This window comes from Bos taurus, chromosome 20 (assembly GCF_002263795.3).
Source record: "Bos taurus isolate L1 Dominette 01449 registration number 42190680 breed Hereford chromosome 20, ARS-UCD2.0, whole genome shotgun sequence".
Classification (NCBI taxonomy): Eukaryota; Metazoa; Chordata; class Mammalia; order Artiodactyla; family Bovidae; genus Bos; species Bos taurus.
In genome coordinates, this window is record NC_037347.1 from 11,374,738 (window position 1) to 11,496,281 (window position 121,544).

The window sequence follows — 121,544 nt, forward strand, 5'->3', positions numbered from 1 at the left end:
AAAGACAGTTTTCCATATAGTGATTTTAATCTTGATTTTCCTTTCATTTGGCTAAAGGATTTTTTTTTTTTTTTTACAGAAAAGGTAAATAGTGGGCACTCTTGGGCATTGTCTTAAATTTCTCTTGCCTTTAAACATGATCAGTCATTTGATGGTCATATAGTTGTTATGTCACAATCCTTTTCCCTCAAACACTGTGGATATTCTTCCACTGTTCTCTGTCATTAAGTGGCTTGAAGAAAAGCCATCACCAACATAAGTGAAGAGGAACTAAAAAGCCTCTTGATGAAAGTGAAAGTGGAGAGTGAAAAAGTTGGCTTGAAGCTCAACATTCAGAAAATGAAGATCATGGCATCCGGTCCCACCACTTCATGGGAAATAGATGGGGAAACAGTGGAAACAGTGGCAGACTTTATTTTTCTGGGCTCCAAAATCACTACAGATGGTGACTGCAACCATGAAATTAAAAGACGCTTACTCCTTGGAAGGAAAGTTATGACCAACCTAGATAGCATATTCAAAAGCAGAGACATTACTTTGCCAACAAAGGTCTGTCTAGTCAAGGCTATGGTTTTCCCTGTGGTCATGTATGGATGTGAGAGTTGGACTGTGAAGAAGGCTGAGTGCCGAAGAATTGATGCTTTTGAACTGTGGTGTTGGAGAAGACTCTTGAGAGTCCCTTGGACTGCAAGGAGATCCAACCAGTCCATTCTAAAGGAGATCAGCCCTGGGATTTCTTTGGAAGGAATGATGCTAAAGCTGAAACTCCAGTACTACTTTGGCCACCTCATGCGAAGGATTGACTCATTGGAAAAAACTCTGATGCTGGGAGGGATTGGGGACAGGAGGAGAAGGGGACGACAGAGGATGAGATGGCTGGATGGCATCACTGACTCGATGGACATGAGTCTGAGTGAACTCCGGGAGTTGGTGATGGACAGGGAGGCCTGGCGTGCTGCGATTCATGGGGTCGCCAAGAGTCGGACATGACTGAGCAACTGATCTGATCTGATCTGATGTTTTTGTTTGGCTACTTATAATTTTTTTTTCTCTTGAGTCTTGAAAAGAATTACCAGCAATTTGAGGGTCTTAATTATTTTCTGTGACTCAGTGGGTTCTTTATGTGGGCTCAATCCTTATTCAACCCTAGGAAGTTTTTTTCCAGCAGTTCTTTCATAAGTACTCCTCTGCCTGCCCTGCTCTCCTGAAACTCCGAGTACTGTTGACCCTTGAACAAGATGTGGATTAGAGGTGCCGACCCTTCATGCAGTGGGAAAAACCTCGCATCACTTATAGTCAACCCTCTGTATAGGTGATTTTTCTAGTATCCATGATTCCACATCCTTGAATTCAACCAACTGTGGTGTGTGTAGTATTTACTGTTGGAAGAAAACCCACTTATAAGTGAACCCACGCAGTTCAAACCCATGTTGTTCATTCACTAGGTCTTCTCTCTTTCCACTTAGCATGTTCATTTCTTCTTTCTCTGTGTACTGAGAAATACCTTGAAGTATTACTCTAATTCGTTAGTATAAGTTTCTGTAGGATCTGATGTGTTTTTTTACTGACAACTTTCCATTTTACACTTTACTAATAGTGTTTTTCATGTGATAGCAGCTAGTGTGTGGACATGCATGCATGCTAAGTTGCTTCAATTGTGTCTGACTCTTTGCAACCCTGTGGACTATATTCCACCAGGCTCCCCTGTACATGGGATTCTCCAGGCAAGAATAATGGAGTGGGTTGCCATGCCCTCCTCCAGGGGATCTCCCCTACCCAAAGATCAAACCCGTGTCTCTTACATCTCCTGCATTGGCAGGTGGATTCTTTACCACCACTAGTACCACCTGGGAAGCTTGATAGCTGCTAGACCTGATCTCAAATTACCTTCTTTTCTCATAATACAAGGTTTTATCAACTTTAACTGAGAAAATATTTTTTTTTCCTATAGTCAATTTGTTTTATATGGAAGATGTTTGCTCTAACCCTCCAGAAACGTCCCCTTTGTTTTAATTACTAAAACTTTTCAAGGGCCCAGAGATTGGCTGTAAAATTTCTGCAGCAGGGCAGTTTATCACTGAGAACACACATGAATTCTGCCTGAGATTGTGGGGGGTGGAGAAAGTTACATAAATGTCTTTTAATACTTTAAAGTTTTTAATTAAAAAGCATTATAAAACTTTAAATCATCTAAGAATTTCTAAACATTTTTCTAGACAACTACTACTGCTAAGTCGCTTCAGTCGTGTCCAACTCTGTGTGACCCCACAGACAGCAGCCCACCAAGCTCCCCCGTCCCTGGGATTCTCCAGGCAAGAACACTGGAGTGGGTTGCCATTTCCTTCTCCAACGCATGAAAGTGAAAAGTGAAAGTGAAGTCGCTCAGTCGTGTCCGACTCTATCGACCCCATGGACTGCAGCCTACCAGGCTCCTCCATCCATGGGATTTGCCAGGCAAGAGTACTGGAGTGGGGTGCCATTGCCTTCTCCGTTTCTAGACTAGAGGACCACTGTTTTGTGATGAAACAAGGGAGAACTCCTAAATAAAACCAGTCACTGCTCCTATTTGTTTTCCATGTTATTGTAATAGTACTGAATTAGCCAGGACACCGTTTGATCCTCCCCCTAACTGATATTGCTAGGAATCTGGTATGGGGATCCTTCTGCTTTTCTTAGCAACCGTCCTTCTAAGCAGAAGCAGAATGTGAGGTCCACTAGCCATTGGTGTATGTAGATAACCCAGCGCACCATCCGAAGTGCCCTTAAATTTAAGATTAGTCCTTTCCTACAGCTATAGGGGTGTGCTGGAGCTGACACAAAACTCAGCTGGCTATGTTTTCCAGTATTTTGCAATTTGGTTGTTATATACAGCTCTTATTTAAAAGTATGTGATACAAACTGAAAAATAAATTATAAGTATCATTAAAATTAAATCATGTAAACTTACAATCAAATGTACACTCAAAACTCATCATTTCCTAGTTGCTTTACAACATTTTATTATCTGTGCTCTTAAGGATACTTTTTATCTCTTGTATCCATATGGTGGCAATACTAAGTCATATCGGTGTGCTCCTGTGTATCACTTCCCAATTCCCGTTCAGTGATGTGAAGGAGAGCTGATGGTTGATTATTTTCTACCCTACCTCTGTTGATCCACCATCACCTCTAGCATCAATTTTCTCTGAAATCAGGGGAGAGAGAGATGTGCTGTGGGGTTCTGCTGAAGATTTATAGCTATTTACTTCCCAGAGATGCCTATCTTTCTAAAGCCTTTGATCATAGACTGATGAGAACTTCCTTTGATCCTAGCCTGTGCTCACAAGTTTTTGTAGAAATTTATCAAAAGTTAAGTTCTTCCTATTGATTGTAAGTCCTTCCCTAAGGAAAAGGCCAAAAAACTTGGAGTCCCAGAGATTCATGGGTGTTATTGTAGCTGATACATATCATTGAAATTGATCTGTGAGAGATGAAGTTAAAAAGAAAATGAACAGTAAAAATGAACTGAATTAGGAAGTCCTGTGGGAGAACGATGAATAGGATGTAGTGTCACGTGAAGTTGGGCTCTAGACCAGATCAAGCTGATGTGCAGATAGGTAAGAGACAGTAGCATCTGGTTCCCCACACCCTTGCCATCTGGCACTGCCAAAGATGTCATATGGACTTCTTGAAAAGGTGCATTAGCTTTTATTTTGCACTAACTTTTAGTATCCACGTGCCAAAATGTACATTAAGTGTCAAGAGAGATTTACCACTGAGCTTTCAGCCTGGAACAGTCTAGCATATAAGTTGTGGTCTGTGATTTTGTTGCCTTTCCTCTGAAGAACTTGCAGATCTACTTTTATCAGGTATGTTAAAGCAAATGCAGCTAGGAAATGAACACATTGCAATATGATTACAGAGCCAAGCCGTAGAACCTTTCTAGAACAATACCTAGCTTCCGCCACAGGGCACATAAGAAAGTCCTATACAGGGAATATCTATGAAACAATTTTTTAACTTCAAGAACATTGTGTAAGAGGCACTAATCATTTACAAAGTCCACTCTGACAGATTCCTCCCAAGAATCAGGGCAAGGGAAATGTTTATCTCACAGTGAGCTAGCAAGTTCCTTCTATTGGAGTGTTAGGACTATGAAACCATTGTGTGGCCTTTTATTTTTGCCTGACTAATAGGAAGCTCCATTTCCCTTCAATTATTGAAAATTTCCATGGGTATAATTTTATTTTCAATAACTTCTCTCTTCCCCTCTTCCTTCACTACCTGTTTTGTATCTATTTTACACTGCTCCTTTTTTTTCTTCACTCATCATAGTTGTAATTAATAAAATGCTATACTATATTTTTATCAGAATAAATACCTAAATAGAACAGCCAACCATGTATGGATCAGTGACTTTAGTTTGTTGAATTATGAGTAGTCCAATGCTGTGTACCAACAATCCAGTAAAAGTAAAGCAATGAAATATTTTCTGGAAGTTAGTAAAATTATAAATAAATATTTTAGAAGTTAAGTAAATACATTTGGAATGGCCTAGCAAATGTTCGGTCCTATGCTTAGAACTCAGCAAATCCAGTTATGGTTTCTTGAGAACCTAATCTTATTGGCTAGGGAAGTCTTTCCAATGACCATAATTCCTGGCTTCTAGTTATTAGGTGCAGCCATGTTCCAGGAGCATTCTTTATATTATCTTATGTAGTCCTCACCCCTAAGACATCAACTCATTGGGTCAGGTTTTTATTAAATTGCTATCCAGGTGATTCTAATGTGCAGCCTGTGCTGAGAATTTCTAATCCAGAGTAAAAGAAATAGGTGTGACTGCAGAGCATGCACGGAGAAGGCAATGGCACCCCACTCCAGTACTCTTGCCTGGAAAATCCCATGGGTGGAGGAGCCTGGTAGGCTGCAGTCCATGGGGTCGCACAGAGTTGGACACGACTGAAGCGACAGCAGCAGCAGAGCATGCAAAGCAGAGCCAAATGACGCCATAGCATTTGTCCATGCATAGGGAGGACAGCAGCCTGCCTGGAGCCGAGGGTGTGATGTCAGTTGTTGGAACCACCTGCAGAATAGGAACCACAGATGCAGACGTTCAATTCTGGAGAACTTGCAATGGAAGTAATGCCTATGACAGTACTTTTACAAAGAAAAGGAAAAATAAACTATGTTTGAAAAGTGATTATATTAAAGAGGTGCAATGGCTTAGCCTTGACAATACTAGCTCTCATAAAGGCTGGGGAGGAGAGATATCAGCTAAGTGTTGTTCCTTTTCCTCCAAATTCATATTCTGAGGTTTGCCACCAGTTGTTATGGTATTTGGAGATGAGGCCTCTGGGAAGTAATTAAGGTTGAAAGTGAAAGTGTTAGTCACTCAGTCTGTCTGACTCTTTGCAACCCCATGGACTGTAGCCCACCAGGTTCCTCTGTCCATGGGATTCTCAAGGGAAGAATACTGGAGTGCGTTGCCATTTTCTTCTCCAGGGGATCTTCCAGAACCAGGGATTGAACCCAGGTCTCCTGCATTGCTGGCAGATTCTTTACTGTCTGAGCCATCAGAGAAACCCCAATTAAGGTTAGATGAAATAAAGGAGGGTGGGGCCCTCACGACAGGATTAATGCCAGTTCTTATAGACACCTAAGTGCCTTCCCCTGCCCCCATGCACACATGTGCTAGCACGCACACGTGAGGGCACGTGAGCAGAGAACTGCAGACCATAGGCCAAAAGAGGAAGACTTAGAGTAAGGCCCGCCTCCCCAGCTCCTCCCTCTTCAATTTCCCAGCCTCCAGAATGGTGAGAAATGGATTTCTCTTCTTTCTTGTTTATAAGCTATGGGTATTTTTGTGATGGTAGTCCAAGCTAAGACAAGGAGCAGCCTGGACGAGAGGTGATTTTTCTAAACGAGGTATCATGTTAAGGTGTCTTCTCTCTGAGGCTTTGCTTAACTGCTCCCCGTGGCCTCTTCAGGCTTATTGTTCATTCCTCTCTACTGTGTCTCTTATCGTGATAGACAATGGTTGTTTAAGAGTATGTCTTCCCCAGCAGACCCAGGTCTTTGAAGGCAGCTGCCTGCCTTCTTTATTGTTGGACTGCCAGTGCGTGCGTGCTAAGTCACTTCAGTCATGTCTGACCCTGTGCAACCCTGTGAACTGTAGCCCATCAGGCTCCTCTGTCCATGGGATTCTCCAGGCAAGAATACTGGAGTGGGTTGTCATACCCTCCTCCAGGGGAATCTTCCTGACCCAGGGATCGAACCCGTGTCTCTTCCATCTCTTGCACTGGCAGGCGGGTTCTTTACCACTTGCGCCCCCTGGGAAGCCAGAGGGACGGGTAATATGGTGTACCTGCTGCTGCTAAGTCACTTCAGTCGTGTCCGACTCTGTGCGACCCCATAGACGGCAGCCCACCAGGCTCCCCCGTCCCTGGGATTCTCCAGGCAAGAACGATGGATTGGGTTGCCATTTCCTTCTCCAATGCATGAAAGTGAAAAGTGAAAGTGAAGTCAGTCAGTCCTGTCCGATTCTTAGCGACCCCATGGACTGTGGCCCACCAGGGTCCTCCGTCCATGGGACTTTCTGGGCAAGAGTACTGGAGTGGGGTGCCATTGCCTTCTCCGGACTTGTTGAATGAATCAATAGGCCGTTATCAGACTTCTCAAACTCATTAGTCTCTGTGAAAAAGATCATTACCTCTGTCAACAAAAACTGCTTAAAATACCAAACCATGAGTCACAGGGCCTCTCAAGACAAGTAAATATGAAATAAAGTGACCAGCACATTTTCTCCACTGTGGTAAAGTTATCCATATTTTTTGGTTTGGGAGAGTTTGGACTATAAATCATTGAGCTCCGAAATGAGACCTCTGTAAATAAATTGGTTCCAGCAGGTTAGTCATAGAAGGTATGGTATATTTCCCACTCAACACCATAATTCTCATGCACAGTCTTGGTGATGCATGGAGCTATCCTGTAACTTTACTCTTAACGTGATGAGTGGTGGCAGTTGGAGGTTGACTGTCCTAGTCTTGTCTTACAGAGCAAACCTTTACACATATCAAACCAGGTACAGCTTTAGAAATTTTTATTTAAGAGAAAGTTAAACCTGAGGTCATGCTTCAGACAGCTGTGATTGAGTGCTGCACAGAGCAGGGAATTTCTGAGTTTCCTTCTGGAAAGTAAATGCAGATATGCATGTTGATGGTTACTTGTTTATCCTCCCGCTCTTCTTTTTTTGCTGCTGAAAGTATTTCAGCAGTTTTCTGCTGAGCTGATTTATGACGTCAGTACCAAGCTGGAGGTAAAACAAACAAACAAAACAAAAAAAGCTGCTATCTTTTGAGAAGATTATCTGAAGTTTGAGTGGTTAATAATCAATTATATATCTGTGTATACTTGAGATGTCACAACAGGATTCTGTTATTTCTTATAGTTTTATTGAGATATAATTGACATAGAGCAGTGTATTTAATGTATACAGCATAATAATTTGACATATATATTAAGTTAACATCTGTCATCTCATATAAGTACAAAAAGAAAAAATCGTTTTTGTAATGATATCTCTTAGGATTTGCTGTGTTAACAGCATTTAGATACACCACACAGTGTTAGCTACATCATTTTGCACACTACACTCTTAATCTTTTTTTATCTTACAACTAGAAGCTTGTACCTTTTGATCTCCTTCATCTAATTCCCACCCCTCTTTCTTGTAACCACAAATATGACCTCTTTTTCTTTGAGCTTTGCTTCTTGTTCTGTTTTTTGTTTAGTTAGATTCCAGATATACATAAGATCATACAGCGTTTGTCTCTGACTTATTTCACTTAGCATCATGCCCTCAAGGTCATCCATGTTATGACAAATGGCAGGATTTTCTTCTTTTTCCGGCTGAGTAATATTCTAGTGTGTATGCGTGTGTGTGTGTGTGTGTGTGTGTGTACTATAAAGGTTAAGGGGCAGGTATCTCTTTGACATAGTGTTTTTGTTTCCTTTGGATGTATTCCTAGAGGCAAGATTGCTGGACCACATGGTACTCCTATTTTTAGTTTTTTGAGGAACTTCCATACTGCTTTCTATAGTGGCTACACCAGTTTACATTCCCACTAACAATGTACCCTTTTCTCCACATCCTCCTCAGCTTTTGTTATTTCTTATCTTTTTGATAGTGGCCGTTCACAAAGAGTCAGACACAACTGAGCAACTGAACTGATAATGGCCTGACTTACATATAATGGGAAATGATTACTATAATAAATGTAGTTAGTATTCATCATCACATATAGATAAAATAAAAAGAAAATGCAAAACAAAGATTATTTTCCTTATAATGAGAACTCTTAGAATTTACCCTCTCAACCTCTTTCATACATAACATATAGCAATGTTAACAATAATTATCATGTACATTAATTGTCTTATTCATCTTATAACTGGAAGTTTGTACCTTTTGACCACCTTCCTCCAATTCTGCCTCCCCCTACCCTTCACTTCTGGTTGCCACATATCTGATCTTCTTCTGTGAGTTTTTTAATTTTTATTATTAGAGTCCACAAATAAGTGAAGTCATACAGGATTTGTCTCTCTCAGTCTGACTTACTTCACTTAGCCTAATGCCCTCGAGGCCCACCTATGTTATCACAAATGCCAGGATTTCTTTGTAATTTTTAAAATGCTTAAATAATACTCCATTATATATATGTTTTGAACTGTGGTGTTGGAGAAGACTCTTGAGAGTCCCTTGGACTGCAAGGAGATCCAACCAGTCCATTCTAAAGGAGATAAGCCCTGGGATTTCTTTGGAAGGAATGATGCTAAAGCTGAAACTCCAGTACTTTGGCCACCTCATGCGAAGAGGTGACTCATTGGAAAAGACTCTGATGCTGGGAGGGATTGGGGGCAGGAGGAAAAGGGGACGACAGAGGATGAGATGGCTGGATGGCATCACTGACTCGATGGTCATGAGTCTCAGTGAACTCCGGGAGTTGGTGATGGACAGGGAGGCCTGGCATGCTTCGATTCATGGGGTCGCAAAGAGTCGGACACCACTGACCGACTGAACTGAACTGATATATATGTATATATGTGTGTATCACAACTTCTTTATCCATTCATCTATCAGTGAACACTTAAGTGGTTTCTATGTCTTGGTTATTGTAAGTAACTGCTATGACATGGGAGTGAAGATACCTTTTCAAGTTCGTGTTGTTGTTTAGTTTGGATATATTCCCAGAAGTGGAATTCCTGGATCATATGGTAATTTTGTCTTAATTTTTTGAGGAGACTGCATCCTCACTAGTAATGCAGTAGTATATAATCTCACCAACAGTGCACATCCTTGCCAGCATTTATTCTCAGTTTTCTATTTGAGGATGGCTGTACTAAGTATGAAGTGATATTTCAATGTATTTTTTAATTAGTTTCTTTTTTATGGAAGTGTAGTTGATTTACAGTGTTGTAAGGTTAGATGTTACTTAGTAAGCCCTAATGTCTGAGCCACCAGGGAAGCCCTATTTTATATATAGTAGTGTGTATATATAGTAGTGTGTATATTGGAGAAGGCACTGGCACCCGACTCCAGTACTCTTGCCTGGAAAATCCCGTGGACGGAGGAGTCTAGTAGGCTGCAGTCCATGGGGTCACTAAGAGTCGTGTCACTTTCCCTTTTCCCTTTCATGCATTGGAGAAGGAAATGGCAACCCACTCCAGTGTTCTTGCCTGGAGAATCCCAGGGACGGAGGAGCCTGGTGGGCTGCCGTCTGTGGGGTCGAACAGAGTCAGACACGACTGAAGCAACTTAGCAGTAGCAGTGTGTATATGTTAATCCCACACTTGTAATTTATCCCTCAGCCCTTTCCCTTTTGGTGACCATAAGTTAGTTTTCTATGTCTGTGAGTCTGTGTCTGTTTTGTATATAAGTTCATTTGTATCTCTTTTTTAGATTCCACATGTAAGAGATGTCATATATTTGTCTGATTTACTTCATTTAGTATGATAATCTCTAGGTTCATTCATGTTATAAATAGCATCATTTCATTATTTTTATGGTTGAGTAATATTCCATTGTATATATGTACCACCTCTTCATTATCCGTTCGTTTATCAATGGACATTTAGGTTGCTTCTGTCTTGGCTATTGTAAACAATACTGCGGTGAACATTGCATGCATGTGTCTTTCATTATGTTTTTCTCCAGATACAGGCCCAGGGGTGGATTACTAGATCATATGGTAGCTCTATTTTTAGTTGTTTAAGGCAGCTGTGTACTGTTCTTTGTAGTGGGTATTACCAACTTACATTCCCACCAACAGTGTAGGAGGGTTTCATTTTCTTCACATCCTTTCCAGAATTTATTGTTTGTAGCCTTTTTGATGATGGCCATTCTGATTGGTGTGAGGTTGTATCCCCTCATTTTGACTTGCTTTTCTCTAGTAATTAGCGATGTTGGATATCTTTTCCTGTTCTTCTTGGCCATCAGTATGTCCTCCTTGGAGAAATGTCTATTTAGGTCTGCCCATTTTTGAATGGGTTATTTGTCTTTTTCATCTTGAGCTGCTTATGAATTTGGAGATTAATCCCTTGTCTGTCACATTGTTTGCAAATATTTTCTCCCATTCTGTGGGTTATCTTTTCATTTTGTTTATGGTATCCTTTGCTGTGCCAAAGATTTTAAGTTTAATTAGGACCCATTTGTTTATTTTTGTTTTTATTTCCATTATTCTAGAGAGTGGATCCAAAAAAATATTGCTGCGATTTATGTCAGTGTTCTGCCTACATTTAGGTCTTTGATCTATTTTGAGCTTATTTTTATGTATGGTGTTAGAGAATGTTCTAGTTTCATTTACATGTAGCCGCCAGTTTTCACAGCACCACTTATTGAACGGACTCTCTTTTCTCCACTGTATATTGTTGCCTCCTACATTTTAGATTAATTTGACCATAGATACATGGGTTTATTTCTGGGCTTTCTATTCTGTTCCATTGATCTATATTTCTGGGGTTTTTTTTTGTATGTGCCAGTACCATAATGATTCGATGATTGTGGCTTTGTATTGTAGTCTGAAGTCAGGGAATCTGATTCCTCCAGCTCTATTTTTCATTCTCAGGATTGCTTTGGCTATTTCAAATCTCTTGTGTCTCCATACAAAAACAATTTTTTTGTTGTTGTTGTTCTAAGTAAGTGTTAGTTGCTCAGTAACGTCTGACTGACTCTTTGCAGTCCTATAGACAGCAGCCTGACAGGCTCCTCTGTCCATGAAATTCTCCGGGCAAGAATACTGGAGTGTTGCCATTTCCTTCTCTTTTGTTATAGTTCTGTGAAAAATGCCATTGGCAATATGATAAGGATTGTATTGAATCCATACTGTTGGATTTTGTTTGCTAGTATTTTGTTGAGGATATTTATATGTTCATCAGACACATTGGCCTGTAATTTTCTTTTTTTGTAATATCTTTGTCTGGTTTAGGTATCAGGTTGATGGTGGCCTCATAGAATGAGCTTATGAGTGTTCCTTCCTCTGCAGGTTTTCTGCAGTTGTTCAGAAGGATAGATGTTAACTCTTCTCTAAATATTTGGTGAAACTCACCCATGAAATGGTCTGGTTCTGGGATTTTGTTAGAAGCTTTTAAACCACAGTTTCAATTTCAGTACTTGTGATAGGTCTGTTAGTATTTTTTATTTCTTCTTGGGAGATTGTACTCATCTAAAAATGTGTCCATTTCTCCCAGGTTGTCCATTGGATTGTCATAGAGTTACTACTTTGTTTTTTTGCAGAGTCAGTAGTATCTCTTCCTTTTTCATTTCTAATTTTATTGATCTCAGCCTTCTATTTCTTTTTTTTTTCTTGATGAGTCTGGCTGAAAGTTTATCCATTTTATTTTTTCAAAGAACTAACTTTTAGCTTCATTGACCTTTCCTATTATTTTCTTCATCTCTATTTCTTTTCTAATCTTTATGGTTTATTGCCTTCTACTAACCTTGGTTTTTGCTTGTTCTTTCTTTTGTTGCTTTAGGAGTAAGTTTAGGTTGTTTGAGACTTTTCCTGTTTCCTGAGGTAAGCTTGTACTGCTATAAACTTCCTTCTTAGAGAACGGCTCTTGCTGCAACCCTGTAGGGTTTTGGATCATTGTGCCTTAATTTTCATTTATCTCTAGTTAGTTCTTGATTTTTGTCTTTGATTTCCTCAGTGATTCATTGGTTGTTTAGTAGCATATTTTTTAGCCTCCCTATGTTTGTGGGTTTTTTTTTTTTTTTTACAATTTTTTCTTGTTGTTGATTTCTAGTCTCATAGCATTGTAGTCAGAAAACATGCTTGATATGATTTCAATTTTCTTAAATTTACCAAGGCTCACTTTGTGGCCCAGCATGTAATCAAGCCTGGAGAATATTCCATGTACATTTGAGAAGAAGGTGTATTCTGCAGCTTTTGGATGGAATGCTCTATAAATATCAATTAAGCCTATCTGGTGTAATCTATAATTTAAGGCCTCTGTTTCCTTATTGATTTTCTCTTTGGATTATTTGTGCATTGATTAAAGTGGAGTGTTAAAGTTCCCCCACTATTACTGTGTAACTGTTGATTAATCCTTTTACGGCTGTTAGTATTTGCTTATATATTGAGGTGCTCCTATATTGGGTGCATATATATATATATATATATATATACACTTTTAATATCTTCTTTTTAGATTGATCCCTTGATCATAATGTAGTGTTCTTTGTCTCTTGTAACAGCCTATTTTGTCTGATATGAATATTACTATTAGACCTTGCTTTTGACTTCCATTTGCGTGGAATACCTTTTTGTGTCCCCTTATTTTTAGTCTGTATGTGTCCCTAGATCTGAAGTGGGTCTCTGGTAGAAAGCATGTACATGGGTCTTGTTTTTGCGTGCATTCAGCCTGTCTGTATCTTTCTGTTAAGAGTATTTATGTTTACAATAATTATCAATACATGTGTTCTTATTGCCATTTTGTTGATTGTTTGGGGTTTGTTTTTGTAGATCTTTTTCTTCCCTTTCTCTTTTCTTCTTTTCTCTTGTGATTTGATGACTGTATTGTTGTGTTTGAATTTCTTTTGTGTGTGTCTGTGTTTGTACCATAGATTTTTGGTTTGTGGTTACCATGAGGTTTTGATATAGGAGTCAAATAGATATAGATATACAAGGTTATTTTAAGTTGCTGGTCTTTTAATTTCAAATGCATTTCCAATATCCTGAATTGGTTACTTTCCTCTTTTCACAATTTTTGTTTTTTTAAGACTTTTATTTATTTTAAATTATGTTTTATCTATTTTATATTTATTTTTAAATTTATTTTTATGTATTTATGTATTGGCCATATAAGATCTTAGTCCCCAACTTGGGGTTGAACCTGTGCCCCATGCATTGGGAGCATTAAGTCTTAACCACTGGACTGCCAAGGAAATCCCACAATTGCTGGTTTTGATGTCATATTTTTGTGTGGATGATTTCCTACCTTCATTGTATGTTTGCCTTTCCAGGTGAGCTTTTCTATTCATGATTTTCTTGTTTCTAGTTGTGGCTCTTTCTTCTCCTAGAGAAGATCTGTAACATTTGTTGCAAAGCTCTTCTGGTAGTGCTGACTTTGCTTAGCTTTTGCTTATCTGTAAGGCTTTTGATTTCTCCATTGAATCTGAATGAGAGCCTTGCTGGGTAGCATGTTTTTGGTTGTAGATTCTTCCCTTTCATCACTTCAAATATATTGTGTCACTACCTTCTGGCCTGCAGAATTTCTGCTGAAAAATTAGCTAATAACCTTATGGAAATTCCCATGTTTGTTATTTTTCCCTTGTTGCTTTTAATGTTTTCTCTTTAATTTTTATTTTTTTAAATTTTTTAAAAATTTTTAAAATTTTTAATTTTCCCTTGTTGCTTTTAATGTTTTCTCTTTAATTTTTATCAGTTTGATTACTATGTGTCTAGGCATGTTCCTCCTCAGGTTTATCCTGCCTGGGACCTGTGCTTCCTGGAGTTGGGTGACTGTTTCCTTTACCATGTTAGGGATGTTTTCACTTCAAATATTTTCTCTGGTCCTTTCTCTTTGCCTTTTCCTTGTGGGGATCCCTATAATGCACATGTTGGTGCATTTTATATTGTCCCAGAAGTCTCTTATACTGTCCTCACTTCTTTTCATTCTTTTTCCTTTATCCTGTTCCAAAGCAGTGATTTCCACCATTCTGTCTTCCAGCTCACTTCTCTGTTCTTCTTCCTCACTTACTCTGCTATTGATTCCTTCTAGTGTTATTTTTCATTTCAATTATTGTATTGTTATCTCTGTTTGTTCTTTAGATTTTTTCTTTGTCAAACATTTCTTATATATTCTTGGTCTCTTTTTTCCCTGAGATCTTGGATTATCTTTACTATCGTTATTCTGAATTCTTTTTTGGGTAGATTGCCTATCTCCATTTCACTTAATTGTTCTTCTAGGGTTATATCTTGTTCCTTTGTCTGGAACATAATCCTTTGCCATCTCATTTTGTCTAACTTTCTATGATTGTGGTTTTCATTCTGCAAGCTGCAGTGTAGTAATTCTTCTTTCCTCTGTTCTCTGCCCCCTGATGGATCAGGCTGGTCTAAGAGGTTTGTGCAGCCTTCTTGGTGGGTGGGGCTTGTTCCTGCCCACTCGTGTATGGAGCTGGGTGTTGTTTCCTTGGTGGGTAAGGCTCTGTCAAGGTGTGTGTTTAGCAGACAGCTGTGGATTCATGGAGAATTTAGCCAGCCTGTCTACTGGTGTGTGGTGCTATATTTCTGCCCTGTCAGCCTGAGGCATCCCAGCACTGGAGCCTGCAGGCTTTTGGGTGGGGCAATGTCTTGGTGAGAAAATGGTGGCCTTGAGAGGGCTCATGCCAATGAGTACTCCCCAAAACTAGAGCCACTGATGTCTTTGTTCCCATAGTGAGCCACAGATGCCACCAGCCTCCACAGAAGACCATCCAATACCAACAGGCAGGTATGACCCAGACTCCTATGAGGTCACTGCTTTTTCCCCTAGTCTTGGTGTGCATGAGATCTTGTGTGTGCCCTCCAAGAGTAGAGTTTCTGTTTCCCCCAGTCTGGTGGAATTCTTATGATCAAACCCTGCTAACCTTCAAGGCCACATGCTCTGAGGGCTTCTCTCACTGCCAGACTCCCAGGCTGGGGAGCCTGATGTGGGGCTCAGAATTTTGACTCCTGTCAGAGAGCCTCTGTGATACAACTATTTCCCAGTTTGAGGGTGCCCACTTAGTGAGTATGGGATTTGGTTTTATCACTGACTGTGCCTCTTGTACCATCTCATTGTAGTTGCCTTTGTCTTTGGATGTAGGATATCTCTTTTGATAGGTTCCAGTGTTTTTTTAATCAATGATCGTTCAACAGTTATTTGTGATTTTGGTGTTTATGTGAGAGCAGGTGAGCTCATGTCCTTCTACTTGGCCATTTTCTCTCCCAATCTTGTTTTTATGATTATAATTAGCATTTTTTTAACCCACTCAAAGAGTTCCCTTTAGCATATCTTAGAAGGCAGTTCTGGTGGTAATGAATTCCCTCAGCTTTTGTTTCTTTGGGAGTCTGTATTACTCCTTTTTTCTAAAGGATGGCTTCACCAGGTGTAGAATTCTTGGTCAAATGTTTTTATCTTTCAATATGTAGACTATTGAAAGATAGTCTACATATTGGGCTTCTCTGGTGGCTCAGCTGGTAAAGAATCTGCCTGCAATGTGGGAGACCTGGGTTGGAAAGATCCCCTGGAGAAAGGAACGGCTACCCACTCCAGTGTTCTGGCCTGGAGAATTCCATGGATTGCATAGTCCATGGGATTGCAAAGAGTTGGACATGACTGAGCAACTTTCACTTTCATTCTCACACAGACTGCTGCTGCTACTGCTGCTGCTAAGTTGCTTCAGTTGTGTCCGACTCTATGCGACCCCATAGATGGCAGCCCACCAGGCTCCCCTGTCCCTAGGATTCTCCAGACAAGAACACTGGAGTGGGTTGCCATTTCCTTCTCCAATGCGTGAAAGTGAAGTCATTCAGTCATGTCCAACTCGTAGCGACCCCATGAACTGCAGCCTACCAGGCTCCTCCGTCCATGGGATTTTCTAGGCCAAGAGTACTGGAGTGGCTTGCTATTGCCTTCTCCATGTAGACTATGTCATCCCATTTTCTCCCGGCCTGAAAAGTTTCTGTTGAGAACATGGCTGATTGTCTGATAGGGATTCCCTTATATGTAATTCCTTTCTTTTCTCTTGCTGCTCTTTGTCTTTTGATAATTTAATTATATTGTGTCTCTGTGCAGCCCTGTGCTGGTTCAACCTACTTGAGGTCTTCTGGGCCTTTTGGATCTGAACATCTATTTCTGTTTTGGAACTTTTCAGTCGTTATTGCTTTAGTTAGACTTTGTCCCTTTCTCTTTCTCTTCTTCTTCTCTTCTGGAATTCCCATAATATGAATATTTTTACTTTTTATTGTGTCCCATAAGTCATGTAGGCATTTTTCACTCTTTCTTTTCTTTTCTTTTGTCTTGTTGCTCTGCTGACTAGTTAATTTCAAATATATTGTCTTCCAAGTCACTGATTCTTCTATGGGATTGAGTCATTTTTGAAGCTCTCTATTAAATCCTCAGCTTTTTCAGCTCTAGGATGTCGTTTTTACTGGTTTGTTTCTTTGTTGAAGGTCATGTTTTGGTCATGTGGTTTTCCTAATTGCATTTAGTTTGTGTTCTTATAGTTCACTAAACTTCTTTAGGAGAATTATTCTGAAAATTTTGACTATTCAGAGTTCCATTTCTTTAGGGCTAGCTATTAGGGTTTTCTTAGTTTCCTTTGGTGGTATGATATTTACCTCATTTTTTGTGAACCTTGATTTCTTACATTGATATCTGTGCATTTGAGTATGTAGCCTCCTCTTCCAGATATTGCATGTACATTTCGGTAGAGATAATTCTTCACCAGTTAGTTCAGATTGGGTTTCTGGACAGGTATCCTGGTAATGACCTTGGGCAGGCTGAGCCTGCTATTAGGGTCTATTACGGGGTGAGGCAGCAGTTTGAGCTTTGAGGTCAGGAGTGGGGTCATGTGCCACTGGCTGAGAACAGCTGGATAAGACTGCCAGCTTGGTTACTTGGCCACATGATGCTTTAGGATGGGCTCCACAGTTGCATGGATTATCTGGTCATGTTTACTAGATGGCAGGGACTGAGTAATGTACTCAGGAGTAAGTGGGCCTATGAATTAGCTTCCCTTCCCTGGCAGGACAGCAGGATAGGATAGGGTAGGATAGCCTACACAACTGATTGTATGGGGACCTGAATCAGGCAACACTGTGCACTGAATATTTTGGTCACCAGTTTTGCTCTGGAGACAGAGAAAGCATGGGGGTATGCTCTCTGTTGAAGTTCCCATGTAAGCAGGATTACTGGATGGGCTATACAGCTTCCTGTGTGCTCTGGTTAGATTCCCTGGTCAGATAGGCTGAAGGCTGTCTTCAGCAGTGAGCAGGGCTATAAATTTGTTTCCCTGACTGAGCACATTGAGAAAAGTAGCTCCAAAGCCACAAAAGCGTTTTGTTTGTGGTCTTGACTCACAGAGACGTGGGCCCCAAGTTTCTTGGCTGAACAGGTCCACTAGCTTCACTCTAAAGGTGATCAGCTCTGTCCACCTGCCTCTCAGCTTGAGTGTTGCTGGGTTTCACAGCTTCCAGATGTTCTCACCAGCCCTTCCTGTCATATGAGGATGGGAGCCATGTTCTGCAGCTGGTAGGCCTGTGACTCAGCTTTTCTGCCTGGGTGTGAGCAGACCAGGCTCCAGGGCTGGCAAAACTCTTCCACTAGGAACTTGAATCAGATAGACCAGTATCCTTAGCCAGACTGGGCCACTGACTTGGTTCTGCAGGTGAGCAAAGCTGCTGATCGGGACAACTGCTGAAGCAGGGGCATGCTTCCCTCACTCCCTTGTTCTACGATTCTCAGTTGTAGCTTGTCCATGAATAGTTGAGTTGTGAATTGTTCCTTGTGTGAGGGGAAGTCAAATCAGGAGTCACTTATGTCACCATTTGGGTGACATCACTTATCAATAATAGCCATTCTGGGGACAACTTGTGGTTTTCTTTTGCATTTCCCAATGACTAGTGATTTGAACTTTTTTTCCATGTGCTTTTTGGCCTTTTGAATGCCTTAAAAATGTCTACTCAAGTCTCTTGCTCATTTGGATTATTTGTGGGGCTTTCTGCTATTGAGTTGTATGAATTTTTTATATATTTTGGATATTTACCTCACAAAACGTGCGGTTTGCAAATATTTTTCCCGTTCTGTTCATTGTATTTTCATTTTGTAGATTATTTCTTTTGCTGTGCAAAAGCTGTTTAGTTTGATGCAGTCTGTCTTGTTTATTTTTGATGCTGTCGTTTGTGCTGTGTCCCATCCAAAATCATAGCCAAGACCCACACCAAGGAGCTTTTCCCCTGTTTTCTTCTAGGAGTTTCATGGTTTCAGGTCTTGTACATTTAAGTCTTTACAGGATTCTTATTTTTAGACAAATACTGTTTCGTTTTTAAGGGGCAAGTCCAGGGAGGAAATATTTTTTTGAGTTGACACAGTATCAAGTCTTACTATACTTACCTAACTCCAACCATGTCCCAGAAGATTTGGCAGGCCAAGTTCTCTGACTCAGGGTCTTGTGGTTTAGATAGATGGACAAAGTGCCATCTTCAACTGTATTCTTCATCATATTATCAAGAACTTGGCTTCCCATTTTGACTCATCTGAAGTGTAGCTTTAAGACATGAACAAGATAAGAGGATTCTAATTTTGCTAATGCTTCTTGGCCATTGCTACAGATAAAGGGCCATACTACAGTCTTAGTGGTCTATAACCACAGTCATGTTGTGGGTTATAACTTTGGCCAAATTGTAAGTGGAAAACTGGGCAACTGAGTTGTTTCACTCAATACACAACATGTGCTCTAGGAGTCCTGAAGACTTTCTGGACTTTGTCATAACCTTACTTCACAGGTGTAGAATTGGAGGTCTACAGGTATGTGGAGTTGATAAATTCCCACAGCTGGGTTAAAGAAAGAGCTGACCTAGCTAAGACGTCCTAAGCTGTAAATGGATCTTAGTCTCTTCCCTATATAGAGTCTATGCTATGAATACAAATGATAAAGTAAAACTACATATCACTCATTAATGGTAGTGACTTTTAATTAAAATATAAGAAGCACTATTTCAACTATCTGGTGATCTTAAGTAGTGATTCTCAAATTTTAGTATTAACATTAAAATCACCCAGAGAACTTCCTGAGGCAGATTTCTGGGTCTCACTCTGAGTTGGTCAGGGGTGGGGCTTGAAGAGGCACTTCTAACAGGTTTCCAAGCAGTCCTGATGCTAATGCTGTTGGTCTGGGGACCACACTGCAGGAACCACTGGTCTAAAGCAACCCATGCCATTTCCTGCCACTCATTGTGTGCCACGTGTACCCTCTCCACCACTTGAGAGCTATATGGTTAGATCCCCCAGCAGGAAGACCAACCAGTGGACTTTTCTCTGAACTTCCTAGTGCCTTTTCCAGCACTTAGTAGTGAAGAGCTGTAGCTTGAGTCAGACCGCCTGGGTACTCTGTGGTCATAGGGCTGCATGACATTGGATAAGTCACCTAGATTTGATACTTGTTTCCCCACCTGAGATACTGTCTTCTAACTCATAATTGTGAAAGAATTGTTAAATCAGATAACACATACATAGTTTACATGGATAATATTCACTTGGTCTATCAATCAAAGAGCAGTGAGGAGAAAAGAAATGAATCTAGTCTTAAAGAAAGGCCTGAATAAAGACGGTTGGCTACTTAGGTGACAGAAACCAGACTAGGTTTGGCTCAGAAACCAAACTGGGAGTTCTGAGAGAAACCACAAGTTTAGCAAAAACATAAAGCTGCAACTACACCTTGTGTTAGAGTAAAAATGGGAAGACACAGTTGCCAGAGGAAGAGAGAGGGAGAGAGGAGCATAGTAAGGCTGCTCAGATCCCCAAGTCTTTCTGGCGGGAGCTGGGAGATTCACCACCTAGATGCACTACCGAGGTAGTGAAACAAGGGAGAGTCGCTCCCTAGAAGCTAGAGGTCAGGAGATTCTGAGTATAGAGTTCTCTCTAATACAGAACAGAGCAGGGAAAGAGCAGGAAATGAATCCGAGCGGTACTGCCATACTTGGTGTATTAGTCATTGTTGCCATGACTGTAATTACTGTGTGCCCATCTCATCACCAGACCATGCCTTCATGTCTGGGACCCTCACTGTGCTTAGGTGTTGAGTGCCAGGTGCATGCAAAGTGACCTCATTATAAATTCAGTCAGCAATCAAAACAAGTGGGAAAGTCATTTTAGATTAAGAATGGTTTACATATATTGACTAGATGCTATAATGTGAAAGCAGAATCTAGAGTGAATCTTCGTTTCCTGTCTGGAGGTCCATGTCACCTTTGCATGCCGCACAGTGCCTCTCAGGACCCCTGTGCTGTGGCTGGCCCATATATGCAGCCCAGAGAACAGAGGGACAAAGGTTACTTTCACCGACCAGTTTTTAGAGAACGATTCTGCAGCTTTGGAGATGGACAGTGAATGGGAGGGACTGACAGTGATTACGTTTTCTTACACATGATATTACCTAGAGCTATTTCTTTCCACCATTAAGCATATAGTGAAATGATGTAAATGACACTGCCCCATCATTCACGTGACCACTCCTGTTTTTCTCACTGGACAAAAACGAGATAATGACAGTGATGGGGTGGGTGGGGGACTACAGAAGGAGATGCAACATTAACATAAAGAGGAAGAGTGTTTAAAAATTTCTTTGGTGATTGCTGAAATTTCAAACCATGACTTCAGTTTCAAAACAACCTTTATTCTGTTTGAAGACCTAATACAATGCATTAAAGCAACTTAAAACAACAAGACATAGCTCCATTGAACCTATAGCTTGAACAAATGTCAAGGAGGCACAGTCCCCCCGCCCCCCGCCCCAGGTGCCTTGTAAAGGCAAAATTACAGCTGACCATGACAACCTCCCTCTCGTCAAAAGACCAACTTTATTTTAACAATATCATAGAAACAGATTTGTAAAAACATCGAACAGATCGTAGCTTTAAAAAATACACACATATAAATGAGCTATTTTTGTTTTGCCTTTTTTTTTTTTTTAATAGCAGCATCCTGGGCAGCTAATGCTCTCTCATGGTGACAAGCTCAATGTTAAGTTGGTTAGTGTTTCCAATGAACCCAATTCTGTTCATACTAGTCATTTATACTGGTAATTTAACTAGATTTCTAAAAAATAAGAATTTGGCATTTCAGAACTTTGTCTCATGTGAGGCATTGTGCTATAAACTGCCCCTTTCTTAAATGACCCTAAACTCAAATTTCAGGGTCTGCTTTCCAACTGACTTGGATACCATGCATAGCAGAAGCACAGTTGTTAGAACCAGCAGAATTTTTCTCCCAAAAAGGAACATCAGTAGGACTTCCCAAACACGTTACTAGTTCATAACCAGCTATATGACAAAGCAGTTGGTTCCGCAGTGACAGCTCACATCAACACATTTGACTGAACACACCGAAAACGTGGGTTTCCAAGTTCAGTGAGCCACGGAGACCAGCTACCCCAAAGGAGTAACTTTTAAACAACAGAAAAAAGCCAAAGAATTATGAACTTCTCACTCCACTTGCAAACAATTTTCACCTTTGTTAAGACAAAACAAAACAACTTCAAAGAAAAAAACCCCATACACATATACAAGAATTGTACTAGACATTGTCTCGTTATGTACTTGAACTCAACGACTGTGGATCTGTTTTGGCTGAAAGGTGTACTGGAAACAGTCCATGCACATATACATATATACATATATCAAGGGCCGTGAAGTTGTCAGAAGTTGCAAAAACAAGCTTTCTGCCTTTTCCTCATGGTTGTGGTTTTTTTCTCGTGGGTGATTTCAGATCGCAGCGCTCCCACTTCTACAGCCCCATCATAGCCTCTCTGCAGCTTAGCTTCTGGCTTTTACCTTCAGGATGCTATACCGGGTGGGGAAAATCCACACATGGATGTAAGCATGTATCAGGAATGCCTCTGCTGTCTCCATTTATACTCACAAGCCACTCAGTGCTGTAAGATGAATGGTTGGACTCCAAGAACCCTGCTGGTCAAACATCTACAAAGACAGATGTGATGGGATGCTATACACTATCAATAAGGCGTCGGGCAGAGGCATAGCATCCTACGTAAGGTGTGACTCACTGTGATAGGAAATCATGAATTCTGCCTTTGCTGTTCAAAGAAAAATCTACTGCATTTATGCTCATGAGATGTAGAAATGAGGCAAGTGCCTAATACCATGCCATCTTGCAAAGTGTTGAAGCAAAAAAGGTGAACAGAACTGTAGCTTTTCCACGAAATACTCCATCTCAGATAGTTTAGAAATTAAATGAAAGTTAATAATACACATGGATGTGCTATCAAAAAAGCAATAAACCTAGCTGATAAAACTACTGTTTACTAATGGTTGGGCTTCTGTATGACATGGAGGGATAGTTGTAAAGCAGACACTCCTCGACTAAAACTAGGGGAATCATCAATTGTCTGGAGATGAAAGGGAGATGGTCAGGTCAGTACAGTCAAGTTTGAGGACTGACAGTCTGTCTGGCTGTAAGACTGACTATTGCTCTTGATATGAGTAGCTTCATGTAAAAAGGAAAAAAAAAATACATTCTAGTTAAGTCAGCTGCGGGATTGATCCTTTCAAAGGAACAACATTAAAAACAAAACAAAACCCCTTACCCCAGTAGTTGGAAAGAAAGAAAAACAAACCTGTGGAGAATCTAATATTGAGCAAGAAGAACTGAAGTTGTAAGATTCCATTTTAATCTCCCCTTTATTCCTTCCAGTGTAGGTACAGTTCCCAGTAAACTGAAAGGCTTTTACATACAAGTTGGGGATAGACACCTCTTGCTCTTGCTAAGGTAAGTTGGAAAGAATACTCTAACAATTCCTCCCTCTTCCCCACAATGAAGTAATAACACATACAATTATTTGGGTGAATGAGGACTGTTACTATGATTCCTACAACGGCCATGACTTCAACAAGCTCCCCCACAATCGGGGCAGGAACGATGATGACCATGTGAGGCTCTCTGATCTAAGTTGAATGGAAAGCTAGGAAAATAGCAGATACCTGGATAAAAATATCTTTTTCAGGTCATGCTTTTTCTTAAAATGGATGTTGGCTGGTTGGTAATGGGTCATCTAATGTTAAAGAGAGACAGGTTTTCTAAATGCAGCAATGATATTTTGAAATCAGTGTTTCCAACAAGGATGAACACTGCTCGAAGACCCTGCCTGCCTTCCTAAGAACTAGCGTTCCAGGAGGTTTGTAATTGTCATGAGGGCATAGTAAGTAGCAGATCAAAGTGGGAAGAGACTCCACTTTGCAGTGATCCACTTCTCCGTAATAACAAGAAAGAGAAAGTGCATGCCATCTCGCCAACCCTCCCCCACCCCACTTGTACAACCCTTTGCTACATCCCCGTCCCTAGATTCAAGAAGTTCACAATTCTTTAGGAAACAAACATTGCCAGGTACCGTATCTTAAGTCTTGAAACAACATTGTTGAACTCAGCGATACTTTGTCATATTCATATATCTTTTTTTTTTTTTAATTGAATAAAGCAGCTTTGAAGCTTATCAGGCACTGCCCAACAAAACATTTAGTCCAAAAAAAAAAATCTGTTATGAACTTTTTAACCTTGGGCTAACAGCCAAGTACTCTGTACAAGAAAGACTGTAAAATATTTCATAGTTTTAATTCTGAAGCCATTTTTTTTTAAACTGGCATCCTGTACATTTCTTAAAAAAAAAAAGGAAATGAGTAACAAAATGAATATTAACAAAAAAAAATCAGGGACAGTATTTTCAAGCAACAAAAACTGGGGCAGGGGAAGCTTATTCTGAAGGTACATTTAAAACAGATAACAACAGTGAAAATTAAGAATTGCATAGCACTGTGAATTTAGCCTTCAGCACAACAAAACAGAAGCTATTTGGTATTGATACAAATCCATCTATTTGATAGTTAGTCATCCAATGGTATGTACATATTTTATATACTAAATGTCATTTTGAAGTCCCGTTTTCAAAGCTCCATTTTTCTGTTGGTGGGTCTTCTTGGTTTAAGAATTTCAACAAAACACTTTCTGGCACTCTGCTACAACAGAACTTCCTCTGAACACACGGAGCAGATGTTCCCTCAAGTGTTCCCTGCGAGCGGAAGTGCCTTTCTGCTACATATCGGTTCATTTTGTTAGAAAATGAAATAATCCACAGTGCAGTGCGTCTGGGGGCCACCGTGCACGGCAACACCCAGGCTGGACCGAGCGACCCCAGGCTAGGGCTCGTCAGCCCGTCCCCGCTCCGGTCTCCAAGGTCCCAACTCTTGAGCTGGTAAAGCTTCTGAAAGCACGAACAAGCACCATGGTTAAAGGCCTCTTTGTCCCTGCACGCAGAGATTTTTGCATTTCTTTTTCTCTTTGTGTGTGGTTGTGGCTTTAAATTAAACCAAAAAAAAACCGAAACAGAAAGAGGGAAGAGAGAAAGGCTGACAAAGCACTCGAGACGAGGAACGGCGGCTGTCCGGTGCGTGGCCCTGCGATGCGTCTTCCCTTCCTGCCGTGGGGTCGAAGGCTCGAGTCCCATCTGAAGACAGGCGGCTGGGTGTCCGCAGCTCAGTTCCCAGGTCAGGCTGCAGGGGAGCCCTGTGCTTGCCAGAGGCCTTGGGGAGTCAAAGGTAAGGAGCAGGCTGGAGGGCGGCCCTTCATCGCCTCTGCTGCGCGTACACTGGGTAGGCTAGTGTGACGTTGAGGGAGTCGTTGTGCTGCACGAGAGAGGTGTGCTGGTAGTGGAGCACCAGCTCCTTGAGGGAGCTGTACAGGTTGTAGGGCTCGGCGAAGCCGTAGCCCGTGGCCGTCTTGTTGATGACGCAGTGCTTGACCTCGCCGTCCACCCTGCGCGGGGGAGAGAGCACACGGGCCTGCGTGAGCTAAAGAAGAGCGTCATGCCAAGGTACCCCCGATGCTGCCTGAGCTCGGGACTGGTGGCGCTGTCCCCGTGCTCCTTAGCGGCTGAGTGATTTGTGGGGGTAACCAGCTTCCCTGAGCCGCTGGATGATCATTTCGAGACAGCTTTGGAATTGTCCACATACCTCTCCATCTACTCTAAACTCTCCTATTGCCTTGTCCTCTATTCAAGGTCTTTCCCCTTCCTTCCTGTGGCAGTGGGCCTCTGCTTACACGGAGGGAGATGACAGGCTAGAAAATACCCGAGAGCCTTTTCCTTCAGCAGGCCACTCGCTTCTCTGAAATAATGTTAGTGATCCAACCTCTCCCCCTTCATGGTACTCCCCAGACTCTGACAATAAACAAAGGAAAACCAGCCCTAGGAGGGAAATGTCTTCTCCTGGCAGGGACAGTGAGCAGAGCCCTTTCTCTTACTGTTTTAACTGGCCCCTGATGGGGACTTGACCTGTTGGTGGTGCTTCCACGAGAATCTCCTCAGATTTTTAACTATATGGAAGCCCCCAAACAGCAACTATGGCTGTTTCCATTTTAAAGATGAAAAGCAAAAGACTTCTCTTGATGAGACAGCTGCTGACCTGCCGCCCAGAGCCCCAGTTCTCCACCTGAATAGCAGCTTGCTTTCTACTAGCCCTCTGAACAGATAGATACTCCTGCTTAGATGTTCAAATATTAGGTTTTATTTCCTCTTCTACACTATCGTAATGCTTGACAATTAGAACTTTTTCAAATCCTTGCCCCCAAGGTTGGCTGGCTGGAATACCTCCTCGACGTGTTTCACAAGACAGATAATTGGCTGGAGATACATACACCACAGAGCAGGCGTAGCAGCCCTGTTTACTGCTTTCCCGGACAAGAAAAGTGCCGTCTCGCTTCCCTCGCAACAGGTTTTCAGCTTTGTTTCGGTTGCTGCTTCCAACATTCCAAGTCTTCTCATCGTGGTGGGGCAAATCCTCATCATCTTCTACCAGCGAATATTGGCTGAAAAGGTGGAAGAGGAGGTTTCTGAGTGAAGTACAAGTGGCGGCCACTCGCTGCCCCTCTGAGGAAAAGCCCGCCTGTCGCCTCGACCTAGTTCCTGCCTCTGCTCTGAGCGACTCAGGCTGGCAGTCACGGGGCTGACTCAACCAGCTCCTCGGGCCTGAGCTTCCTCATAGAGTTTAGCCTTCAACCCCCTGAACAAAGCTAGCAGCACTAAGTGAGACTCTTCCTGTTTTCAAGTCGGCAACTATGCTCAGCTACCTGGGCAGAGAGGACGGTATTAAACAATCCTGTTTGTCCAGTTTAGATCAGGAAATTGACTGACTAGGAGGAACGCCAGTTTTTAAATAATTAATTGAAACAAAAGGTAGACATAAGCTTTAAAAATATACTAAACAGCAGTTGTCTCCCTCCCAACTCCCCTCTGACTGTTCCCAAAATATGTTGGGATTTTCCAGATGGTTCTGGGGCTTCATTATGGACACAGGGTCACTCTTTCCCCAGCCTGTGGTGGGGGTGGGGAGGTGGTGCGGATAAATCTACGTTCTCCTTTGCTAAACTTTCCTTTTTGAAAATTCTCGGTAATGAGGCAGATGTATTTTCTCCTACAAGACAGTCCATTCCTCACTTGCTCTGCAGACAAAGCAAGTCGTGCATTTTCCTCAAAAGAAAAAAAAAAATCACCCCTGCCCCCTCCCATCTGTACTAACTACTTACTCTTCAGTGTTTTCATTGCCCAGCCACTCGTTCAATTTCTTCTGCCGAACACCTTTCTGAGTCAACCACCTGGAAAAGAGTTTTAAAAAGAAAATGCATTAAGAACCCATCCTTTATTTTCGCAATTACCTATCATGCACGGGCAGGATTCCACTTCCAGTACGTACATCAAGTATTGGTCTCTCGTCTTTCTTAGCTGAATGAGGTCTGGTTTAATGCTGTTCATGCGTTTGTCAATCTCACGATACTCAGCCGCCTGCTTCTTCAAGTCCTCTTCCAATCTCCTTCTGCTGTCGACAATTTCACTGATTCGAGACTTTAACTTTTCATAATTATGCATAATCCTGCAGGCAAGAGAGATGCATCTGTAATTACCTGGAGAATCATGAAAGTTCCCCCAAGGTTTCAGTATTGATTCTCAGCAGTTCGCCTCAGGTAAAGAATGCTTTCTCTCCCTGTCATTTCATAGAAACAGAGGTCACCTTTAGACAGTATAAGAGAAGTGTGGTGAGCTCAAGCACAAGGACAGTGAAACCCGCCCAGGCCACCAACCTTTGGATTTCCGTCTCGTTGCCTTCACGTTTGAACTTTTCTATGTATTCTTTGCTGTACCGCTCCTGGGTTTGGCACTGTTCTTCAAATATTTTTATGGTTTCATTAAATGCTTCAATAGCGGTTCTTTTCATTTGGATTTCCTGCAACACAAATTTTAATAAGACAGGGTCATTCCTTTCACAAAACAGACAATTTCTTACAGCAAGACACTGCTAGAGACAATTGATTGGCACTACTATCTGACATGTAAGTCCCAATGTTAGCAAGGTAGGACTCTAATTCATAAAACTCCTTAAAATAGTATCAGAGAAGCACACATTTCCTTTGGAGAATTTTCCCAGTCTATGGAAGATGACTGCTTGACACTTTGCTACAGTTTTCATCTTTTTTTAAAAACCATTCCACTTTTATCAGCAGTTTATGGCATCCTTCTGCTCCCTCTGGCGGTCCCAGATATGTGATGGCCTAGAGGAGATTAAGCCTCTAGGAAAACAAGGCAGTAAATGTAGCCTCAACCTTTCACTGCAACAGGACCTACCTATCATGGTTAAATCCCCATTTCAGAGATTAGACAAGTCTGTAGAACTTCCAGTTAGTATTAGCTTTTACTCTAAAGAGAATTCTGCAGTCAGCAATTATGTCAAATCAACTTAATTTATTATTCTGATACTTACAGGCTTCATTTAAAAGGTTTAGAGATATAGTAAGTAAGTACTAGAATAATCAACAATGATTCACAAATAAATGATCTCTCTCATCACTCTATTGCCAGAAAAAAACATTTTACAGTCTTTTTTGGAAGCTGACTATAACATGCACTTGATTCTAATAATTAAGAACTCTACAGTTTTAACGTGATTTTCACAGAAAACTCACCTGGGAAGTTCGGGTATAGTCTTCATATAATCTATCATATTCCCGACTTTTTTCTTGAAATTGAGTGTTATATTCATGTAATTTTTTCCCTACAGCTTCAATATTATCTTCTTTGACAACTTGATCCTGGAAGGATTATAGAGATTGGAAGAAAAAGGGAAAAATAAATTCAGTTGATAAGGTACTTTTAAATGACCACTGTTGGGAGGATTTTTCCACATCAGATATTTTGTTACAGTATTTTATTGTTAAAGTATTTTATACATTTGTGATCACAAAATTACAGTTTGAAAGTTTTTTGAGTTTAATGACATGGAATTCATCTGCCTCAAAATATTTTCTACGCAATAAAAGAATCTTTTACAAATATTATAATAACATGGGTATGTGATTACCTGTTGGTATTTGGATACTGGATAAAGTAATTTCACATCCAGTTTGGGATTATACTGAGCTAGAGATTCATTCCGGTAGTGGTTTATTAGTTCAACCACAGAGTTGAAGGTTAATGGGTCAGAGAAGCCATATTTCCCATCTCGGTGAAATATTTTGATTAATTTGTTATTTCCTCCTTTCCTGCAAATGCAATATAAAAATAATGGCATTAGAATTCTCTTAAAAAAACAAACAAACGCCAGTATGTTCTACCATCACCCTGAACATGCCATTCCAGCCACGTGCCCTAACTCACCTTAGTGTAAGCGTGTAATCCCCATGCATTTTAGTAGATGCGTCTCGTACCAAAAAGGTCCCGTCAGCTGTGTCTCGAAGTTTTTCATTCACTTCTTCCCTGAAGTGAAAAGAACAGGAGACAATGCTCACCTCGAAGATTTGATGGTTCTCGAGTTATGTTTTTTAAAGGCATTTTCAGAATTAACACCCAGTCACTCTGGACAAATCAGCACAGAAAATCATGATCCCCAAAAGGTTGCCTCTTTAACTCCCCTCAAAAAAAAAAAAAAAAAAACTTAGACTAAGAATGCCACTTCGTTAAGTTTAACGTTAATTCTGAGAGTTCCTGTCTAATAGAGAGTGACTTTACACTCTGCCTCGAGGCAGTGCCACTTCACCCTACTGCCTCCCTGACATCTCTGGCAATAATGAAACTTCTCGGGTATTTAATTTCCTGCGGCATCCAGCACCCACAGCTCCCCGGAGCTCAGTGACTTCTATGGTCGTCTCTGGAAGGGAACCAACTATGCTTCATGCTTATGTTGGATGATATCCTAAAAATGGAATTTAGCAAGCTGGTGCTTTTGCTTTGCTTTCTCTTCCTCTAAACTCCCCAGCTCTGCTGAAAAACTCGGAGTCTCTATAGCCTTACCTCGAGATATCTCCCCAGTACCATTCAGCATCTTGTAAAGACATATTGTTATTCATACCGTTGTTGGCTACAGTAGTGGGTTTTGGTGGTTTGGGAGGCAGTGCTGTAGATGGAGGAGAAAGAAAAAGTTTTTGCAATCCCAACTGCAAATAAACATTTAAAATTCTACCCAAGTTCCCTTAGATAAACAACATTTTCATGTAGAAAAGATTAGCTATGAAACACAGCAGTAATGTACAAGTCCATGAAACTTTCTTTTTTTTTTAAATCAGAAATTTTTGACTACCGATTAAAATTTTTAAAAAGAGCTTAGAGACTAGCAAATAAAATGGGCTGGCCATGTAAATGAATTTCAAAGTAAATCCAGGGTCACAGCATCTTCTACTTTTAGGTTTGAGTTGTATTAAAGTTTCATATCTGGTCAAATCTAGCTCAAGTAAGAAACCACGAACAGAGTAGCAGGAGGAATCACATGGCTTGGTTTTAATTTCCTCCTCTTATTTAATTATAAAAGACAAATTTCCTTTCTGTCCTCCACAAATGCCGTTGCGGTAATAAAAAAGCTCATCTACACAGCAATATGTTTTAAGAGGAGGAATTGGGTTTCTCTAATCTTAGTATTTCAGGCACTGTTCTGCCAAATGCCACTTGAAGAGACTCCTCTGTGACCTCAATCTCTTTAGTATTCATGTTAATATTCTATTGGATAACTATGCTCTACATTATGCCAAGACTAATTAAAAACCATATCCCCTCTTCCTCAATGTCAAATCAGTATTCATATACCAACTGGTGACAAATAAAGACTGCAGTATTTCTGAATTTCTTAATTGGGAGGAAGGCTGAAATAATTGAGAAAGTAAAATAAGTCTAGGATATCTTGCTAAATTCTAAGTCATAAGTTTTAAAGCACCACTATTACATTTTAAGCAAAAATTATTTCAGGAGTCTAACAGGTATATCTTATAATGCCTGAGACTCAATAATGGAAAGCCAACTTCTCTCACTGCAGTATCTTAAAAGAAGAGAGAGCAGACAAAGTCTCAACATTTGATTCAGAATAGTTTCAGGGCACCAAGAACTGAGTTGCAATCACTGCTACATTTGACATGCTTTCTAAAGTACCGAGTGTTATCACTGCAAAGTACCACACTGTTCTCAACCACTGTCAGAAAAGAAGCACCAAGGATGCAGCCTTTTAATTAAAGGAACAATATACAACAATATAACCCAAATAGCAAACGAGCTCGAGTCACAAAAGACACAGGTGAAAAACTGGAATCCAATTTATATCCATTCAACTAAGAATAAGCATTTACCAAACACAGCCTGACCTGCTTGCTGCCACAGGCAGTCAAACCATTTGTTTCATTTTCACACTGTGAGCAAACTCATTAAATTAGAACAAATTAATAAAAACAGACATCCAAAGAGGAGCTGTTAATAGCAGTTGTCAAAAAAATTAAATGCCACAACATTAACCAGTTCTCTAAAGAATACTGCAGTATTACCTGGTGGATCCATTTCTATATAAAACATCAAGTCTGTGCCACAATTTATATCTGTCTTAGCATATTCTAAATCCAGGTCTTCCATATTCCAAACAGTGTTGTACATTTGTGCGAGAGTTTCCTTGGCTGAGCTCAGTTATAAGAAAAGAGTCCGGCTTTCTTTGTAATGGTGTCTTGGAATTCATTTTAAAACCTATAAGGGGCTGCACTGTAACCTATGACATCACACACCCCAGCCAATCAAGTCACAAAAATGTCACCAGACCACTCCTGCTTCATCATTTCTCTTCCCTACCAGCCTTAACACAGCCCCAACCTCACGAAGATCCTACATTTGACAGAGCTGCAATGTGTAAACGCTCTTCGTTTCAAAAAGGTGTTTAATCTGACTGTTCTTCTTGAGCCGTGAGTTGTCTAATTCCTTTTTATTGCTCCTTGCAGCATGGTATGCTCCACTGTTGGCAGGCTGACAAAGCTGATATGCAGCAGCACATAGCTTCCCCCCACCACCCCGTCCCCGCCTCCCCCTAGTGCATCTGGGTTTATAGATAGCCTGATCATTTCTTGGTTTAAAAATCTTACAAAGGCATCCAAATGGTATACTTAAGATATGTTTTACAGTCCTAAAATGCCTCCGATATATATTAAGAGCAAGAAGGATCAAGAACTCTCTGGATATTTCATGCACTCAGAACTTATACAGTGTCACAAATGTACTACATTAGAAAGCACAATTAAAAGAAAATGTAGAGGCAAAAATCTCTATTAAACACTGCAGTTGAAACTAGACTTTATAGAATATGGAATGCAACCCCCACCCCCTCAAAAAAAGACAGGCCATAATATCAGAATGCAGAGTACAGGCAGAGTTATCTTTGCAAAGTATTTCTCACTGATGAGCCCATCTTCAGATTTACTGTGCTAAATACTGCTTGAGGGGGTGGGTGATGTAATCACTTGGGGGGGGGTACTTTTTTCCCCCCTTCCATCTCAAATGCCTCACTTTGGGAAGAAATATTATTCCTTCTTAGCAGTATTTAATGTAAAGAAATCAACTCCCCTATAAATCTAAATGCTAGTTCTTCTATAATGAGCAGGGAGGAAGGAAGAAAAGGTTCCCCTCACCCATGGTAAATGTAGCTAATTTAAAAAACTACAGTGGGCTGTGTGATCTGCGTACGTGTGCCTGTCACATATTTCTGTGACAATTTAAAGAACACAGAAGCCCTTGAAATTTATTCTTAGAAGTTGTCAAATTTGGAATCATAAAATATATAGAAATAGCGAAGGCAAGGCAGTCTCTGAGCACTGCTCACGTGTCCCTCTTCCAGCTTATTTCATTTTCCCACTAAGGAGGAAGGCAGATGCATCCTACACCCTCCCACCCTCTCTCCTCACATGCTCTCTTTGCTTAAAGCTTAAGTAACCCGAAATGCAAAGACAAATGGTAAAAATGGTAAAAGTGATGGTGGGGGGATAAGCCCTCAGAAAAGAAGGAGAAAAAAAATTTTTTTTGAGTTTAATAAAAATGTTGACCCAAGTCCTCCCAGCAGCTTCGGACAGCACACAGCCCCAAGGGCTCCCCCACCCCATGCCTCTGGGCGCACTTGGTGCAAACCGGTCCTGCTGCTGGAGCCCATGTGGCAAACAGACCCGGGAGGAGGGCAGGGAGACAGGTGACTTTTCACGTCTCTCCCAGGCCTGGCCAGACCCCAACTTCCAGACCAGCACTTGGTAATTACCTTCCCTCCCCATTTCCAACGGGAGCCCATCTTTCCCTTACACTGCCCAAGGAAATGGGGGAGTGGTTCCACTAATCTCTCATCTGCCCTCCTCATGCAGTGCTTACTATCTCTCCCTCTCTCCCTGGGACACACACACACACACACACACACACACACACAGTAGAAATGAACCTTCCAAAAGAGTCCCCCCAAAACAGTGCAAAAGCCAAGCGCCAGAACAGTGCGTAAATGAAAGGCAACTTACTTTGCAGGTTATGCATTTCAACGGTTTCCCTTGGAAATGCTTGTATCCGACAATGGAAAAAAAAAAAAAAATCCCCAAACCGATTCCTCCAGCCAGGCGGCGCAGGACCCCGGGACTCTGCCGCTCAGCGCCCGCAGCCCGTGCAGAAGCCGGCCGCCCGGAGCCCGGGCTGCGCCGGCGAGAGAAGGAGCCGGGGCGCTCGCACGTCCCTCTCAGATAAAGATCGCGGCTTCATGATTAACTTGGGCAGGTTCAAATATTTGCTGAGCTAGGGATTTCGGGTGGGGGAGGGGAGCCCAAGTCCAAGTTGTCATCATCGGCTAACAAGTGGCCACTGCCAGCCCGGGTCCTCCTCCTCCTCCTCCTCCTCCTCGCCGAGGAAGTGAGAAGGCCATTGTCAGGGGGCCTAAAATAGGTTCTCCACAGGCTGCGGCGGCAGCGCGGCTCGCAGGCTTGTGGTGCTCAAGTGGCCACAGTGCAGCGAGGCACTTGGCGCTGCCAAACACAGGAAGTGGCTGAGCTAGTTCAGCAAAAAATAGAATCAAAGCCTCGCTTGTAAAGGCCTGAACCTCTCTCAGAAGGGCCCAGAACACCGTGCCTCGCTCGCGTCCACCTCCTCCCACGCACCAGCACAGACAGCCCTGCAGGTGTCACGGGAGAGCCCCCGGGGGAGCCACCCTGCAGGGAACAGGGTTACAAACTGGTCCACAGGAGGAGGCTCCTAGGGAAGAGTGACTGTATGGCTCCAGTAAGTGCCGTAGTATTAAAAATACACTCAGATAAAAACTGTACTCTGCAGCTATTTGTATGGAGTCAATTTCAACTCCAGTTGAAATGGCCATAAAAATGCATTAGGTTCATGCATACGCTACAGGAAGCAAAGAGTAGGAGGGCAAGGAGATGGCACCCCATGCTAGAGGAGTCTTTTCTCTTTACTTGATAAAAGTTGCAAGGAACCAAACTTAGGACCCTTGGCTTCTATTTAAAACAAACAAACAAACAAACAAAAAAACCCTAAAATTTGGCCAAAGAAAATTTTCACTCACATCAGCACAGATGGCTTCACTGTTATCTCAAGAACCTTAACCCAATGTAAAATCACAGAATCACTAGCTTGAAAACCAGAGCAAAATTCAGAGATCACTTAAAGGAATTCCCTCCTACTATAACACAACACACGTTTCAAAACCAGAACACTTGCTAGAAGACAAAAACAAAATTTAGAGATCACTTCAAGCAATTCCCTCCTACTACACACACACATGCCTGAAAACCAGAACACTCGCTTGAAAACCAGAACAAAATTTAGAGATCACTCCAAGCAATTCCCCCGTACAACACACACAAACTGTTCTGACCCAGAGTGAAGTGGTTTGCATAAGATTATACCACTAGTCCTAAACTCCTTTTTGGTCCTAAACTCCTTTTTCTCCACCCACTGGCCCTGCTCTTTACTTCCCTCTGCCAGAGAAAGTAAAAATTAACAAGTGAAACTGAAGTTAATTTCTTTTAAGCCACATGCAAAAAACTTCACACCTAGAACAAAACTGACTTTTTTTTTTGTTTCCTATTTTTAATTTTTTTGAAAAGCTGCCTTCTAATTATCTTCGAAGAAACATGCATTCTGTGATACCCTTAGACTCTATACGAGAAGGTGACATGCAATGTCAAAGGTCATATGCAATGATAAAGGAAGATCTAAGTGCTGACCCAGAGTCCAAAAGGGAGGAACCAGTTTCAGAATTATTGCAATATCTGGGAAATGCTGCCAAACTCACAACGAGAGTGATTTTACAAGCTCTGCTTTGGTGCAATTGATAGACTATGAAGCACCTACTTTTCCTATGGGGGAAAAATTAGTCTATAGGTGAATTTCCTAGCTCCTGCCAGCTGATTACAGACATAGGGTTAGTTCAGAGAATACTCCTGCATCGTGAGTTGCATAATCTTGCCCTACCTAAAAAAAAAAAAGTCTTTCTAAAGCTTGGGGATCTTGGAAACATCAGTCACTCACGCATACCTGTCTGGATTCACAGAATGTGTCACGTCAAAACCTTTTAAGATTAAAATGTTCTCTAGTCCAACGGTCTGTTTCCTGTGTCAGAAGAAAATTATCCATGGGGAAACAGCACACTACTTATAGAAAATCTTAAAAAAGATTTGAAAACTTTGCTTCAAATTTCTCACAGTATGTACAATCATCTACCACAGAGGTTCTATTAATTACTCAAAGTATGAGAAGAGTCTCTTCCCATTCAATTTTAGTCAATTTAGTAATCTGCAAAACACATGCTATTTATTAGTTTAAAAAGGGAGCCCTCTGCTGGTAGAACAGAATCAGTAACTTTGGCTCCAGAGAAAACTTGCTGTGTATTTATTTAACTCATCTCCCAGTGTTCAAAAGTTCACACAAAAAAACACAACTGCCCAACTGTCATTTAATCTATATGATTCACTAAGAAAAAAAAATAAATGCACAGATGTCATAACAACCTTGGAAATATTTTACACATGCCTGCTAAACTCTTGTAAGAAAACTTTTAATTTCTGAAACCCAGAGATTTCAGAAATCTGGGTTTCCACAATAGAAAACTTACTCAATTGAAAACTAACTTTACCTTCTAGATTCTTCAAAACTCTAAGTCTTACGACTTTCCTCTTCCTCAAAGTTTTGTAAAATTCATTTCAGAGGCAAAATAGGCCATGTAGCAGTTCTCAGCAGGTGTGAGCTAGTCAGGAAAAGGTTTCTTAATTGTTAATATAGTGCGAAAGTTCCAGACTGAATGCTGAATCTCATACGTGCCAATCACCATTGAGTGGCCAATGCCCCACAGGCAGCTTTCAACCTGCACAGCTTCTTAAATGGTTTTGTGGGCCACAATTTATGAACAAAAGCCCATTGGAAAAAAAAAAAAAAGGCAGTGAGAAAAAAAATAAATGAACCCAAATCTTCTTTTAAGGGTTCAACTAATGCCTCTTTACTTAATTTTAACTTAAGACAATTTAGAGTAGAAGGGCCTTTCAGGGTGATGCCAGATCTGCAGTCCACATCCAGGGCTCGTCATGACCCTACACTAAGGAAAATGTCCATTAGAGTTTATACATAAACTCAGGTTTACAGATGCACCAAAGTTATACGTTCTATAGACTATCGGAAAAGGTGTGCCCATTGCTTAGCAGAAAAAAGAAAAAAGAGCCCCTCCACAATTTCCGTCTCAGCTGTCCCTTGAGACAAAGGAGGCTGCACTGTGAAAACATAAAGTAAAAGTGAACCGTAGCCTCCACGACGTGCTCCTGCTGTTCAGAGCACAAATACACTTCCTATTTTTTGTCAAAACCTAGCACGCCTGGCCTGTTTACTCCTACCCATCTATTAAACACACACAGTTTTTTCAAGGTTTCATTTCTCACCTTCGAAACAAGCCTCTAATGTCAGACCGCATTTTAAACCCAATAAAAAATAAATCAGAGAAAAGTAAAACTCTTTGAAAGTCATTTCCCTCTGGCTTAGTGCTTGCTTTAGTCCTGGTTGCAAACCAAGCCCGGAGCATTTAAAACAAGATTTATGAATCAGGCTCTTCAGGATAAATGTTTTGCAATGCACCAGTGGTTAAAAATTAACTCTGACAGGTGTAGAAGGGCAAGGGGGAGAAAGAAAGGCATTTATTTTCCCTCTGGGTTTGAGGGTGCAATATTAGACTTCAATTTTCTGAATATATCCATGAAATCTGAAATATGTCAATACACTTATAATGGGTTTCATTCAAAGGCACCCTGTGTTAAATAGCCCCTGTTTTACCTTAGTTGCTCTATAGAAATCTGCTTTAGCAACCTAAGGATCAAGTAGGGTAAACATAACACAAAGTGATTCAAGAAAACCTGCTGCTCCACTTTAACCATTTTTGACTTTCAGTAACAAAGAGAACAGCAAACTGTCAACCAAGTTCTAAGAACATACCGGGTGCATACTCTTTGAAACCTTAGTTTCTCTCCCTATAGGAGAGAAGTTACTTCACAGGTGTGCTGGTTGCATTAAATGGGTTGGTGACAGTAGGGAACTTTATCAAAGAATTTTTAAAAATTTTATTTGGAGGATTATTATGCTATGCCCAGTTCTACGCTAGGAAGAGCCGAAAAGAAGGCTTTGTCCTTGAGCAATGTAGCCGAGCAGATGAAACGAACAGAACACTACTGAACAGCTAAATATAAGAGGACGAGGGACTTCAGGACATAAATGTACTGAATGGGTCAAAACCCTGCACATCCAGCAGGGGAGAGGCTCCCTGGGTGCCAAAGAAGAGGATGGCACTGTCAGCAGCTGCTGGGCACTGATACATCGTGTGCACTGGGTTAAGGGCACCAGGGCAAGGTGGCGGAGGAGGGCTGGTCCTGAGATGCAGGCGCCTCCACTCACCCGGCTGCACACAGGGCCGAGGCCATCAGACCTCCAAGCAGTGCGCCCACGGGGCAGCAACTGCCCGGAGAGTGTCCTTTCAGATGCCCTCCAGCTTTTCAGTGGGGAGCACTGCCTGCTGGGATTTGGACAGCACTAACCAGGAAGGCGGCTTGAGGAGACGGAGCTGAGAACGAGGCCAGCTCCGGTAGGGTCTCAAACACTAGAGCTGAGAGGAGGACACGAAAGGCATGCTATATTGTCACGCGCTTCAGTCCTCCTCACCTCCTTCAATTCTCATAACCATCCCAGGAGAGAGGCATTATTCCCATTTCACAGACTGGAAAACAGTTTGGAAAGGCTGAATGAAGGTCTTGGCAATGAAGCCAGCAAGGAAGCAGCAAGAATTGGAATTCAAACACCTGGATCTATCTGACTCATCCTGTTCTCTCCATTGCATGATGTATGAAGCACGACAGAGCAACTTGGAGCCTGATCTCAAAAGCTGTAATAGTTGCATTGGGGCTGTTCCCTGTATGTGATCCCTGAGCGCAAACGTCACCTATTTTTAATGTATTACTTGCTGGAAACTTCAGAGAACTTTTTGACTGGACACTAACAGCAGCCCTGTTGCCAGTGAAGATTCCCAAAGTCCAGGCGGCAGACAGAGCCGCAGGCTGGTGTCCTGAGCCAGGCCCCCCGCCGCAGACCCACCCCTGGCTCACACTGGTTGGGGTGGCCCCAGGTGAAACCATCAAGCTCTATGGCCTTCAGGTGCAAGTGAAGAGCTGGACAATACTTTCAACTCTAAAGTGACGCTTTGGATGATACTGTCACTTAAAGTATTTACTGCTTTTTCAAACCTGGTAAAAATATCGAGCCGTTATTTTTATCCTTTATTTTGAATAAATCTTTGAAACTCTTTCAATGAAATGCTATTTCTTCTTCCCCCTTTCAAGTTGTACCTATTCTTCAAAGCCCGTTTCAAGTTCTGTGTTTTTCCCTATAAGTTTTTTTTCTGTCTATTCAATTACCTAAAAAGTCACCAATCACATCTCTCAAATTCTTTTTATACTTCCAGTACACGCCCTCCCACCTAGAATTTAATGAGATGCTATGTGCTGATGGGTCTTATTTGAATTGACACAGTGCCTCACACATCATTAGTTCTGCCTTTCATTTCCAGTTCTAACTGGCAACAACTAGAAAAGGTATCTGTTTGCCCCATAATAGTCTTGCTTGTCCTCCACCCCCCAAATATCATTCAGGCATTCATTTCTATTCACGATAATGAAGTTACTGCAAATGAATGATTTATGACTGTTCCCTGGAGGTGCGCCAGTACTGTTCTTCCCAGCCCCATGGGACGAGCACGTGTCAGGGTAATGATGAGACTCCAGGAAAATATCACGTTCCTACCAGGCCAAGGAAGTCAGTTCTCTAACCTGGGGTGTCCCGCCAATCATCTACACTGGAGCCATTCCTGAATACAAAGGTGTGGGTGAGGAGATACTGTCCTGGGGTGGGTGGGCTATTTTCACCAGTGAGAGGCACTGAAGCAACAAGTTAATTCCAAAGGTTCCATATGATTTCCAGAATCACGTGAGAGATATCACACAAATGGGGACATGCCTCCAACTCGGGTTTAAAAATTAACTGGATGCAATTTGAGGGGGAGAGGCTGCTTGAGTTCTGGGATAGTCATCTTCAACAGAGCTGATAGAACAAATCCACCCTTGAAATTGGCACACTAAATTCTTAGCAGAAAGATGTAGGTAGGGTCCATGACATAGCAAGCAGTCTTGAGCGTGCGTGATGAAAAACAGTTGCAGAGCAAGCTTTTCTTGGGTGGAATTAGGCTGAAACTGAGAAAGACATTTAGCCACTTTACATCAGAAGCAGAAGCATCAAACTCCACCACCGATTCTAGTATACTCTGTGCAGTACCAACGCTTGAAAACTCTCGTGGAATGAAATCGTTTGTGCGTCTCTGTCAAGCTTGGTCTGGCTTTTCACTTCCATGTTTCCCCCTCTTTTCTGGAGCAGGGTGGGGCGCTGAGAGGACTAGGAACCCCCCCTTTCCTTGCAAGCTGGGCGCAGCTCTCCCTGTCTCTGAGATGGACCTCCACAAGAATCAGGAGGAAGTGAAAGATGGAAGCTCGATGCTTTGACCCAGGGTCCTGTCCTGTTCTTGCTGGTCCTCTTCCTCTCCACCCTTGTGATCAGTCTAGAGGGGGTGGTCTATAAGCAGCTCTAGTGCCCTGGGCACGCTGGCCCATCCCCGTCCCACAGAGTACTTCTAACCTGTCACTGCGTCATTTCCTACTGAGCCCAAAGGCAGCTTCTGAACACCAACACAGAGCTCCCTAACCATTATCAAGTGATCTGAGCAGTCACACAGATGAAACTTTGTGGCCAACACCCAGGACTACATACCTGGGCCATACCTGTTAACATTCTCCGATGCAGTGGACCTACAATCCAGGATATCCCTGTTTTATACCCTCCTTGCTGGGATCTGGAACACTGGAATGGACCAGAGTTGCCTTATGGACTGTTTCTGCTACAGCCTTCACCTGTGGATCCCATATTTTGGGTCTGTCCATAGAAGCCCTGCCCGATACCTGCGTCATGAATGCCCATCCCATCCTTTAGGTGGGTTTTAAGTTGAGGCCTTCCCCTCTCTGTCCACCCAGTTCAGATACAACTAAGCCTGGCTATGTAACACCCTTAAAAAAATCCATGTGCACACGCGCACACGCGCACACACACAAGCACAACATAATGTACCAACGTATGACTGATAACTGGGTTCCCATTGCTTGCTCATACAGAGATGAGTTTGGTAATTTGCATGAGTTACTTGTAATAAGCAATACATTCATGATGTTTTAATTAAATTCAAGACATAAACTCACACTACAAGCGATATTACTGGTCCTGAAACCTCGCACTTCACTTCTAGGGGGCTCATCACCATTTCTAAATGACCAGTTCACTTTTAACCAAGGTGGTTTAGACTTTCCACAGTAGAAGAAAAATACATCAGTTTAGATAAAATCCACTGCTAGTTCCATCTGCATTTCCCACTTTGTTAAAAGGCTAACTGAATGCCAAGCTGCTTTCACGGAAGTGTATGGCTTGCTCTAACTTGTTGCAGTCGACCCCTATTCTCCTACTGCTTGCATTACTAAAAATGTTTATTTTGACAAGACATTTCTTAGCCTACGTATTTCCAAAAAACACATTCCAAAATACTTTAAATTACATAGTAATTATAAACTCCCTACCTTATAAGTATTAGAAAGAAAAACAGAAATGTCAACAAGTAAAATGAACGCCATAATTTATGCAGCAACCAGAAGCATTGAGTTGAAGGGGTCAGGGGAGCACTCCCAACAACCCTCACGTAAAACCAAGATCATGTAAAATCCACAAATTTTAAAAGCCAGATAATGCTGATTATATATGCAGCACCCAGATATTTTTTCTTTAAATCATAAAGGAACATGTTATTATGGATCTCAATTTCATGAGAAACTTATGCTACTTCAAAGGAGGTTGAAAGCTACCATTTTTCAGGCTCTAAAAAATGAACAGCGAGGACATTTTAAAAGTTGAGAAGGCATTACCTGGTGCAGGCTGGCGTTCATTCCATTCGGTGGAGATTAAGATTTCTATAATTTTTATGAGGTGTTCAGTATTCTCAGAACTACAAAAAAAAAAAAGAGAGAGAGAGAGGTCTGTTAGAAACCTTGTTCCCTAAACAACAAACTCATTTTCATTTCTGCACATTTGGGTGACTCTGTCTGATGGAAGTATGCAAATGCATTTGTGAACTAGTATCTTTAGAAGCCTAATGACCCATCACCTTAGGACTACCCTCGTGATCCCCAAATCCAGGTTTCTCTTCTATCACTTACCTTGCTGCTGGGAATCTGAAAAGCAGAGGGCTGAAGAGTTCAGAAAGTACTCTTGCATTCAGAAGATTTTTGCTGGACGTTTGAGAGAGCTTGAAGAAATGTTTTAGCAAATACTGCAGTGTGAGCCAGTACTGATGAGGTATGCTGGGCGACCTAATGAGTTTCTTCAACAGCTGGATGTATTCTTCAGAACTCTGCACTTCTGTGAGTGAAAACAAAAAAAAGTAAGGAAAAGACTAAGAGACTGTTGGTAGCTATCAGTGACTAAACACCTAGATTTCCGTTCTAGCTACAGAGGAGTCGTTTAGAACGAAGGCACGAGAATCAGCAGAGAATTATGTTTGCTCTTCTCATTAGAAAAGGCATTATGAGAAAGTCGAAATCTCACGTCAAATGGAAACGCAAGAAACTCTTGGTGTGCAGAACCCAGGAGGTACTGGGTGTGCTGCCTTCTGTGGGCCAGCTTCGAGTGTGATTGGCTAACTCGGGGGAGCAGCAGATAAGTATCGCAGGTTTTAACTTTGAAGGTTACGAACCACAATTTCCTGTCCCCGGAGCACTTTAACTGAGCATTAGCTCCTGAAGCGGAGAGTCTTCTTCCCTGAACTCATGTTCTACTGGAGGAAGGTGATGAGAACATCCCCAGTCCCTCAGTCCTAGTCCAGTTCCCTGAGTCCAGTGATGATGCTTGGCACTCTGAGCCATTCTCTGATGTAGTGAGTCTTAAAATACCGACCAAGGGTTCACAGTTAGCCAAATTCAGCATGGGGATGCAAAGGAGAACATGGGTCTTCTACTGGATACCCTGGAAGGGAGGGACTCTGTGCTGATGGGACGGGGTGGGGGTGGGGGGGGGACAGAGTCCTACTAACATTTTCTAAGCAATCTCTCTTTATATGCAGCACTTGAGTCTACAAGTCCATCCACATCTCAACACAAGTTCAAGGAGGCTCTCAGAAGAGACAACATACCTGGGGCTAAAGAAATCAGTTCACTGGAAACGGCTACCGGAATGACAGGATTCGGTAAGTCCAGGAGATAGCGTTTGAAGGCGTCAGCTAAAACGTGCACATCGAACATCTCCAAGTCCAAGGAGGCGGTATCTATTAATAGAAATGTGCCACAACAACAACAACAAAAAATCAGACCTGTTATGCACTGTTTGGGGTGATTTTCTGAATATGCAACTTACATGTGACACGTGAAAGGAAGCAGGATGAGGACAAATAGAAGATGCCTGAGCATTTATTAGCAGTGTTCTCTCAGGGGCTGCTCGTGGCATTTCGAATAGAGCATTTCTCCTCATGCAGATCTGTCGCCCACACTGCAAGCATTTAGCATGAAGGCCCCTGCCCCTGCCCCTGCCCCTGCCCCTGCCCATGGTGCCAGAACACATTCCCAGACTTTGCAGCAACAGAAAACAGTGCCTCTGCTGTGGCTGAATTGTGTCCCCCACAACTCCTATCTTGAAGCCCCAACTCCCAGCACCTCCACATACCAATGTATTTGGAGACAGGGCCTTTGAAGAGGTGTTTAAAATAAAAGGGGCCATAAGAGTGAGCCCTAGTCAACTGGACTGGTATTATAAAAGGAGAGAATTTAGACAGAGACACAGCAAAGGTGCACGCACAGAGGACACAGCAAGGAAGCGGCCACCTGGAAGCCAAGAAGCAGCCAAACCTGCTGAGCTGGGACTTCGAGCCTCCATAACGGTGAGAAAGCAGACTTCTGTTTTTTAAACCACCCAGTCTACGGAATTTTGTTACGGCAGCCATGGCAAACTGCTGCAGCCCACACAGCATTTGCACATACATTCTGGAGACGGGGGTTCTGCCCTGGTGGAGAAGGGTTCTGTCTAAGGGTGCTGAATCACATGGTAAAACCTTCCTGAAATCCCAATGAGGAAACATGAAACGCAATCCTGTCCCCAGATTTCCTAAAATCTGAGTTGTTCAATATCAGTATCAATTTAACCCAAGAGAGTAGAGACTGATTGATTTAACAGCAAGCGATTAGAGAATTTTACTAATCTCAAGAATAGCCATAAAAATAATGTAAACATCCTTAGAATATTTCTCCCTAGTACTGACAGAGTATTCTGATTAAGGTATTACTAATTAAACCTGTGGGCACCGAACTATCTCGAAAGAAATATAACATGTGCAATCTGTCCAGTAAATCCTTCATCTGGAAAAGAGGTCAGGCAATTCAACCCTGGGCTGATGTGAATCACAGCTGCTCTGTGAGTACCTGGGGTATAATGAGGCATACGGCCCAGTGGGAAGAAGTGCTGCTGGGGGCTGGAAGGACCACAGTCACTGCTGAAGGATGCACACTAGTGATGGGAAAGACGACTCAAGAGCAATTATCTGGGGACTTGTGTACTCAGTGGAGAACAGGGAAGCGGAGGAGCAAAATGCTACATCTTTAAACAGCTTTTTTTTTTTTCTCATTAAAAAAATTTTTTTTAGAGGGTAACTGCTTTACAATGTTGTTAGTTTCTGCTTACAGCAACGTGAATCAGCTATTATGTATACATGATGGTAGCTCAGTTGGTGAAGAATCCGCGGGAGACCCTGGTTTGATTCCTGGGTTGGGAAGATCCACTGGAGAAGGGATAGGCTACCCACTCCCAGTATTCTGGCCTGGAGAATTCCATGGACTGTATAGTCCATGGGGGTGCAAAGAGTCGGACACGACTGAGCGACTTTCACTTTCATACATTTGTCGCCTCCCTCCCACCCCCATCCTACCCTTCTGGGTCATCACAGAGCACCGAGCTGAGCTCCCGTGCCATACGGCAGCTCCCCGCTCGCTGCCTGACACATGGCAGTGTAGCACGTCAGCCCTACTCTCTGTCCCACCTGCTCCTTCCCCGCTGCCCCGTGTCCACAAGTCAGTTCTCTCCGTCTGCGTCTCTATTCCTGCCCTGCAAGCAGGTTCATCAGTACCATTTTTCTAGATTCCGTATATTTTCCTTAATACACGATATTTGCTAAACAGCTTTATTAACTGGGCTTTCAAATAAGTCTGAAAGGCGCACTGCTGCAAGTGCTGATACCACGTTTGGTAATCTGGATTCCAAGGCAGTTAGAAACTAACTAGGAGGAGTAACCTAACCAGGAGACGGACGGGACTGGGTGGTGGCCCAGGAGAGGATGAGAGAGAAGCAAAGTTCACGGGGAGATGTTCAGCTTGAGAAGGAGCGGCAGCATCCTGGACGCTCATGAACCAGGTGTGACACTGTATGAAGCACTCAAGTGGAGCTGGAAGCTCCCAGAGTTCTTTGAGCACATCGTCATCATAAGCCAAACCTGTCTCACCAGCTAGGTAGATCTTATGAAAGATAATCATGTAATATCATAAAGCTCAGAGATATCCATCTGGTAGCAAATATAGACAGGGAAAGAACGAAAAGGTGGAGAAGCAAGGGGTTAAATCACTTAAATGTCCCACAAAGAACAAACCAGGTACATATCACATCCTTAGTTAAGTGTGGGGAAGGGCAAGACTAGGTCTCTGCATAAAAGATCCATGTGGAAAGTAATATAACTAGTGTGATTGTCAAAACTGTGTGTGCATTCCTGCTGGAGCATTCCATAGCTGCTGGCCAGCTCCCCCCACCCCCCCAACCTGCCACCAAATCACCTGTATATTCCATTTAATGTCACTTTGCCCAGAAAATTTGTATTTCTTAATTTGCTCATCCTAAAAAGAGTAATAAACCATTTTTGCAATGAGGTATAAACTTTAAGATGCTAAATATTCCCCATGTCCTTCCCTCAGGCAGGCTATCTGCTGCCTTTTCTCTGTGCAGGAGCAGTGCTGATAAGCCATCCCTCTACTGGGACACTTCCCACTACGGTAATTACGAGTCTCTCTCGGAGACCGATGGGCACTCCTAGGCTGACGTCCCTTGAGGGCACAGACTGTGGCTCTCACCTGCTTTTCTCACATCCCTCAGGGCTCAGCACAGAATGTGCTTGTTAAATGTTTGTGGGCTGAGCTACTTTGTGGGCTCAGGACTTTCCTGAGAGTGATGTTAACTCACTGAAGCCCTTCTCCAACACATGAGGTATTATTCCAAAGAGACTTTATAGCTTTTGAATGAAATAACCTTACTTCGAGTCTTCAGGTAACCTCACCTTATGTCAAATTCCACCAGAGCTGATGTAGTACGTTCTATTTATTTACAGATAACTTCTAAAGCTCCTTGGACTTTCTGACTTCTGTTCTAGAAGTCTCCTTTTCCGTATTAAAGCTATCCTAACATGCTTTTCCAAGAGCTGGAAACAGCTGTCATGTGAGGACTATGGAAGTTGGCTGAGTCTTCAGGTCTGGGTTGGGGGCATTTACAGTCTCTTCCACCCTGCTTTTCACTGAGTCTGCGCCTGACAGGTAACCAGTAACCTTTGCCACATTTCAGCCCTTCTCCCACTGGAAAGGAGTCCCCTCCCTGACTGATCTCTAGCTGAGTCAAGGGGTTGTCGACTGGGGTCCTCAATTTTGCTGCCCTACTCCTGACTTCAGGAGACACCAGTACCTGCAGACAGTTCTGATTGTCACAAGCTGGGTACAATCTCAGTGGCATCTAGTGGGCAGAGGCCAGGAGTGCTGCTGAAATCCTACAATGCTAAGAACAGCTTCCTTGACAACAAAGAATTATCCATCCTAAAATGTCCACGCACTGAGGCTGAAAAAGTTTGAATTTTAAAATTGAGGCATCTTGACACATGATTACCACATAATGATTTCTTATTTGTATATACCATTGTTAAAGCATCACCACAGTAAGTCTGGTTGATATCCACAGAGTCACACATAGAAATTTTTTCTTATGATGAGAACTTTTAAAGAAAAAAATCTGAATCAGGTTAAGAGAAACCAAAAAGGTGGGGAGAGGGAGAATAATTCACACTATTAAAATTTTAAAAAAGACAATGTATTTTAGGGCAATACAGTGGGAGGGTAAAAAGAGTAAGGACTTCTAGGGCCAGAACAATCTGCATGCAAGTCATGGCTTTATAAGCAGCATAACTTTTATACACAAGACTGATGTGTGGATGAAATAAAGTAACTTAGTGGGTGCTACTAAAAATGGGCTGTGGTCCTCCACGCACATCCACCCTTTTCTGACATTGGTAATTCATGGGGTTAGTTAAAAGCCATGCTTTTTGTTTTTGAGTTTAAGTGACTTATCTCTGAGCTTCCTCCAGAGATAAGTTTTTAATCTCTGGAAATTACGGTTTTTTTAAATAGACAAATCCTCAAGCTGGAAATAGTCCTGGAGGATCCTCACTCCTAAACTGAGATAATGTTTTTTACTCTTTTTGTTTTGCCACAAAATTTACTTTTATGGCACAGAATCCAAGGAAAACCAGTTTTCTCTGTGTGTGTTGATCTCAAATGGGGAAGAAAGCTGTCTATCAAAATATCTTGTTGACTTGAACTTGGGTTATTTATTCCCTCTTACAGGTGGTATGAAGATTTTTTTTTAAAAGCTCAACTGGATCATTTTGGTTTTGGTTACATTTGAAAACGTAACTACTCTTTTTCAAATAACTCCCATTTCATCAGTCTCTGAAGTCTAAACATTTCCTGTGACTTTTAACATGCTCAACTTGACCAATTTTCTGACCAAAACATGTATCTCTAGTTCAATTGGCTAGGACAAAATTCAGTGTTTCCTTAACACCCTGGTAAAGCTGTTAGAAAAAAAAAAAAAAAGCCAAAAAACCACGGCTTTTCACCTTGCTTTTTCTGCCAGTCAACTTCTAATGACCTACTCTGGGTGTGTAGGAGGATGGACCCTGTGTTGTGTGTAAGACTGATTTCCATGTACAAAGGAAAAATGAAAGTTAAAAAAAAATTTTTTTTCAAGCTTCAAACATTTGGGTGGTGTGTTTCAAGTTAAACTATCGACTGATGAAGATCTAATCTCCTTTCTTTCCCAGAAACATCTTTTCTAGAAATTTTCATAAGCTGCCTCGTTTTGAAGCTGCCTTACACTTCAGATTTTTTCATTTATTAAATATCACGTGGGTATTCTTTGCATAACTGTACATCTGAAAATGCTTCTTCTAAAACTAGATTTTACTTTTGGTTCAAGCACCCAAATCCAGTTAAAACAGTGCAAGGCAAAAAAAATTATCAGTAAAAAGAAAAGAATTGGGAGGGAATAAAGGGTCTAAAAGATTCCAGAAGCTGATGTAGACGATGACTTGCTGGAATGATGGCAAGTAAATTTGTATTTTTATAGTTGTATTCTGTATGGCAACGAGAGAAGGAACTAATAGTTAAGGTACCATTTGGTTAAATTAATGGATGCCATTTATGGTGTGCTAAGAGTTGACTTGAATTGGCTCACAATTCTTCCCAAGTGGTAACACACTGGTAACATGAAACTAATCACGTAGGAATATTTACACTACACTACAAACCAGGGCTTCCTCCCCTTCTCCAAGAATTGGTTTACCAGCACACTACTAAATATAACAATATCATGATGTTGCAAGTGTTACTCACTCAGTTGTGTCTGACTCTTTGCAACCGCATGGACTATACTGTCCATGGAATTCTCCAGTTAAGAATACTGGAGTGGGTTGCCATTTCCTTCTCCAGGGGATCTTCCCAACCCAGGGATCAAACCCGGCAGATTCTTTACAGTGTGGTTATATGGCTCAGCTGGTAAAGAATCCACCTGCAATGCGGGAGACCAGGTTCAATCCCTGGATTGGGAAGATCCCCTGGGGAAGGGAAAGGCTACCCACTCCAGTATTCTGGCCTGGAGAATTCGACGGACAGTACAGTCCATAGGGTCACAAAGAGTCGGACATGACTGAGCGACTTTCACTTTACTTGACAAAAATATGGCATGAAAAGGCAAGCAAGCAAGAAAGGAATGAAGACAGAAAAGAAGGGAAAAGGTCAGAAGAGACCTTTGTTAAATGACAGGTTCATAAGTACTTTTTCATCTAGTCCAGATGAATTAGATGTAGCCAATGGCAAGGGTGGAGAAAGATGACAGATGAGCAGAATCAGAGAAATCCCAAGATGTTTCTCTTCTGTGCAGTTTCTGCAGGTCCAAGAGGCTCATGGCTGTGATGCCAGCCAACGTACCTGCAGGCAGACGGGCACAGACACCTCTGCTCAGGAGACAAACATCAAAGGCCTGCCCACTTACAGAAAGAACACAGAGGGAAGTGTGCATGATTTCTGAGCTCCCTCCAAACCGAGAACGTTGCACGCTTAAGCTCAAGTGTTTTGTGCTTTACCTAAAACGCAAAGGTAAGAACCGTCTTTCCCTCTGTGTATTTCCAGCTCTCTGACACTCACCACAATCAAGAAGCTGTCGTAACTCGGCTGGGTTGCTGGAGCTCTGTGTTCTGTATAGAGTTGAACATTCCAGACCTAGGACACAAAACAGACTGAGTATGCAAAACACAGCTCTCTGGGGAACCTGCAAGCCTGCAGCCAGATAGACATTCCAGTTTTCATCCAGTGTCTATTCGAGATGTGTACGGAGCATTCTTGGAAGTCAGCTCCCACTATTCATCTTATCTGGCATATCAATAATTTTGGCCAAATCATCTGGCCACTGAGGAACAAGTTAATTCTATTTATTAAGATAGGGAGAATTTAAAAGTTTCCATATAGTAACTACACATTAGTATGGAGTGAGAAGTCAGAGCAAGACTATCTCCCCAGGTCACGGCCACAAACAACTTATGTATCCAGCACAGGTGGCAGGAAGTGGATTCAATGAACATCCACGCAACAGATACAAATGATGACACCCACGAGATCAGGCCATAACCTGTGAGCTGATTTCCCTGACCCGTTGGATTACCTTTCTTTTCAATGGCTTCCACGAGCTTGATAAGAAGCGGTGGAGCAACGTCAGGGGGTGCGAACTGCTCTGCAAGGTCTGGGAGAGTGGAAGCTGCAAACAAAAACAATCCTGCGGTTATGTTTGATCGAGGGTAATCCAATGCAGTCAACAGCAGTGAAAACGATCCCAACACGAGGTCATGGACTGCAATCAGGACAGCAGCAAACTCAGGCCAGGAAGAAAGAGAGCGCCTGAGCGGGGCCCTGTGTTTAGAAGGCTCCTCTCAGGCCACCACCCTCCAGCACTGCCTCTTCCCACGGGGTGAGCTGCCTGGGGCACACACCTGCTGCTCCTCTCCTAGGACACGATCAGAGGGCTCCCCAGAAGCCCAGATCCCCTGCCTCAGTGGCTTCTTGGGTCTCTGCCTCAGGCCCATCCTTCTGAGCGCAGACCTAGCTCCGGCATGCCCCACTGGCCCAAGGCATGGGCTGTGGTGGAGGGGAGTGGGCTCAGGATGGAATGGAGTCTGGCCGTACAAGGTTCCGGCGGCGTGGGGCCAAGCCAGGCGCGGACCAGCTCTCCACATGTCACCACGCTCTCAGGCAGAACTCGGAACCCAAGAAATCAAAATTCAGGTCCAGCTTCCTGGTCATTGTGAAGATATAACTGTCAACGTAATAGGATGGAACCGCTTTTATCAAACTGTCTGTCGATGTGATTTTAACTTTCAAATATTCAGATGCAAGTTGGGGCTCCTTTGTGTTTTGTCCCAGGCCCCACAAATGCCATGGTGGGTGTACTATCAAATACAAAAGAGGTCCAAGTCCCCATGGACCTGCTGCTGAAATGCCTTTATTGGCTTACACATGCTTTGGTCAGTTAATATCTTAACACATGTGATACTGTCACAAACTGTTCTTTCCATGCTTTTATTTACATGTTTTACCAAATGATAACAAAAGAAAAAAATCTAATTGGGTGACACACATAATGTCCTTCAACATTTGATAACTGCATTTTTCACTCCAAAAAAATATAAATACCTTTCTTATAAGACACCAGAAGAGGGAGCTAAATATACACACCTCAAATTTCTCAAAATGCAAAATATAGGTAAATGACAGTCTTTATGAAAATACCTAGCTGTGAAGTCTATTTATCAGCCACCCATAAATCACTTTTAGACACTTAAGGTTCATGGCTGTGTGTGTACTCTCACATAGTTTATATAATCTAAGACTAAATATTGAAAACTTCATTTCAATGAGATTTCAGTGGTGTGACTTTTTAAGCCATATATCATGTTAAGCAAATTTCTAATGCAGCCCATCTTTCTAATAGTGAGATAGCACTATTAGAATATCTCACTAATAGTGAGATAGAAAAACAACAGACTCACAAGACAACCACAGTCAAGCAATATTATGTTAAACTTTGACCTCAGAAAATTATTGTTTATGTGATTTTGGAAACCCAGACCCTGTAGTATAAGACCCTTCTATTCCCTGAGACAGTAACGTGATCTTGCCACCTAACTCTGTTAGCCATACCAACTACTGAGGATAAAAGGAGAAGAGCTATATTATGGAAGAAAATCCTATAGGAGCACTCTCCAGAAGAACTTGCTGTGATAGTGGAAATGCTCTATTAGCTGTGCTACCCAGCAAGTGCTCCGAGCACTTGGAATATAACTCCCGCAACAGAGGAAGAGAATTTTTAATGTCTATTGACTTAAAATGAAACAGCTATAAATGACTACTGACCACAGTCCTGAAGAGCACAGTCCCACAGCCTGAACAAGGGCAAGTTTCGTCAAAAGCACATGAAAGATTCCTGAGTTGACTTCGTACTACAAAGACCTCACTGTAAAGCCAGCCCTGAGCACCCAGCATCGGTACATGGGACTCAAGAGTGTGTGAACACAGGGCACGCAAGGTCTATCCCTGAGTCTCCTGGGCCATTTTGTCCTGCTGCAACAGCACTTGAACATACTTGGCACCTCATAAAAACAGGGCAGGCACACTGCTGACTCGCCAGACAGTCACGATGCAGAAAGCGGAGTGGCGACTTCATCTCACCTGTGTTTCCGCCACCAACCTGAGCCTACGGATCACCTGGAGAACTTGTTATGCAGACAGACTGCTGGTAAAACTACAAATCCCCAGAATCAGAATATCCAAGAATGAAGCTAGTTATCTGTTTTAGGTTAGTAATAAGTTTTAGGACAAGACGCTTACTCCTTGAAAGGAAAGTTATGACCAACCTAGACAGCATATTCAAAAGCAGAGACATTACTTTGCCAACAAAGGTCCATCTAGTCAAGGCTATGGTTTTTCCTGTGGTCATGTATGGATGTGAGAGTTGGACTGTGAAGAAGGCTGAGTGCCGAAGAATTGATGCTTTTGAACTGTGGTGTTGGAGAAGACTCTTGAGAGTCCCTTGGACCGCAAGGAGATCCAACCAGTCCATTCTGAAGGAGATCAGCCCTGGGATTTCTTTGGAAGGAATGATGCTAAAGCTGAAACTCCAGTACTTTGGCCACCTCATGCGAAGAGGTGACTCATTGGAAAAGACTCTGATGCTGGGAGGGATTGGGGGCAGGAGGAGAAGGGGACGACAGAGGATGAGATGGCTGGATGGCATCACTGACTCGATGGACGTGAGTCTGAGTGAACTCCGGGAGTTGGTGATGGACAGGGAGGCCTGGCGTGCTGCGATTCATGGGGTCGCAAAGAGTCGGACACGACTGAGCAACTGATCCAATCCCATCTGAATATGAGAAGCAAATCCATGCAAGTGACCCCCAGCCACTGCCTGAAAAAAGGTCCAGCAATGACACTGCCCACATCTGTTAAAATATGAGTACACCTGAAAAGTCCTTAAAATAGAAGTATCTTGGGGTGGGGCGAGGGATACATGAGGAGATTGGGATTAACATATACACACTACTATATATAAAATAATCAAGGACCTACTGTATAGCACAGGGAACTCTACTCAGTATTTGCAGTAACCTATACAGAAGAAAATCTGAAGAAGACTATATATATGTATATATGAAACTGAATTGCTGGCTATGCTGTACACCTGAAATTAACATGATACTGTAAATCAACTATTCTTTAGTAAAAAATGCAAATATCTTGAAAGTTTCTTTTTAACTAGTCTTTTTAATTAAAAGCACTGTAAAAAAAAAAAAACAAAAAACTATAAAAGAGCACAGCATCTCATTTCCTCTGGTAAACTATAAACTACTTCCTTTTGCCTTAGATTGTCAGCTCACAAAAAATATCCTCCCCTACAGATGTCTTCTACACTGAGCAAAATGAAATTTCCTATCAGCACATGTAACAGGAGAAAAACACAAAGGTAGAGATCAGAGGTACAGAAATATTATTAATTAGGACTCACTGTAGCATCTCTGGAGAAGGCAATGGCAACCCACTCCAGTACTCTTGCCTGGCAAATCCTATGGACAGAGGAGCCTGGAAGGCTGCAGTCCATGGGGTCGCTAGGAGTCAGACACGACTGAGCGACTTCACTTTCACTTTTCACTTTCATGCATTGGAGAAGGCAATGGCAACCCACTCCAGTGTTGTTGCCTGGAGAATCCCAGGGACGGGGGAACCTGGTGAGCTGCTGTCTATGGGGTCGCACAGAGTCGGACACAACTGAAGCGACTTAGCAGCAGCAGCAGTAGCATCTCTTAACCTTCTCAAACTTACAGATCTCAGCATACACCGAAGTGCAAAAAGCTAAAGATTAAATAGTAAATACATGAACCCACATATCCGCACAACATTCATCCAACTAACATGTCTAGCTCCTCTTTCTCTTCCCTCATAAATTACACAGGCTTTTTTTTTTTTAATTAAAAAAAAAAAAAAAAGTTAAAGTTGGCAACCAAAGATGGAATTGCTTAATAAACGTTTATCTTCTCCCAGAATCTTATCAACACGATCATTTCTGCAAGCAAATATGAAAGTTAAATTAAGTGATAATTAAAGATTTCACCTAACTGTGATTGAAATGTGTACCCAACAGTTGTTATATTACTGGGCTGCAAATACTACATATAAAATTGTTTCTTCACTTCAGTTTGAAGGAGGGGAAAAAAAATCTTTCCTAAGTCCTTTCAATGTTTCTTTGGCAAAACATGGTAGTTTGCTTTCCATATCCTGAGATGCAAAGTATCATCTGTTTCACTCATACAAGTGCAACGTGAAGTTTCTAAAAAGCACTGTGATGGCTATCAGGTATCTATAACAACACCTTTCTCAAAGTACACCCCAGAATATTTTAAAAAGAAAAATACTAGACGTATGCAGTAGGAAGTACAGGTACTCCTTTGTAACACATCGAATGAATTTATCACTGCATCTTTTTTTTAATATTGAAAAAAGCTTATTACTCAAATGTATAAATCATTACAACTGATTAAAGTTTTGCAATGGGGGTTTTAAAAAGTAAATTTTACAAAGACACAAGGTTTTTAAAAATAACAATGCAAGGATTTCCTATTCTGTAGTACAATATCTATGATTCAGTCCATTTCCCTTTAAAATATTTAAACACAGGGGATGTGAAAGCTTTACCCAAGAAACTTATGAAGTTCACGTTTTCTACTTTGAGTATTAGGATCAATTAACAGTGAAAGTCTAAAAAGCATTTTAAAACAAAGTATTATTTCCACAATCCTAAAATCAACTATTCCTTTAGTTTTATTAAATACTCAAGGTCAATATTTACACTTCTGTTAGATCCCATTTTAAAGAATTTCAGCAGGAAATGACAACTGCTAAGAAGTACCAAATTTGGCAAGTTGTTCTTTGAAAAGTCCTTGATGAAGTACATCATGCAGGTCAATAAACTAAAACATAATGGAACTCATATATACACACACAATATAGAGGTCATATATGGTGACCATTAAACAAAACACAAATTAGCAGAGCGTAATCCTCATACATATGAATTCTCATTTGATTTCACCTTGCAGACAGATTTGTATACCTGAATGAGGAATGTTTTTTTTGTTTTTGACTCCTGCTGTAATCAGTGTAAACGTGTGGAGAGCCAAGTCTACTCTTAAAGCTGGGTGAATTTTAGATTCCTCCACTATAAGCAACACCAGTTTTTCACTTAGCTGAATCACTTTTCATCAAAAGAAATAGGTATTAAAGAGAAAGAAGACAAGAAAGAACAGCAGGAGGCTCTAAAAGTGATGGTGAAGCCAAGATGCATCTTGTTTAAAAAAAAAAAAAAAAGAGGAATCAGCCTTTTACAGGAACACCAATGAACTAGTCATACTGTTTAAGAGCCCACTCATTGGAAAAGACCCTGATGCTGGGGAAGATTGAGGGCAGGAAAAGGGGGCGACCAAAGGATGAGATGGTTGGATGGCGTCACCGACTCAATGGACGTGAGTCTGAGCAAACTCCAGGAGACAGTGAAGGACAGGGAAGCCTGGCATGCTGCAGTTCCACGGGATCACGGTCAGATGCCACTGAGCGACTGAACAACAAACTAATGAACCTGTCCCAGGTTGTAGAAAAGAATTCTTGAGGACATGTCAGTCAGTCAGTTCAGTCACTCAGTCATGTCCGACTCTTTGCAACCCCATGGACTTCAGCACACCAGGCTTCCCTGTCCATCACCAACTCCCAGTGCTTGCTCAAACTCATCAGATGCTGCCTTTCCCACTAGTTCTATTTCCCCCCCTTTGCCCTGGCGACAACCAATCGCATGCACAGGAGAGAGCCTTCCCTCCCGAAGCAGGCCCTTCCCAAATCACTAACATGGACAGGCCTGAACAGTCCTTGGGCGCCAGTGGTGTGTGGGAGACAGTGGCATTCCTCACGATCAGTGGTGCCAACGCCGCTACAAAGTGCAAGATGAAACCAGCACACAGCTGCACCTTTTGGAGGCCTTCTCCATAAAAAAAGATATTTTAGAATTAGGGCCTGGCAGGGACGAATGGAAAATTTAGGCTGAAATTCTGGGACTCCAGAAACGGCCCAAGCCAAGTATTTCATTACTGATGGAAGCAGCTTGGAAGTACATAAAAAGCTGCCACTTACCTTTTAAAATGTAGTACAAATAAACAGAAAAGAAAGTATATGCAAACTGTGGATCAATATTAAATCAAGATGCTTGCCTATTAACTGTTGCTCAATCAAAACTTTTTTCCACCTGGAACAATCTCTCTCAGTCTTTCAAATGAAAAATGGACATTCTGGTAGGCTAAAATCTAACAAATCCCAATAATACTTTTCTTAAATAAACCTTATAAGCACATTCATACTTTATGCTTATAATGGTTAGTACTCTGAACGTTTAAACTTCTCAAGTTCCACGGGCAAAGCCATAACAAATGCTGGCTAAGGCAATGCAGAAAAAAGCTAAACAAAACAAACAAACCCCACAAAAATAAAATAATCATGAGTTCCTTAACTCTGTAACTGTTTAATCAGCAGTATAGAGAAATTACTAAAAGCACAACTTTAAAGCCAAAGAGACCTGGGTTTTAATCTTGGTTTTGCCACTTACTGAGTATAATCTTGGGTATGTTAATTAACTTGAACCCCAGTTTCTTCACCTGTAAAATGGGAATAATTTTAAGTGTAGCAAGGATTAAATGAATAATACATAAACAAACACGGGTAAGCACAGTGCCTAGAATGTAGCAAGCACAAGCTAATGGGTAGCTATTATTAATTTTGAATTATCCATTTAATCTTTTTTATTATTATTCATAGTTTTTTAAAATACCTAAAAGCAATGGTAAGTTTTAACACCAGAAATTATTAATTAAGACAGAATTCTCAACAGTTTTTTTTTTTAACATGGCAAACAGGAAATATTTAATTAGAGTAGATATCTGCATTTTGCCTTTCCATATATAACACTCAGTATCTTTTCAGAAATCATATCTAAATTATCACATGATTTTCACTACAGCGCACTTTTTCCCTGTTAGGACTATCTATTTGAGCTACTATGTTTCAGTTTTCTGAATGTAAAGGAAAGATGTGGTTGGAATGATACTGAACTTGGTGTAAACTAGGATTTTTCTTTTGGAGTAGGAGGAAGAAAAAAAATACAAGCAACTGAAAATGGGAGTAGAAAGTAAATGTCAAAGGAAATCTTCAGCCATAACTACACTATTTTTAGGCATAACTAGTTGGGGGGAATTAAAGAGTTGTCAATAGATTTAAATAAGAAGTTTGCAAATCTTTTCAGATCCCGTAATTAGTCTTTAATACCTTTAAGTTTTATCTTCTCCCATTTATCTCTTCTGCTCCACAGCTGAAAAAAGGGATCTGAGATCCTCTGCCCATCAATTTATTTCTAGACAAGAGACTAGTCCAGGAAACAAACAGCAGGCAAAGACTTTATTAAACATAAGCAGACATTACAGTTTCGCTTCTGATGGCCTTGGCTGAAGTCTCAGCATTGAGATAATTGAAATGCAAGATTACACTTAATCTTTGACAGGCTAGCCTAATTAATTGTGATTCTTATCACCTAAATTGGAGTCTGATTTAAAGATTACCATTTATAGCATATAGCAAATTAAGATGCTGGGCAAGAGATAAATGGGGAAGAGAAAAAGACTTCTCCCTCTCCCCACACGGAAAATAATTTGTAGTTGAGTCCCTAGGATCTGGGAGCCTAATGGTTTATAAGAAAAGTTGGGATCCTTTGGTTGGTTGGCTTAGAAAGATTTCATACAAAGTGTGCTGAGAGGCCCCAAAAGGGAAGGAAAGAGAAGAACCGTGTGACTCAAACCCAACGGACGCTTGACCATTTATTGAGTGAATGACTATTACTGAACATCAGTCAGGAATCACACTGCCACACTAAGTATTTTACAGACAGGCTTTCACTTATTTTTTATAGCAGTTCCTTATCACCCTCAATTTAAAGGCGAGGAGACGGAGAGAAATGAAGTCATTTAATCACAAACCTCCTGAATAGTGTCCCTGAGTCCAGCTTGGGCCTGTTTCTCTTCACCAGAATCTTATTTTTTCTTTTCAAAGACAGAAACCTGTGATAAGTTTCTCCGAATCTCCCACCAAGGCTCCCTAGTTTAAGGGTAACTGCAGCAAGGGAGTCACGTGACACACAGTGGCTGCTCCCCAAGTGGGCAGCTGTAGTATTGATACTCTCTGGTGTCTTCAAGTAAAATGACTCTAATAACACCAGTTTTTGCACTCCCCACCAAATAAACAAAGGATGTTCAAGCTACCACGCGACTGCACTCATCTCACACTCTAGCAGAGTAATGCTCAAAATTCTCCAAGCCAGGCTTCAACAGTATGTGAACCCTGAACTTCCAGATGTTCAAATTGGATTTAGAAAAGGCAGAAGAACCAGAGATCAAATTGCCAACATCCATTGGATCATCAAAAAAGCAAGAGAGTTCCAGGAAAACATCTGCTTCTGATTTTTTGACTACACCAAAGCCTTTGACTGTGTGGATCACAATAAACTGTGGAAAATTCTGAAAGAGATGGGAATACCAGACCACCTTACCTGCCTTCTGAGAAATCTGTATGCAGGTCAACAAGCAACAGTTAAAACTGGATATGGAACAACAGACTGGTTCCAAATTGGGAAACAAGTATGTAAAGGCTGTATATTGTTACCCTGTTTATGTAACTTATATGCAGAGTACATCATGCGAAATGGCGGGCTGGATGAAGCACAAGCTGGAATCATGATTGCCGGGAGAAATATCAATAACCTCAGATATGCAGATGACACCACCCTTATGGCAGAAAGCGAACTAAAGAGCCTCTTGATAAAAGTGAAAGAGGAGGGCAAAAAACTTGGCTTAAAACTCAACATTCAGAAAACTAAGATCATGGCATCCGGTCCCATCACTTCATGGCAAATAGATGGGGAAACAGTGGAAATGGTGACAGACGTTTTTTGGGCTCCAAAATCACTGCAGATGGTGACTGCAGCCATGAAATTAAAAGACTCTTGCTCCTTGGAAGACAAGCTATGACCAACCTAGACAGCAGCTTAAAAAGCAGAGACATTACCAGTACACAACAAAGGTCTGTGTAGTCAAAGCTATGGTTTTTCCCGTTGTCACATATGGATGTGCTGCTGCTGCTGCTAAGTCACTTCAGTCGTGTCCGACTCTGTTCGACCCCATAGTCGGCAGCCCACCAGGCTCCCCCGTCCCTGGGATTCTCCAGGCAAGAACATTGGAGTGGGTTGCCATTTCCTTCTCCAATGCATTAAAGTGAAAAGTGAAAGTGAAAGACGCTCAGTCATATCCGACTTTTAGCGACTCCATGGACTGCAGCCTAACAGGCTCCTCCATCCATGAGATTTTCCAGGCAAAAGTACTGGAGTGGGATGCCACTGCCTTCTCCAGTATGTATGTGAGAGTTGGACTATAAAGAAAGCTGAGCACCAAAGAATTGATGCTTTTGAACCGTGGTGTTGGAGAAGACTCTTGAGAATCCCTTGGACTGCAAGGAGATTGAACCAATCAACCAGTTAATCAATCCATAAAGGAAATCAGTCCCAAATGTTCACTAGAAGGACTGATGCCGAAGTTCCAATACTTTGGCCACCTGACGCAAAGAACTGACTCACTGGACAAGACCCTGATGCTGGGAAAGACTGAAGGCAGAAGGAGAAGGGGACCACAGAGGATGAGATGGTTGGATGGCATCACTGACTCAAAGGACATGAGTTTGAGCAAGCTCCGGGAGTTGGTGATGGACAGGGAGGCCTGGAGTGCTGCAGTCCATGGGGTAGCAAAGAGTTGAACATGACTGAGCGACTGAACTGAAATGACCAAATAAAGAAGCCAGTAGTACATTGCCCCTCACTAGAAAATACCCTGAACTTCAGATCCTGACTGTCCTAAAAAAATAATGGGAGCCCCGTTAATAACATGAGGGAGGTGGGGGCTCCAGGTGAGTCATGCTCTCTCTCTCAGGGGCAGGGTGGACCATAGAGGCACACCCTTCTCTCCCACTTTCATCTGATAATAGATTTCACAGTCAAGTGCAGAAAAAGTAAGAAATGCTTTATGTAGGCTCTTTCAACGAAACTTGAGAGGCACCAACCTCATAAGAATCAAAGGATCCTCTCATCAGGAGAGGGCTAAGGTAAACGAGAAACCGAACAGAAAGATACTACTGGGGAAACCGGAGGCCAGAATGAAGCATCTCAGTGGAGGCTGGAACCTTATAACTAACAGTGTAGAAGCAGGACATTACCCGACCAAGGAGGGAGTGCAGAGGGGGCTCCTGCCAAAGAGGCAAAGCTGTCCAGCGAAGCCGTTTTAAGAAAGCCTGGATGGAAATCAGAGAAAAGAACCACTAGATTCACTCCAGTAACTAAAGAGAGCAGGGCTTTTTCTCTGACAATTTTGAATATGCCAGAAAGAACTGTACAGTGAATATGAACATCCTAGATTTTATTATTAACATTTTACTGTATTTAATTACATATCTTTCCGTCTGCCTATTTTACTTTTTTGGATGAATCTCAAAATAAGTTGCAGAAATCAGTTGCCATGGACTGAACCACATCCCTCCAAATTAATATGTTGAAGCCTTACTTCCAACGTGATATTTGGAGATGGAACCTTTGGGAGGTAATTAAACTGAGATAAAATTATAAGGGTGGGGGCCATCACGATGGGATTAGTGCCCTTGTAAGAAGAGATACCAGAGAGCCCCAATATGTGCTGAAGTCACTCCAGTCATGTCCAGCTCTTTGCAACCCCATGGACTGCAGCCCTCCAGGCTCCTTTGTCTATGGGATTCTCCAGGCAAGAATACTGGAGTGGGTGGCTATTTCCTTCTCCAGGGGATCTTTCTGACCCAGGGATCAAACTCACGTCTCTCATGTCTCCTGTGTTGGCAGCTGGGTTCTTTTTACCACTAGTGCCCCCCCTAATATGTGAGAACACAAAACAAGCTACTGTACACAGTCCAGGAAAGGGCCCCCGCCAGAACTCAACCACACTGGCACCTGGATCTCAGACTTTCAGCCACATGACCTGAACTGAGAAACTACTTTTTTTTGTTGCTATTTAAGCCACTTTGATATGGTATTTTGTCATGACAAACTGAGCCACCTAACACATCAACACACTATACCCAAAGAGAGGAAAGAAGCTATAAATCTAGGCGGGGGGGGGAGGGTGGTGGAAATCAATGCTAAATACCAATTCTATAGTTATTTAGTAAACGTCCTCTGTGTCAGATAGAATATTCCCCATGGCAGCCATTTGGGGCAGTGCTTCCTGAACTTTAATGTGTATTAATAACCTGATTCAGTAGATCAGGGTGAGGTTCGGGATTCTGCATTTCCAGCAAGCTCCCAACTGATGCCCAGCTGCTGGTCCTCAGACCACTCTGAATAGCAAGGATTGGGCCCACCAATTGGAGAGAGAAAATCCAGATCACTGTGGGAGACAAACTCTCAACAATTAACCTTCACACACTGATAACTTGTTGCTTAAATTGCTCTGGGCTTCACAGGCTGATCTTATACCAGATCCCACAGCACAATATCCAAATATGTGTCAGGCAGGTGATGGGTCTGGCTCTCAATTCTAATTAGATCTGCTATCATACCCAATTAAGTATCAGAAGAGAGAGATGAGCATTTTTCTTCTCTTCCAAGGTGAAGGATCACCAGCAGAATGGAGACCAAGGTGTGATTTTATGACTGTTGCTCTGTGCCTCTGTGTACCATTGTGTGGGAAGAGATCACTAAGTCTCAACGTGTCCAAGGTCCCACAGAAGTTCAGGCCAAGGGCTAGAACCCAGTCCTGAGGCCCACACAAGAGCTTTTCCTACCTTGCCACATTCAGAGGACTCAGCTTGTTAAACTGCAGGGTGGGTGGGAGGGAGGAAGGTAAGGAAACATTAGAAAAGCTGACCTGACAAGTTACTCCTACTACAAACAGTGGTTTCTATGTACTGAACAATTAGTGTTGGAAACTGCTCAGCACTTGATGTGCTTCACCTCATTTAGTGTGCAGAACTCTGTGTGGAATTATGATTGTCCCCATTTTACAGAGGAGGAAACCGAGGCCAAGTTCAGCACGTTGGCCATAAAACCACTCCATGAACCTCATTTCCTCCTTACGCAGACATGCTGCATATGCCTTTCTGGAGGTTACGAGCCACGAGAAGCAGGGGGAATATCCTTGCAGGAAGCCAGTGGTAAAGCACTTGGCAACAGGAGACACCCACAGCTACACCCCTTACTGACAACAGGTGCGACTGTTCAACCTGAGCTTGGACTAGAGGGCCAGCTTCTCACCATCACCTCAGCTTTATCAGGACTGAACCCTCGCCAGTCTACTCAGCCAGGCTAAATATTCTCAGGACAGCATTTATTAAATGTTTTCTCATAAGGCTAAACTAAGCACATTCTTCCCCAAGGATGTAATGGGTTTTATTTTGCTAAATATAGCTGACTAACTTATCACTTTCTGCAAGATACAAATGGACTTATTTTGGTTAATCATCAGACGGGGAGAGGGCCCCGCGAATAATTTACCAAAAAAAAAAAAAAATTAAAGATTTACATAGTAACTTATATTTCAGAGAGTCCAAGATGAAATATTAATGTCATATGCCTGCTTAATAAGGATAAGGGAGTTAAAATGCTCATGATCAAAGAGGCAGAGAAAAGGAAAAAGATGATGTGTCCACAGGATTACAAAGAAAAAGGTGAGAAAGACAAGGGACCTGAAAATAACTGAATAGATATACCCTGTCAGCTAACAGAGAAAATTAAGCAAGCAAGAGGTAACTTAATCATGCTTTTTGATTAAATGTGTTTTTTTTTAAATCACGGAAAACTAAGCAATTCATATATACAATAAAGGATAGCAACTGTGAGATAAAAGCAAACACAACCATTAACAATTGTGCGAGGAATCAAGAGTTTTTAAAAAATAAGAGTCATACTTTTACAACCTCAGACAAATGTAAGTAATTCTGGTGGGTTAATAAATTCTCCGTTTTCACAATGTACAACAATCATTTGTGAAATGAACACAAGGCTATTCACCCCTCAGCTAAAGAAGTCCATGGGCTTGCTCTGGATGTAAATTTCTTTTTAAGGATAACAATTTTAGATGGGTCAGTATTGGCAGCAGTTGGATCCTATCATTAAATTCTCAAAAAAGCACAGGGTATAATAAATAGTACTATGCTACAGAGACTTAATTGTGCCAGACCAATCTACCATCTTCTTTCCCCCTAAACTGTGACCAAAAAAAAAAAAAAAAAAAACCCAGAAAAACGAGAAACAAAAAAACCAACTGTGATATACAGGAGGTCCTACAGATAGAACAGAAGCAAAATATAAAATGAATTAATTACAGAAAGAAATCTGACTACGTTTCCCAAAAGACCAGAAGTGAGCTAAAAAATACAGATTTTTTAGGTATATTTTTAGTAATTGCTTAAAAGTCAGCAAGGACAACGTGGTTTTGTCAAATATTATAATACAATACGTGGTCAAAGAAAAGGAGTGAATAAGCTTAACCCAGATACAGAAGTATTCAATCAGTCATAGTCATCAACATCTTAGATTAACAGAAAATACACTGTTAACAATTTGCAGATATCACCGTGTTTAAGCGTCCCAGTGAAAAGTGAGATTGGTCAGAAAAACCCTGGTTTCCTACAGTTGAAAGACCTGTGACGTTGTCATGAAAAAGGACTCAGCCGCCTCTCTTAACCACCAGAACCATCTGCACTCCGCTCGGTTACACCACTCTGTCTTCAGCTGAAAGGGGAGCGACAGGGCCTGAACCACAGGAGCCGGTTGTGTACATTTTGTTCTTCTAGATTAGGCCTCAGTAACTTTATGAATTATGAGCTGTCAAGTACTTTTTCATCTGCTATAGAATATGCTTCTTAGAAATTGTGGCTATAAATAAGTCAACAGATGTTTTCTGCTGACTTCAACAGGAGCTTTTAAAAGGGGCTAAACCTAAGCGAATTAATCCAAAAGGCTGTAGAAGGTTTCCCCCTGTTGGTCACTTTTTGCATTAGTCTTTTAAAGACTAAAGGCTTTCATTTCAGCCTGTAAAATACTTTCTGGGCATTACTTGAATGTAATTTATTAAAGAAACTGAAAATCAGGGTCCTAAAATACATTGCTGGACTTTCCGTGACTTCTGTTTAAAAAAAAGCAAACCAAACACTATTAAAATGCCATACCTATGCAAGACTGTTACTGTATCATGAAAAGCAACCCAGAAGCCACTGTGTCATAGTAAGGAAAAAAAAAGACAACAGGCAAGGACATGAGTTCTAGATCTGTAAGTAACACATTGGGAACTTTGGGAAAGATATTTAATACCTCTGGGTCTTCACTTCTGTATCAATGAAGTGGTAAGGATTAGATAAATTCTAAAGTAACTACTAGTCCTTAAAATTCCATGATTTGAAGATAAAAGTCAAGGAGATTATATGCCCAATATAAAATACTAAATTGCACTTAATCATAAATTACTGTAAAAATAACTATATTCCAGTTAGCCACCATGTTGCTGTAAATCTGAAAAAAAATCACAGGTACCTGGGAGATGGCTGGTGTTGGCCCCAAGCAAAAACTTACGTTAAATAACCGGGTGGGGGGTAAATTAAATAAAGTAAGTAGGAAAATGGCAACATTTAGTTGTATTTCATTCTTATACTTTAACCCATCATTTCCAAAAGAGGAGGGGAAACTTTTTTGAAAGTGTTTTTAAGTGAGATATAAACTTCCACTTTTCCAGAATGAATAGTAAATTCAAAAAGAACTAAAACCTCTCTCCCATTTGTGTGAGTGGATCTAATGGAAGACGACGAACCACATGTTCTTAAGTGTACTCCACAGTCACTGCTGCTGCAAGTCAGGGAATCTAACACTAAATGGTTTCTATCCAGCAGTCTTCAACCTTTGTGGCACCAGAGACTGGTTTTGTGGAAGACAATTTTTCCATGGACAGGCGGTGCGGGTGTTTGGATGATTCAAGCGCATTTTAATTCTATTATTACCACATCAGCTCCACCTCAGATCATCAGGCATCAGATTGCAGAGGTTGTGGACCCCTGCTGTATACCACGATTAAAGGGGGCAGAGGTGGGGAGGAAAGATCGTGAAATTAAGAGTGAGGGTCAGGCCAAGTGAGGAAGGGAGGGGAGGAGGGAGCAGTCACTGGCTTAGACTGTTCTAGTCATCTAGGTCACTTCCTAGTCATGGTAACAGCCTTGCAAAGTCCATCCGTCTCACTGTGTATGTGGGAAAGACACAGGTTAGGTGGCTAGAGCAAGGTCAACTGACTAAAGTTTGGCAGAGCAGATACTATAACCCATGTCTGTCTGAATCCAAGGGCCCTGCTCATTCTACTTCACCTGTGATTTTCCTCCAGGGAGTTTTCTCCTGTTCACCCTCTTCTGGGGTCTCCCTGGTGGCTCAGCCAGTAACAAATCTGCCTACAGTGCAGGAGACCCAGGTTTGATCCCTGGGTCTGGAAGATCCCCTGGCAAAGGAAATGGCAACCCACTCCAGTATTCTTACCTGGAAAAATCCCAGAGGCAGAGGAGCCTGGCAGGCTACAGACCATGGGGTTGCAAAGAGTAGGACACGACTGAGTAAGCGCACGTGCGTGCACACACACATACGCACACACACACACCCTCTTCTGAGTTTCTGAATTAAGTTGCTTGTAAACCCAGTTCCTTTCAACACCTTGAGATTTCTGACCAAAGCACACTGGGCTCCAGTAAATGGGAGTCCATGCAAAATCAGCTTGCGATCTATGCTGTGCACTCAGTGAATACAAATGTCAGTGAAAAAACAGGTAAAGGGACAGAATTAGATGCTCAGAAGAAATTGCTCTGTTTCCCAAATCCTAGATCTTTGTAAGTTTACCCAGTCCCCTCTGGATTTGGGGCTTGCCATTCAGTCATTTGAAAAATGGTACATTTTCAAAAATGTGGCAGTAGGAATAATCCCAAATCACACAAGATCAGGAAAAAATCATTCAAGATTGCTTAGTAGCTGAGGCTCTCATTACCGTGACAGCAATAATAACAATAGGTAACACTTATGATGTGCCAGATACTGTGCTAAGTTATTTTACTGAAATTATCTGATTATGATAATCAAATATTCTATCTGTATTCTCATTTTACACAGAAGAAAACGGAGGCTCAGAGAGGTTAAGAGCTTTGCCCAGGCTCACACAGCTGTACCAGTCAGAGCCAGGACTTAATTGAGAAGGGTTATCTGGTTTGGAGAACCAACCAGCAGTTCCCTTGCAAAGGGTTCTTCTGCACTGTCACTCCCCCCGAAGACACAGGGCACATGGCTTCTTTAAAGACTGCACCTTTTCTTGTCTACTCTGGAAACTGGTACAGCCAAGAGTCAGAACCACAAAGGAAAAAAACAAAAACACAAAGCTGTCTAGAGTTCTCCCAAGGACAGACCAGGAAAGCAGAGAACAGGTGCTCAGGAATAGCACCTCCTGCTGGCCCATGTCCCTGGTAACCATGTATTTTGAATTCTATGACATTCTATAGGATGTTGAGCCTAGGTGCTCTGTACTCACAAAGGAGAGAAACCCCCTCCAGGCATGGGGACCACCAGTCCTCTCCACTGCTGAAAATCATGGCACGAGACAGACTATTTCCAAGGTCCTGTCTTTGAGTAAGTGACGATTCATTTTGGAAAAAAAGACACAGATATGCATACATGAAATGGAATCCAACAGAATATGCAAAATAGTCATTGAGTTTATAGAAACTCAGAGAAAGAAGAGGCTTTCAGTACCTTTAATGTGCTTAGTTCCTCAGTCATGTCCAACTCCTTGTGACCCCAGAGACTGTAGCCCACCCAACTCCTCTTTCCATGGAATTTTTCAGGCAAGAATACTGGAGTGGGTTGCCATTTCTTACTCCATGTACCTTGAATGGTGGGGTCCAAATGTAAGCCATGTTGGTTAAAATTTTCTACTAGCCACGTTATCAGCAAAAAGAAACAGGTGAAAGTTTAATCTTCTATTTAGTACTATATATCCAAAATAGTAGTATTTCAACATATGATTGGTATAAAAGTTATTAATGAGCTATTTGACAATTTTCATTTCTCTTTTCATACTCACAGCCACATTTCCATGGCTCAGGGTGACTGTGAAACATGTGGCTGGTGGACCCTGTACCAGGAAGCACAGCCTAAGAAGGACAGCTTTCAGCTTGTCTTCATGTGAATTTGGTAATCTGCAAAAGATGTTAGCTGTGGGATCAAAACTAAAAAAAACAGACAAAAAAGAGATATATTCCTTAGATCCCCAAAGACCAAACAAGAGTTCTGAGTTTTCTACTCTTCTTTACTCATTACTGTGTATAATGAGTACAACCAGCTTTAACCCTACTGTGAAGGCATTGAGTCTAGGGCACCTGCAGAGTTCATTATACACTAAGAATCTTCTGGAATATGCAGCAGCAGATGCCCGGTGTCCATCACAGTGCCTGGCTTGGGGTCAGGACATGAGGCCAGACCTGTAAGTCAGTTTTTCAGAAATGCCCATGATTAGTGAAATTGCTTCATCTGGTGGCTCTCCATCTGCTACTGGCTACCCTTAGAATTTGCATTCTGTGTGTCTGGGTGCCTCCTGTTAGAAACAGGTGGCTGACTGCAGCTGACAGAAGCCTTGCATTATCTGGGAAAGGCTGCTACAGTCCAGCTATTAAGTCAGAAAATCTGAGGTCTGGTTAGGTTCAAATCTTGACAGCGTGAGCTGCAATAATTTCATTTATAAAATTAGGGTTCGTTAACATGTCTGATATTTGCTGCAGGATAAATAAACAGAAGTAAAAAACCAAAAGGATGGAGGTAGAAATGTCTACCTACTCTGATGGGCAGAGGCAGGCACCTTAGAGAGCGTTCCTTCTGATAAGCTGGTCCAATGTGTTACCCAGCATCTTTATATTCAGTCTCTTAATACACTGACTCTTTTCAGAAGGTATAATTTAATGTATCCATTCTTATAAAATCTTGGAGACTAAGCCCTATGGGTTATAATAGTAAATGCCTTCTGGGCTTCAAACTTCGGCTAAAACATGGGGCTGTGGACAAGGGTGGAGACACTTAAGGGACAGACTGAACTGTCCGAGGCAGTCTCTCCTGCAGCAGGTGTCCACGCCACCTGCTTCTAGCCCTAAAACTTGACTTTGTCCCAGTACATGGAACATGATGCTTCAATTCAGCTCCTGACACTTTAAAAAAAAAAAAAAGTTTCACAGCTCAAATATCTGCTTCCAGTTTGATCCCAGAAGAGAAGCTGTTTCCTTTAGAAAGTCAAGCTGCTATTGTTTTCTCCAAATGTGAAATGTTTCACGGGTGGCAGAGGCTGGAAGAGGCAAGCAGCTCCAATTCAGATGATGTGATAACATGAGAAAGAGCTCAAACGCACTGAATCAAGATTCCTCATGCAGGAAAGGCAATGAGAAAAGAACAGAAATCTCCAGTGAGTGCGTCCTTCTGAGCCCTCCGGGCTCTTTCTGGCATAAGGTCTACAGGTCTGAAGGCAGTACGAATTTCCAAACTGCCTGAACTTCTAAGCAAAAGTCTGCATGAGCTGGCTCCTTGAAAGGCAGCTGACCCAGAGTTCTTCAAGGTAGCATGGCTTTTGAAGGTGTCAGTGTGAATGGTTTCAGGGTTTGACTCTGCAGGTGAAACCCTGGTATAATGTGCTTTATGGTGGTAATACCCAGGAAAACTGGCTGAAGGGTATGGTCTGTAAAACTAGGTCCACACCACCTACACTGAAGAGCCAGGAGATTCATTTCAGCTGCAAACTCATATTTCCAAAAAGGTGCTCCAGATCATGAAGAGAATATAGGTTTGGGGAGATCACTCTTGGAATGTGCCCCAAACTCACTGTACAAGGACAAAGAGGATATGATCAGCTGACCGAATGCATTTATAAAGGGGCCCCTGTCACCCCAAATGTTTAAGAAGTCTTGTTCTACGAGGACCATTGGAAGATAAAACTTTGGACAGATTACAATGCATCTGAGGTGCTTAATTAAGAAACCTTAGGTGCTTAATGAAAGAGCAATCACTTTAGAATTAGTTTGACCTGGGTTCAAATGACACCTCTGCTTCTCTTCCACCGGGTGGTGTCTCCAGGGCAGGGAACTGGAGGAAGGACGATAATCACTGGACCCTGCACTTTGTGAAGTGCCTGATACATAAAAGCCTTTTAATGAATGAATGTTGGACTCCTCTAAGCTGACTCTTTCTGGATCTCAGTTTTCTAAGACATAAAACTATAAGGAGTGGATTATTTCTAAGATCTTTTCAAGCACTCTCTGAACAATGGTTAAGAACTGAACTAGCTGTTTGAAAATAACTGAGCAACTGTGTTGTGTATTTCTGTTAACAATATGTTAAAATACCTAACGTAACGTATCACCAAGATTTTAACAATCATAAGTAATAGATCTTTCCTTACTCAGCACTTGAAGATGGTATATGAATAACTCAGAGATTACTGATGAACAATAAAATGATGTTATGGTGTTAGAAAAAAAAAAAAACAACGAAACAAAACTGTAACACCATATACAGTAAGTGTTTGAAAATGTCAATTAATGAGTTCTGCAAAAATTGTGTAACAAACGAAGGAGAATACTGCTCTGCAAGATGCAAGTAAAAGTATCCTAACTTCAGAGTAGTGAAAGCCCCTTTCCCCATCCTACCGACTATCAAACTCTATCACTCCCTTTTAGGATCTTCCACAGATAATAAGCCAAAGGCATTAGGACCAACTTAAAATTAATAAAGGCCAGGCCTGTATTAATGGGTTGGTCTCTCATGGTAAAGTCTGCACTGCAGCAGGCTACTTGGTAGATGAGAGGGAGTGAAACTTGTGGGTAGAGGGACTTTGTGACCTCTCCTGATGAAGACGCAGCTTCCCCTGTCCGTCTATCACATTTCTTTGAGTTATGAGCCCCTATACTTGCTCCCGGAGAAGGCAATGGCAACCCACTCCAGTACTCTTGCCTGGAAAATCCCATGGACGGAGGAGCCTGGAAGGCTGCAGTCCATGGGGTCGCGAAGAGTCGGACACGACTGAGCGACTTCACTTTCACGCATTGGAGAAGGAAATGGCAACCCACTCCAGTGTTCTTGCCTGGAGAATCCCAGGGACAGAGGAGCCTGGTGGGCTGCCGTCTATGGGGTCGCACAGAGTCGGACACAACTGAAGTGACCTAGCAGCAGCAGCTAGCATACTTGCTCTTGTAATTCAAAATACTGACGAGGAGAGAAATGACAGGCTGTGGAGGTGAGCGGGGCCTGGCTGGGCCCTGCAGCAACCCCCTCTCTGGGGCTCCCACCTGAGACTGTAGACCGTGCAGTGGCCCGTGTCCCCGTGGTACCCACCACAGAAGTGAGCAGGGTGTGCCATAAAGCACATCTGCCTCTCCCCAGTGTGGCCACGCCCCACGGAGGACAAGTACTAATGTAACCCCGAGCCGGCCAGGTGGATGCACTGGCCTTCTTCAACAGGGCAAAGCCTAAAACAACTGAAAACCAGGGGCCTTGTCCTGAGCGTCTCCATCCTCTCCTCCTAAAGCTGTGTCCTGCTTGGCAAACGTTTCTTCCTCCAACATCCCGCTCTCTTGCTAACTCTCCTCCCACAGCCCTGAGACCACTCAGGGCCCCACGGTCTCTCACATCACCCACCCCCTCCACCCACCACCCCCCCTCAGAAACCAGTCTCTTAGGAAAGGTCTGATAAATAATCACACTGAAATGGAAGTTAACAAAGCTTTCTGTGTCATATCAGAGGGACAGGGCTGATTTTAATAGGGTCTGCAGCAAAATTCTTCTACAGAAACTCCAAGCATAATCTTCTCTGAAAACATACACCCACTTATATGGTCCTTTAGTACTTTGCTATGAATGAATCATCAGAACATGTCTAATTAAGATCATTAAAATGCTCAGGATCTTGGTGGGTGTGCAAAGCTGAGACTGGATGATCACTGAAGATACCCAACCATCCTCACTGTTAGTGCTTCAGCAACAATCCACTTCACACCACAACAGTAAAAGAAAGAAGGATAACAATAATGCCTTCAATTTCTAGACCCTTTAAAAGATTACAAAATGAGTTCATATGTGTTTGTTTTTGAGATCCTCGAGAGAGAGAAACTAGATAAAGAAAAAAAGCAGAGGGGAGCGGTCAAGGGGGAGAAAGACCAGGTTAATAAATAAGTTCAGGATGTTATCATTTAAGACCAGAAAAACATCCAGTTTGGGTCATCAAAGTTGTTTTGAAGGATGTGCTATGTGGAATAAATAGATACTATTTTTAAAGGTTTCAGTGTATACGCCCCTATGAGTTCAGTGTCCCACTCCTTGCAACCAAGTACTTCAGAAAAAAAGAGTAAAACCACACCACAGAGGCACTCAGTTACCAAGCCTGCAAAGCCCATGACTTCGTGGTTTTTAAAGATGTTATCTGCATTTTAAAGCAAAATGGCTTGCAGACCAAAGTTCCAAGCATCACTCTTGGGAATTCTGCAAAGCATAAATACCATTCCAGCCAACCTAAGAACACTGCTGAATGTATATATTATAATCTCTCCATTAAAAGTGATAGAAGACCACAGACACCAATGCTGAAAAGCTGCTTCACCCCGATGGCCAGCACGTTTCTCTGGGCCCTCCATTTCTGAGTTAAAAGAAGCAGTGCAGGGTGGATGAAGTCAGGCTGGGATCCTAAAAGAATGCTATGAAAGTAGTGAAGCTGAGAATCAAAATGAAGATATACGCAATCATTATGAGCAAGCTTAAGCATGTTCTCCAACCCCCACTATCATTATAAAATCACTGACCCATTTCCCCCAAGGAGTATTTCACAGAACATGGCTTCAAATTAATGCTTGGTCCATTAGGGTCAGGGAGAAGTAGCTAACAAGTGACATTTGTTTAATCCATTGCTGAAGGAGATGGTGAGGCTGAATCAGAGGCAGACCCGGATAAAGATGCTATTCGCATATAGCTTGGTCAAGAATGAATACCTCCAAAGACTCCGGAAAAGCCCTGAATTCACCGTCTGTTCCTGTCCAACACTAGCTTCCCTTTATCAGCAAGAGTGGGCCATTCCCTCCACATCCGTGGCATGGAAAAATCTTTATCCAACAAAAATTTCAAGAGTACTATAATGTGAGTACTTTGCAAATCAGGGGCTGAAACCATTTTCTTTCAGTAATTTTAGAAAATTATATACTGTTAAATTTCATTCCCCTTACTGAAAAATCTCAGAAGTTAAGCTCTAAGGAAATACTTCTGGAGCCATCCAGCAACACACGTTCCAGTCTAGATTCATTTCCCTTGAAGAAATCTTTCCCTGCCAGCAAGTATCGCCTCAGAGCAGCATCGTTTCCACTCACAGTGTAAATCGTGACCCGACTCGTGTCAACTAGGGACAAAGGCGAGAGAAGGATTTGGAGGCTACCCAGGGGAAAATTTAGGAGTAAGATTCTGGATCCTCAGGAAACCCTGATTTAAGACACTGCTTCATCTGCTTCATTAAAAAAAAAAAAAAAAAAACTGTCCTTGTGCAATCTACTTCCCTGTATTATATACAATTTTAAGACTGAAAAGAAATATGATTGATTGATTATGGGCATGAACCATAGCTAAGCACTTCCAAGGGTGTCTTCCCTTAAATCACATTAAAATTGTACAAAGTAAGTTACAGATGGTGACTAACTCAATTACCAGGCTATTCAGACCAGCACCAAGGTAAGAATGACTTCAATACTAAACCAATGTTCAGGAAATGTTGAAAGCGAAAGTGTTAGTTGGCGGTTGTGTCCGACTCTTTGCGACCCCATGGTCTTTAGCTCTCCAGACTCCTCTGTCCATGGAATTTTCTAGGCAAGAATACTGGAGTGGGTTGCCATTCCCTTCTCCAGGGCATCTTCTGCACCCAGAGATTGAACCCGGGTTTCCTGCAAGGCAGTCAGATTCTTTACTGTTTGAGGAAACATACCCATTATCCTGTCCTTAGAATGCCTGACAAAGAGCCACTTTTTTAAAACTGAAGACTTCACTACAGCAGTCTTTATAAAGCTACCCTTTTGGATAGAGGTCTCAGATGAAGACACCTTAAGATGATTCTTGCTTTATGAAGAGATTCCAGTATCCCAACATGACATCATTCATCCTCTTTGAAGTTTTTTTTTTTTTTTTGCCTTTCAATTTGGACTAGATGATCCCTATGGTCCTTTTCCAATCTAAAATTCCACTCAAAATTCTGTTCGGTAAACTTTCCATTTTCCACCCTGGAGAGGACAAGAGGAGGGAACTGACCACACCAAACACAGCAACATCTAAACAGCGTGTGAGTTTAGAGTTGGGATACAGATCACTCTTTTGTCAAGAACAAATCTCTCCTGGCCCACTTCCTGTTTGTTGTTGGTGCCAGGAGAAAGGGTGTTCACAGAGCCATCTTCAGAAGTTATGCCCAGCACTGGTGGGTCAACTGCTTTAAATCATATCCAAGCGCACAGGCTCCTATTCACTTGTCACATTTATGACCAAATGGCAAGCGTTTCAAAATCACTCAAGATTCTGGAAAGGTTATAAAAATATGAAAACAAACCCCCAAAATGGGATTTGTGGGAAAATAAAAAGAAGACATTTAACAGCTCTTTCTTGGAATGGCTATTGATGGATTTATAGCTCACTGTTCTCAGTCATTCCTCTGACTAAATAAACTTTCCACCTGCTCAGTCCGCTGCTGAGAGAATCTGACTCCACCACAGTAAGTCTGAAGCGTGTGCTTCATTTACCATAAGGAGCTCAGACGAGGCAAATGTGTGCAGCTGGAACTGACTTGTGCCACATTTCGCCCATCCCCCAGCTCGTAAAGATTTCTGCAAACACCTCTGGAATCCCAGCTGTTTTCAGTGAAGAGTTGATGTTGGGAGCATCTTGCCTAATGTACTGAACTATCATCTTATTTAAAATAGGACTCTGAATCTTTTCTTTTTAAAGTAAGGACTAGATTCATTCATTTTCAAGTCAAATAAATGACCCAAAGATAAATTTAAGTTTAACTCTTTTAAAAACAGTCATATTTCACATTGAATGTGCTCCTGAGGCCAAGGGAAATGTTCTTTCCTTTCTGAAAGTTTCTCGCCAAGTACTAACAAACCCAGTTTCTTCCCAAGAATATTTGTTTTCTATCTCGCTGAGTCGAGTTTTAAAAGGGCTGGAACCTTTCACAAGGCAGAATAATTCCATTTGCTAGTTGGCGCTTTCTCCAAATCCAGCTTGAATCCTATGGGACACACAAATCCTCGTCTGAAATGTAGGATAAGTGTCATGAAACATACTTGGGAACTGGGAAACCGCAGCTCAAAGATAAACATGAAGATATAAGTGAAGACTCTCTTTGAATTAAAACTGTAACAAGGGGAAATACCATCAGGCACTAATTCTTTAGCCAAAGAAACAAGAACATTCAAGGAAAAAGTATGCACATTATCACTAATTGGAGGAAGAAAAATATCAATATGGATAATAATTAGTACCACTAGGAAGAAGGGACAAAGTAAAGAAATGCACATTTACCCTGAAAGACTGAAACTAGACATATAGTCAATTCTTCCCATCAAAGACTGGGTCAGGTATTATCTATGGAAAACACCCCCAAACTAGAAGCAGCAGAGAAGTGGACGCTCAGGAAGGGAGAACAAAACGAGGTAGATTTTACAGCTCCCGTGCTGCCCAGCAGCTGCCACTGGATGGCAGCTGGGTGTCATGTAGGTAAGAAGTGTGAAGATTTAGGATGGGTCGTTCAACATCCTCAACATGCTCTGCCCCACAACGCAAGGCTTCAGGAGATTAAAAAGTAGATCCTCTCCATAAAGAGGCTGAGGACCTCCAGCCTAGGAATTGCCAACCTCTGTTCTCATCATCAGCAAGTCCTGCAAAAAAATCCTGATTTACTATAGTATAGAATTGGGAACTGAAGCAAATTTAAACCTCCTAAATAACTTCCAGAATTTTGAAATTCAGAAAACTCTCTCCCTACAGTTTACTATTGAAACATTATCATCCCAAGCCCAGTACAACAAATTGAAACCACATTTTATTCTACTTTTTCTTGTTAACTTGATGGCTTCACCACACTTTTAAATGCTACACATGCCCCTCCTTCTCCCTTGGCATTTGATCTTTTTTTTTTTTTTTTTTGGGAAATCAGTAATCTCACCAGTGACAAGCTTTGCTTTCAATAAGTCTATCTGCCAACTTAAACAGCATCTCCTAAGGCAACAGAATAATGAAAGACACATGTAGGTACTTGTCGGTCATCAGACACCAACTCAAGTCGGCCTGAAATTGGGCCTGTAATTCTGCTGGTCCTCAGGTTCGGGAAAGTGTGCCAAGAGTGGGCCAGCAAGGCCGAGGTCTTAGTCTAAACAGCACAAGAGAGATGCAAGGGATGGACTTTTTCCATCTCTGCTGGACTTACTGTGAGACAAGGCATAGCCTTCTCTTCCACAGGAGATGTCAAGGATTGCTCAAACCCTTGGCAAACGTCAGGATCTTAAGACACCACATCGTGAATTCTGCCTCATTCTTGCCAGTGAACTTGAGGCAGGGCTTTCCAAGCCCAAATGCATGATTCAGCCGGAACATCTCCCAGGTCAGCCACTCCTTCCACACACAGCCAAGGCTCCACCAACACCCCCTACCCCCAGCAGGGTGGGGGACATGCAGACCTCCAGATCTGAGGCCCTCCTTGGAGGACACAAGTCCCCTCCAATCTTTCTCTCTCAGTGGTGTCAATTTTGTGCCTTCCTCTGGATACAGAAAGACTCAATTTTCAAACCCGTAAAATCTGAAAAATGAAAAGGCTAGAAGTTTTGAAAGAAAGAACAGGAGTTGTTCTAGCCCCTAAGGGAGGCCTCCTACTTTATGCAGCTGAGTCTACCATCTAGAATCAGTGGCTGATGATTCAGGGCTCCTGTATTAGTCAATGGCTCAGGAACATTCAGCTTGCTTAGTTCAAATAAGTATAAAAACGTCAAGGACCAGTAAAGCTCAAAAAAAGATATATTCATTATAAAGTTTTTTTTAAAACACAGGGTACATTGAAAAACCAACTCAGAAACACTGTACACCTTGCATCTACTGAACCAAGAAACTCTGGGTCATCTCATGCACAGCAGGGCCACCAGAGATGTCTGGAAAGGTGTTATCAAGAATACATTACACATTATCAAATAGCTATTTTAAAATCAAATCTAGAATTCAGGAATTTTAACTAAGAATCAACTACTTTACAAGAATCTTCCTGGCAAAAAAAAGAAAAAAGAAAAAAACCCTCAACCAAACAAACAATACAAACCCTAAGGCAGTTTAAATGGGATCCTTATTCGAAGGTAACCCATTGTATGCTGAGAGGTTTTGACGATAAATCTTTAATACCCAACAGGTGGTTACTGTGTCAGGAAATTAATCATTTCCCTCCCTTCCCTAGTGCCTCAGAGCATCCCAAGGCAACAAAGTTGATGGGAGCACCAGGTTAATTTCAGTATGTGCATAAAAGGTAAAAACACACACTTCTGATCGGAAAGGATCATTTCAGATATGAATTAGGTTTCATTTAGCTCTGTGGTGCTGGTAAGCAGATTTTGAAATTGCGTACCTAACTTCAAGAATCCCAAAGTCAATCTGAAATCCCCAGCAGCATTGCTTTCAGATTACTTTTGGGAGCAGAAGGCTAGGGATACACCACCACTAGCAAAATGAGGCTCTCCCAGTGTGGCTGAACGTCAATACAGGAAGTCTCTGACTTATATATGAACTGTGTTTTCCAAGCTCATTTGTAAGTTGGTTGTGCAAAACTTGGAACACATTTTCCCTAGAAACATTACAAAAGGTTCCCCAGATTAGACCACCAAAGTCTATTTCACAAGCTATTTTCAATAACTACATGGGTGATGACTGCAAGTTAGTGTATTTCATGGCACCATGGGTAACAGAATTTATAGTAAATACACACGGAAATCACTTGTATGAATTTCTCTATGTAAGTATCTCAAGACCAACAGGAATAATTCAGACCTCCCTCCCTTTGCCAGTGACGTCAGAGGCACAGGCAATGACGGAGCAGGGGGAAATTCAAGGGGTGGGAAGCAAGAGTTAGAAGAGACCTAGCAATTCCAGGAAGCAACTTGTGGGTTCTATCCAGCTGATGACTGTCACTGACACCCGAGACCCTGTGAGAGGCTCCCCCCGCCCTCCTCCTGCTTGGATGAGCAGAGGAGGGGGCACTGCAGCCCGGGCAACCCACATCAGGGAGAAGGGCAGTGATGCAGGAGAGGGGCTTGGTGCAGGGGTGAAAGAAAGCACCGCCTTCCATTTCCAAGGTTCGCTGTACACACAGCGGGGGTGGCACTTCGCTCATGCTCTTTGTTTGCCTGCACTTTTGGAGCTTCCCTGCAGGCAATGAAGATGTTTTATTCATTATGGTGACCCCAGCATCCAGCCCAGCATGGGGCATAAAATAAGTGCATAATAAATGTGAACAGAGGTGCCCAGGGAATCACCTCCACATCCCTACAGGAACAACTGAAGGTCACTGGCCTGAGCTGGGTATTCATTTACCCATCTGAATAATAAATATTATTAACTGGTAAACAAATCCCATCTGAATGTAAACGACTATATTCATTTACTCACGAAATCATCTACCAACTGCTTTCTATGTGGTGGCCTGATTGAGAAAGTACCTGTGTTAACATTTTCCCCCAGCAGTTTCCATCCAAAGAGTACTTGAAACGCTTGGTAAGTGATGCCTATAAACACCTATTAAAATGCAGCTTTATGGGAGATTAAATCATTATCATAGCAGCACGGTAACAGGAGCTACTGGGCTAGTAGAAGTCCTAGAATGGCCTGTTGGACTAACATGTCCTTTGGGGAAAAGAAACTGTTTAGCTAAGACATTCAACTGCCCTATACAGTATTCTTTATAAATAAGTTTGAACTTAAACAGGTCAATCCTGTATGTTTAAGTACTGGATTCTGTGACAGCACCTCTTAGTGCCCAAGGCAGATCATTTCAGCAACTGAAAAAGCCCAGTACATCTGCTTTGATGGAAACAAACCACAAAAAGACCAAGGTGAGCTAACCACTATACAGATTGACGGTTGGAAGAGTGGATTTCTAAAAGGTATACAAAGCTGGGTAGCTGGAAAGAGTACAAGTTAAGGAGGGCTGAAGTTTCACATGTACCTAATTCCACTCTTCTGTAATGGTAGGAACCCCACCGACTGGAACAGGAAAATGACTCTGAATTTTAAATAATGAGTAAGCATATATTCCTTTTCCTAAAGGAAGGGACAAAAATAGAAGAGAAAGAAGGTATCATTACTGGTAAATGGGCAGGCCTTTACAGAAGGAAATTACACAGACTGATTGTAACAATGTGTTCCAACTTTCCTACATAAAAATGCTCAGGTCTTCAATTCTTCAACAATGTTGACAAAGCTATCTTTTCTTCTCTATTTCAGCTTTTCAAAGTACACAGCAGGTATATAAGCCTACTCCCGACATCCATAGGAATCTGCTGCGAAACATTCCTTGATTTATTATGGCCTCACTCCAACCTCTCTTCTGCGTGATTTTTGTTTTTAATTGTACCTACTAATTTAAATTCATCAATATGTTGCTTTATAACAGTTTATGTATATTTTTAACACACATATAGGTGTGCTATGTACAAATTAAGTCAAATAACATATGGTTCTTCTCCTAATTTCCCTTGTACCACCTCTTCTGTAGCTGTTAAGAGTACTTGGTTCCCTAGCCAGGAAGGATGATAAAACAGGCTTTGTCAAATTTATTAACCAAATAGATGATGCCAACAAAGGGCATCAAATTATTTGGGAAGTACCTAAGATGAAAAAGCTTAACATTTTAAATGCCAACACATATGAGCAAAAAATAAACACAGGAGCAGTGATAGCCTTAATCCTAAATTTATTAGGATATATACCTACATATACATATGTAACACACAATCACTGATAAAACGCAGTGTAAACTTTAATTATCTGTAGATGTAAAGGGTGTTTAGATACTGAGGAAACACAGAGGGAGGTAGACTTGAGATGGTACAGTATTAACAAAGAATTGGTACACTGGTGTTTTATATTAAGTAGAAGTATTCCTAATAATTGAATTTATATGTATGTATAAATACATATCGGAGAAGGCAATGGCACCCCACTCCAGTACTCTTGCCTGGAAAATCCCATGGACGGAGGAGCCTGGTGGGCTGCAGTCCATGGGGTCGCTGAGGGTCAGACTCGACTGAGTGACTTCCCTTTCACTTTTCACTTTCATGCATTGGAGAAGGAAATGGCAACCCACTCCAGTGTTCTTGCCTGGAGAATCCCAGGGACGGGGGAGCCTGGTGGGCTGCCGTCTCTGGGGTCGCACAGAGTCGGACACGACTGAAGCAACTTAGCAGCAGCAGCAGCATAAATACATATATAATATTGGGAAAAAATAATTAAAAAGAACATTTTCCCAGTATGCAACCATTTGGGACTTTTCAACAAGAAAATAGGAACTTTTTTTTTGATTATCAAATGCACCTTAAAAGGACATGTGACGACCCTGGAGAGAGGAAGTCACCCAGGGCTATGCCCCATGTAGTGTTTGCGATCTGGAAAAAAACACATCCTGGCACCAAGGGGCACGAAAAGCCAGTGTCACCAACCCCATCCCATTTTGGTTGGACAGGAAATGCTGGATTTCAAAGTCTGAAGGGAAGCCCAAACTACAGAGTTAGAAAAATGTTTTCAAAAAAAAAAAAAAAAAGAAAAATGTTTTCAAAATCAAGCTTCCAACATTTGTCCAATTAAACATGCACTTATCCACTTAGGATTCCATTAAAATGGAATTCTGACAGTCTCAAAAATACATGTTTAAAAAGGGATCCTGAGAACAGATATTTAAGGGATCCTTCTCCTTAAATATCTGCTGTACTTTAATGATACTGGCTGTGCGAAGTTCAAAGCACAGAATAAAGATTCTCATCAGATCACACATTTTCAAATACCTCCACCCAGAGCACCACTGAAATAATTCTGTTTTGATCACACTTAGTACTTGGGACTGGCAAACCTTTTTTTAGTTTTAGTTCTTTTCTTTAACCAATAGGTGGCAATCTTTATCACCAAGAATATTCAGGCAAAAGATTCAGTTGGGTAAGATTGTTTTTTTCTCCCTCCTGTCAAGGCTCAGAATTTTTTTTTTGTTTGTTTTTAAACAAATGAACTATTTGACAAATGACTGGTAATGGTAAAAAAATGAAAGAGTTGTAATTTACTAAGTTATTGTAATTTTGGCTTGGAGGAGAAAAAGACAACCTGGAAATCTCCTCAAAAATAAACACCAAAAAACAGGAGATATTTTTCGGGAGGTGGGGTGGGTGGGTACCCACCATGGTTTTGACAGTATTATCTCCAAGTACAGCAAAGAAAAAGTATACAATATACCCAGATAGCATAATAAAGATTGTGGAATGTCTATCAATGAAATTGTATAGGTAATGAAGCCATACAAATAGAAAAAGAACACAGGGGTTATAACTAGAAAACATTTTCAGAGCACTAGCCCAGTGTTTTTGTGGGGTTTTTTCGATTTTCTTTTGAGGCAACACATACACAACTCTGGCAAATTCATTGACCTTTTCGTTGAAACTGAGGTACTCAAGTTTGGGTCTTACAAAGAATTGGTATCACTACCGTTGCTGTCTAACTTATGTAATTCTGCTGTAATTGAATCTCACTTCTTCTTTGGATAGCCTCAAAAGAAGCTAAAAAAGAATTCATTACTATGGAGACAAAACACTTCTTCAAATCATTTTCAACTGTTTAAATCGGCCCCAGATCTTTATTTCCTGTAGCTCAACAACTTCAATTCCTTTCATTTCCTTCAGGTCTAAACATATCACTTAAGTCTATGAAATATTTTGTATCTGTCTGTGGCAAATGTGTTTTTCATGGTTTTGACTGGCATCTATGAGTATATCCGGCTTTCACCAAATATTTGGTTTTTAATACTCTAATCAGTATTGTGATGATGATGCCTCCCTGAAATCCCCGGCCTGTAGAGTGTCATTAATTCTATTTTACAGATGAGAAAACCAAAGTTAAGGATGTTACTGTCTTTAGGTCACACAGCAAATTAGTTACAGCAATTAGGACTAACGGTTGGCAAAGGGCATTATTCAAAGCCCTGAGATGCTCGGCCGCCGCACAGGGCTCCGTGAAAGCAAGAACAATGAAAAAGGACGCTGAACAGTGTGATGGTTGCTTGGGTGCTCCTGTAACGTCAGTAATGAACGCGTTCTCCGATGCATCTTTACAAGCCCACAGAGATCAAAACTTAGCCTATGTAAAACTCAACCATCTTAAAATTAAAAGAAAAAAAAATTAGAATTCGTCAACTTACCACAACTTGCCACTGTTAATTCATTCACAATGCTATAAATAATGACGAAACATAATAAGCGATGTGCTAATTTATTACAGGAGTTCAAAATTTTCCTCCAGCCCGGAGGCTATTTTGATTAGAAAACAAGGGATAGTTAACAAGACCCATCACATACTGCACACCATGTTCTTTTCGGATGCGGCAATGTATTTCTTCCTTTTGACGATAGCAGCTGAGTCTGAGAATCTACCCAAAGCAGAGAGGCTTAGATGCCCGATTTAATCCGGCAATTAACTGTGAGTCACTTCACCCCTGTTTTGTCCCCTCAATAACAAAAATAATTCCTTGTGCTCCAGGGATGCAGGGAGGTTGATAAAACTGCACACAACGTTGAATTTCTTAGAAACTGTGAAACACATGGGGTGTGTCGTGCAATGGAATATTACAGAATTCTAGATGACGTTCAGTTAAAGCTGTAATTTCTCACCTCTATTCCCACTGATGGTCATGGTAGATCCGAGACATTCCAAACAAGTACATTTTTCTAAAAACATAACACTGTCTTAAGACTATTCTTAGAAAACAAAGGAAGAAAACTTAAAAGCTGACTAGTCAACTACTTAGGGAACAGCAGCATTGATGTATTCAGCACGAGCTACAATTACAGTTACAACAAAAAACTCTTCTTTCTACCTGAGAAATTTAACTTACTATTCGATATAAAATGTGCAGTTAGAAGGAAAGTTTTCAGAAGGACCACTAAGTGAGCTTCATGTTCTAATTAAAAGAAATAAATCCTAAAGTCTGTAATTATGACCTGTTTAGGTGAGAAACTTTCAACACATGCTTCCTGCTAATTCTCACCGAGGAACAGACTTTTTCATACATACTTCAGTTCTGCATCCATGCAAACACTCTTCACCACTGTGCACCATGCCAGTTCTTTTGTTTTTCTACCGAACTAGTATTAAAAAAAAGAAAAAAAAAATCAAGGTGAATTATTTCATTGTTAAAAGGTTTTTATGTATAAATAAAAGATCACCAAGGCTCAATGGTTAACAGAATCTGGGTTTGCCCCAGATAAGTCATACTGCTGCTCATATGCCTCTGTCGAATCCAAAGGAATGTAATCTTAGTAAAGATATAATTAATGCAGCTACAGAACACTCCAAATTAATGCTTTAATTTAAACTACATCTGTCTAATCTTCTCATTGTAAGAGACCAGAGTAGCTAATGCTGGATTCTAGAAGAGCAGGAAGTAAACAAGAGTAAAGAGAGGAAACTGAAGTTACTTAATTGTCCATGAAACTTAAGGAACCATTTTATGAAGCTTCAATTAAACAGTCTCTTGTCACCCGGGTCCATGTGGGTGTTCAACAGCAGACTCTTCAGAATCTGGATCCCAAAACTAACTTGCTTCTTCCTCCTGAGCCCCCAAAGTGAACTGAGCACTTGCTTTATGCTAAAGCCGTGGGCTGGAAGCTTGTCATGATGTAGCTTCTTTTTGGTCACCGTATCAGACTGTCTCCAAAGTAGAAGAAAGGCTACACAAGGGGATATATGTTTACCACAGTTGCTTACACTGTCCCACTGAGTGAAAGAACAGAAGCTTTCCATCTCTCAGTCCCGCACCCAAGCAAATACACTTCTTTTAATTGTGCTTTGAGCAGATTCACTTTTCCTTTACCTAACTAAAAAAATAAAAAGAAAAATCAAGTCAAAGTGTTTCCATTTTAAAAGGTTTTTATGTAGAAACAGCGGATAAGATAGTTGGAAGGCATCACCGACTTGACGGACAAGAGTTTGAGCAAGCTCCGGGAGTTGGTGATGGACAGGGAGGCCTGGCGTGCTGCAGTCCATGGGGTCACAAAGAGTCGGACATGAATTGAGCGACTGAACTGAATTGATGTAGAAATAAAAGATGACTGAGGATCAGTGGTTAACAGAGTTCTCTCCAGAGAACATTCTGGGTAAGATACAACTATTAATACAAATTCTTAGTGGGGTCCAGGCCTCCTCTCCCCTCCACAATGAACTGAAATCAGTGACCTCTGTGGACAATTGGCTACAAATTATGATACTGCCCAGGCTCTAGAGTGAAATGATTTATTTAGCTGCAGCTATGGTAGGACAGAACGTTGTTTCCTTACCCTGCCCTCTTTTAATTCACTGAAACTTCCCTTCAAAAATGTTCTCGGTTACGACCTCCATGGATGGTTCTTCCCAGAGCTGAATTTTCTCTGAGGAAAATCCTCTCATCTAGTTGGAGTTCGAAAGAGAGGACACTTTTTTTTTTTTTTTTTTTTTAAAACAGGAAATAGAACATCAAAACCCTTCAAAGTTTTATGTGTCTAATTAGAGCAGAGGAACAAATCTCTTAAAATGATACCTTAAGAGTTAAGAAGGCCTAGTAGGTTTATAAACCTATCAGAGAAGAGAAAAAAGAACAATTCTTCTGATACCAAGAACAGAAATACAAGTGACTTTCACGTAGCACAGAGGCAGAGTGTTCAAAAATGGGCCTTCCTCTTTCTTCGTGGCCTTTTGTAAATATTGCAACAGTGGACCAGTGGGAATTCTGGCAGGAAAAAAAGTCCCATCAGAGACTGGCTTTTTGTTTAAAAAAGAAAAAAGTCTTGCTTATGCAGAAAATTCTTGCTTTTTCCATTATGTGGTGTCTGGGGGAGGGTGGGAAGAGGAAGGCTTCTTTCTATATCTGTAGAGCACTGTAATTTAAAATGAGTCATGTAAAACATAAATGAAAATGTTAACCTCTGAGAACAGGGGTCAGTAAATTTTATTCCCACTTAGATCCAGTATTCTCTGGCAAGCGTGACTAAACTCAAACCAGGGGCTTTCCCTATAGATATACAGCAACTTACCCAGAAACTGAGGGTTACGTCTGAAAGAAGACAAGCTTAAGAAAGAGGCCCTGTGAATTTGAGAAATCCTTGTCTATGGTTGAGCTTTGGGCTAACTGGTCAAGCCCTCATACCTCCCAATTAATGGGAGTGAAGCTCCCCCTATCCCAGCTACAGAGGATACTCTTAACTTCTAAGAGGGGAGGAGTTTTCTGCCTTAGAGTTAAAATAGACTGCAGTAATGGACACTGGAAAAGCATTTGAGGGCCTGTCTACTCTTGCAAGAACTCTGAGCCCCCAAGCTGTGGTTCACTGGAAGTAATGCTTCAAGTAAAAACATTAAATCCATCTTGATGACTTAACAAAACCACCTAGCACCTAGGACTTTTTCTTTGGCTTCTGACTTCATGCCTGAGATGAACTGAAGTTTGGCTGCTGTGTTCCCTGAGGAAGACCCAGAGGCCACATGGGGACATTCAGTCAGTCCCCTGATCCATGTTCTAGCTTCAACTGTTCTCAGAGCTACTCTCTTTTCAAATTTTTAAAATTGTTAATTTTAAACAATTAACCTTTAAACGACACATTAAAGCACACATACTCTTCTAGACTGGCACTGCTATCAAAGAGTTAAACTCCAGGTTTAAACACTGATACTGTTCTGCTCAGATCAGATTAGTCGCTCAGTCGCGTCTGATTCTTTGCGACCCCATGAATCGCAGCACGCCAGGCCTCCCTGTCCATCACCAACTCCCGGAGTTCACTCAGACTCATGTCCGTTGAGTCAGTGATGCCATCCAGCCATCATCCTCTGTCGTCCCCTTCTCCTCTCTTCTGATAGCACAACACTTTTGCATGAACGGAATGAGGTCACTGTTTTAAACTTATAGATTTCATATTCTTCCCTTTTTACTGCAAGAAAACTGTTAGAGAAGTTGACATTTTCATACAAATTGTCTCAAAAAAGTCTCTGGTTTGACATATGGTTCAAGCACATGATCTTGACAGAGACAAAATATCAGCCAATCAAGCATTTTTAGTTATCTGTCTTTAACATTTTTCAATTAATTTGAGGGTAACCTGATTATGGAGCAAAGATTACAAAGATGTGAGACTGTTTAAAATGTCTGCCTTTTAGTATTTGCTTTCAGAACCCGTGATTGCTTTAATGACATGATTTCTGGAGAAGTTACTTCTTCTAAAGGTTCCTTCCTTCCCCATTTTCCTTTGGGGATGATACAGGTTGGAAAGCACACATCCTCAGGTCAGAGCCTGCATGCCAAGTCTCAGCTGTCTACCATCTACTACATCAGATGTCTAATGTCATCTACTAGGTTGTTCTTTCTAAGCCACCACCTATAAATAGCACTAAATAAATAAAATTATGGAGATAAAGCACAGAGCAAATGCTCACGCATGCTAGCAAACATATCAATAAAGAATAAACTTGGAACTTCTCATCTCAGAGGTAAAACATTTCATCTGACACATATTTAAGAAAGGAAAGAGCCAGCATTCAGATTCAATGAACTAAAAAGTAAAATTTTAAAAACAGCATATATAACCTTTTTAGCAAATCAAAAATTCGTGTAATCATTCAACTTGCTGTTCAGTCACTAAGTCACGTCTAACTCTTTTACCACCCCATGGACTGTAGCCCATCAGCCTCCTCTGTCCATGGAATTCTGGAGTGGGTTGCCATGCCGTCCTCCAGGGGATCTTCCCGACCCAGGGATCAAACCTGGGTCTCCTGCATTGGCAGGCGGATTCTTTACTACTGAGTCAACAAGGGAGCCCTCATCATTCAACTAAATGACCATAAATAAAAGGTCTAAAATACGGTAACAAAATTATCAGAGCCCATACCACCTCTGTCTAAAACGCTGAGTATCAACTGTGTGAGATGGATTTCCGGGAAAAGACTAACATCAATCAGTAGTGGTCTATTCAACGTGTATAAACAAGAGACTTTCCTCCCTTCCTTTAAAGAAGGTTTAATTACTCTCTTCACCCCCACCCTCTCCATTTCCCTTTCTGAGGAAATTATACACAAATGTGAGACAACATAACCTGAAGACTATTAACTATATTTACTAGCATATAAAATTTGGAACATTTCAAAATACAACCTAAACACAACATTTGACACAGACAAAAGATGATCCTTTAGGGACCCGGAGACTCTGAAGCCAAAGCCTCGGCTACATTTTAAATTCTTCTAGAAAGTGGACTGAGCAGGGGTTGCCCAAGAGATGAGGAGGACAGTGGTTTTGCATTCTGGAAAAAGATCATTGTGAAACTGACCCTATGCTTCTCTTCTGGAGTATATGAAGGAACTAGCCTCACAGCTATACTCTAACTAACCCCTGCCCCTCAAAAAAAAAAAAAAAATCCCATAAATATCTTCACTCTTAAAGAATATAAATTATTGAAAATATTAAAGGGATGTAGTTACTAGGCTGAAATTCACCCAAAGCAGCTCAGGGGATGAAAACAGTTAACCAGTGACAACTGCTTTATGTGGCCACACTGCCTTCAGATAAGCAGAGGTCTCAGCCCACTGCACAGTCTCCGGAAGCTAGCAAAGCAAACAAGAGCAAACATTTGTGTGTCTTGCGAGGCCCTTCCTTAATTCAGGTCAAAGTCAGATGACTCTAATCACAGAAGAGCTGGATACATGTGATCTGACAAGAAACGGAGTTTTAACCTAAACAACTGTACATTTCATGTTCCAGTGTGTTTAAACTTCCTCTAAATGTTAAAGCTGACCAGGTTTCTCAAGCTTCCCTTGAGGGGAAGATTAGACCACAAATGACAGTTACAATATAACTGTGCATGTAACTGCAGAGTGATGGTCAGGAAAGTAGCGAGTTAGAGTGAGCTTCAATCCTTTCAAGCCTGTTTTAGTGAAACAGCAGATCAATTATATTTGCATAATCAACCCAACAATGACTTTCCTATATTGCCTTACATACTGCACTAGCAGATAGATGTTTACATAAACATTGTCTACATAAATGTTATTAAACACATAAATTATAACTTTATATAATAATGTATGTTACATTATATACATGCATGCATGTATATACATGCATGATTATGTTAGTTATACCATTTTATAAATTTATCTTTTGTTTTATATATCTATGTATATATATAATATATATAATAACATATCTATGGATATAGATATATAAAACGTTTTGAGAAACCCTAGCCAAGTGAGGGCTGATGCAAAGGTTAGTATTTTAACCATTTAACAAGCCCCACAGCTTCCAACTGCCGAGGGAAGGACTGCCCCTTAAAACTAATCACCTCTTCCCAGTCTGTTCCGATGAGGTCCTTTTGCTGGACCCAAGAGTAACTCGTGCATTTGTTTCATTCTCTTTAGATCTTCTTGGGTCTATTGCCTGAGAATGGAAAAACCTGGTTAACTCCTTTTTCCCCCCCCATATCAGACCACAGCATAGGTCACTGGCAAACCAGGAGATGATCTGTCCTCCTGGCTGGGAGACCGTGGCCAGAAACACAGTAGTGTCACACAGCACAAACAACACTGCCCAAGCGTGCATCACTGTGTCACACCGTCACTTACTAATGCTGGGTCAGGACGTCCCTGGTGGCTCAGCGTTCATCTGCCTGTCGATGCAGGGGACCCGGGTTCAATCCCTGATCTAGGAAGATTCCATATGCTGCGCAGCAGCTAAGCTGGTGAGTGGTAACTATTGAGCCCACACTCTGGAGCCCTCAAGCCCCAACTACTGAGCCTGTGTGCTCCAACTACCGAGGCCCACACACTGTAGAGCCTGTGCTCCGCGACAAGAGAAGCCACTGCAACGAGACCCCACTCCCAGCAACTAGAGGAAGACTGCACACAGCAACGAAGACCCAGTACAGCCAGATAGAAAGAAAGAAAGAAAGCTGGGTCCAAAGTCACACGGCTGGGGTCAAACCCTAACTCCTGCATAAACTATGTGACTACGGGCCATTAACTAAGCTTTTTAATTTCTTTATCTTTAGAGCAGGTAAAACATTAAGGCCAATGTCATGACACCTAATGAAAAGTAACATGTCAATGTAGCAAAATGTTAGAATAGCATCTGACACAAAACAAGTATTTGTTGAACACACAAATATAGGTAGGTAACAAATTGAATTTTGTATTTCTGTATGTATATATGTGTTGATATATGTATTTCTTTAAATTTTCATACACGGTAAACATTTTCTCCATGTCAATAATAGTTTTGCTCTTTGTGTCTAGTTGTTTTTTTAATAAATATGCCTAGGTATTTGGAAAAAATATATCTTACAGTTTTACTCTTCTGCTAATTATTTTTAAGATAATCAAAATGAATTGCTTTTCATCTATGCTTTTCTAATTATAAAACTTAATGAAACGGCAATTTTGAAGTTCACCCTCCTGACATGAGAAGTTGAAAGTATCTCCCTGAGTTCTTGATTATCAGAGAACACCTCTCAATTCCTTCCACATGATATATAAGTAGGCAACACACTGAGGTCTTGTGTCAAAATTTTTCTTCCTCAAAACTCCATCCACCACCTTGGCTTTACTGGTACAAAAGAGAAGGAAGCCTGAACTTGGGTTTGTGATAGTTAAGCAGATATTTTGGCAAGATGTTTGATAGTATTCTTAAACAAAATTTTTTTAATTGTCAAAACGTATCTAGAGGTGGCCTTTCATTGATCTTATCTGAACAATGTGAGCAACACTTTCAAATCAGCACAAAATACACACAGGCTTATTCTTATATTTGTTTTTTTTCCATTTGATATGACTTAGTTCTTTCTCATTTATCAACACTTAAAATCCCCAGGTTGTATCTTTCCACAATGCATCTACAATCTTCTTTATTCTCTCTTTGGACTCTGGAAGAGCTTTGAGTTTCTCCTCCACGACATTAATTTTACTTTCAGTAGTGTTAATTCTATTCTTTATTGCCATCCCCTACAGATTTTAACGCGCTATACAGCATTCTTAATTTCTTTACAATTTTTTCTTAATGGTTTCACTCTCATTTCATCCCATCTAATTCTTTTTAGCTCATTATCATCTAACTGCTTTCTGCTCCTCTTTCATTTGGGCCACTGTTTGGCGGTCTGCTCTTCCTTCAATCTTCGCTATGTTCTCGCCTTTCCTTTACAAAGCAATGTTTTTCAGCTATTTTCCCCCTCCTATTTATTGGTCATTATACAGGGAGATATCTGCCTAGCCCTGGTGTTTGCTCTGAGCTACTGCTGATCCACATGCGTGCTGGCTTCAGACCAAGAGCTAGTGGGCAAGTTGAGCTGAATAGTTCCCAGGCCAATTTCCAATGTGATTTTCATTCCAATATAGTTTTGCTGAAAGCAAACCTTCTCCAACCTTTACTGCCAAGGCTTTCTGAAGCTCTAAATGATGGTGGACTCAAACAATACTCAAACCCTCAGGAAACACAGCTCTAACTCTACCCGACCTCCAGCACTTGACTTTTATGGAGTAAGATTCTCAGGATGTAACAGTAATACAGCCCCTACCCACCCCACCCCCAGCTCTGCCTGGTTATTTTCTGAGTTATGACCTTCCACTGAATAAAAAGGCACTGTTGGAGGAGATTAGAAAGAGAAAGGGAAGAGCATTCTGGGGACAGCTGCTAGGAGGCTCTTTCTGAATTATAGGCAGAGTCAGCAAGGACATGGCTCTCCCTACCTATTTTTAGGTGTCAAAACTTATTCTGCCCATTATTTTTAAACCCAGTTCCGTTTGGTTTACAGTAGACACTACTCCAGCTAGTTCTAGTTTTTATAACTGTTTAGAATGTAAGGGCTTTTCTCTACCTTCTTAGAGACTCCAGCGAGAAGCATGTCAGGACTACCTGGCAGACACCTTTTTAAATCAGAAAACTTTTAACAAGTTTCCTTTTTAATTGAAAAAATTAATAATAATCAAAAATAAAAGCATCCAAGAATTTTTACTGGCACTCATATCCCTAGAAAGACTTTCTCTGTGTAATGTCACAGTGTCCTTTTAAATTAAACACCTAGAAATAAAATTCACCTGAGCCTTTCACTTGCCCTCATCTACCCTCTTGTCATCGGAATTCAGGTAACAAAAACACGATGTTTATGTTATAAACTTGGCAGTGACTAACATTCCTGAGAAATAAAATTTGACATTCAAAGGAATTTATTTAGCCAAACTCTAAAAATGGCATTTATTGCTAATTTTGACAGAACTCAGGTATGAGACTTCATATTCACTTGATTTCATTTGAGATTTCTTATAATCAGGAATTTTAAGCAGCTGCTATCCACACACCAAAACACATAATTTTTATGCTGAATATCCTCAGCTTTGGGCTTCTAAGAAGCAGGTAATAACCAGCCTGTGCTCAATTTTAGCCAAAATGACTCAATTTTGAATCAGAAGTCAGAAAATGTAGAGCTCAGGGAAACATTTGAGGCAGACATTTAACTTCTTCCAACTAATCACTTATCAAAAACTGCACATACACACATGTAACCCCAAACTTGGTTTCAGGTTCATGGCCTTATCCATTATCAGTCTCTTTGCGACTCAACTCTTTCATATTTTTAGCAACATAAGAAAACTCTATAAGTTGTAGGTAAAATAAGATAATTTGTGTGACTGTATGAATGTAACAGCCAATTAAACTTAACAGATTAAATACACATAATTACAGACCACCCAAAAAGCAGAAAATAATTGACTTCTTCAGTTACTGGTAACGCCACAAAAGACTGCTTCACGAGACCCACCCAACTGCCTGCTGGAGTGTTCCTGAACCTCTGAATGCTCCTTTTAGGGAGCCCCCCTTTCAAATATTTATACAATCATTTGAGCTTTAGTTTCTTAATCTGGGAAATGGTTATAATAATGCCATATTTGCAGGGTGGCTATAAGGATCAAAGGAAAAATGTCTTTAAAATGCCTAGCAGAATGCTTAGCAAACTGTTAAGTCAGCAAATTTTTAGAGTGTATTTTGAAAAAGCCATTTTCAGTATTTAAATAAATACATGGGGAAACATGGGACAATGACTCTAATGTATACTTTGATAACTAAATTCATTACATCTCATTCCTTGGTACCCTGTAGATAATCACTGAGCAATTATTTACCAATAAAAATCACATCTTGCTCTAACTTCTTTGAACCTCTCTCCTTTGAAAATGGAAAATTTACTTTTTGCTCCTGGAAGAAACATGGCAAGACCTAAGTTAACCATGCTGTAAAATAATCTGAAATTATAAATTAACAATGTTACAAATATTCAATGACATTTCCATAGTTAAGACACAGGAATAGAAAGAAATTTCAAATGAATTATTTACTGATAAAAGAAGCAACATTCTTAAACATTAGAAAAAATTTTTAAAGAATAAAAATAAAGCCACTAGTGGTTTAGTGCAGATTCACAATAGGTTATTCTATGAACAACCTCAGGTCATTTTGAAAACTGCATTTTCCAAAACACAGTAGCCAGTGGGAACCAATGCTGCCTTTCTCTTGCTGTGGCGGTGGTCCCACGCGCTGAGCCTGAGGGCACTGTGCAGTTAAAGTCTGGGAGAGAACACTGACCCCCCAGCAGTCCCTCTAATTTTACAATGCACACTCACCTAACACTTATGCAAGAGTATTATTCTCTTGGGTAGATATTTTAATATGTCTATCTCATAAACTGGAAGAAGTCTAAATAAATCTTTAAAACTTGAATAGGCAAATGTTATAAACATCACCTCCTGCCTTGGAAAATTTAACAAAAAACCCACTAGAAAAATCCCTAGGAGCTCTGATCACATATCACGTCAACAAATGCAGTTATGCCACACAGACACAGGCCAAGGGAGGCATTCCATCAATGTCTTTTAACTCGCTGATGAACTGCAATGTGTAAAATGGGAAGACTCCCAAACCAATTTTGATGCCAGCGATAAAGGTAGAGCATAAATTCTCACACTGGTGAAACAGATCTTAAAATCATATAGTACATAGATCTGCAAAAACTTGGGACCAATTTGGCACTTTCATTAGCAACAATCCCACATCATCCCAAGTACAGACCTGCAATCAGATCTTGCGTGAGGTCACGTGAGCACATCTGCTCAACTGTCCTTGTTTATTTCTCTGAGTTCCTTCCTTATTTTCTCTTCTAGCTTCTGGGTTACACTGTTGTTATTATTATTTTTATTTCTTGGCAGGGGCTTCCCTGGTGGCTCATATGGTAAAGAATCTGCCTCCATTGCAGGAAAGACCCGGACTTGATCCTTGGTTCGGAAAGATTCCCTGGAGAAGGGAATGGCAACCCATTCCAGTATTCTTGCCTGGAGAATTCCATGGACAGAGGAAACTGGCAGGCTACAGTCCATGGGGTTGCAAAGAGTCAGACACGACTGAGCAACTAACACACACACACATACATTTTTTGGCTGCGTCCTTCAGCATGTGAGATCCCAGTTCCCTGACCAAGGACTGAACCTTTGCCCCATGCACAGGAAGTGATGGAGTCTTAACCACTGGAGGTCCAGGGAAGTCTCGGTTTGCATTACTGGGGAAACACTACTAGTAAGAACTTACATTTTCTGGGTTTTCTTATAAACAGGAATGGAGAAACTTTCACTGGTCAAGTGTCACTAAGAGGTTAAAATAAAAATATAGCAAGAACTCAAAAGATCCAGCATCTACTTCTTATTTTACAAGTAGAGACCACTGAGATAAGAAGGGTTACATAATTTACAGAAAGCAAAGCTGAGTGGAATTTTTGATTCCAATAATATATCATAGGGATTTCTACTTCACATATGCCTACATCTTCACCATCTTGTTTATCAGATTTGATCATCAAATTACAAATAGTCTCCTACAATAGAGTGTAAGGAACTCGCAGTGCTAAGTTTAGTCTGCGTCAGATTGTGACAGGACAGAAGGATCTATAGGTACTGCATAACACAAGCAGCCAACCGAGAACAGACAAAATAGATGAATGCAAACACCCCCAAGCAAGAAACAGAGGAGAGAAGGTATTCAGGAAAATGACAGCCAAACTTTAGGTCGCATAAAGTCAGGAGGACAAAATTCTGCATATAAAAATGAAACAAAGATCTTCTGCATGCCCGTTTTGTTTTTAACTGCAAAGTTATGTCTTATCAGAACATTTAAAAAATGCATACTGCATGCAATTATCATAGCAGATGCAAATCAGTCTTTTATATAAATTAGTAACTAGGAATAACACATTTACTATATAAAGTATGCTAACATTCCATTAAACTTGACATTTTAGGGAGCTGTACCGAGTAATTAAAATAAAGCCAATTTCTAGTTCACTCTGACCTCCTCTATTTAGATTAGTTTCATTGAACGCTGAAAACACTGTTTTGATATTGAATGCTATAAATTCAATGAAGACCTCAAAAAATAAGATATAATCCATCATGTAATTATGCTTCTCATTTCTAGTTAAAGTATCAACTTATTTTCTCCCATTTTAGCCTTCAAACCAATTTTATGCCCTTCCTCATGGAAATTTGTTAGCAACAAAAATACACAAATATGCAACAGCCAGCTGTACTGCTAACATCTGTTTTGTTTTACTAAGAAAAACATGGATATGTAAATAGCATCTAATACTTGGTATTCTTATTTGCCAGAGGTACCATATTCTCCCCTTTCGGGAAGCTACTTAGCATATAAGGTGCCATGTGTCGCTAAATTTCAGAATTTTGAATGTTTATTTTCTCAAACTCTGACTTACTGAAAAAGTGCTTATTAATCAGAATTCAGAATTTTGCCTGTTTTAGACAAAGATGCGTTCACTGAGAAACCAGAAAAGACTGACATCAAAGTTATCAAACGATCTATTGACAACTAAGCTAAAAAGTTAAAACAGAAACACTTTTAACATACAGCCTTCTACTTTCACGACAAAGAAAACTGTATCAGAACATTAACATTAGCTAGGTTGCTAGTAAACAAAACAGGATCACTCCACTCACACAGCTCCTGCTTGAATCAGAAGTGGGAGGGCTTTGCTGGGTTGCACAGATACAGACATGGGACCCTTTACCCATTTTGGAAAAAAGAACAGGGAATGAAACCTGTAGAGCCAGTAGCCTTAATAAAAGCCTCTGAAATAAAGTAAGTAAAAAGTAAATAATATTAATTTTACTTAAGTAAAAAGTAATAATAATGTTCATACTACAGCTGAGATTCTAAATGACACAGGCCATGGTAGCCTGGGAGGAAAGCTTTTCCTCGAATGTCTTATCTGTAACCCTGAACTTAGCTGTCACGGAAGCTCCAGGAAAGAGAGTATCAAGACCTTCTCGTCTAATAACACACTGGAAGAAGGAGGGAGGAGTTCTAAATTCTCTAGCTGAAGAGGAGAGAGTCCAGCTCATTTCCACCTGGGAGAGGGGAGCTTCCGGCTCCTTCTCACCTCGGGGTGGCCTGCAAGTTTCTAACGCGGCTGGGTCAGCTCCGGGTGGAACCTTCCTGCTAAAAAGCAGCAAAGGTGAGAATCCTTTCTCTTCTCGTCAATTTCCTTTTCAAATAACCATAGATACGGAAATTGTTAATTAGGGTTACTTCCTCCGGGGAAACTAAATAAATAAATTTAACAGGGACAACATCTTAAAATTAGAGAATTCAGTAGAAACACTGGTGCTTCTGAGAGAGAGAACTGTGTTCTAATATGTAACTAAATGCCTGAGTGATATATTCTATCATGAGAGAAGTGGTTAGGCTCACCTGATTTTATCAAAAATGATTATCACATTCCCCCCTCACCCAGGCCTGCTCTTTAATCAATTACATTGACATCTTTCATCAGCACTTTTCTCTTCTTACTAAAACACAAAGAGCAAACACATATATTGGGAATTCCCTGGCAGTCCAGTGGTTAGGACTGGGTGTTTCCACTGCTGGAGCCCACCGTTCAATCTCTGGTCAGGGAACTAAGACATCCACGCTCCCGCCCGCCCCACAAAAAAACTACTTATATATTAATATCTGGGTAAAATTTTCTATTGTTCTGATTTTTTTCTGATTGGTCAGAAGTTAAAGACAGGACACCAAGGCCCTGATCTTCAAATATCCTATAACCAGGCCTGCTTGCTCCCCAAAGCAGAGTGACTGATGAAAAACAGGGAGTCAGCACCAAAGTGAAAGGTCTCACCCCATCACTGGTGGTTAACCACAGTCCTCCCGCATCACAGCAAAGTCTCACTTAAGCAGGAGAAAAGGTGAGGAAAGTTGTGAGAAAGCAGATTCTGAACTAAAACAGAATTCATGAGGCAGGAATTCGTGAGGCACAGCAAACTATTTTCACGGGTACCATTTCTGTGGGTAACAGCAGTACGTTCTACCACGGGGCTCAGCAGAGGTGTATAATTTGGGATCAGGTCGCCATCCTCTGTGACCTCTGTGTAGTGTAGCTGATTTATGTGATTTATTACAGCTGGCTTCCCAGACAGGGAACGACAGCCGTGAAGGGACACACAAATGCTGAGTGTGAAAAATGGAAAAATCACGTGCCTGGGGAGACCGTGAAAGCAAACACAAGCTGCAGGCTTTTCTCCTTTTCTGTTTAGAAAGAATTTTGATCAAAGTTTAAAATAAGCCACACCAAATGTGTGCTTTATGTTTTATATGTGGGACCAGCTGGGACCCACTGTGAGAGTCCAAAGTAGGAGCTGGGGGAGGAGTGTGTGGATGGGGGATGGAGGTGGGGATGAACTCAGATTCCTAAGTGATCACTCAGGCTAGCGGATTTCAACATCCTCTACAAACTGCTGTGGTCCTGGAATCTCGCTAGTCTAAATATTCCACATTAGCGTGACTTTAATTAAAGGACTGCAGAAGACTGTCTCGAGAAATAGCCCCAGTGGATGCTATCTGAAAGAAACACATTTTGATTCTCTTATCCCTAAATCCCCACTTCCATCAACTCATTTCCTTGTGTCAGGGGAAATATGGCAGCATGGTTGAAGAGGGCTGTGTTTATGGGAATGCCATGTCCCGTGCAAGCAGCCTGATGCAGAGAGGGTGGAAGGATGGCTTTTCAAGAGCTCACATGTCCCATCCACTGTGCACACCCATTACCTGCACCAGGCAGGGAAGAGGTTCTCTTCAGAGAGGGTAAAACAGGGTTTGACTGGGTTTTGCGGAAATGAAATGTGCTGCTCATAGCCGGAATTTTAGCTTCCATGCAAAGAGGAGATAAAAGATGGGGAGTGAGGGCATAAAATCTGTTCCTGAGGACACTTGCTGATCTTGACACAAGTTCTATTCACTTTGCTTAAGTGGCTGACAGAGCCCACTCTCAGCTCCACAAGCTTTCCTGCCAGCAGAACTACCAGTCCTAGGAAATGGGATAAAAAAATAACAGTTTTACAGACCACCAGGCAACAGTCGAGGCCAAGGCTGCAAGATCCCTCAGATGTGAATGATGTGCATGCACAATAAACCATGATGTCTAAAAACAGAAATGGGCTGCAACAGACTTGACATACAAAGCATATGGCTCATTTCCACAGTAACGTGGGCTGTGAACCAGTTAGATGATACATTTCAACAGCAAGCATCTGTCCCCCTGCTGAGCACCCACAGCACTGTTGGGACAATAGAGACTGCTCTGCCCTCACGGGGCTTATAGTCTACCCGAGGGAGCAGAAAATAAACAAAGGACACTGCAAGTAAAGTCTGTAGTAAGTTAGACGATAAATGCTTTGCCAAAGCGGAGAGGAAGGCTGCCACGTGAGACTGAGATAGGCAGAGCCAGTCTCCTTGAGAAGAAAGCTTTAAGCAGAGAGTGGAGAGTAGGTCAGCCAAGAGGGTGTCCAAGCAGAGCGCAAGGTGGGAAAGGGGCTTAAGGGGGGCTGCAAAGTGCATCAGAGGGCACGCCATCTCTCTCAGGTCCTGACTTCATCTTTCATCCCTGCTTTCTGGCACAGAATAGGCACTCAGATCATTTAAACTCCAAGAAACACAAGGTTATCAAGTATAGAAACTCAATCCAAACAGGCCAGCACTTACTAAGAAAACTGCACGCAAACCAGATAGCTGAATGGCACATTGTCCTGAGAGGAACTGGGTGCCAGATCTTCAAATAGGTTTGTGACCCTCTTTTCCTCCCCAAAGTGAACCATGACAGCTTTATTTCTAGGAACATACAAGAAAAGTGGGGAAAGCATGTTGTTATCTAAGGGGGAACTTCTCACACAGATTCTACTTGTGGGCAGAGTTTAAGGACAACTTCCTTTTACAAAGAGGGTAGGCAGTGAGGGGTCTTAAAGGCACGTCCCAGCGGCCTCCTTTTATTCCAAGCAGGGGTGCCGTGCCCACCATCCCCAGGACACTCCTTCCACAAAAGAGACCTGCATGTCACAGGGGTACCTCCTCAATAAAAGAAAGACAGTCAAACCTGAAAAACAGGCTAAGTCAGGTGAAGGAGTAAAAACGGAAAAAAGGCCAACGAATTCAATTACAGTAAGAAAAGAACCATCCTTTCTCACCTTCACATAATTTGTCCCTGCAAACACTTTTCAAATAATAAACACACGCTTAGGCAAACGAAATTAGAGTCCCACAGGTTCCAACAAACCTGTCCTTACAACTGTTTTCCCTATCAATCTGACATGCAACTAGCATGAGCTGCTGAATCCTCTTCAGAAGACATTAACATTCAGATTAACGTTTCTAGAAAATCTAATATTTAGCATCTCAGCTCCCTACCCAACCTCCCCATACTACCTTTTCAACCTTTCAATGGCTCCTAGTTTCTCATTTATATTCAGGCCTGCTCTTTACTTTAGTGCACATTATGTATCTCTTTCTTATTAAACTCTGCTAAAATTTTTTATTTTACTCTAACTTTCTATACATTAAAAAAAAAGAAAAAGCTGTTAAAAATCTCAATTGTTACCATAGTACATGAGAAAGAAAGCATTATAAAATATTTTATATTTTACAAAGAGAAAATTATTTTTAAGGAATAACTGGCTTCTCCATATGCTATAATCAAATGAAGTTACACCTGACAGCAGATATCAAACGCAATTTTTGTGTAGCAGTTATTTTTACAAAATTTTTGTCCCTAACCTTGGCAAGGCACCCCTTTCCACCTGTTAAATAATCTTTTCTACTCCAACTCAGATATTTTTATGATTTTGTAATCTTTCGTATTGTGTGCATGCTTAGTCACTTAGTCGTGTTCGACTCTCTGCGACCCTATGGACTGTAGGGTCCCCTGTCCCTACAGAGGACTGTATGGACCAGGCTCCTCTGTCCATGGAACTCTCCAGGCATGAATACTGGAGTGGGTAGCCATTCGCTTCTCCAAAGGATCTTCCCAACCCAGGGATTGAACCTGGGTCTCTTGCATTGCAGGCAGATTCTTTACCATCTGAGCCACCAGGGAAGTCTCAAACTGCGACAAATGAAAATGAAGTGAAAGTCGCTCAGTTGTGCCTGACTCTTTGTGACTCCATGGACTACAGCCCATAGAATTCCGTCCATGGAATTCTCTAGGCAAGAATACTCCAGGGGGCAGCCATTCCCATCTCCAGGGGATCTTCCTGACCCAGGGATCGAAACTGGATCTTCAGCACTGGAGGCAGTTTCTTTACCATCTGAGCCAACACAAATTGCCAACAACCAATAGACCACAGAAAAAGCAAAGAGTTCCAGAAAATCCTTTACTTCTGCTATATTGACTACATCAGAGCCTTTAACTGTGTGGATGACAATGAACTGTGGAAAATTCCTAAAGAGATAGGAATACCATGTGAATACCAGCCCACCTTATCTGCCTTCTAAGAAATCTGTATGCACGTCAAGAAGCAACAGTTACAATTGGACATAGAACAACAGAATGGTTACAAATCGGTAAAGGAGTATATCAAAGCTGTATACTGTCTAAGAATTTGTCCATTTCTTCCAAGTTGTCCATTTTCTTGGCATGTAGTTGCTGATAATAGTCTCTTATGATCCTTTGTATTTCTGTGTTGTCTGTTGTGATCTCTCCATTTTCATTTCCAATTTTATTGATTTGATTTTTCTCCCTTTGTTTCTTGATGAGTACAGCTAATGGTTTGTCAATTTTATTTATTCTCTCAAAGAACCAGCTTTTGGCTGTGTCGATTTTTGCTATGGTCTCTTTTGTTTCTTTTGCATTTATTTCTGCCCTAATTTTTCAGATTTCTTTCCTTCTACTAACCCTGGGGTTCTTCATTTCTTCCTTTTCTAGTTGCTTTAGGTGTAGAATTAGGTTACTTATTTGACTTTCTTCTTGTTTCTTGAGGTATGCCTGTATTGCTGTAAACCTTCCCCTTAGCACTGCTTTTACAGTGTCCCACAGGTTTTGGGTTGTTATGTTTTCATTTTCATTTGTTTCTATGCATATTTTGATTTCTTTTTTTATTTCCTCTGTGATTTGTTGGTTACTCAGCAGCGTGTTGTTCAGCCTCCATATGTTGGAATTTTTAATAGTTTTTCTCCTGTAATTGAGAACTAATCTCACTGCACTGTGGTCAGAAAAGATGCTTGGAATGATTTCAATTTTTTTTAATTTACTAAGGCTAGATTTATGGCCCAGGATGTGATCTATCCTGGAGAAGGTTCCAAGTGCACTTGAGAAAAAGGTGAAATTCATTGTTTTGGGATGAAATGTCCTATAGACATCAATTAGGTCTAACTGGTCTATTGTATCATTTAAAGTTTGTGTTTCCTTGTTAATTTTTTGTTTAGTTGATCTATCCATAGGTGTGAGTGGGGTATTAAAAGTCTCCCACTGTTATTGTGTTATTGTTAATTTCCCCTTTCATACTTGTTAGCATTTGTCTTACATATTGTGGTGCTATGTTGGGTGCATATATATTTATAATTGTTATATCTTCTTCTCGGATTGATCCTTTGATCATTATGTAGTGTCCTTCTTTGTTTCTTTTCACAGCCTTTGTTTTAAAGTCTATTTCATCTGATATGAGTACAACTTTCCAAAACTGAACCAGGAAGAAATAGAAAATCTTAACAGACCCATCACAAGCACGGAAATTGAAACTATAATCAGAAATCTTCCAAAAAACAAAAGCCCAGGACCAGATGGCTTCACAGCTGAATTCTACCAAAAATTTAGAGAAGAGCTAACACCTATTCTACTCAAACTCTTCCAGAAAATTGCTGAGGAAGGTAAACTTCCAAAAGAGGCCACCATCACCCTAATACCAAAACCTGACAAAGATGCCACAAAAAAAGAAAACTATAGGCCAATATCACTGATGAACATAGATGCAAAAATCCTTAACAAAATTCTAGCAAACAGAAGCCAACAACATATTAAAAAGATCATACACCATGACCAAGTGGGCTTTATCCCAGGGATGAAAGGATTCTTCAATATCCACAAATCAATCAATATTATACACCACATTAACAAATTGAAAAATAAAAACCATATGATTATCTCAATAGATGCAGAAAAAGCCTTTGACAAAATTCAACATCCATTTATGATAAAAACCCTCCAGAAAGCGGGAATACAAAGAACATACCTCAACATAATAAAAGCTATATATGACAAACCCACAGCAAACATTATCCTCAATGGTGAAAAACTGAAAGCATTTCCCCTAAAATCAGGAACAAGACAAGGGTGCCCACTCTCACCACTACTATTCAACAAAGTTTTGGAAGTTTTGGCGACAGCAATCAAAGCAGAAAAAGAAATAAAAGGAATCCAGGTTGGAAAAGAAGTAGTAAAACTCTCACTATTTGCAGATGACATTATCCTCTACATAGAAAACCCTAAAGACTCCACCAGAAAATTACTAGAGCTAATCAATGAATATAGTAAAGTTGCAGCATATAAAATCAACACACAGAAATCCCTTGCATTCCTATATACTAACAATGAGAAAATAGAGAAATTAAGGAAAAAATTCCAATGAAGAGAATATAATACTTAGGAATATATCTACCTAAAGAAACAGAAGACCAATATATAGAAAACTATAAAGCACTGGTGAAAGAAATCAAAGAGGACACAAATAGATGGAGAAATATACCGTGTTCATGGATTGGAAGAATCAATATAGTGAAAATGAGTATACTACCCAAAGCAATCTATAGATTCAATGCAATCCCTATCAAGCTACCAATGGTATTTTTCACAGAGCTAGAACAAATAATTTCACAATTTGTATGGAAATACAAAAAGCCTGGAATAGCCAAAGCAATCTTGAGAAAGAAGAATGGAACTGGAGGAATCAACCTGCCTGACTTCAGGCTCTACTACAAAGCCACAGTCATGAAGACAGTATGGTACTGGCACAAAGACAGAAATATAGATCAATGGAACAAAATAGAAAGCCCAGAGATAAATCCACGCACCTATGGACACCTTATCTTTGACAAAGGAGGCAAGAATATACAATGGATTAAAGACAATCTCTTTAACAAGTGGTGCTGGGAAAACTGGTCAACCACTTGCAAAAGAATGAAACTAGAACACTTTCTAACACCATACACAAAAATAAACTCAAAATGGATTAAAGATCTCAACCTAAGACCAGAAACTATAAAACTCCTAGAGGAGAACATAGGCAAAACACTCTCCGACATCCATCACAGCAGGATCTTCTATGACCCACCTCCCAGAATATTGGAAATAAAAGCAAAAATAAACAAATGGGACCTAATTAAAATTAAAAGCTTCTGCACAACAAAGGAAACTATAAGCAAGGTGAAAAGACAGCCTTCAGAATGGGAGAAAATAATAGCAAACGAAGAAACTAACAAAGAATTAACCTCAAAAATATATCAGCAACTTCTGCAGCTCAATTCCAGAAAAATAAACGACCCAATCAAAAAATGGGCCAAAGAACTAAACAGACATTTACCCAAGGAAGACATACAGATGGCTAACACACACATGAAAAGAAGCTCAACATCACTCATTATCAGAGAAATGCAAATCAAAACCACAATGAGGTACCACTTCATGCCAGTCAGAATGGCTGCGATCCAAAAGTCTACAAGCAATAAATGCTGGAGAGGGTGTGGAGAAAAGGGAACCCTCTTACAATGTTGGTGGGAATGCAAACTAGTACAGCCACTATGGAGAACAGTGTGGAGATTCCTTAAAAAATTGGAAATAGAACTGCCATATGACCCAGCAATCCCACTGCTGGGCATACACACTGAGGAAACCAGAACTGAAAGAGACACGTGTACCCCAATGTTCATCGCAGCACTGTTTACAATAGCCAGGACATGGAAGCAACCTAGATGTCCATCAGCAGACAAATGGATAAGAAAGCTGTGGTACATATACACAATGGAGTATTACTCAGCCATTAAAAAGAATACATTTGAATCAGTTCTAATGAGGTGGATGAAACTGGAGCCTATTATACAGAGTGAAGTAAGCCAGAAAGAAAAACACCAATACAATATAACACATATATATGGAATTCAGGAAGATGGTAACGATAACCCTGTATGTGAGACAACAAAGAGACACAGATGTATAGAACAGTCTTTTGGACTGTGTGGGAGAGGGCGAGGGTAGGATGATTTGGGAGAATGGCATTGAAACATGTATATTTATCGTATGTGAAACAGACCGCCAGTCCAGGTTCGATGCATAATACAGGATGCTCAGGGCTAGTGCACTGGGATGACCCAGAGGGAGGGGATGTGGAGGGAGGTGGGAGGGAGGTTCAGGATAGGGAACACGTGTATACCTGTGGCAGATTCATGTCAATGTATGGCAAAACTAATACAATATTGTAATTAGCCTTCAATTAAAATAAATAAATTGATATTTTAAAAAAAGATAGGAAAATAAAAGTGTTAGCAAAAAAAAAAAAAAAAAAGCTGTATATTGTCACCCTGTTTCTTTAACTTATATGCACAGTACATCATGAGAAATGCCGGGCTGGATGAAGCACAAGCTGGAATCAAGACTGCCAGGAAAAATATCAGTAACCTCAGATATGCAGATGACACCATCCTTATAGCAGAAAGTGAAGAGGAACTAAAGAGCCTCTTGATGAAAGTGAAAGAGGAAAGTGAAAAGGCTGGCTTAAAACTCAACATTCAAAAAATTAAATTATGGCATCCAATCCCATCACTTCATGGCAAATAGATGGGGGAAACAATGGAAACAGTGACCAACATTATTTTCTTGGGCTCCAAAAGCACTGCAGATGGTGACTGCAGCCATGAAATTAAAAGATGCTTGTTCCTTGGAAGAAAAACTGTGACCCAGACATACATATTAAACCTAGACAACATATTAAAAAGTAGAGACATTACTTTGCCAACAAAGGTCTGGCTATTCAAAGCTATGGTTTTTCCAGTAGAGATGTATGGATGGTGAGAGTTGGACTATAAAGAAAGCTGAGGGCCAAAGAATTGATGCTTCTGAACTGTGTTGGAGAAGACTCTTCAGAGTCCCTTGGACTGCAAGGAGATCAAACCAATTAATCCTAAAGGAAATCAGTTCTGAACTATTGTTTTGAACTGTCAAGTTAAATGTATCATTTGGGCATTACTTCTAACAAATGGTATAATGTTTATAAAACAAGTATCCCTGTTGGGTTGGGATGGAAGAGAAAAGCTCTTCTCTTCAAGAATCTTTAGTGAGTTCCTTGACTTTTATAAAATATTCACAATTCTATTTAGCCTTGCATTCTGCTTCTTCACTCTTGGTACTTCATTCATTTACACTAGAATAAGTCAATGTTAAAGAAGACACAAGAGTACCAGGAGCTTATCCAGAAATACAGAGTCAGTTTTACTTGACAATAACCACTGCAGTTGAGTCCACCCATTAGAAACACATCTTTCCATACCTTTCTCTGTCTGTGGGCAAAAGATTATACAGGGGGAATAACGCTTGAGATTTACTAGTGAAAAAATGACTTGACAAGGCTGTTAACAGCAAAACAGCAAAAGGCTTGTCCCTGTGAAACACTTTAAGGAACAGCTGTGCTCGGAGCTGAAGTGGAGACCATCTCCCATCAACAATGAGTGGGTTTCGGGGTTTCCCTGGTGGCTCAGTTGTAAAGAACCCGGCTGCCAATGCAGGAGACATGGGTTCGGTCCCTGATTTGGGAAGATCCCACACGCCTCGGAGCAACTAAGTCCATGTGCCTCAACTAGCAAGGCCGCAGTCTAGAGCCTGGGGAACCACAATTATTAAAGCCCAAGTGCCCTAGAGCCCGTGCTCTGCAACATGAGAAGCTACCACAACGAGAAGCCCAAGCACTGCAACTAGGGAGTAGCCCTCTTTGGCCACAACTAGAGAAAATGAAGACCCAGTACAGCCAAAAATCAATAAATGAAATTACGTATATATGAAGAAAAAAAAAAAAACCACGAGTGGGTTTGGATCAAGGTGGTTTCCATTTGAGAAAAACATTCAGTGGCTTCTTTTTTTCTCATGAACAGACGACATGACCCGGGCAGCAAGAGGTTCCCTATGCATCTATACTAACTACAGGATTGAGTTTCGGCTTCAGCCAGTACTCCTGGAGAAGAAACCAAGAGGCAGACATCAGGTTATAAAAACACTGGTTTCCTCTCTGCCGAGTTCTGTGGTCATTTTATTACTCTCTCCATTTTCCATGAAGAAATATACTTACATTAACCTTACCCTCTACTTTCCCCTAATGATTATTTGGATATACATTACCAATTACACGAATAAGAATGCAATAGGTGTTTGATTCCACGGTGACTCTAATAATCATGTTCAGAGACATTCACTAAACAGGTTCTCATATATCATGTCCTATTTTTATAACAACTCTCCACCCCACAAACACAAATTTCTAGCCATGTAATAACTAATCAACTTTTATGCACCGCATGTAAATTCAAGTAAAGCTGCTAAAACAATTTCTGCCCAGAGCATTTTAGCCCAGCCCAACCAATCTGAGACTTTTCCTTTAAAAAAAAAAAAAGGAGTCATGAAGCAATCACTCATCAATACTGACCTTGTTGCTCACTGTCTGCTTCAGTTTTTGAAGGACCTGGGGCAACAGGAAGGGGTCGAGGTGGCCGGGGCTTTGGTGTGGGAGGCGAGATCTTTTTCCTTCCAATATATTCTACGTAAGTTCCCGGAAAGTCTCCCCTCTCCCCTGTCGTCTCGTTATAGCCATTTAACCAGCCAATTTCTTCAGGCTTGGCTTCCTGTCCATCACTGAATCCAAGAGCGACTAAGGACCCTTTGTTCACAGTCAATATGTCCCCCAGGTGCAAGTCAATGTCCTCTTCCCGCTCCTTCTTATAGTCGTACAGCGCCCGGTACTGGTACCCCTCGGCACTCATGGCTGCAGACCTGAGACCATGCGACGGCTGAGGCTGGCTGCACACTGCAGTCTACCCTGACGTTTCTCCGGGAAGTGAATTCAGAGTGTGTGCGAAGGCTCCTGATACACCTCCAGCAGGAGACAAAGCATCAATCTCCAAAGGTTTAGGAGGAGAGGTGATTGGCCATCCGGCCGTCCATCTGTCCTCCATGAAGGGTGTGACTGAAGTCAAGGCTCTCCTCCTCTGTGGCCACGGTCCCCCCACCAGCTTCCTCTTCAGCGACTCGTCGACAAGCCGACTCCAGGCTGAGTCCCCCGGCGAGGCCCGATCCTTTCTGACACTCTTGTCACACTGCCCATCTGTCATTGACTGTGGCACGCCACATGTGAGCTGCACCTAGCAAAGGGAAAGCAAGACTTATGAATGAGCAGCACACTTGGGCCATCTGCATGAGCCTGGACTTGGACTGCCATTCAACAAGTACTTAACCAATCTGGCAGACGGACATGGGCCGGCGTACTTGGGCTTCACGCGGTATACACAACAAAGATGAGGGAGGCAGGCAGTCCCTGCTTTCTAAGAATGCTCGGCAGGCTGAGAGGGGTGCTGGCACGTGGCAACATCTCTGAGACAAGAAGGGACACAAGGAAGCGTGACATGAGGTACATGTCCTAAGAGAGCAGAGACTGAACGCTAGGGAGTTCCAGCAGGGGAGAGCCCACATCTCACTGCAGGCATCTGAAGACAGAAAGAACATGCAGCATGAACTTAGGTGAAGCTCTGAGGAGGCATGTGTCACATTCTGGGAAGAGCCAGAACAGGCAGTCCAGTATGTGTGAAGCCAAAGAGGAGGCGTCAGATCCGAGTTAGAAAGATAAGCAGGGATTGTATGACACCACACATGCTCGTGGCGGGTTCATGAGTAATGCTATCTGCAATGAGCCAGAAAAAGGCTTGGAGAAAGGGGACGGGCAGGACCAGGGTTACATGTGAAGAATTTCTATCTAATCCTGATGCATGAGAGGCGCTGTCATAGAAACAGAAGAGGAGAGCCAGGCAAGGCATTTTGCAGCCATCTGGGCAAGTGGGCATGAGGGCATGAACCAAAGTGGCAGGAGAAGGCGTGGAAAGGCGGGAACTGAAAAGGGACAAAGAGGTGTGGCGGGGTGGGGGGGCACGGCAGTGCTGAAAAATGGATGGAGAGAGAGAAGCACACGGGCCTAGGATACTGCATCCCAGTGTGGGAGACAGAGAGACCACAGCAAGATGAGGAACAGGACTGCAGAGAAGCCAAGAGGAAGGGCTCTTCCCAGCCTCGAGAGCTGAGTGAAGGTTCAAGGCGCTGTCCGACTACTGGGGCCTAGAGATCAGCTACTCCATCCACTATTTTAGAACTCATTTATACATGACATCAGATAATCGAGAAATATTTACTTGTGTGTCTGTTTAGCAACATGTTACTATGTGGTAATGCAAAGAAATAAAAAAGACACAAAAATTCAGTATATAATACCAGAACTTAGGTCATTTTGCTGGTGCCTTCCAAGCAAAAAAAAGCAAAGTAGAAAGTATAAACTGTACAGAAAAGTACAAAATAAAAAGGAAAAACGCTCTCTCCTTCCCACTTTCTCCTTTATCCCAAAGGTTATTACTGTTTGATATTAAAAAGCAATAAAAATGATTTTTTTTTAAACAGAGAAAGAGAGCAAAAAGGATGCCTGACCCTGAGTTCATGAGAAGACCGTAGATACCAGTATCAGGTAAAGGGAAGCCAGGAGGCCTTGGTGGGCTAGCAGTGATGCAAGCAAACCCACGTGTGAGTAGCTGAAAACCTGGTCTGTGATTCAGGACAGGGAACACACCTGAAGTTTGGTTATCAGCTGCAAATAAGACATGGGCAAACTCAATGGAATAAAGGAACTCAGGGAAAAAAAGAAATTAAAAGTCAAAAAAAAAAAAATCCAAGGACAAAACATTGAGGCTCACTGAATGCTGCTGAAATGGGAAAGTCAAGGTCTGAAGACAATGCCATGCCCTGGAAATACGGGGTAAGAGGGTTCAGGTAGAAAAGGGTGATCTCTAAGATGAAATCCTGCAGAGGCCTCTGGGAGTGTAAAATAGGCAGGGCTAGGTCACCCCAGGGCTGCGTCCATCGTGGACGCACAGTAGAAGAGCAGAGCAAGCCACTCTAGTCTAATGGTATAGAGGATCTGTTGTTGCTCAGTTGCTAAATCGTGTCCAACTCTGCGACCCCGTGGACTTTGCGGCACGCCTTTAAGGAGTTAAGGAATAAAGAGAAAGCAGATAGCTGCTGCAGATCACTCTATGAAGACAGTTCAGTGGAGGAGGAAATGCAAGGTTCTTTTTTTAACTAGTGGAGGCAGAGGGCTTGGAGAGTCAAGAGACTCTCTTAAGATAGGCGGTAAGCAGCTTGGATTGCCGCTAGAACAACACAGAACAGCGCGCACTTGGACGCACTATGCGCCCCACGTTCATTTCTCCAGGTTATCTTGGTCATAAAGAGGAAAAGCAAACTCAAGGTTTCAGTTAAGCTGGCTGAACAATAAAGCAATAAAAACAATAGCCTCACAATGTCGGTGTGCTATGTCAAAGAGAGCTTTTGTAAGTTTTCAAGAGTGGAACCCCTTAGAAGTTTAACATTATAGGCACTCTGCGGTGCAGGCATCTTAAGAAGCAAAACCTAATCACAGATTAATTGTTATACTGGCATTCAGAAGTGTAAAGCATTCAACTTTACATGGCTAAAGCCTCTTAGCTGTAATACAATAACGCTCTTAGGAGAGTTACATATTAAAAGAAGCAAAAACAAACACTAGAGATCTTTGTGTAGCAAGAATATTAATTTGGGGTAGTATTCTACTTTGCATTTCAGTCGGCAGAGGAAAAAAAAATTAAAGCAGCCAGCAGAGCATATGAGAAAAATAAACTATGTTATGTTTGAAGACAGCCTCTCCTTTTGCCAGATCCAGAATCAAATTAAATATTCACTGCATAAATTCACACGAAAATGTAGAACTAGCAAATCCCATTTTTAGTACTAATGTACTCTGTTACAAATGAGACACAGAACTCTAAAGAACATGGAAATTTACATATCCCTAAATGCCTGGAAACCAGGCAATATGCCTAAGAATAATTTAATTCCTTCAAATTTGCCTTGAAATTTTTGTTAGCTTTTCCTGGCAGTTTATATCTTTTGGGGGGCGGGGGGGGGGGGGGGAGGAAAATCCTCAACTAGTAGGCTGGGTAGATCTTTCCGCCAGATGCTGCCTATGGCTTCCTGTTTCAACAACCCAGAAGGCCAGTTTGGTGAGATTCTTAACAGAATGAGCAGTATAATGATCCCTCTCTCCCTTCTTCCCTGTCCCCTGCAATTCCTCCTCTCCCCTCTAAAAAGTCTCAGCAAATCGCCAAGCCTTGCTCATGACATCTCTCTGCAGCTATGCATGTCCTGCACCAGGGACACTGTAGTACGAAAAGCCCTAGGTCTGCTCAAGGTTTTATAAACCTAAAAACTATGTTAACACCGGCCTGAAGCTAAATCCCTGCAAAGAGATAAAGAACCCTGAGGAACCCTAAGACTCTAGCAACTGCTAGACTCTAGAGCAGCAATAACAATCCTCGCCTTAGATGCCAGAGACTTGTCTCTACAAAGCCCCCCTTCCTCACCATTTGTAAGAACCACCTTACTTTGTGTGTAAGAATCTTGTGCAGAATTCTGGGCCCTCCATCGGGGGGAAAAAAAAAAAACATCCCCAGATCTTCTATGACTCTAGCGCTGCAAGCAACACACACTACTCTTATCTTCTGGGACTCCACCATCAAGGCCAGAAAGACCAATCAAAACAATCCAAGGTCAGCCATGATTCAGTGGCAATTAAGTGAGTGGAGAGCAGTTAAGAGGGAGAGCTGCCTAGCCATCTGGGGGGCAGGTGAAGGGCATCCTATGGAGAGGCACAGAGAGGCCTTGGCTAGAGGGAGGAAGCACGTGGCTTCTCTGCTGCACACCTTACACTTTCTCCTGATGGCCATGCCCATTTTAATGATGTCATAGTCATCATGGTCATCATCTAATACTGGGAGCTATAGATGTATTAACCCATTCAACCATCACCATCAAATATTTATTGTGAGCTATAAATGTATTGACACGGGTCAGTGACTATGAGGTGGGTACTACCAACATTCTCACTTTACGCAAGAAGAAATGAGGTGCAGAGAGTTTGTGTCTTGGCTGTGATATCTTGGCCATGACAATGCTCAGCAAGTGACAGGTAAAACTAGAGTTCAGATCCAGGCAGTCTGGCTTCAGAGTCATCACTTATAACATTCTAAAACCTGCTGCTCAAACTCAGTTTCCCTGGATGCCCATGGATGGCCAGATACGTCAATAAGGTCACCCATGTAGATTCCTTGCCTGCGTACTCAGACCTCTCAAACTCATCCTGATGGTCTGCTTTTTACTCTCTGTGATAGTGGCCTTACTGGCAGTATCTGTGGCTCTTTCACAAAAAAACACCTGCACAAAGAGAAGCCTTTCTAACTCAGCAGGAGTGCCCTCAAGTCCAAGACTCAGCATCCTGGACCATGCAGATTTTCTTCCAAAGAGACTTCACTGAGATGCATCCTTGCCAAACAAGTCCATAATGGGGTGAATCAAATACTGGGCATCTAACTTCTAGAAGGCTGCCCTCTTCTGGAATCCTGTCCATTTCTGCTCTACAAGCTTCAGCTTCTGTCACCTAAACGCCTCTTGCTGCTACCCCAGTCCTCTCACTGCACAACTTCTGACAACTCAGTCCCTGCTGGGTGGTGGGGGAGAGAGATGTAAATCATCATTCACAGGCACTGGGGAGACCGTGTCTAGAGGACTGGCAAGTTCTCTTTCTCTCACCTTCAGGTTTGCCCCAGCACAGCAGCAATCTCTGCAACCTCGGACACTGGTAGTGCCTAGGTTACTCGCCTGCGGTCAGTGTGGAGCCCAAACTATATGTTCCCCAGATTCACCAGCTTGTACCTCTAACCCTTTGGCTACATGCACCTGTCCATTGAACTATTTCCACTCAGTTCCAATGGAATTATTTCCATAGTTTAGGTTTTTATATGCAGATAATATCCACCACGGGGCTTCCCTTGCAGCTCAGATGGTAAAGAATCCATCTGCAATGCAGGAGATGCAGGTTCGATCCCTGAGTTGGGAAGATCCCCTAGAGAAGGAAAGGGCAACTGACTCCAGTATTCTTGCCTGGTAAATTCCATGGACAGAGAAGCCTGACAGGCTACAGTCCACGGGGTCGCAAAAAGAGTCAGACACGACTTAACGACTAAACAACAGTATCCACCATTAGTAATTAATGTTTTCAAATACCTGAGGCAGTTTTATGACCTAGGCTCTAAGCCAGTGCATAGCCTGAGTTACTGTAACAAAAGCTATAAAGAAAACCTAGGAACAAATAACAAATTAACTTCCTCTTATTAGAAAATCATATGAAACAGTTCGAAAGTTCCTTCACGGGAATTATGTTGCTCCTATCTTTCAAGCCTTTTACAGACTGCCTGCAATGAAGGCAGATTTTCTCTCTGCTAAAATACTGACCAATTATCATTCTGTTCCTCAGAATAAAGTTGTTTCTGACGCCCCACAAGAAGCTATCCATGACTTCTCAATGTCCAACTGCTTGAAAGTAAATTTTCAATTTAACCCTCTAACCCGCAGGCATTTGGGCAAAGAACCAAACACAACTCTTTGAAAAGTCCTCTGACTTTGTTGACTTACTCATTCCCATTTACAAAGGACAGAGGTTTAGCAATCTTGGTGGGGAGGCAGGAATAAAGAATATTTTCAAATCACTTAAAATAAACCAAGAATATATCCTGATCGTGTGATTCTACCTTGCCATGAAATCAGCTGTTTGGCCCTGGTTCTCAGCACAAGACAGACCTTCAATCCGGCTGCAAAGCTACGGATCAGTGCCTGGGCCCCAGCCCTACAATTCATCCTTTTATCTTCAGTAGGGCAAGCTCCCTACCTAAACTCACATCGCTTTTTTAAAAAACAGAAAACACAATTCATCATCTAATCATCATCAAAAAATCTTTTCCCCTTTCAAATATGGTGTCCTGGAAATCATGAAAATCAAATTTTCCTATTAAACATAATGAATTTCAACCTAAAGTGCTGGGCTCAGGGTAAAATTTTATGGGGTGAGAATTTCATCTCAATTAAAATAAAATGAGGGGCTGGGATGAAGCCCCAAACCAGCGTCCTCAAGTATCCCCATTCATTTTTCAAACCAACCAGAATGAGCGCCAGGCTGCCATGCTCTGGGGGAGCTGGGCATCTGAGCCACGCCTCCTGCCCGCAGGCCCTCTGGGGGCTGGGTATGTGGGGACAGGACAAGCCTTGGTCAAACAACAAGAACATGGGGCTCTCCAGAAAGCAGAGCGATGGGATGGCGCCAGCACTGCCCGAGGTGCAGAAACACAGCCCCAGCTGGACGTATTTCTCAGGCTCAGTGATCATCACGGGGAGGCTGTGGCTTCCAGAGCCTGAGAAACACATCCTATAACCCAGAAAAGGCCCTGGGGTGGACCATTCCAGTTCTCTGCATCACCCAGGGGCAAGGAAGCCCTGAGAGGAAGTCGCCCTGGAATGGCAGGGCGGAAGAAGACACTCTAGCGTCTCTCCTCTTGCAAAAATAGGATGTTACTGTGGAAAATTCTCAGCAAGCAGGCGAGTATAAGCACTGGACTTCACACTCAAAGATGCTTGTCCCCATTGGGGCCTAGATTTTCCAACTTGACCAAGCCTCTTAAACCTCTCTGTGCCACTGTTTATTATGAAGATGAAAGGAAATTATTTATACAGAGGCTGAGTTCTGGTCTTGATAATCGGAGCTTAATATAATTAATACCGACACAGTGCTTACTAGGGGCCAGGCACTGTCCTTCTAGTTTTGTATATATCAACTCATTTAATCCTTGCATTCTGGGTACAGTTTATCATCTCCATTTTACAGAGAGGAGAATCAGCACAGAGAAGTTAAATAATGTGCCTCAGGTCAGACAGCCAGTAAATCACAGCTGTAGCAGCAGTACTGTATATCCCATCATTATTATTAACATTGATTGCCACTTATACAATTCCTATTTAAAACTGGAAACATTTGCCAAGAATTTTTCTTTGGCACTGCTTCTAAACTCTGCAAACTGTACAGAAAGATTCCTGAAGCTAGCCAAAATAAAACTCTGTTTCTTTAACTCCTTTTCAGAGTAAATAGATAGACAGATAAGGGTTGCTTGTGGACTTTGTCCATCTAGTCCTGGGGCAGAGGGTGGCTCTATAGAGGTCAGGGCTGAGGAGACCTGGGAGGGGCCAGGGCTGTGTGAGAGGGTGGTAAGAGGCAGGGGGTGGAGTTAGGGGACAAAACTCTCCAGGAAGCTGCGGTGGCTGCTTCCTAGCTGCCTTCAAAGGAAAACAGGTGATCCCACTCACACCATTCTCCAGGGACCGAAAGCAGTGGCTGCTCCTATTGCAGCCCTAGCTCCTAAGGCTGAGTCCAGGGCTGGACCACTGAAGTCCAGTGACGGAGAGGGGTACAGCCTGGCACCTCCCTTTCTTCACTCTCTCCTCCCTTCTGCCAGACTCCTATGACTGCAATACTCTTTGGGGTGATTATTAACATGAACACCATTTTGACTACAGGTGCAGGGGGTGGGGGGCAGTGGGGGTGGGGAGCATGTATGTATAGATATACTTCAAGGAAAACAATGCTGGGAGGATATAAAATCTCCAAGATGTTTTTATACTAGGATTTTTTTTTTAAGCAAAAGGTATACTACACTCACTCTATCCTTTCAAATATACACAAAAACCCTAACATCACCCAAACAGACATGGTTAGCAGTAATTACAGTCTGTTTTCAGCTGCTTTGGCATCATGTATGTGAAATGGCCTTTAATTGCCACTTTCTTAAGCAAGTAATTCCAATAAGAGCGTTGGTAGAATCATGGCAGGTAATCACATTAGGGTGTAGGTAGAGGAGACCGGGATACAGAGGGGCGGGTAGAAAAAGGGATAGGATGAATATTTCAAAAATGAATTACAGGCTAAGTTTTTTATTAAAAGCCGTCATATAATTGATATTATGCCTTGCCTTCTAAGGTGATAACCCCTTCCTTCCATTGATAAGTAAGGGCTTCTGAGGGCTTCACTAGGACACTCTATTCTCTTGCCTTCACTGGCAAATTCCTGCGTCCTCCAAAATACAGAAGAGCTGTGCGGAGCCCATCTAAATGTATAATATACTAAAAAAAGGCACTTCCCCTTTTCTTCTGCATTGTGTATGCCTCAGTTGTGGGAGAATTAAAAGCAAAACACCAAATGCAAACATGATCTTAGCTTTCAATATTCTACCTGACCACGAAATCTTTTTTTTTAAAATCTGCTCATTGACCATCTCTTTATTCACGAAAATTGATTTTGCATATGACAAAATGCAAACACAATGCGAGCTCAACTAGAATTGTTCCTGTTTTAATGAGCAAGTGGACAATCTTTCAGATTAGATGTCTTTTTAGAATAATCCCTTAAAATACCTAAGAAAGAAAGATTTTGACCAACATAGTAGCCTAAGAATTACCGGGCATTCATGAAATTTTACTTAAAGATATGAGCAAAACTTTAAACAACACAAAATTTGAATAAGTGGAGCAGGCTTGCATGAAAATACAAAACCCTCTATAACCAACCAAGGTGCACTTGACATTTCCAGCAGATAAATTTGCACTACCACCACCACTGTCAATAAGCAACATACATATCACCTATGACTTACTGTACCACTTCTGTTTCCCAAATCAACTTAATACTTCAGGGGTTTACCGTTCTTAATCAATTTAAAGACACAGGTAGAGAAAGACAATACCATTAATCAATGGAAAATGAAATGCTTTTTTCACATCAGCTCTCAGCATCAGAGGTGAAAAGACACAGCGATATCATCATTTTACAAAAGCAGATAAAACAGCAGATAGTAATGTGTACAATGCAAATATCTATTATGCAACTGACAAGAACAGGTCCCAGATCAAGATGAAAGTTAAAAAGCTACATCCTAACACACTTTACAAGCCAGTATCAGATATACAAAACTTTCTTCCCATCACAAAAATTTATATACTTCTATGGAAAAAAAGTACAACTCTCTAGTTGCAACTGGCATATAAAAGCTAAAGAGGCCAGTAGTTGACATAACCTAGCATTTCTGCAAGGCAGAGACCCTCCTCCACAGGCCTTTCCAGTTTAAACCTGATCCTCAACCAAACATATCTTTCCAAATTGAAGAGGGATCCCTCAAAAAAAAAAAAAAAATCACTCTGGGTATTTTCTCTGGAATGACCAAAACACTTGCTTCCCAAAGCTTAAGTAACTCTTGTTCCTTAGAAAACTATCATCTACTGCTTTTAAAAAACTATTTCAAGACAGTGTACTCTATCAAGAAATTATGGCTAGGAGTGATTTTTTTCCCTCTCTTTCAATGATTTGTGTGTTTCAACGATTTCAATGTTTGTGGCCTTCTGTGCAGAAGTCACCAAATTCCTGATGATGACTGATAAACCTGTCTTCCTACTCTGGCCTTTTCTAGCTGATACCTACCTATTCTGACCTTTTCTAACTAGCACCTAACCACCTTTAAAGTTGCCAAAACGCAACACAAGCTAATGAGGAAAAAAAAAGGTGGGGGAGGCAAAAAAAAAACCCCACTTCCATAATGCCTGGGTAACTTGTATTGTGAATGTCCCGCCTAACAACTAAAAACTTCAGCCCCATCACACAGAAATGACAATCTAATGCTGCGTTCAAAACCCGGAACTGTTTTATCCATTCGTACTTCGCACAGACTGACAAAGAGGAAAGAACTGGAGAGGGGTAAAAAAAAGGCCGGAAAAACCCCTATCGCTTCGAAAGTCATAAAACCCCCCAACCCAGTAAACTCACACTTATATACCAGCAGTGCTGCAGCTACACCAGAGATTAACGGTAAACGTGAGAGCTTTCTGATATTAAACTACGTCCAGAGAGAAGCAGAATTTCCCCAAATCCAGTTCACACACATTCTGCATTCAACATGTAACAGCCATTCCGCTCACACCCTTTCATTACACGATCGAATCTGGTTACCAAAGTACATTTCTGCACTCGAGCGGTTGGCCTGAGCTTTCCTGTTCTCTTTGTCTTGTGATCTGCCGGGCAGTTTCTGCCCTTGGGAAGTGAGCGTGAGAGCTGTGGATTCCAGACAATTCCGCACGATCTTTCAGCTCGGGCTTGCACGCTCTCTCGCTCCCTCTAGCCGGCTCCATATTGCGGGGCCGGTCCCTCCAGTCTAGCCCCACGTTACAAAAAGCTAGATTTCCGGGCTATCCGAAGACCCCATTAAATCTGCCTCCAACAACCTGCCACAGGCCCGGCCGGCACCACACGCCGAGTTAGGGCCCCGGCGATCGGCCGCCCCGAGGCACACTTCCCCCACCCCGGAAGAGGAGGGAGGCAAACTTCGAAGGGCGGGGGCCGCGGGCGAGCTCCTGGGACCCCCGCCCGCCCCGGGGAAGTGCCCGGGCAGCGACCCGGCTGCAGCCGGAGAGCGCGGGGGAAAGCAGAGATCCAGCCCGCTACGCGAAGCCGGGGGTCAGGGAGCTCTTCTCCGCTGAAGGGCTCCGGAAAACTGCAGCCGGGCGACTGGGGGAACCCTCAGGAAAGTGTACGGTGACGGATAGGTGGCGGAAGCCCGAGTTCGCCTGCAACTCCGGGGACGAATGCTCCCGGCGGCGCGCACACCCCGCTCGGAAGAGGACCAGGGAAACGGGAGCCGCGAGGGAACCGGGAGCACGCGGGGACGCTGGCCGCGAAGGGAACCCGCGGCTGCCCGGAGGGCGGCAGATGCCAGCGGCAGGGAGGACGGGGGCCGGCTCGCTTCCCCCGGCTCGGTTCTGCAGAAGGAGAAGCGGCTGCTGGTGACAGGAAGAGAGCGGCGGTGGCCGCGCGCGCACGCACCGCCTCCCCCTCCCGAGCACACACCCGGACCGGCTGCCGCCGCCTACCTCCCCCGCCGGCCGGCTTCCTTCCTCTGCTGGGCCCAGGCTGCACCGGCAGCCTCTGGCGCGCACGGCTCCGATGAGCCCCTGACCCAGCTCAGACCCGCCAGCCGTTCCCGACCCGAGCTCGCCGTCTCCAACCCGCTGCCAGCCGTGGCCGCCGCTTCCTCCAACTCCGCTCCAGCTGCTCGCGACTCCTTTCCGTGCGCCCGCAGCTCCAGCGCCGGGCAGCGGCCCCGCCTCCGGCCCCGCCCCGCGAGCCCCGCCCCCGAGCCCTCGCCAACCAGCGCCCGCGGCTCCGCCCCTCTCCGCTGGCACCGCGCCCTCCGCCGCTGCCATTCACCGCGCGGCCTGCGAGCCCGGCGGCCAGCTGGGCGGAGCTCGGTTCCTGCCGACTCTTCCTGCGGCCCGGTTCGCCTTCCGCCCCCAGCCGCGGGGATGCCCTGGGCTACCCGGCCGAGTGCTCTGGGTTTTCGCCCGCCAGCCGGGCCAGGTTGCTTCCCGCCTAGGGCTGAGCCGGCTGCCGGGCGTCTTCGAGACCGGAGGCGGCAGGTCTGCGAGAGACCGAGGACGAGTTCAGACTTAGAAGCTGCGTCTCTAATCGCGGTGTCTTGAAACACACCCCAGCCTCTTTCGAGCCCCCAGCGTCCCAGCGCAGGGGTTGAGGCTGGGAGGACTCGGATTCCAGGCTCGCCAAAGCCGGAGGCCCTGCAGTTCTCGGCTTGGCCAGTGCGGCCGCGGGGGTGGGCGGAAAAACCGCGCCACCCCGCGTGGCGCCTCGGGGTGAAGGAGGGGTGAAAGGGTGAACCGGAGGGACGGGCGTCCGCAGCCTGCCTGGAACTCCAGGACCCTGGCTGGCACTGCCGCCCCCGGGAGCCAGGCGGGCCCGCCAGAAGGGCAGAGTTTCATGAGGAGGGCGCACGCTGACTGATCCCTCTCAGTCCTGAGATGACGGAGCAAATGTAGGTCGCTCAGGCAGACCGCAGTTGCTCGTGGGGTCGGTGGGAGAAAGCTCACGTGAACTGTGAATTCCTTAAATTTCTTAATTTTCTAATGCACATTTTTCAGCTAGTCCTCATTATTTTAGTTGCTCAAGAAAAATCTGCTGTTGATACAAACCTTCCTCTGACGATATGATGGGATGCCACCACCCGCTCTGTTCCTCTTTCGCCCATAAAAACATGTAATAGTCCGCCTTTTAAAAACCTCTTCCCAGATTCCTCTTTCTGCGGTTTCGAGACCTGCACCCGCCCAGTCGACTTGCCCTAAAGCCCTGTTCCCAATTTCCTTGCAAGAATATTACTTTTTTTTTTTTTAAACCAATAACTTACTTTTGTCAAACTTTGAATTTGGTGGGGTTTTTTTTTTTTTTCAGGTATTTTTTAATTCCGTTGTTTTTTTCTTTTCTTTATTTTTAATGGACAATGGAAGTAGAGGAAGAATATCCTGAAATTTGACTGTCCTTGGGAAATACAGTCATCCCTAAAGGTGACTCACATTCTGATGGACAGCTTAGTTCTACTTTAGGGTTTTCAGGCCTGGCATTTTTGTTATTCCAACGTATTTCTTGAGGTGGAGATACAAAAGCAGACCGCTACCTACTGGTGTAAGAATCCACTTCATCTAAAAGTAAATATGAAGTTTACCAAGCTACATCATTCCCATGCATCCAGTGAAATGAAGGACCTCATACATTGAGCTTTATAAACGAAAGGAGGGGCCTCACCCTGTGACAGAATAATTTTATCCAATCCAATAAACTGAGATATAACTGCTATGACATTTGCTGTGTTTCCGTTAGGCATGGGCCGGAAGAAACCTTAACAGCTGTCTCCTTTCCTACATAATGAGTTCCTGGAAAGACACTTATATACTGCTCTAGTGGTGGTCTATTCTCCCTAAACTAAAAATAGCATGAAATCCTTGATCAAGCTTCTTTTTCTAGATAGACTTCAGCCACTTATTTCCAGTATATATGTATTTTTTCTATCATATTTGAACACAAAGCATAAGTCCATAGAGTGTTGCATGGAAGGACAATACGTCTCTCTTTCCATAAATTGAATAATTTTAGTCTTTGTTTCATCTCTATTAAATTGATCTCTTCACCATTTCACTAATATTCAAATATTTATTCATTTTCTACTAACTTGAATAATAAAAGCGAAAGTCACCAGAACAGCAATATTCAGATTTTTAAAAAATAACCTTTGCTTTAATCTAATCTTATCTGGACTCCCAAAATGTAGCTGTTATAAGAAGTCATGTGGTGAGACCAAGAGCATCTCTAGGTCTTTGGACCTGCCATGGCATTACCTCTTGGGAATTGTTGGAAATACAAATTCCCTCTCAGAGAAATAGACATACTGGGGGTAGAGCCTGTGAATCTGTTTTAATATGCCTTCCAAGTGGCATGCTAGGGTGTGAGAACCATTGCTCCAGGCCTAAGGCATCTGGAAACACAGACGGAAACCACTGCAATAAAATGCTCAAATAAATGCGCAAACACTACCTTTCAATCAATAACAGCCGAACTGGTGGCTGGCAGCAGTGCCACCATCAAAGAGCTCAAAACGTCAAAGGAGGTACAGTTCTCAAAGGGAGAGAGGATTTATCGTGTGGTGACACGATATTATGGTTGGTGAGAGCGAAGGTGGCTCAGAAGGCAGACCTACAGGGCTCAAGGACCCCCATCACTGAAAGGCTTTCAGAGGCCACAGCAAGCTGAGAAGTACCCTCCTCAAAGAGGACCAGTAGGATATTCTCATTTGTCACCATCACTCCAGCTACTTCAATGACAGGAGTGCTAGAATAAGCTTCTGTTAGGACTTCCCTGGTGGTTCAGTGGTTGAGAGTCTTCCTGCCGAAACAGGGGGCGCTGATTCAATCCCTGGTGCGGGAAGATTGCACATGTAAGCCTGGGCCTCCCAACGACTGAGCTTGTACTCAGCAACAAGAGAAGCCAGTGCAATGAGAAGCACGTGCACCACAGCTAGAGAGTAGCCCCCACTCGCTGAACTAGAGAAAGCTCACGTGCAGCAGCAAAGACCCAGAAGAGCCAGAAATAAATAAATAAACAACTTCAAACAAAAAGAATAAACTTCCATTAGACTTGAAACCTAAGTCTGTCATTCAGGGTCAAAATCAAAATTAAACAAGAACAAATCTTCAAGCCTTTGTCTTAAAGCCCGCAGCATGGGCACTATGTAGGAGCTTGCTAGATCTGCAGAATCCCAGACCTGCTGAATCACAATCTGCATTTTAATGAGGTCCCCAGGTGTTTTGTATGCAAGTTAAACTCTGAGATGCTTTTAGACCAGTCCTCAATTTTGGAATTGCCTGGGGAGCTTATAAAAATCCCAATGCCTGGATTACACAACAGATTATATCAAAATCTTTGGGGGTTGGAACAGAGTCATCAGTAGCTTTTAAAGTTCTTCATATGATTCCAGTATTTGAAGCCAGGTTCAAGAACCACTGTCTTAAAGGACCCAGGTGGGAAAGGTGCCACAGGAAAGCCAACTGGGGAGAGACTGGAGCCTAAATGGCTGGTCTTAAAAGAAGCAGCTGGTACTAGAGTTTAGCTGACTGTGGCCATGCAGGAATGTGAGCCCAGATTTGCCAGGCCTTTCAGAGAGAAGTTGGAAATCCAGATTTTTTTTTTTTAATGGGCGATTTCCCAATTATTAAATGCTGGCAATTCATTCAACATTTTTTGAACCCTGGGTTTAGGCCACATAAGAGTTATGACCACCAGTTTATAGTTTTATGATGATCTATGACATAAAATTAAGTGGGCCTAAAAAAAGAATAAAAAAAGAAAGAACACCCAAGAAGATAATGAACTTGAGGTCAAACTGTTAATCTCAAGGCTCATGTATTTTGAATCTTCTGTTCCCTACAACACCAAACATTTGCAGGAATTCAATGGCTGAGAATTGGTAACGGGTGAGATACCAGTGCTAGCAACCTTGGGGCAAAATACTCTGACATTTTGCCCAATATTTTTATTTTCCCTATCTCCTGCCCTGATAACTAAAATGGGAGAAAAATCAATCTTTGTATTATTTAGCTTAAAATTTTCCACTCTTTGTGAGCTACCCAGGTTAAACACATATTACAAGGAGCATAAAAAAATTATTGGCTGAAATAGTACTTCCTAGCAAAGGGAGAATTCAGAAGGCCAACAGATTGAGAATTCTCATTCTACTGTTTCTGAGCTTGTACATGCTGATAACCATGTTGAAGGATCAGAAGGAGAGGCAATTTCCTGACTGTACCCTCAGTGAACATGTCAGATCATCATCACCTGTACTCAGAGTTCTTTGGTCATAATCTGTGGTCTGGGCATTTCTTGTCTCTTTCAGCTCTTTAGTCCTCACACTTTAGGAAGGAAACTAAATAAATCAACCAGTATGCAATGGAAGTAAATGAGCCACCTTAGTAATAGTTTTCAGTTAATTCTATTCTGTATCTGCTCTCAAAATCCCCTGTAATAAGAAGCTGGATTTTAAAAAAATTAATACGATAATCTAACTTGAGTTGATAAAATATGAAACATGCAAATGAGATTTTGTAGCTATTTTCTTGAATGCCAAGAACCACTTGTATTTTTGTATAACTCCAGCAAATAATAGACTTCCTGGTACACTGTGGACACTCAGTAATGGAGAAAGGTCTGGAAGCTTAAATGAAACAACTGGAAATTCTTAATATGTGTTACTGTTAAAGCAATAGAATGCAAAGGTTGTTCAGACAGAACCTCTGAAGGTCTAAGTCAGAACCAGATTTGAGGACAGAGCAACTGGACCATTAATGCTACTAGTCAGTGAGTGGTGCTGAAACATCACCAGGCCTGGAGCAACTGGAAAGCTACATGCAAGCAAAAATGACCCTTGATGTTAGTACCCCAGTGAATATGGGGTATTGACTGAAAATGGATCACAGATCTACACTTAAAAATTGAACTATAAAACTTCTAAAAGAGAACATAGGTTTAGGAAAGAGTTCTTAAATACTAGGACACAAAAAGCATGAACTATCAAGAGAAGAAAATCAATAAATTGGATTTCATCAGAAACATTTGTTCCTCAAAAACCACTCATGAAAATAAAGAGCCACATCTTGGAGAAAATATTTGCAAAACATATATCCAACACTGCTGCCGCTGCTGCTAAATCGCTTCAGTCGTGTCCGACTCTGTGCGACACCATAGACAGCGACCTACCAGGCTCCCCCGTCCCTGGGATTCTCCAGGCAAGAACACTGGAGTGGGTTGCCATTTCCTTCTCCAATGCATGAAAGGGAAAAGTGAAAGTGAAGTCACTCAGTCGTGTCTGATTCTTCACGACCCCATGGTCTGCAGCCTACCAGGCTCGTCCATCCATGGGATTTTCCAGGCAAGAGTACTGGAGTGGGGTGCCATTGCCTTCTCCATATATCCAACACAGGACTTGTGTTTAGAATAGGTCAGG

General features: G+C 41.9%; 1 protein-coding gene across 6 annotated transcripts; it reads right to left on the minus strand.

Annotated features, from left to right (window-relative positions):
* Positions 1-20,872: 20,872 nt before the first annotated feature.
* PIK3R1 (phosphoinositide-3-kinase regulatory subunit 1) lies at positions 20,873-116,269 on the minus strand. 6 transcript variants are annotated; one of them, XM_005221436.5, is made up of 16 exons: positions 116,077-116,269; positions 104,639-105,350; positions 49,229-49,321; positions 48,715-48,789; positions 42,351-42,482; positions 41,380-41,581; positions 41,089-41,168; positions 29,564-29,666; positions 28,931-29,029; positions 28,635-28,815; positions 28,240-28,365; positions 27,361-27,503; positions 26,976-27,152; positions 26,809-26,877; positions 25,921-26,091; positions 20,873-25,041 (listed from the first exon to the last, which is right to left on the minus strand). In XM_005221436.5, exons 2-16 carry the CDS (start codon positions 104,970-104,972, stop codon positions 24,852-24,854), a joined length of 2,175 nt encoding a protein of 724 aa, XP_005221493.1. In that variant the 5' UTR covers positions 104,973-105,350; positions 116,077-116,269; the 3' UTR covers positions 20,873-24,851.
* Positions 116,270-121,544: the final 5,275 nt, after the last annotated feature.

Bases quoted from the DNA above. Each gene is read 5' to 3' on its own strand.
- PIK3R1 (XM_005221436.5), bottom strand. From the start codon at position 104,972: ATGAGTGCCGAGGGGTACCAGTACCGGGCGCTGTACGACTATAAGAAG. The intron at 28,366-28,634 runs GTAATCACATAC...TAATCCTTCCAG, and splicing joins CAGTATCCAAATACCAACAG to GATCAAGTTGTCAAAGAAGA. The intron at 26,878-26,975 runs GTACGTACTGGA...ACTCTTTTCCAG, and splicing joins ACGAGAGACCAATACTTGAT to GTGGTTGACTCAGAAAGGTG.